We start from the raw sequence: 144,179 nt of genomic DNA, 5'->3' as shown, positions 1-144,179 counted from the left end.
AAGACATAGATTAACAAACTGGATACGCAACGAGGACCCTGCATTCTGCTGCCTACAGGAAACACACCTCAGAGACAAAGAAAGACACTACCTCAGAGTGACAGGCTGGAAAACAACTTTCCAAGCAAATGGTCAGAAGAAGCAAGCTGGAGTAGCCATTCTAATATCAAATAAAATCAATTTCCAACTAAAAGTCATCAAAAAAGATAAGGAAGGACACTTCATATTCACCAAAGGAAAAATCCACCAAGATGAACTCTCAATCCTAAATATCTATGCCCCAAATACAAGGGCACCTACATACGTAAAAGAAACCTTACTAAAGCTCAAAACACACATTGCACCTCACACAATAATAGTGGGAGATTTCAACACCCCACTCTCATCAATGGACAGATCATGGAAACAGAAATTAAACAGTTATGTCGACAGACTAAGAGAAGTCATGAGCCAAATGGACTTAACGGATATTTATAGAACATTCTATCCTAAAGCAAAAGGATATACCTTCTTCTCAGCTCCTCATGGTACTTTCTCCAAAATTGACCATATAATTGGTCAAAAAACGGGCCTCAACAGGTACAGAAAGATAGAAATAATCCCATGCGTGCTATCGGACCACCACGGCCTAAAACTGGTCTTCAATAACAATAAGGGAAGAATGCCCACATATACGTGGAAATTGAACAATGCTCTACTCAATGATAACCTGGTCAAGGAAGAAATAAAGAAAGAAATTAAAAACTTTTTAGAATTTAATGAAAATGAAGATACAACATACCCAAACTTATGGGACACAATGAAAGCTGTGCTAAGAGGAAAACTCATAGTGCTGAGTGCCTGCAGAAAGAAACAGGAAAGAGCATATGTCAGCAGCTTGACAGCACACCTAAAAGCTCTAGAGCAAAAAGAAGCAAATACACCCAGGAGGAGTAGAAGGCAGGAAATAATCAAACTCAGAGCTGAAATCAACCAAGTAGAAACAAAAAGGACCATAGAAAGAATCAACAGAACCAAAAGTTGGTTCTTTGAGAAAATCAACAAGATAGATAAACCCTTAGCCAGACTAACGAGAGGACACAGAGAGTGCGTCCAAATTAACAAAATCAGAAATGAAAAGGGAGACATAACTACAGATTCAGAGGAAATTCAAAAAATCATCAGATCTTACTATAAAAACCTATATTCAACAAAATTTGAAAATCTTCAGGAAATGGACAATTTCCTAGACAGATACCAGGTATCGAAGTTAAATCAGGAACAGATAAACCAGTTAAACAACCCCATGACTCCTAAGGATATAGAAGCAGTCATTAAAGGTCTCCCAACCAAAAAGAGCCCAGGTCCAGACTGGTTTAGTGCAGAATTCTATCAAACCTTCATAGAAGACCTCATACCAATATTATCCAAACTATTCCACAAAATTGAAACAGATGGAGCCCTACCGAATTCCTTCTATGAAGCCACAATTACTCTTATACCTAAACCACACAAAGACACAACAAAGAAAGAGAACTTCAGACCAATTTCCCTTATGAATATCGATGTAAAAATACTCAATAAAATTCTGGCAAACCGTATTCAAGAGCACATCAAAACAATCATCCACCATGATCAAGTAGGTTTCATCCCAGGCATGCAAGGATGGTTTAATATACGGAAAACCATCAACGTGATCCATTATATAAACAAACTGAAAGAACAGAACCACATGATCATTTCATTAGATGCTGAGAAAGCATTTGACAAAATTCAACACCCCTTCATGATAAAAGTCCTGGAAAGAATAGGAATTCAAGGCCCATACCTAAACATAGTAAAAGCCATATACAGCAAACCAGTTGCTAACATTAAACTAAATGGAGAGAAACTTGAAGCAATCCCACTAAAATCAGGGACTAGACAAGGCTGCCCACTCTCTCCCTACTTATTCAATATAGTTCTTGAAGTTCTAGTCAGAGCAATCAGACAACAAAAGATCAAGGGGATACAGATCGGAAAAGAAGAGGTCAAAATATCACTATTTGCAGATGACATGATAGTATATTTAAGTGATCCCAAAAGTTCCACCAGAGAACTTAAAGCTGATAAACAACTTCAGCAAAGTGGCTGGGTATGAAATTAACTCAAATAAATCAGTTGCCTTCCTCTATACAAAAGAGAAACAAGCCGAGAAAGAAATTAGGGAAACGACACCCTTCATAATAGACCCAAATAATATAAAGTACCTCGGTGTGACTTTAACCAAGCAAGTAAAAGATCTGTACAATAAGAACTTCAAGACACTGAGGAAAGAAATTGAAGAAGACCTCAGAAGATGGAAAGATCTCCCATGCTCATGGATTGGCAGGATTAATATAGTAAAAATGGCCATTTTACCAAAAGCAATCTACAGATTCAATGCAATCCCCATCAAAATACCAATCCAATTCTTCAAAGAGTTAGACAGAACAATTTGCAAATTCATCTGGAATAACAAAAAACCCAGGATAGCTAAAGCTATCCTCAACAATAAAAGGACTTCAGGGGGAATCACTATCCCTGAACTCAAGCAGTATTACAGAGCAATAGTGATAAAAACTGCATGGTATTGGTACAGAGACAGACAGATAGACCAATGGAATAGAATTGAAGACCCAGAAATGAACCCACACACCTATGGTCACTTGATTTTTGACAAAGGAGCCAAAACCATCCAATGGAAAAAAGATAGCATTTTCAGCAAATGGTGCTGGTTCAACTGGAGGGCAACATGTAGAAGAATGCAGATCGATCCATGCTTATCACCCTGTACAAAGCTTAAGTCCAAGTGGATCAAGGACCTCCACATCAAACCAGACACACTCAAACTAATAGAAGAAAAACTAGGGAAGCATCTGGAACACATGGGCACTGGAAAAAATTTCCTGAACAAAACACCAATGGCTTATGCTCTAAGATCAAGAATCGACAAATGGGATCTCATAAAACTGCAAAGCTTCTGTAAGGCAAAGGACACTGTGGTTAGGACAAAACGGCAACCAACAGATTGGGAAAAGATCTTTACCAATCCTACAACAGATAGAGGCCTTATATCCAAAATATACAAAGAACTCAAGAAGTTAGACCGCAGGGAAACAAATAACCCTATTAAAAAATGGGGTTCAGAGCTAAACAAAGAATTCACAGCTGAGGAATGCCGAATGGCTGAGAAACACCTAAAGAAATGTTCAACATCTTTAGTCATAAGGGAAATGCAAATCAAAACAACCCTGAGATTTCACCTCACACCAGTCAGAATGGCTAAGATCAAAAACTCAGGTGACAGCAGATGCTGGCGAGGATGTGGAGAAAGAGGAACACTCCTCCATTGTTGGTGGGATTGCAGACTGGTAAAACCATTCTGGAAATCAGTCTGGAGGTTCCTCAGAAAATTGGACATTGAACTGCCTGAGGATCCAGCTATACCTCTCTTGGGCATATACCCAAAAGATGCCTCAACATATAAAAGAGACACGTGCTCCACTATGTTCATCGCAGCCTTATGTATAATAGCCAGAAAATGGAAAGAACCCAGATGCCCTTCAACAGAGGAATGGATACAGAAAATGTGGTACATCTACACAATGGAATATTACTCAGCTATCAAAAACAACGAGTTTATGAAATTCGTAGGCAAATGGTTGGAACTGGAAAATATCATCCTGAGTGAGCTAACCCAATCACAGAAAGACATACATGGTATGCACTCATTGATAAGTGGCTATTAGCCCAAATGCTTGAATTACCCTAGATCCCTAGAACAAATGAAACTCAAGACGGATGATCAAAATATGAATGCTTCACTCCTTCTTTAAATGAGGAAAAAGAATACCCTTGGCAGGGAAGGGAGCGGCAAAGATTAAAACAGAGACTGAAGGAACACCCATTCAGAGCCTGCCCCACATGTGGCCCATACATATACACCCACCCAATTAGACAAGATGGATGAAGCAAAGAAGTGCAGACCGACAGGAGCCGGATGTAGATCTCTCCTGAGAGACACAGCCAGAATACAGCAAATACAGAGGCGAATGCCAGCAGCAAACCACTGAACTGAGAATAGGTCCCCTATTGAAGGAATCAGAGAAAGAACTGGAAGAGCTTGAAGGGGCTCGAGACCCCAAAGTACAACAATGCCAAGCAACCAGAGCTTCCAGGGACTAAGCCACTACCTAAAGACTATACATGGACTGACCCTGGACTCTGACCCCATAGGTAGCAATGAATATCCTAGTAAGAGCACCAGTGGAAGGGGAAGCCCTGGATCCTGCTAAGACTGAACCCCCAGTGAACTAGTCTATGGGGGGAGGGCGGCAATGGGGGGAGGGTTGGGAGGGGAACACCCATAAGGAAGGGGAGGGGGGAGGGGGATGTTTGCCCGGAAACCGGGAAAGGGAATAACACTCGAAATGTATATAAGAAATACTCAAGTTAATAAAAAAAAAAAAAAAACCAACAACAACAATGACTTCTTGAAATTCTTAAGCAAATGGATGGAACTAGGAAATATCATCCTGAGCGAGGTAACCCAGTCACAAAAGAACAAACATGGTATTCACTCACTGATAAGTGGATATTAGCCCAAAAGCTCAGAATTCCCAAAAAACAATTCACAGGCCATATGAAACTCAAGAAGAAGAAAGACCAAAATGTGGATGTTTCAGTCCTTCTTAGAATGGGGGAAAATACACATGGGGGAAATACAGGAAAGGAAGGAAAGGTCATCCTGAGACTGCTCTTCTTGGGGATCCATCCTTTATGCAGTCATCAAAGCCAGTCACTATTCCTGATGCCCAGAAGTGCTTGCTGATAGGAGCCCAACATGGATGTTTCCTGAGAGGCTCTGCCAGCACCTTACTGATACAGATGAGAATGCTTGCAGCTTACCATAGAACTGAGCACAGGACCCCAATGGAGGAGTTAGAAAAAGAACTGAAGGAGCTGAAGGGATTTGCACCCCCATAGGAAGAACGACAATATCGACTAATCAGATACTCCTTAGCTTCTGGGGACTAAACACCAACCAAAGAGTGCACAAGGAGGGACGAATGGCTCCAGCTGTATATGTAGCAAAGCATGAAATTGTCCAACATCAATAGGAAGAGAAGCCCTTGGTTCTGTGAAGGCTTGTTTCCCTAGTGTTGAGGAATGTCAGGGTGTTGAGGTGGGAATGAGAGCATAGGAGTGGGAACATCTTCGTAGAAGCAGGGGGAGGGTGGAAAGGGGATAACATTTGAAATATAAATACATAAAATGTCCAATAAAAATAAATAAATAAATTTAAAAAATAACACCATGGTACAGGCACAAAAAACAGACACAGACCAAGGGAGTGTAATAGAGGACCCAAACAGAAACATATGCAGCTATAGCCACTGAAAACACTCATTGGAGAAGACAGTCTCTTGTACAAATAATCCTAAGGAAACTAGATATTGACTAGAGGAATGAACCAAGATCCACATTTCTTGCCTTTCACAAAATTCAACCGCAAATAGATAAGAAACCTTAACAAAAGACCTAAAACTCTGAAAACACTAAAGGAAAATGTAGGGAAAACACTCTAAGATAAGGCGTAGGCAGGGTGTTCTAAATAGGACTCCATCGCTTCTCGGCCTTTTGGCTAAGATCAAGTGTAAATAGGACTCCAACTACTCAGGAAATGTGCCGCTTACTGACAAATTGGTATTGTATGTATTGACACAATACCCCCAGCTCTGATCTTAAAGGCAAGAAGAGCTTATCCTGTGATCATTCTGAGCAATCATGACTTGGGAACACAAACTTGTGTTACTTCAAATGCCATGGTCCAAGTTATTAAACAAAGAAAAACATAAATCGAGACAAGTTTAAAATACAGAGGGACACATCAGAGAGTCAGCCTCTATAGGCCTCAGATGCTATCAGATGACATGTTTAGCTTTGGATTGGTGAACACTAATAGTAGACTAAATAGATTACAAAATATGTTAATCTATTAGTCATAATGTGTTAGTTCAAACACAGATGTGGACAAGGAATAACTATTCAGAAGCCAAAAACTAGTAAAAGATCAAATAATTACCTCTGGACTTTTCCACATCACAACACTTCAATCAATCATTTGCTATTTGCAGACACAAACTTCTTCCCAGAAATTTTCCTTCACGTACTGCAGTTCCCTCCCGAGCCATTCTCCTCCAGAAAGATTTATCAGCTCCAGGAGGTAAACAGGAAGTCACATGTCTAAGATGATAGGGGCTTAAAAGACCTTATGTCCCCTCCATAGCAGAACAGGGCCAAATTACAATTCATCCTGAGTGATAAGAAGACGACCAAACAGCCATTTCTCGCCCATCTCCATCTCAGACCCAACACTGAACAGGTAACAGACAAAGCTGAACCTAACGTCCTGACAAACAGATAAACCCTTCAGAATACATTAACTCAACAAAACTCTATTCTCATACAACAAAGGGGCTAAGAAGGCTGTTAGATAGCATCTAAGGCCTATAGCAGAGATTCCTCTGCCCGTTGTAACTGCCCGCTTACTTGTGCCACTAATGTATCCTTAAAACACCTCGATTTGTAAATGCTTTTTGTTCTGTTACTACATGCTGGAACATTAAATGTAGGGAAAGCTATACCAATGCTCCCAGGCCATCATCCCATCACTCATATTTGACTCCAGAATAAACTATTTCTTACTCCTTTTGAGGCGAGAACTTTATTTTCCCCGTCAACACCAGCTTTGTCACTCTTGAGAACATACCCAAGGAACTATATCCTTCTACAGGGACACTTGCCCATCCATGCCTTCTGCTGTTTTGTTCACAGTAAGAAGGAAATGGAGTCAGCCTTTCTGTCCACCAGGAGATGACTGGATCATGAACACACTGGGATTTCATTCAGCCATACAGGAAATTACTACGCAACTTTCAGAAATGGACGGAATTGAAAACATTGGACTAAGTGAGGCAGAGCTAAGCCTAACAAATAAACAGCACAATCTCCCGCATGCAGATTTTAGCTTTAATTTTCCCATATCCATGAAGGAAGGTTCTAGAAAACTAGTACGAAGCCCATGAGAGGGAGGAATGTATTTTCAGCATAAAACACTCAGATTTAAAACTCAGTAAATGCCATCTATGCCTTATTCAAAATAGTGAATGTCATTGAGGGATAGCTTGGTAGTTAGAAGGCAGTACGGATCCTAGTTTGGTTCTCTGCATTCACATTTGGTGACTCCCAGCAACCTGTTATTGTAAAGATGCAGGCGTGGATGTATGCACACGCACACACACACACACACAGACACACACACACACACACAGACACACACACACATACATACACAGACACACACACACACACAGACACACACACACACATACATACACAGACACACACACACACACACGCACACGCACACATACATACATATAGACACACAAAACTAGAACCCAAAAGTTATAAATTACTAAATTGGCGGTCTGGCCATTTTCTGAGCTATTTTAAATCTTTCATTTTTGTTCTGTAACACTATTCTAATTTACTTCCAGATCTATTTCCTTTTCTGACTAATAATGCTGGACTTTTGTGATATTATGTTTCAATACATTTCTGCACATTCTGTTATTTCTACTTAGTTTCATTTTTGCTTGAAGCCTTTCATTAGTTCTCATTATTTACATATTCTAAACAAAATGATGCATAAATTAAAAAGGAAGAATGGAAGGCATTCACAGTTTCAAAACACCACCAATTAAGTTGAAGTATAAGGAAACATTTGTTTTCAATAATGGCAGATTTCTCCTGAGAGGTATCAGACTGAGAAGGGTGTTTCTAACTTATAATGAGTTTGTCATTGATGGTCCCCCCACCCCTTCGCTCAATTTCCCCATGCTGAGAAGAAACAAAAGAAATTAAAACTACTGATGCTGTATCAAAAAATTTTTTTAACTCACAATAGATGGTTTCAGGCATTTTGAATTAATTTTTAAAATTCAGTTTTTTTCAAGTGCATGAGTGTTTTGCCTGCGTATATGTATTTATACTATGTGTGTTTCTGGTGTTCCTGGAGATCAGAAGAGTTCCAGGACCTCTGGAATTAGAGTTAAAGATAGTTGTGAGCAACCCTGTGGGAGAGAGACCTCACCGCCTAGACAGGTGGGCACTCTTGAGACTGCAGAGTGGAAGAGACCACCAACACTGCCCACCCCTGCCCACATCCCTGGCCCAAGAGGAAACTGTATACGGCCTCTGGGTTCCCTTGGATAAGGGCACAGCAGCAGCGGGTCCCCTGCATCTGAGACACCGCCAGAACCTGAAGGGACCGACCAGATAAACATTTCTCTGCACCCAAATCCCGTGGGAGGGAGAGCTAAACCTTCAGAGAGGCAGACACGCCTGGAAAACCAGAAGAGACTGCACTCTGCACACATTACTGATTCCAGAGGAAAACACCAAATGATATCTGGAACCGTGGTGCACAGAAGCTCCCGGAAAGGGCGGGCTGATCTTCCTGGTTGCGGCCGCCTCGGGGAGCTCATAAGCAACACCCCACGAAAAACTTGAGCCTCAGGACCACAGGTAAGACCAAATTTTCTGCTGCAAGTGACCTGCCTGGTGAACTAAAGACACAGTCCCACAGGAACAGCTGAAGACCTGTAGAGAGGAAAAACTACACGCCCGAAAGCAGAACACTCTGTCCCCATAACTGGCTGAAAGAAAACAGGAAAACAGGTCTACAGCACTCCTGACACACAGGCTTATAGGACAGTCTAGCCACTGTCAGAAATAGCAGAACAAAGTAACATAGAGATAATCTGATGGCGAGAGGCAAGCGCAGGAACCCAAGCAACAGAAACCAAGACTACATGGCATCATCGGAGCCCAATTCTCCCACCAAAGCAAACATGGACTATCCAAACACACCAGAAAAGCAAGATCTAGATTTAAAATCACATTTGATCATGATGCTGGAGGACTTCAAGAAAGACGTGAAGAACTCCCTTAGAGAAACACAGGAAAATATTAATAAACAAGTAGAAGCCTACAGAGAGGAATCACAAAAATCCCTGAAAGAATTCCAGGAAAACATAAATAAACAAGTAGAAGCCCATAGAGAGGAGTCACAAAAATCCCTGAAAGAATTCCAGGAAAACACAATCAAACAGTTGAAGGAATTAAAAATGGAAATAGAGGCAATCAAGAAAGAACACATGGAAACAACCCTGGATATAGAAAACCAAAAGAAGAGACAAGGAGCTGTAGATACAAGCTTCACCAACAGAATACAAGAGATGAAAGAGAGAATCTCGGGAGCAGAAGATTCCATAGAAATCATTGACTCAACTGTCAAAGATAATGTAAAGCAGAAAAAGCTACTGGTCCAAAACATACAGGAAATCCAGGACTCAATGAGAAGATCAAACCTAAGGATAATAGGTATAGAAGAGAGTGAAGACTCCCAGCTCAAAGGACCAGTAAATATCTTCAACAAAATCATAGAAGAAAACTTCCCTAACCTAAAAAAAGAGATACCCATAGGCATACAAGAAGCCTACAGAACTCCAAATAGATTGGAACAGAAAAGAAACTCCTTCCGTCACATAATAGTCAAAATACCAAATGCACAAAATAAAGAAAGAATATTAAAAGCAATAAGGGATAAAGGTCAAGTAACATATAAAGGCAGACCTATCAGAATCACACCAGACTTTTCGCCAGAGACTATGAAAACCAGAAGATCCTGGACAGATGTCATACAGACCCTAAGAGAACACAAATGCCAGCCCAGGTTACTGTATCCTGCAAAACTCTCAATTAACATAGATGGAGAAACCAAAATATTCCATGACAAAACCAAATTTACAAAATATCTTTGTACAAATCCAGCACTACAAAGGATAATAAAGGGTGAAGCCCAACATAAGGAGGCAAGCTATACCCTAGAAGAATCAAGAAACTAATCGTCTTGGCAACAAAACAAAGAGAAGAAAAGCACACAAACATAACCTCACATCCAAATATGAATATAACAGGAAGCAATAATCACTATTCCTTAATATCTCTCAACATCAATGGCCTCAACTCCCCAATAAAAAGACATAGATTAACAAACTGGATACGCAACAAGGACCCTGCATTCTGCTGCCTACAGGAAACACACCTCAGAGACAAAGACAGACACTACCTCAGAGTGAAAGGCTGGAAAACAACTTTCCAAGCAAGTGGTTGGAAGAAGCAAGCTGGAGTAGCCATTCTAATATCAAATAAAATCAATTTTCAACTAAAAGTCATCAAAAAAGATAAGGAAGGACACTTCATATTCATCAAAGGAAAAATCCACCAAGATGAACTCTCAATCCTAAATATCTATGCCCCAAATACAAGGGCACCTACATACGTAAAAGAAACCTTACTAAAGCTCAAAACACACATTGCACCTCACACAATAATAGTGGGAGATTTCAACACCCCACTCTCATCAATGGACAGATCATGGAAACAGAAATTAAACAGTGATGTAGACAGACTAAGAGAAGTCATGAGCCAAATGGACTTAACGGATATTTATAGAACATTCTATCCTAAAGCAAAAGGATATACCTTCTTCTCAGCTCCTCATGGTACTTTCTCCAAAATTGACCATATAATTGGTCAAAAAACGGGCCTCAACAGGTACAGAAAGATAGAAATAATCCCATGTGTGCTATCAGACCACCACGGCCTAAAGCTGTTCTTCAATAACAATAAGGCAAAAATGCCCACATATACATGGAAATTGAACAATGCTCTACTCAATGATAACCTGGTCAAGGAAGAAATAAAGAAAGAAATTAAAGACTTTTTAGAATTTAATGAAAATGAAGGTACAACATACCCAAACTTATGGGACACAATGAAAGCTGTGCTAAGAGGAAAACTCATAGCTCTGAGTGCCTGCAGAAAGAAACAGGAAAGAGCATATGTCACCAGCTTGACAGCACACCTAAAAGCTCTAGAACAAAAAGAAGCAAATACACCCAGGAGGAGTAGAAGGCAGGAAATAATCAAACTCAGAGCTGAAATCAACCAAGTAGAAACAAAAAGGACCATAGAAAGAATCAACAGAACCAAAAGTTGGTTTTTGAGAAAATCAACAAGATAGATAAACCCTTAGCCAGACTAACGAGAGGACACAGAGAGTGTGTCCAAATTAACAAAATCAGAAATGAAAAGGGAGACATAACTACAGATTCAGAGGGAATTCAAAAAATCATCAGATCTTACTATAAAAGCCTATATTCAACAAAACTTGAAAATCTGCAGGAAATGGACAATTTCCTAGACAGATACCAGGTACTGAAGTTAAATCAGGAACAGATAAACCAGTTAAACAACCCCATAACTCCTAATGAAATAGAAGCAGTCATTAAAGGTCTCCCAACCAAAAAGAGCCCAGGTCCAGACGGGTTTAGTGCAGAATTCTATCAGACTTTCATAGAAGACCTCATACCAATATTATCCAAACTATTCCACAAAATTGAAACAGATGGAGCACTACCGAATTCCTTCTATGAAGCCACAATTACTCTTATACCTAAACCACACAAAGACCCAACAAAGAAAGAAAACTTCAGACCAATTTCCCTTATGAATATCGATGTAAAAATACTCAATAAAATTCTGGCAAACCGAATCCAAGAGCACATCAAGACAATCATCCACCATGATGAAGTAGGCTTCATTCCAGGCATGCAGGGATGGTTTAATATACGGAAAACCATCAATGTGATCCATTATATAAACAAACTGAAAGAACAAAACCACATGATCATTTCATTAGATGCTGAGAAAGCATTTGACAAAATTCAACACCCCTTCATGATAAAAGTCCTGGAAAGAATAGGAATTCAAGGCCCATACCTAAACATAGTAAAAGCCATATACAGCAAACCAGTTGCTAACATTGAACTAAATGGAGAGAAACTTGAAGCAATCCCACGAAAATCAGGGACTAGACAAGGCTGCCCACTCTCTCCCTACTTATTCAATATAGTTCTTGAAGTACTAGCCAGAGCAATCAGACAACAAAAGGAGGTCAAGGGGATACAGATCAGAAAAGAAGAAGTCAAAATATCACTATTTGCAGATGATATGATAGTATATTTAAGTGATCCCAAAAGTTCCACCAGAGAACTATTAAAGCTGATAAACAACTTCAGCAAAGTGGCTGGGTATAAAATTAACTCAAATAAATCAGTAGCCTTCCTCTACACAAAAGAGAAACAAGCCAAGAAAGAAATTAGGGAAACGACACCCTTCATAATAGACCCAAATAATACAAAGTACCTCGGTGTGACTTTAACCAAGCAAGTAAAAGATCTGTACAATAAGAACTTCCAGACTCTGAAGAAAGAAATTGAAGAAGACCTCAGAAGATTGAAAGATCTCCCATGCTCATGGATTGGCAGGATTAATATAGTAAAAATGACCATTTTACCAAAAGCGATCTACAGATTCAATGCAATCCCCATCAAAATACCAATCCATTTCTTCAAAGAGTTAGACAGAACAATTTGCAAATTCATCTGGAATAACAAAAAACCCAGGGTAGCTAAAACTATCCTCAACAAGAAAAGGACTTCAGGGAAAATCACTATCTCTGAACTCAAGCAGTATTACAGAGCAATAGTGATAAAAACTGCATGGTATTGGTACAGAGACAGACAGATAGACCAATGGAGCAGAATTGAAGACCCAGAAATGAACCCACACACCTATGGTCACTTGATTTTTGACAAAGGAGCCAAAACCATCCAATGGAAAAAAGATAGCATTTTCAGCAAATGGTGCTGGTTCAACTGGAGGGCAACATGTAGAAGAATGCAGATCGATCCATGCTTATCACCCTGTACAAAGCTTAAGTCCAAGTGGATCAAGGACCTCCACATCAAACCAGACACACTCAAACTAATAGAAGAAAAACTAGGGAAGCATCTGGAACACATGGGCACTGGAAAAAATTTCCTGAACAAAACACCAATGGCTTATGCTCTAAGATCAAGAATCGACAAATGGGATCTCATAAAACTGCAAAGCTTCTGTAAGGCAAAGGACACGGTGGTTAGGACAAAACGGCAACCAACAGATTGGGAAAAGATCTTTATCAATCCTACAACAGATAGAGGCCTTATATCCAAAATATACAAAGAACTCAAGAAGTTAGACCGCAGGGAAACAAATAACCCTATTAAAAAATGGGGTTCAGAGCTAAACAAAGAATTCACAGCTGAGGAATGCCGAATGGCTGAGAAACACCTAAAGAAATGTTCAACATCTTTAGTCATAAGGGAAATGCAAATCAAAACAACCCTGAGATTTCACCTCACACCAGTGAGAATGGCTAAGATCAAAAACTCAGGTGACAGCAGATGCTGGCGAGGATGTGGAGAAAGAGGAACACTCCTCCATTGTTGGTGGGATTGCAGACTGGTAAAACCATTCTGGAAATCAGTCTGGAGGTTCCTCAGAAAATTGGACATTGAACTGCCTGAGGATCCAGCTATACCTCTCTTGGGCATATACCCAAAAGATGCCTCAACATATAAAAGAGACACGTGCTCCACTATGTTCATCGCAGCCTTATTTATAATAGCCAGAAAATGGAAAGAACCGAGATGCCCTTCAACAGAGGAATGGATACAGAAAATGTGGTCCATCTACACAATGGAATATTACTCAGCTATCAAAAACAACGAGTCTATGAAATTCGTAGGCAAATGGTTGGAACTGGAAAATATCATCCTGAGTGAGCTAACCCAATCACAGAAAGACATACATGGTATGCACTCATTGATAAGTGGCTATTAGCCCAAATGCTTGAATTACCCTAGATCCCTAGAACAAACGAAACTCAAGACAGATGATCAAAATGTGAATGCTTCACTCCTTCTTTAAATGAGGAAAAAGAATACCCTTGGCAGGGAAGGGAGAGGCAAAGATTAAAACAGAGACTGAAGGAACACCCATTCAGAGCCTGCCCCACAGGTGGCCCATACATATACAGCCACCCAATTGGACAAGATGGATGAAGCAAAGAAGTGCAGACCGACAGGAGCCGGATGTAGATCGCTCCTGAGAGACACAGCCAGAATACAGCAAATACAGAGGCGAATGCCAGCAGCAAACCACTGAGCTGAGAATAGGTCCCCCGTTGAAGGAATCAGAGAAAGAACTGGAAGAGCTTGAAGGGGCTCGAGACCCCAAAAGTACAACAATGTCAAGCAACCAGAGCTTCCAGGGACTAAGCCACTACCTAAAGACTATATATGGACTGACCCTGGACTCTGACCCCATAGGTAGCAATGAATATCCTAGTAAGAGCACCAGTGGAAGGGGAAGCCCTGGGTCCTGCTAAGACTGAACCCCCAGTGAACTAGACTATGGGGGGAGGGCGGCAATGGGGGGAGGGTTGGGAGGGGAACACCCATAAGGAAGGGGAGGGGGGAGGGGGATTTTGCCCGGAAACCGGGAAAGGGAATAACACTTGAAATGTATATAAGAAATACTCAAGTTAATAAAAAAAAAAATAAAAAAAAATAAAAAAAATAAAAAAAAAGAAAACAAACAAAGAAAATAAATTCCCTGGGGATTGATGGCCAGCCAGCCTAGCCAAAAATTCAGATTTAGTGATAGATCTTACCTCTAAAGCAAAGGTGGTGAGTGACTGAGCAGATACCCAAGGCCTCCAAAGACACGCACATCTGGGCACACAGCTCACTGGTAGCCCCCATGCTTTCTTATGTCCTTCTGTGACATCTCTCGGTTTTTGAGGCATAGCTCATCTACCATCAGCCAACACTTTGAAGCCTGAGGGTTGAACCATTGTCCAGTGAGACGACAACGAGCTGTGTGACCTGGGACTTTTTTTTTCTTTTTCCTTTTTGGTAATACTAGGGTTGGAATTTGCAGGGTTGTATGTACGATGCAAATACTCTGACTTCCCCTGCCTCTAGAGCCTCGTTTAAATTAGATTTTTAATGCTGGGTTTAAGTTGAGCTTGCCCTGGAGCTGTGTTAGTCACTTTGATGTTCTGAAGAAAAAGACGCCTAAAAGAAGCAATGCATGGGAGGGTTTCCTTACCCTCTTGTTTGGGAGAGCCCAGTCCATCCTCACAGGAAAGCTGTGGGGAAGGTCACAGCAGCTTGTGGCTGCAGCAGTATAGCTGTTAGACGAGCTACACTTGGTAATCAGGAAAGAAATAGGTTGGGCTAGGACTGGGTCTGAGCTACAGTGAATAAGGCCCATTCTCCATCTCAGCTCCACCTTCTAAAGGTTTCCTCTTGAAGCAACACCGCCACTTGCTTTAAGGCGTTCTGTATTTAGTACATGGACTCTATACATATAGCCATATAACCTTTATTGGGCACTTATACTTTCCCTCCAATACCAGTTTTCTAGTTTAGGGGTTTGTTTGGTGGTGGTTTTGGGGAGGGGTGTTTGTTTGTTTTTCTTTTTTATCATAAGGAATGCTGGATTTTGTCAAAGACTTTTCTCTGAATGAAATAACCATATAATTTCTGTTCTAGAGTCTATTTCTGCACCACATTTACTGACTTGCACACCTCAAGCCACCTCTGGAATGCAGCCAACTTTGTCATGGAGATGTGTTCTAGAATTCCATTTGTAAGTATTTGATTGAGAATTTCTGTATCTATGTTCTTTAGGGTCCCTAATTTTCTTTTTTATTGTGTCCTTATCTGGTTTGAGAATCAGGGTAATGCTGACTTCCTAAAGGGTTGCCATCCCACAGTCAAAAACTCTGATCCAGAATTGTCCCTGTCTAAAAGAACTGAAGGGACAAAAATGGAGAAGAGACTGAGGGAAAAGTGGTCCAGTGATGGGTCCAACTTGCAATCCATCTCTGGGGGAGGCTCCAAGGCTTGACACTATTACTGCTATGATATGCTTACAGACGGGAGCCTAGCATGGCTGTCCTCTGAGAGACCCAAAAATCAGCTTACTGAGACAGATGAAGATATTTACACACACCCTTGGACTGAAGTCAGGAATTCCTGTGGTTGAATTAGGTAAAGGCTAGAAGAAGCTAAGGAGGAGGGCAACCCCATAGGAAGACCAGCAGTCTCAACTAACCCAGACCCCTGAAATCTCTCAGATACTGAACCAGGCAGCATACACAAGCTGGTCCCAAGGCCCCTGACACATATAGAGTAGAGGGCTGCTTGGTCTGGTCTCAGTGGGAGAAGATGCACCTAACCCTTGTGAGACTCAAGGCCACAGGGAGTGAGGAGGCCTGGTGAAGGGGTCAGAAAACATCCTCTTGAAGACAGAGAGAGGAGGAAGAAACATGGGAGGGTAGACCAGGACAGGGACAATGACTGAATGGTTAAAAAAAATTAATAAAAGTTTAAAAAAGAGAGAACTAGAAGCATTTCTTCATTTTCTGTTTTATGGAATAATTTGAGATTATAGGTGCTATCTCTTCTTCAAATGTCTGATAGATTCTGTAAATCTATCTGGGCTTAGAACTTCTATAGTTGAATTATTATTATCATTATCATTATTATTATTGGCTTAATGTCATTGCCCTTATAGATCTGTTAAAATTATTTTTCATGGTTCAACTTTGGTAGGTCATATTCATTTATTTCTGGTAGATTTTCCAGTTTAGTGGAATATAAGTTTTGAAGGTATACCCTTATGGTATTCTAAATTTCACCAGTATCAGTTGTATCATTCCCTTTTTGTTTATAATTTTGTCAATTCATATCTTTCCTATTTCCTATTCCTATTTCTTTATTTTGTTCAGCTAAAGCTATATTGACATTGATTATCGCTACATCTTTAGCCTCTATTATCTAGTAAGGGCATTATTGGTGTTATACATCAGGCTCAGCATGGCCATAGAAGAGACAATGTGACACAGTTCCCGTCCCTGGGGCTGAGCCAGCAGGACTGACAGTTGCTGTACATCTAAGGCTTATTTGAATAGCAATGTACATATTTTACTTTATGTTCCTCCCTTGGGGAATGTTCTCCATGGCAAGGTTAATGACTCCATAATCATCAGAAACAGCAGATTTCCAGGAAGCAAAAATGATTCTGATATTCCTCAGCAAAATGGTAACGCTGTGACCTTTAGGACAGCCCTTAAAGCTGTGGGGGAAAACTCTGAAAACATGACTTCGATAATACATAAATCAATGTAAGAACTGTTCTTTACACGGTTCCTCAACTGTGCAAAATGTAAGGATGCAATATGAGTTGTATGAGGGGCTTCACAGACCTGAAAGAACAGAGGCAGCTGCACTAATGAGCCAGCTTTGTCAGAAAGATGTTAAGGATGGAGCTAAAGAGATTTAGGAAGTAGCAATCTCAGGGCAAGATCCCACCAAGCTAATCTTATTGCTTGAGTTTGCAGATGAACAAGGAATAGTTTGGACTTTTAATCTAGAATGAATTACAATCCAGAAATAGAGGGCATACCTATAATCCAGATCTTGAGGCTGGAAGACACAGGCTTTTGATCTGGATCTTGAAGAATAGTGGCCATAAAAAAATATTAGACCTAGGCATAGTGGTACACACCTTTAATCCGACGAGACAAAGGCAAGCAGATATTTGAGTTCAAGGCTGGGACAGAGCAAGCCCTACGTGAAGAAAAGCTTAGGTCCAGGTGTACTGGTTGGTATATGCCTTTAATCCCAGCATTCAGTAGATAACCATGCAGATCTCTGAGTTCAAAGTCTATAGAGCATCTTCCAGGACAGCCAACCTTGGGCAGTGAAGGAGTTGGAAAACAGAAAGCTGATGATAATGTAATAGAACAATGGGTCCGTGTTCCAGCTCCAGCAAGCAACAGAATTCACCAGCTTTGGCCATGTGGCTGTCAGCTTGCATCCATCAGTGACTCTATCATTCTTCTGCTGCTCACAAACAACACCCCTTCCTCAGGACCCTTGACTAAACTGAGGCTGGTTCTCTGTCTCTGTCTCTATCTCTGTCTCTGTCTCTCTGTCTCTCTCTGTCTCTCTCTGTCTCTCTCTGTCTCTCTCTGTCTCTGTCTCTGTGTGTCTGTGTGTGTGTGTGTGTGTGTGTGTGTGTGTGTGTGTGTGTGTGTGTGTGTAGAAAGAACAAGGGAGAGGAATAAGAAAGGAAGTTTGTTTAGTAGTGTTTTTGAGAGGTATTTGGTGTCACTTATCCCTTCCTGTACTCTCTTCCACCCTGTCTCCCCGCCCCCAACTAACCCTTGTTGTTCTATTATTCCCTTATCCTTTATACTCTAGCTCTCCTCCCTGGAAAATTAATTCCCATACACCTTAGTGATTTCCTGGTTCTCTAATTATATTCCAAATGAAATAAATGCATGTCTGAAGCTTCAAAGCGAAGATCCACAAGAGCGATAGCTACCTTTCTGAGCCTGGGTAGCCCAGCATGACTGTTGGCAGATACATCTATCTATGCTTTTCACTTTCTCTGTCACTAAATTTTTTGCTATGTAAATGTACATCTTCATTATCAATTTATCAGTTGATAGATATCTAGGCTGTTTCCATTTCCTTGTTATTGTGATTAGAGCAGCAATAAATATTTCTGCAAAGAACCCTAATAGGGCAAGCATGAAGATCCAAAAAGTGGAACCCTATAAAACTGAATGGTTCCTACACAGCTGAAGATACCACTGTTTAAGTGACGATGTAGCCCATAAAACAGAGAAAGCATACCTTTACTAGACATGACAAAGGGTTAATATCTACAATATAAAAAACTCAAAAATTAAGCATCAAGAAACAACCCAACTTAAAAAGGGGAGTAGAATGAAATAGAAAGTTCTCAAGGGAAAAACTTGTGATAAAAATTGCTATATAAATACAGCTAAGGAAAAATGTTTTTTAATATCTTTGGCCCACCAGAGAAATGCAAATTAAATCTACTTTGAAATTTCATTTTTCCTATCATAATGACTAAGATAATAATAATATGTTATATAATTATAATTTATAATAATAATAACAAAGCCTGGAGTGGATGTAGGGAAAGACTGCTGGTGGAAGTGCAAATTGATGTGGCCACTATGGAAATCCTCAAAAACTAAAAATAGATCTACCACATGAACAGCTGTACCACTCTTGAGCATATAACCAAAGGAATCCATATCCTACAGCAGTGATACCGCTAATCAAACACCAGTTCTTCATTTTGTTGAATTTTTGTAATTTTTTCATTTCCATTCCATTGTCTGCTTTGCTTGTTTATTTTTTCTTATGTTCTATTGCACTTTGAGATTGCCTTGTTGTTATTTGTCTGAGACTCTAGGATGCATCATTATTTATTTGAGATTGTCTATTTTTCAATGAACATATATCTAGATATGAACTTCCTGTTTAGCCTGCTTTAATTGTATGTTATGATTTTGTACGTTTTCATTTGATTCTAGTAATTTTTAAATTTCTATCTTGATATCTTCAATGATATATTATGCAATAGTGTGTGGTTCATTCCCCAGAGGCTCATGTATTTCCTGTAGTCTCTTTTTTTAATCTTTCCATTATGGTAAAATAGAATAAAAGACATTATTTCAATTTTCCTATATTCACTGATACTTGTTTTGCATATTAATATAGGATGTATTTTATAAATACAGAATGCTCTGCTAAGTCCATTTGCTCTATGATGTAATTTAACACATATGGCTTTATTTATTTTCTGTATGAGATTATCTATTAATTGGTGGAAGTAGAATATTGAAGTCACCCAAAATTATTGTGGTGGGGTTATCTGTGACTTTATATCTAGTTATATTTGTTTTATGAAATTAGATGCACTGATGTTTGAGATGTGCATGTTTAGAATTACAATTCCCTTAATTGGTATGAAGTAGCCTTCTTTATGTCCTCTAATTTTGTTTTAAAGTCTCTTTTAGATGTAAAATGTCTGTGACCTTTGCATATGAAGTTGAGAATTAATCTTTCCATGTCTGTGAAGAATTGTGTTGGAATTTTGGTGGGGTCTGCATTGAATCCGTAAATTGCTTTTGGTATAATGGCCATTTTCATTATGCTAGTCCTACCAGTCCATGAGCATGGGAGATCTTTCCATCTTCTTAGATCTTCTTCAATGTCTTTCTTCAGGGATTTGAAGTTCTTGTCATATAGATCTTTCATTTGCTTGGTAAGAATTACACCAAGGTATTTTATACTATTTGTGGCTATTGTGAAAGATATTTCCCTAGTTTCTTTCTCAGCCTGTTTATCACTTGTATAAAGGAAGGCTAGTGATCTGTTTGAGTTAAATTTTTTTCCCACCACTTTGCTGAGTAAGATTTCTCTGGGGGAATTTTTGGGGTCGTTTATGTATACAATCATATCATCTGCAAATAGTGATACTTTGTCTTCTTCCTTTCTGATTTTTACCCCTTTGATCTCCTTTTGTTGTCTAATTGCTCTGGCTAGGACTTCAAGTCCTATGTTGAAGAGATAGGGAGAGAGAATGGGCAGCCTTTTCTTGTCCCTTATTTTAGTGGGATTGCTTCTAGTTTCTCTCCACTAAATTTGATGTTGGTTATTGATTTCCTATATATTGCTTTTAACAGGAACAGATATGGGGGAGGGACAGGAGAGAAGCCCAGAAGGCCAAGAAAATGAATGGAAATATGTAGCCTCTGGGGGTGGGAGATGGGGGAGACCCTCTAGAAAGTCCCAGAGACCTGGGAGGTAAAAGACTCTCAGGACTCAATGAGTGACTTAGCCAAAATGCCTAACATGACAGAAAGGGAACTTGAAAAGTCCACCTCCAATAGATAAACAGGGCCTCAAGTGGAGTGACAGGGTTACCAACCCACAGTCAAATTTTCTGACCTAGAATTCAGAACTACAGGGATAAAAATGGAGACGAGACTGAAGGAAAGGCAGTCCAGTGACTGTTCCAACTTGGGATACATCTCAAGGTAGGGTAGGTGCACCAAGGCTTGACACCATTACTGACGCTATGATGTGCTTACAGAGGGGAGCCTAGCATGGCTGTCCTCTCAGAGGCCTTAGCAGCAACTGACTGAGATAGATGCAGATACTTATATACAACCATTGGGCTGAAATTGGGAACCCTTGTGGAAGAATTGGGGAAAGGATTGAAGAAGCAAAAGGGAAGAGCAACCCCATAGGAAGACCAGCAGCCTCAACTAACCCAGACCTCTGGGAGCTCCCCAAACTGAACCACAAACCAGGCAGCATACATGAGCTAAACTAAGGCCTCTGGCACATATATAACAGAGAACTGCCTGGTTTGGCCTCAGTGGGGAAATATGCCCCTAATCCGTGAGAGACTTAAGGACCCAGGGAAAGGGGATGCCTGGTGGGGGACAGAGTGAAGAGCACCCTCTCTAAGACAAAGGGGAGGGGAAACGGGTGGAGAAACTGGGGGAGGGGCGAAGAGAAGGGAGCAACGGCTGTAATGTAAATAAATAAAATAATTTTTATGTATGTTTTCTTATTCTATTGGTTTAGAATGCACTTTTCCATCCTTTCAGCATAAGACAGTGTCTGTCTTTGATGGTAAATTGTTTAGCATGGAGGTAACTAGTAGATGGATCTCTTTAAATACGATCTGCTTCTAAGTATCTATTGATCTGAGAAATCATCGTTATTCACTTATTGTTAGACAGTAGTATTTAATTCTTGTAACTGTATGACTTCTAAGTTTTTGGCACTTTCTTAGTTTTCCTTTGGATGAGTTACCATTCTACTGATTTATTCTATCCTGCAGTTTGTTTGGTGTGTTTATCTCTCTCTTTAGTCTGAACAATTCCTTCTAGCATCTTCTCTGGGGCTACTGTAGCGATCACAAATCTCCTTATCTACTTTATCATGACGACTTTCCCCTTTTCCTTCCATTATGACTGTTTTGCTGTGTCTAATAGTCCGGGTTGGTAACTGTATTCTTTGAGAACTTAAAATACACTGTTCCAAGCACATTTGAATTTTTATTTATTGAATTAATTGATTAAGGTCGTATTATGCATCCCTGCCCAGTCTGGAACTCCATATGTAAATTAGGCTGGCCTGGACCTCAGAAGGATCCACTTTCCCCTCTGCCTTCTGAACTGGAATTAGAGGCAAGCACTAGCACATTTCTGGCTTCTAAAGTTTCTGCTGGAGAAAAAAACAATCATGGTTACTCTGGTGGGCCCACTTTTCAGTGTGGTGTTTCTCAGTTTTCAGTACAGCTTTTTGTTCTGCATACTTAATGTTTTAACTATGATGTGGCGAGTTTCTTCTTCTCTTCTGTCTTTTTCTTATTTTTTTTCTTAAGTCTGATTTGAAATTCTATATACCTTTATCTGGATTCCAATAACTTTCCTTGGATTTGAATTTTTCTAGTACTCTTTATTGCACGTAGTTTCTATGCTTTTAGTATAAAAATTATTCTCCTCATCCTCCTCTTCCTCTCCACCTTTCTCCTCCTCCTCCTCCCATTTGGCTGATATGTCATACATTGGGTCTTTTTACAGTGCGCCAAAAGTTCTCTGCCCGAACATTTTTGTTCATTTATCTTTGTCCTTAGCTGAATGCTACAATTGCTCTCCCTTGTCTTCTGTCCTAGCACAATGACTTCCTTGTGTGTTCTGTGATGGGGCTTCCCACAGAGCGTTTTATTTGACTTATTAAATTTTCCACCTTTAGCTTTTCAGTTTGGTTTTTCTTCAGAATCTCTGTCTTTTTATTGAATGCCATTTTTCTATCCTGTGCTGACTTCCTTATTTCATTGAACTGTAATGTGTTCTCTTGAAAGTTAGTGAAGAGTTTGTTCCATCCCCTTTGATTCTCCAACACAGTTATGATAGTTAATCACTCTTTTGAATGCTCCAAGCGTTTCTCTAAATCACTCTCACCGATGGCCGTTACTGTGGACGTGGTCATTTTTGAAGGAGATTGGCACTGATTTTTCGTGCTACTTGCATTTTGCACTGGGACTTGCATATCTGAACTTAGGCACGGGTTGGTGGATGTTTTGTTGCTTTGTTTTGTTTTGTTGTTGTTTGTTTTTACTTAACAAAAGAAGTACTTGCTCTATAACATAACAACGGAACAGGTTGTAGTAAGGTGGAGGTGTTATTTTATTCTGTCAGACTTGCGTTGGGGTAACAGGCTCTCCCTCCAATCCTCTCGAGAGTAGAATACCCTCTGCGACAGTAATGACTACTGAGGAGTAGACCTACTGTGAGAACAAGGAAGAGTCAACTAAAACACTGTTTTCTCTTAAGTCAAAATTACTTTAAAGGGCAAAAGGACAGAAATCGTAACCAACATATAAGTTACTGTGTGTTTGGGAACAAAATGCAAAGAATCAAGCAAAGTAAGAATAATGACTCACGCTGTGTTGATAGAAAGTAGAGAAACAGAATGTAAGTAGAAAGGAGAGCATCAGGAGGAGGAGGGAGTTTGGGTTAAAGGTAGATTGAAGGGATAAATAAATGCCATCGGATAACAGAAAGATCCCCATCATCTTTAGAGTCTGAGCCACAGAAAACATGTAAACGAGACCAGGCTGTGTTCTTTGAGTGAGAAAATGAAAAGGAGTAAGGAGAGGATAAATAAATAAATAAATAAATAAATAAATAAATAAATAAATAACCAAGAACACGCAGGGTTGAACTTGCCTGCTAGATTTACACCAGACACAAACAAATGGTGATGAAACAGGTGCTGAGGAGCGATGTGCAGGGATGAGGGATGTAAAAAACGCACTGGTCCGATACTAGGTTCTCGCTCGGATCTCCCAGCATTCCTTCCCCAGCTCTCAGAATTCTCTGTCACCCCTAAGAATGCCCCTGAGATGAGTGGTCCTTCCTTAGGATTACAGATGCTGGCCCGGTTCATGGGCTGCATACTCTTTGTGCTGAGCTGCGTCTGGTGTTCGTGTCTCTGCGTTCCTCCAGGGTTCTAGTGGCAAATCAAGTCCTATCATCTCTTAGAAAGCACACCTCAGGTAAAGGCAGATCGTTGGTTTCACTACGGAAAAGAATTTCAAACTGAGTAAGTAGAAGGTATAGTTGGAGTTTATTGAATGCATTCCTAACTGATTAGGAACAGAAGCTGAGAGTGAGAGCGGTGCTCAAGGAAGAAACGGAAGACACATCCAAAAGCGTGGGTGCAGGCATCGCAGAGGGATCTGTAACTTGGCTGTCTTTATCATCCCTAGGATGTGGGTAGTGTTTACAGCTCATCCTGTTGCTAAGCCATTCAAATGAGATCCTAGGGTGTGGCTGACAATAATAAATTAATAGGTAAAACTTTAGCTTCCAAGGATGCAGGCATCACCAGTTGTTGAGATATGTGTGCTCTCCTCCTGTTTGCCTCACAAAACTGGGTACCAGACTTGTGAGGGTCAGAGCCTGAGCCCCAGAAGTCCTAACCACCTAGGTGTGGCAACTGCCCTCCATAGACCTCTTGATGATAAAAAATAATAGCAAAAGGGAAAAAAAGGAGATGATTTGGTGTGGACAACACTGGAAAAGGGGACAAAGGAAATCTAGTCACCTTCATTGTCCATTATTAGGATCCTACGTTAGGTTTAAGTAGCAGGGAAGGGGAATTCCTGAGTGAACCATCCAAGTCAAGGTGTTGTCCCTTACTGTCTCACTCCGATCTTGGCAGGTTGGTATGGCATGCTATAAATCTCAGCTGTTGTAAACCTCTTCCCAGGAGACAAGCTCCCCATGTGGTGGCACCAGGCTTCAGTCGTTTCTTCCTCCTAGCATGAGACTCCTGGGAAATCTCTAGTTTTGAGAAGTCTATTGTTTCAACAGTCCCCCTCATCCATCCCCCCCCCCCCCAAAGGTGCAAAGATCTCCTTAGAATGTCTTCATTCCTGGCAGGATGCTTCTGGGTGAAATGTGAGCAGTTACGATATTCTCGTTGTTTTTAAAGACAAAGTTAATAGTTTTTCTGAGCTTCCAGAAAACACTTACTTGGGGTCCACCCACTCCAGGTCACACATGTTCGTGTCTTAAAGTTGACTTATTGCTATGTTAACATTTTCGTTAATGTTGGTATCCTTCATAGCAAATAATTTACAGGAATCCTTGCTTCTCAACCAGCCAGAAGCTTTGATGGGAATCCAGACTGAGGGGCTCCTTTTCTTGCCTGTGACTGGATAACTTTCTGTCTTTCTACCCTACCTCACTTATGCACAAGAGGAAAAACAAGCCCAAACTAAAGAAACTCAAGAACACGTCTGTCCGACAGTCTTGGGTTACTTTCCCTTTCCTTTGCATCCCTAGCACAAGCGGTGAGGGAACCCACAGGCCAGGAGGGCATCTGATTGTCCTCAGAGCCACTCTTGCTCTTTCCTCCCCGATTATGATTATGATATCTTATCACTCTAAGACAACCACCATTTCTACCTGTTATATTTAGAGTTTAACTGGAATACAATCCCACTGTAAACCCATGGATGCTTGTCAAAAGGCATGGGACAACAGAGTAGAATGTAAAATAAACTATGGTCTTTTGTCAATAGTAATATGGCAGTGTTGGAACAGCAATTACAACAAATTGCCCTGCTGTCAAACAGGTTAATAAGAAATTGGGGGTGATACTAAACTCCTTTCCACCAGTTTTCCTCTATCCCAAAAATTGCTCCTAAAATTGAAGCTTATTAATTTAAAAAAAATCAGGATAAAGAAGTCAAAATCAGAACCCAAGCCAAGTGGGACTAAAAAAAAAGCAATGGCCTGCAGGCTAAGCTCCTGGGATCCTGATGTCAGAAGTGAAACACCAGTGGTGTGGCTGCAGTTCAGAACCTATGACATCAGGCCTCTTAGGGAATGCTGGCAACTGTGTGGCCACTGCTACCCTGAAGTCCCAGCACTGTGATTACTTATGCGAGACCCTCACAAGACTGGACACCGTAACCCTCACTCATGAGGAGAGTTCACAAGCTACACAAGGCCACACAAGGGACCCGCTCAGAGGCAAGAGATAAAACCTCACAGGATGCTCCATCCCTTCCCAGGATACAGGTCAATGATGGCTAGAAAGGAGCTTTTCTTCGTGGTGTAGCTGCTTATGTCTCCCGTGTTCCTTTATTAAGTAAGTTAAAGGCATGGCTCACCAAGCTAGACTTGAGTAGAATCATTCTTTGGCCTGCTGTTGGTGAGCACATGTTCACCTCTCTCCAGATAAAAAGTTGGCATAATAGAGTTGAAGTCAAAACTGCTTGGTGACAGTGACAGTTTCTCCATCTTGGGCCACTCTGTACTTAGTGTAGAAAGTGCGATAAACTCTCAGCTTCTACAGAAGACTGGAATGACCTAGAGAACGTAAGTCTAAGATTTATGCTTTATTTTTATAATGCCGCATACATGATAAGCATGGAGCTGATGTTGTGACTGGGTTTTAGTATCCAAGTATCCTGGGTTTGTGGAGTTCTTTAGTTTTTGGTTTGAGTGACTGTCAGAAGCTGTGAATTGGGCAGTTGCTGTAATGGAAGGATGATGTACCTAAGATAAACCCAACCCAGCTCAGGCTCAGAGAAGTCCACCTCTTCTTGTTGTCCCCAAATCCTCTGACAGACCCCTGAACCCCCACCAACTCAGTGATCCACTCAGGTTTAGCCTCCTGCGTATCCTGAATCAGAAATCATTCCATAGAATCTAAAGACAACTGGTTCACAAAGTCCAAGTATGCTCCAGTCTCTTACCCAGAATGGTATGGCATTTGCACACCTCTTCTCACCCATGTTATACCGTCCAGATACGAGGACATCCAATACAAGGTAAGCCCTATGAAACAGTTATGCCATATTGTTTAGAGGATAATGACAAGAAGTGTACACAGTACACACAATTTATGTTTTCGTGGGTGGTCGGCTGGATCTCTAATTGTAGGATCTGCTGATTCAATGCCCCTGTATGCCTCAGAATCAGCCAAGGAAGCTCTGAGCTCAGAATATAGCCTATGGGAATGGTGCAGGTAATGAGTCTTTCTGGTAGAAATCATGCGCTACACTAAAGGCCTGGGGCCTAGGATAAACTCTAGCAAAGTAGAGATGAAGAAGAAACTGAGGGGGAGGAAACAACATGGATGACAGGCATGTGAGAGGTACCTTTGTAGGGTCCCAGTAGGGACATAAAAGGGGCAGGGGAGGAAAAGGCATTTGGGAGTGGGTGGCCGTGGCCCACAGAACTAACAAGATGAGAGAACGAGACAACCCATCCCACACTCAGACTGAAGCCAGGCAGATTAATCTGTTTATTATTCTTTTCCTTTTTCAAAACAAAACTAAAAATCTTTGAGAAGTGCATTCATCACAGTTAAAAGCTTCCTGAAGTTTGTCGGCAGAACATGACATCGTGGTGAGGCAGAAATGAGAGCCGTGGCGTGGATCGCCAGCCTGAGTCCTCTTTCCCATCTCCACTTCACTGCTCTGTCACTGTTCTCATGCTGCTAAACAACTCGGCCAGCAGTATAGCCCCCGCCCCAAGCCTGAACTCAGCCACACAGCGTCAAGACATTGCAGTCCCAGCCAGCTTCGCCGTGATGCCCAACAGAGCCAGCGCCTGACGGGCTCCCCTCAGGAGAGGTTCTCAAGTGTTCACAAAGTAGACAGTGGTGCAGGGACCAAGACGTAGGTCCTCAGAATGATGCTTCACAGGCCCTGGATCTTCCCACCCTGTAGTGCCAGCTCCTTCCTATGCTCTCCTGAGTCAGAGGCCAGAAAGAGTGATGTCATCACCGCTCATGTTTGACGTTGGCTTCGCTTGGCTCTAAGGTGACTCCATTGCCATTCCTGGGGACTTCCTTCTTGCTCCAGTCCTTTTCCATGTACAATTCAGCAAGCACAGGGCAATGTTCGGAAGCGACTCCACCCCAGGACCAGTTATCTGGAATCCAAGGGTTTGTGAGGCCTTCTCTCACAACAGCCCAGTGACCTGAATAGAGAGAAGAGACCAAGAATTAGAGTAAGGGTGGCCAGCACGGTTCACCTGACAACCGTCCTCCAGTAATCTGGCCTGCATAATCAAAACCTCAGGGCCAACTATGGCCTTTTTTTTTTCACATACTATAAATGATAGTTTACTTGTACAAGTATCGAGGGTACCCAGCTAAACAGTGAAAAAGATCTACTCCTTTTTCATAGTGTTACTAATATGACCAACAAAAGTAAATGTAAGTAATATTTTACCATTCTTTTTGGTGACTATTTTAACTTTTTACGCATGTATACAATGTCTTGTTCACATGCATCCAACTCTCTTTAGACCCTGACCCCCCCAAATCTATCTCCCTCCCAAGTTCACATCTTTCGTTTTATTACAACCTACTGAATCCAATTAGCATTTGTAATTAATTTTTATAGCAGTAGGGATTAAAGCCGGGGTCCTGAATATGTGAGGCCAGCATCACACTGTGCCTCTAATGACAAATGAGCGTTTGACAAAGTTAATGAAAGGCCTCACACAGCATAAATCACTAAGGAAGCATTAGCAGACAATTTCTTCCTACAGAAGAAAAGGAGAAGCTTATAATGGCTATTGAGAAAGCATTAATACCTTTGAAGTAAAGGGAGAAATGTAAGAAATAGGAACTATATCTGAAAACCACAATTATAAAACAATTACAAGGAACTGCTATGCTCCTCTGTGATGTATGACATCAGGGTTACTATAAGACATGAAGAGCCTGGATTCCGGACTTGGTCTGGGCAGCACAGCTGACAGCTATGGCAGGCTTGTCCCTTCACCTCATCTTCCACATCTTGAAGGTGGAAGACAAATGAAAGGATGGCTCAGCTCCACCATTTCTGACAGAAGTGCCTCCCACAAGGGCCCTGCAGAGAGCGTAGTAGCCCTGGGCTCCAATGCACGTTCAGCAAATCACATCTTGCCACAGGCAATAGTAGTCAAAGCCCAGTAGAGGCCCAGGTGAGCCCTGTAGGCATGCTGGCAAGACAGTCATCCACACTTAAAGTTCTAAATCCCAAGGAACGGACGGCCATGTCTGTGTGGCCAAGTCTTGCAGTGGGACCCAGGAATTGCTTCTTTTCCTCTTCAAGTTTCTTGCTGTATGTGGTACAGGACAGTTCTGCAGAGCTACGGGGGAGACTTAGAACACCATTCTAGGCTTTCATCAAGCACCCTGGGGATTTGGGGATGTTGTTTGGCATCCTGGGCATCTAAAGGCTCTAGGGTGCCATCTGCATCACCACATTCATAACCACAGAAGAGCCTTCCATTCTCCCAGAGTGCTAGCGGTCTCCTGGCTCTGAAGCTCACAGTCTGAGGCTACGTGGAGTATCCACCATGCTGTGTTCTTTGGGGAGCGCTGAGGATTTCTCTTGTCCCTCTGGGAGAATATGTGTTATGATTTGGTTCCTAAAGGTTCCCTAAAAGCTCATGTGTTGTAGACTTGGTCCCCAGCTGATGGTACCACTGGGAGGTGACAGAAGGTTGAGGGGGCAGGAAAAGTTAAGTCATTGGGTACATGCCCTTTCAGGGACACTGGGACTGCAGCCACTTCCTGGATCTTTCCCTCTCCTTCTTGGCTGCTTTAAGGGGTATGTGGGGGGAGGGAACAGATGAAACAATGTCCCAAATTCACAATTCCTGCCACAGGTGTCATCCACAAATGCCACATACTTCTACCACAGTGTACTATCTCAGATCTAAAAACAGTAACGCCAGGTGACCATGGACTGAAGACTTTGAAACTATAAGCCAAAAGAAAGCTTTTTTCCTTGTGGGTAGATTATCTTGGGCATTTTTGTCACAGTGACAGAAACACTAATAGTGACGCATCTCCTCGCCTGTGAAAGTGTACCGTGTACCTCATTCCACAGGACAGCATTTGAATATTTGACTGAATGTTCACTGAATGACTAAGTGTTCTTAATGTCCAGGTAAGTTAACAGTTCATCTCTGAACCATGATTCTGATGACCTACAGAGGTGGTTGTAGCTGGGTTTGCATGCAAACTGCTCATGTGGACTAGTGGTTATCTTTAAATTATTTGTCACATGTCCTCTTAGACATGTCTCTGACCCAACAGTGACACAGTGGAGGATGACAAGTAGCATTGGCTATCTCAGATGTTTACAGGTCCTCAGCCCACTACTGAACAGAGACAGCCGGGGGTGGGGGGTGGGGGGGAGGCTTCCCTTACCCGTGAACACTTTCTTTAAGCTTTTGCTGATCCAGATGTTGTCCACGGATTTGGAGCCTTGAGGATTCCTGGTGCTGATGTTGGTGAAGGTATGAGCCGGGATCAGGTGGTGAAATTTTTCTCTCCTTAGGATATCATAGTCACTGCTATCTGGCCCTTGGCCAAAATCCCCTAAAATAACAACATCTTTTTCTCCTGGGAGTAAAAGAAAGAGAAATCGAAAAGAGGAGGTCAGAAGCAAAAGACAACATTGGCACAGCCCCTTGAAAGGGACTGTGATTCTTTGGTTTGACCACTCAGGGTTTAGGGCCACAGGTCTGGTTTCTGTTTTCCTGTCCTTTCTTGTGTACCCACTGACTGTGGACATAGGTTAATTTGGAAATGACGGACAGCGTGAGGCAGAAACACCCCTCATTCAGTGTGTCTAGGCTCTAAACTTACAGTGGGGAAAGGAACAAAAGGCCTTGCTCATATGTCTAACAACAGTTCAGCAAACTTCTACAGAGTGTCAGGCCCTGCCTGTACAGCAGTCAAAGATGAACAACAAGACTGTCCCTGCCCTCTGGGACTTCACAGTCTAAGGGAGAGGAAAATGAAGAGACTGCCAGGATCACAGTGTAGGTCTAAAACCAGAAAGTGGTACTGAGGGCACAAGGAAGGTTGCCAGGGAGGCTCCTGGGAGACGGGTGCTGGCTTTAGTCTTAGAGGATGCACAAGAGCCATCAGATGAAAGGAAGACGTTAGGCAGCAGGGAGCAATGAAGCAATCTTGTTGGGGGGATGTACAGCAGAATCTGGAGAAGCCGGATGCTTCCAGAGTGAAGGTTTAGGAAGTCAGATGTGGCTGGCTCAAAGATAAAGGCATCTGCTGTCAATCCTAATGGCCTGAGTTCCATACCCAAAGCTCACACAGTGGAAGGAGAGAACGAGCTCTCTAAGTTGTACCCTGACCTCATGCAAGAGATGCAGGCAGCAGATACTCTCTAATTGGCAGGCACGTCCTCTGCCTGGGAATCAGGTCACAGTAATGAACCATGAGAAAGACTGGGTGTCTTCTCCTCACCCAGTGAGCAGCCCAGAGCATCCATGTAGACACCTTGCTATACTCTTGTGTAGGTCATTTCTTCGATTGTCCCCAAAATTAACAGATGTAAATAGTGCTGAAAGGAGACGTTCACACAAGTATCTGTGTCCCTGCTTTCTGTAAAGAGGCCCAGCTAAAAGTATGGTCACTGTTCATACTCTAGATAAGCAATGCTGGCCTCGTTACCAGAGGCTATTCCCATGTCAACCAGCAATATGAGCAATGCGCGCTAACACCATCCATGAACATCCTCAGTCAAATGGTTTGGTCCGTCTTATTTGGTTCACCTTCCTATATGTAGACAAGTAAGGTGTGCTCATGGCCTGGAGGATAGAGCACCCACACAAATTATTTAGAATTCTGCACAAGGATTTATTAGCCCATTCAAGCATTTGTTTCACCCCGCCATGTTGTCTTTTAGTTTTTCGGTCTGAGTGCTTTCTTCCTTTGTGACCTGCCAAAACACTCCAGGATCACCTATATCTTTTCTGGCCCAGCCCTAGACTTAGCCACTTCTCCAGGGAACCCCATCTCCCTCCAGCCATGCGTTGGGTGGAGCACAGACACCTCTTCCCTCAGGGTTCTAAGGATTCATTAACTGATTACAAAAGTTCTTTATATGTTTAAAGAATAGTGACCTCTGTACCACAGATGAGCTTTTCAAATCTTTGCGAAGGCGACAACAAAGTCACACAAATGTTCAGCATTTATAGTTATCATCTTTTTCTTTTTTCTTCTTTTTTCCTTTTGTTTTTGTTTTTGTGAACACTACTTCCTGTCCCCATCCTAGGAGAAAATAGTTGGGTGACTCTGGTCATTGCCACCTCTCAGTTTGGGAGCTGTAGGTGGGGCCTTGGTCCACCAAAGAAAGAGAACAATCCGTTTCCTGATAGTTGTTGACGTGAGTACAGAGCCCAGTGTTCCTGTAAGTGCCTGGCACAGGCTCTCCCAAGCAGTGCGGACCTCCTTTCTTCTCTCCTGAGCCACATTAGTGAGAGTCGACCAGAGGCACAGCAGCAGAAAGGACTTTCTTGTGTGTAAGGAAGGGCTACAAAGAGAGGGCAGGGGAAGGGTGGAAAGGTTGCCCCTTTGAAGTATTTTAGATATTTCTCTCACCGCCTGCAGGAAATGGATAGTTAGGAAGTATTTCCCAAGTAATATGAATTCCAAAAGAACAATGGCCCCCAGCCAGGCTCGACTAGATTCCCATGAACTGGGCTGACCCTTGTGAGGAATTTACTGCAGGGAAGCCAGGGTCCCTAGGTAATGAGGTTTCCATTGCCCTCTGTAAATGGCCCTTTAAAGAAGGCAGCTCTTGAACAAAATAGCATATCCAAGACTTTCAGCAAATGCCTTTCCCTTGGTATGAGTACACCGGCAGTAATGACAGCTAAAGGGGAAGAAATCTAAAGTGAAATGACAGAAGAGGCCAGCAGGGGGCACCTGTGTGCTACAAATAACAGGTCCCACAGCAGGGCCCACGAGAAGCCTCTCCCACTGCTCCACTTCCTAAAACTTAGATCCCATCCACAGTATGAATCAGGGTGAGCCCAGGCATTGGAAAACTGATGCCAGTTTCTCACAGGAAAACCAACTTGAGAGTATTGCTGAACAGACCCCAGGACTGATGACCTGGGACAATGACCAGTCACGGATCCCTTACTACACTGTATAGATGACTTCTTGGACAATGTGTCACTTAACTGTCACCGCTCCTAGGAGACAGGTGATGTCACATTCTCCTCTTTGCAGGTCGAAAGCTCAGACTCTGAAAACGAAATAATTTCCCCAAAGTCATGGAGGTGGCTCTTAAGCCAGAGTTCTTCACAAAGAGTGAGGGAGGAGGAGGCTCAGGATGCCAGCTGCCATTTATCCTAACACATGGAGAGATAAGGTCAGGGTCTACTGTACAAGCAGACAATCTGTGCCAGTAGGAGGAAGACCTCTGAATGAAGGCAAAAGCTATCACATACACTATCTGGGAAACTGAGGTAGACAATGCCCATATAAATAAGGAAGCCTTTCAGTGGGGGGTACAGACCTGACTACTGGGGGGAAAGAGCAACTCAGCAAGCAGGAGGGAGGCTGGGGTCGGGGTCAATCAGCCAGCTCTGTGTAACTTCAAAAAGGAAAACAAAGGCTCCTTTTGAATGGGCACATCCAGATTTCTCACAACCAGCTCTTCCGGCTCAATGTGTGTTAGAGGTGACATGGCCTCGGCTTTGCCCCTAAGAATGCACAGCCCAAACTCTCTCGATCACAGGCCTGTGTGGGCTCCCTAGTCATGGTTCCCTGAGTTCCTAGGCGTGAGGCAAGAAAGCTCTAGGCCAATTTCCTCCAGGAGATTCCCTAGATTTAGAAAAGGCCAGCAACACCCACTGAAGTGGCTCCCCACTGAGGCACACTCCTACCTCAGGGCCTTCCTAGAAGACACCAGGAGCAACACTGGGCTCACAGCAGGAGACCTTGTCCCTAAGCCCTGATAAGGTTGAAAGAAAGTTCAGCGAAAGGACAAGCATAGGATCCCTGATGCCAACCGGAGTTTCCTATTCCAGACAAAGGCAGAAAGGCCTGGAGTTTGCAAATCAGATGTTTCTGTCTCTGTGGGAAAAAGGCTTCATCTTCACTTGAGCAGAACATCGCACTCATCGATCTTTCTTTGCTGCAGGGCTGAAGTATTTCCTGAATCCCCTGGGTCACCAGTTAACAATTAACTGGGTATTAGTAACCAGCAGGGGAGTGGGGGGCATGAGTCACTGTCCCTACCTGGATGTGTCAAGGCCAAGTCATGCCGTGGGTCAGTCAGTAGGCCCTTGGCAATGTGAAACTTGCCTGAAGTTTTCTGATAAACTCCTGAACTCTACCTGGAAACCAGGGGCAAAATGGTATCTGCTTATGGCCATCGGGCACATCTGAAGAAGCATCTTTGTTTCCTGCATCTGAGATAGAGACTAATAGAGATCTAGAGAATAGAGACAGATATGAAAAGGTCTCAAGTCATCCTTCGAATAGGTGGGAGACTAGTGAGTGAAGAGTTCCGCACATAGCTACTTGTTGGATGGGGTATCTCAGTTTGAACCTGCTCACGTGTTTTTCAGCCTGAGGAGTCATCATTTAAGTAGAATACTGGTCAGGGCAGGTCCTGACTTGAAACATAAGCCTGTATACTCATATTCATAGTGTGCAAAGGTTGAAGCAACCCAAGAGCCTACCAACAGATGTGAACAATACAATGTAACACAAACAATAATTGTTCAGCCACAAAAAGGATTGAACATCTGACACATTATACAACAGCACTCATATGGAGAATGCTAGGCTAAGTCAGAAAAGCCAGACACAGAGTGAAAACAGCATGTTTTTCTCCTCATATGAAGCATGTTATCAAATTTATAAACAGAAAGGATGGGATGGTGGATGCTGGACACTAGAAGAGACAGAGGACCAGGATTCAGGGGGTACCAGGATTCCAGAAGGAAGATGGCAGTGTTCTGGAGAGAGATGGTGGTGGTTGATGTACAGTATTGTGGATATACTGAATGCCACTGAAGTGACACTTACCAATCAAAACAATGGTGAACTTTATGTCTATCTTGTTACAATAAAAAGGCTTTGAAAATGTAAAGTTATAACTGGACAGAAACGTTTGCATGGCCAATTATTTACTGAATGTCCCACTATGATGGGACAAGTTGGTGACCTGAAGTCTAGGAAGTTAAAAGGGCAGTCAAGACTCAAGAATACAGAAAGGATTTTGAGGTCCCCAGCTGCAGTTCTTCACCTTGTCGCCTCCTGTCCCTCCTGCACAAGAACATGTGCAGACCTGCAGGCAGTGCCATCAGAGGAGTCAAGCCAGGAAGTGTTGTCACAGCAGAGGACTATCGCCACTTATACTTCCTCCTCTAGTCCTCTTCATCCAAGAGGCTGACAGACCATGTCACTGGTACCTTGACACCCACTGGAGAGACCCTCAGATGCAAAGGAAGGGCATGCAGAAAGGTCGGATGGGATCTACAAGAGCCAGGAGTGTGAATGCCCCTGAATCCATGACTTCTACTGAGTGGCCAGGCTAAGAGATCAGAGAGATATCTGGGAAAAGGTACCATTACCATTACCATTACCGCCCTGAAGAAGTGTTTCCCACCCACAGAGATAGAGATCCCTACCTTTCAGGGTTTCCTGGAGGGTTAGTGCAAAATTCAATAATCGGTGGCCATCGCTGTGATTCTTGCTGGAATTCTCAACTCCTGGGAGGGCCAGGGCTGTCAGCTGGAGGTTAACCAGGGTCAAGTCATTACTTCCCACCTGGGTGGCAGGAAATAAAGAAACAGGGAAAACCTTAGATATTCATGCTTCTTTCTTTTACGATGGATTAATAAATGGCTTTCTACACACAGTTGGTGACGGTAAATGGAATCAAAGCCAGTTCTTATGCATAAGAGGCAACACAAGGTGTTTTATTTTCAATTTATCGAATCTAAAGTCTACAACTCTAAATTCCAGCCCCCTGCCTCTATTGACATATCTGGAAGTGGTAGGATTTCTGATAAACCTTTTGCATAACTGTATGCAAGAAGGAAGTGTCTTTAGTATCGAGATCTTACAGACTCAAGGCTGTTCTCCATAAGGCTAGCTTGAAGTTCCCCACCAACTCGTCTTTGTTCCTTTGGAATCAATTGTGTACTAACATCCACTTTAACCTGATTTCTCTGTAAGAACCAAAGCTCACCAACCATAAGGCATAAGATCTACCTGGAGCCTGAGCCCCAGGGTGGCTCTCATGGTCTTCTGGTAGTGTATACATGTGAGGGTGTTTTATCTTCTGGGCTATCATAACATTGATCAGTTGCTCTATGTTTAGCAAGTCTGCTTTTTCTATTGCCATGGCAACAAACATTAAATACTTCTGAGAAGGAATGAGTATATGGGCCCCAAGATGTGGAAAGTACCAGTCTTATCTTGTAGGTGTGGCCCCAGGTCACCATCAGGACCAACAACTCTACAGATGCTGCTATCACATCCAGAGAAGCCACCTTGAGGCTTGTACTGGGACATGCTGCCTGTCAGGATAGGCTGTCTGTGTCCTAAAGCATTGGCCATCCCTTAAATGTGACTTGAAAAACAAGAAGTCAGTGGAAACCAGGAAAGGGAATAACATTTGAAATGTAAATAAGAAATACCCAATTTAATAAAGATGGGGGGGGAAAGTTAATGGCTGGGCTGGGTGATTGCTTCCAATGATTTGAAGCCACCACTCCCAATGCCACAGCTAGCATTTTCTTTATTAGCCTATTAAATATAGTTTGCTTTTTTTTTTTTATGTTAGCTAAAGACAGTGTTTTACAAGCTGTTTTTGTACGGTGGTAGGCATGGTAGCTATTCTGTAATGCCAGCTCTCAGGGAGCTGAGCGGGGCAGGACTGGAAAGGTTCATTATGTAGGCCACATAGCAAGACTGTTTCTCAAAAAATAATAAAGGCACTAGCAAAAATACCAGCCTGCTTTTTAGCTATATAAGCTGGTTGTGGCTGCCTGTTCCAGTTAGCCGGAGCCGGAACAAACCATTTAAAAGTTAAATGTATTGTTAGGTTTAAAGATAATCCTGGCCAACTCATGGATCAGAATCACAGGTGCCAGAAATACAGACAGAACCTCATCAATATGGCAAGAAAAGGGATTGAAGGAGCCACTTGATGCCACAGAAGACACATCGGTGTGAGCATACACCAATCCTATCGCCTTCACTACTACAAATTTGGGAGATGGGATACAGGCTTATATAACCCATGATAGAGACATGGCTGTCCCCAAGCCCCACTTCATGCTGGGCTTAAATGATGCTGGCCTTAGTGGGTAAGTTTAAAGCTCCAGAGTTACTGGGGAAGACACAGAAAGAAAAGATGTCAATAGAGACCAATAGAGAACAGCTTGCTGGACTCTTGAAGGGGTCAAGCTGCCTGACTTGGAATTCACAGTTAAGTTGTGATGAGGTTCATTGCCTCTGTGGTGACTTTCTGGTTTCCTCTTATGTCCATCATTAAAGCACTTTGGTATTCAGGAACAATGTCAAGAGGTATGCAAGACATAGCAGAGAGAGGACACTCAGATCCACACCACCCAGCGCCCCCCCCCCAAGCCTCTTCATGGACAAGGAGATATAAAGAGAAGCCAATGATGGGGTCCCTCAGTCCAGAGCTCCTTCTGGATCCCACCTCCAATCCAATAAGCCCTCAGTGGGTCCATTCTTCTTGACATCTAAACAATGAGGTCTGAGGGGCAGTTGAAGAGAGAGGCTCCTTAGAGCAGCTCTGCCAGAGGTGGCCATTTTGACCCCATTAGTCAGTACCAGACAGGTGGGACCCAGTAAACACACTTGAAAACAGCCTAGGCCCTATCACAGATGGCCGAGGCCTAGGCAATGCCTGATTTTAAGAAAGGTTATCCTTCTGTATAACATGCATGGAAACAGCTGTATGAATTAGTTTCCCACTTTCTTTCTTTCCTGTCTGTCTGTCATTTCATATATCTATCAACTAAATATCACCTATCAACTGTCTAGCTAACTAGCTACCTGTTTTTGAGAGGAGAGGTTTTACTAGGTTGCCTAGGGTAGTCTTGAACTCCTGGACACAAGCAATCCTTTTGCCACAGTCCCTGTTGCTGAGACAAGGGTGCCTCATTCCTCCCAGGTTACTGTCTTTCTTCTTGCCATGGGTTAGATTTTTCTGGGTCAAAGATGCCCTCAAAAATCCCTTCACTACTGCCCTGTAGAAGGTTACCTATTCCAGAATAGGTACTAACCTACACTAAGAGAATACTATCAAGTGAGAAAGATGTGACTTCTCTGGGTCAGTGTCACAAAGACTTCCCTTTTGGAAGGAACTGGATTTCTGAGGTGACAGGAAACAGGTACCTTGAACCTGGCGAGGAACGGGCTGGGACCCACAGTCTTCGCATGACCGTTGCTGGGTGAGCTCTCCTGCCCGGGGATGTCTCTCAGCTCCACATTGGCTGCTGTGTCCCACAGGAATCCAGAGTAGCAGGGGCCCTGCAGGGCAAATGGAAACAGGGTCTTGGTGCCAGGTTCCTAATTCCAAGAGGCACATAGCATAAGGAAAAGCAGAAGGACCAGACATGGAGCAGTGGGCTCTGCTTCAGGCCCTCACAGTCACTCACCATGGGATGCTTCTATAACGAAGAACATACCTCCAAGCCACAGTGTACCGATGCCCAGTGCAGAGTTTTCCTCATGGCCAAGGGTGCCTAGCTCTTCCCTTTATGGGAAAAGGTAGGAAAAGCACATACCAGGCCCAGAATCACTTTTGAGTGACCACATGACAGGAGACAACAGCTCCCATCTGCACATGACAGATGAGGCCACTGCTGTTCATAGAGACTGAGTAACTCCCCTAAACCCCGTAGCATAGGTGCCAATGTGAGTTCAAAGACTCTGAGGGCTGGTAGGCCTGTGGGTAAGTTACTGCTTGCACAAATGGTGCCTAAGCCCTTGTCAGCTCTCAGTCAGTATTTGCCCGACGAATGGACGTCAATGCTTAGGGGTTCCAGTGATTTGAAATGGGGTTCTCTACAGATGGGCAGGACTACACACAGAAGTCTGAAGCCTGGGCCAGAGGCCTTGATGGGGGGGTGCAGACAAACTTGGATTGTGCTGGGCAACAGTTCAAGGCCCGCGTCTGTCTCAAGGAATCAGAGAAGATGCTTCCTCTGTTTGCTTTGGCCACTGCCTCTGGGGCCTTATAGAGAGAGAAATGCATCAGTCTGCCTACTCCAGCTGAGCCACAGCTGGTCATCAGGGCATTCTTAAGGGTTTGACACCAGGGACAGATCAACAGGTCATCAAACAGGCCAGTGGCACTTGACCCTGCTCCTCTATGTTGCAATGGGAGAGGAAGTAACCTTTAACCTTAGCCACCACTGAGCAGACACTGTCACACACACAACTTCAGCTCACCACCCAGTCAGATACTTGACAGGCATACTCATTTAAACAGGTGTGTGTAGGAGGGACATAGTGGAGATATAAACATGAGTTTTATGTTGTCTAAGAATCTCCTTGCCCACCTTGAGGGCTCTTGGGGAAGAATAGGAGGAAGACTTGAGGGCCCGGGACGAGATAGGAACTCCACAGGAAGCCAAGAGAGTCAACTAACATGGACCGTTGGGGTTCTCAGAGACTAAACTGCCAACCAAAGAACGTACACAGGCTGCTGGACCTAGGCTTCCCTGTGCATATGAAGCAGATGTGTAGCTTGGTCTTCATGTGGGTCCCAAACAACTGGAGCTGGGGAGGAGGGTATCCCAAAAGCTGTTGCCTCTATATGGGACATGTTCTTCTAGCTGGGCTGCCTTGTCAGGCCTCAGTGGGAGAGGAAGCACCTAGCCTTGAAGAGACTAGATACTCAGTGGGGACCACACCCACTCAGAGGAATGGGGATGGAGGAAGGATTGTGGGAAGGGGTGACTGGGAAGGGTACAGTGAGAGGGACATAAATGCATAAGGAGAGAGGGAGAGAGAGAGGGAGAGAGAGAGAGAGACCAACAATCAAAGAGTCTCCTTGCCCACCACTAAAGATAGTGCTAGTTTAAGCATGGTCATACTTGGGTCTCAGCCAAGACAAGCCCTTCAGTGTATCTAAGACTCAGTTCCTCATGGAGACAGAGAACACAGTCACTATAGTAGGCTCGAGAGAAGGCCATTATTTTGTTTACTGTGGCCCAAGGAGTCACACACTGCCTCGAGCATCACTCACATCAGCTGCCAGAAAACCGCCCGGCTCCACAATCCTCCAGGACATGGGAGGAGGGGTGTCCTAAGAGGACTCGGTTCCAATGCTGCTCCCTGCCCCTGATCAAGGCCCCCAGCTTCTCTGAGCCTTTCTCATCCCTACACTTCTTCCTTCTCACTGCGGCTCTGACCCTCCCCAAGGGACCCTTCAAAACATGACTCAGTTAGGCAGAATGGTCACAGCATAGAAAAGCACTTATGCCAGAGATAGCTCACTGGGCATAGGCAGGCTGCCACTTCCAACGACAGGGGCTGCTTTGGGGAAAATCATTTCTTCCTACATTTTTATGTCTCTCTGTTTCTCTCTCTCTCTCTCTCTCTCTCTCTCTCTCTCTCTCTCTCTCTCTCTCTCTCTCTCTCTCTGACAGTGTTTCTCTTTGTGGCCCTGGTTTCCTGGAACTTGCTTTGTAGACCAGGCTGGCCTCAAACTCAGAGATCCACTGCCTCTGCCTCCTGAGTGCTGGAATCAAGGGCATGTGCCACCATCGCCTGGCTGCTGTTTTATTTCTGAATTGTTCCTCCATTTGATACCTGAACATGACTGCAGGGCTCAGGGACCCAACAGCTGTTCAGTATATGGACTGCAAGTTCACTACCATGGAGATATGATGCCTGACTCACATTATGCTTAAAAATGATTTTTGGATCTGTGCAGCATTAAAGTTTAAGAACTCTCACATGCCATTAATCTGTGTGACTGTGACCCACTGGGCCCATAATAACAGGAGGCGAGGCCTAGACATGGCTGCAGCCTGACAACTGGCAGGGATCCCAGTTCAAAGTCACCATCCCCTGAGCCACATCTCACCCAGCCCTGGTGGTGCTCTATTCCAGGAAGCACCCAACACTCACTGTCTCCTTCTATACTGGGGCTATCCTGTGAGCTGAGGAGAGAGCTACTACTCACAGTGTGCAGAAGAAATAACTAAAGCAGAAAGCTCTCAGTGACAGTGCTCTGCTGGCCTTGGCGCCCCCTCCTAAAGGAAGGTGAGCTGACTTGTCCTTCTCAATGGCTGTACACTTAGTGAAAGGGATTGGGATACCCAGAAGGTCTTATAAAAAGTGGCCACAGATAGGGCTAGGTTGCTGGGTCTGTTTTTCTCACGTATACATGAATAACCTTTCGCAGATAGTTATTGAATGAATGAAGAAAGGCGAACGGACTCTTAAGAGGCATATGAAGTTTCATTCAGTGAGATCCATGAAAAGTGCTTTTCTTTCTTTCTTTCCTTTTCTTTTTTCTTTCTTTCTCTCTTTCTTTCTTTCTTTCTTTCTTTTTTTTTTTTTTTTGGTGGACTGAAAAGCAGAGCCCTGGCTACAAATCTGAAAACCAGATGCATCCCACGTGAACTCCTTTAGGCCCACTGTGAACTCGCTGTCCACTCCAAGTCTGTTTCCACCCTAAAGCAGCCAACCCAGATAAAGGAGTCACATGCAGTCTTCAGTAGCCACTGAAAAGAGCCTTAGAGTCAATACTCGTAAATGAATAGATAATTTTAATCCATTCTACATCTATTACTTGAATCCCAAATTACAAGTATCAACCATGTAAATACAACCCATAACATTGTAAGCAGACAAGGAATATCAGAACCTTAAAACATCTGCACCTGTGCTAAAATTATGTGAGAACAGTGCTTTTTAAATTCAAATAATTGCAAGAAATCTTCTTAAAAAACTAAGAACCCGGGCTAGAGAGATGGCAGCCTGCAAGGTACCACAAGCCCGGGGACTTATGTTTAGAACCAGATAAAGAGCTGAACTCTGTGGCCTATGCCTCGAACCCCAGCATTAGGGTAGAAGGCTGAGAGAGTGGATCCCTGAAGCTCATTGACTCGCTGAGTGTATCTGAATCCCTGAGCTGCCAGTTCACTGAGAGTCTGTCTCAACAAGATAAAAGGTGGAGAGCAATGGAGGAAGACACCTAATGGCCAACCTCTGTGCACACGTGCACACACACACACACACACACACGAGAGAGAGAGAGAGAGAGAGAGAGAGAGAGAGAATATGCAATGCGTGAACTACAGTGAGTGCAAATTCTCAGCCAGCGAATAGGGTTTTCTGAAAGCTTGGCAGGGGACAGAGCTGTCACCTCAGGATTACAAGGACAAAGGGCAGACATACAGACAAACGCAGAGATGCCTTGGTCCCAGACAGGATTCCTCCTCCCATAATGCTAAGCTCCCGTTTCTATGTGAGTAGGAATTCATCTCTGATCAAAATATAAAATGAGGCCTAGGGCATTAAAAATGACTATAAAAGTCAGGGCCGATAATGCAAACCTGGACCATGGACATTGACAAAGAAAAAATTAAATCGCCCTTAGTTTGGGGGATATTGTGTTTAAGAACAAAATTCATGCAGGCAGTTGTCAGAGAGGTGTACCTTCTGGAGCTGACTGGAAGGCTTCTCAGCAACAATGGACCTCCAGCATCCCCGGGGGCCCTTCCACTTGCGGATGTTGGGCAGGATTGGCTGGTTCAGCTCTGTACAGAACTGCAAAGACAGAACTCGGGTCAGTGTGTGTGTGTCCCTGTGCACAGCATCCTCAGAAACTAGACACAGATGATTCTGTGTTACCACAAAACACTTAAAAACCTGCTGACTTTCATCCCCATGTTCTGAATGCTTGATTTGGCTACTGCAAAATAAGGACATAACGATGTCCTTGTTTAACAGGGTTGTTAAACCCCACTTAACAAACAAAAAACAGGGTTTGCACATAACCATGCTACTAAACACCACAAATTAGAAAGCAAATATTTATCAACCTACAAGCCATTATCACCTGAGGACCCTCTTTGTTCAGAACAAAATGGTTTCTCTCCATCATTCTAATCTCCACGGTTCAGAAAGAGATGTCTGGTCCCTATACATACTGTGACACTGGGAGATTCAAGGTCCCAGGAGCCCCTGGATGAGGATCAGTGCTTGGCTTAGAGGGAGCAAAAATGACCCCAGTTTAATTCTGAGCCAGCAAACTTCTTCTCTGTCCCCAGTTGACTCCCACAGCCTGTGTTTATATACATAGTATGCTTGGCTATTTTTATTTATTTTTCTCCTCTTCTGTGTGGTCTGAGGAACAGCAGCAGCAGCATCTCCTGGAAATCACTAATTCTCTGAGCACATCATGGGTCTGCTTGATCAGAGCTTGTAGTAAGCTCTTCGGGTAATTAGGTTTGAGAGCAGCTGTGGCTGCCTCAGTTTTGCCTAAGCATGGATCCTGGACTCTACAGTGCCGCCGACAGCCCTTCAGGGGCTTCAGCCAGGCAAGTTCCTTTCATGCCCTCTGGGCAGCACAGAACCACACAAATGAAGTTGGTGGGGTATAACTGACAGGATTGAATCGCCTGAGAGATAATCTCCTGGGCATGTCTGCTGTAGCTTCAAGACTGGGTTAAAGGGCACTGGAAGACCCACCACCTAAAGGCGAGTGATATCATTCTCTAGTCTGGGGTCCTAGACTGAGTTAAAGGGGAAGCAGCCAACAGAGCATCGGCATCCACTCTGATTCCTGTGTGCAAAGAGCACAGAAGCCTGGGTAGAGGAGGAGAGGGAGGGACTCCTCTGGGAAGACAGAAGAGACGCTTTCGCCAGGTTGGATAACATGAAGGCATTAAAGGGGAACTCATCAGTGAAACTGAAAACTCAGGCAAGGCACGATATGGTGGCTTGTACCTGTTAATGCCAGCACTCAGAGGCAGAAGGACATTGAGTTTTAAGCCAACCTATTGTTAACCTGCAAACTGCAAGCCAAACACAATCCTTCCTTTTTAAAAGTTGCTTCTATCAGATAATGTCACAGCGATGCAAAAAGGAACCAATGCAGCAGGATACAAACCCCCCTAAAAACGCAGCTGTGATCTAAGGACAACAGAGATAAGTGAGGGGAAACACTTCCAAGCAATTGCTACAGTGGCAAGGCCATCAAAACCCAGGTCTTCAATGCCAACGAAGCCTCAATGTCTCCCAAGTAGGACTGAAGTCTCATCAGAACCTCCACAGTGCACCCTAGATGGTTAATCATCACAAGTCCCTGTCAGGTTACAGCTACCATGGAACCCGGGCATCTGAGGGTCACTGTCTACAGGCAGTGGTGCCACAGCCAGCAGCAGGGTCTTAACCCTCAGGAGGGTTTTTGGATAGCTGGGGACAGGTGGATCTCTGAACACACCCCAAATTCAACCAGCTCAAGTGACCAAGCCAATGGCACTGCTTTCTGTGCTTGCCCCCTCTAGAAGCCCTAAGGAGGCATCATCACTGATCCTGATGAGCCAACTTAAATTTAGAACATTTGGAAACTGGCCCATGTCATCCTCTCTCAGCCCACACAACACATTTCCCCTTGTCCAACCTCTTTTGTATTTCTTATGCTGCTAAAGACGAATAATTATTCAAAAAGCTGAGGAGATAGATTCGTTGCCGGCCGAAACTGTTCTATCCTCAATTTCCAGGATCACTGCTAAGTACAAGGTAGGATTTTCTTATGGTTCTAGAACTGGAGAAAAGAATTATGGGTTTGTAACTGGAGATGACTCTGCATTCGAAGTTCACAGCTAACCTGCACAGTAGGACACCTCTTATGCCCTCACTGATCAAAGTGAGATCCAGAGACAAGACACATAAACATCAGCAGGCTCCTAAGACGTGCTGTCTCAATGTCCACCATTTCCCAGGATGAGTTGTGATCTGAGGAAGCTGTGAGAAATCAACATGTCTGCCTTTCCATCGGCTGCACTACGGTAGATGCTGCCATCCAGAACAGCTCTGCTGTCTCCACACAGCCCACAGTTGTTCATGAGCGAAGTGCCTCACAGACAGGTGAGGCCCAGGCTCGGGTTTAAGGCCACGATCACACAGCTGGTGAATGCCATTGGGAAGACCTGAACACATGTCCTGTCTGCTGGATCCCTTGTCTGACAGGTGGGTCAGAGTGGAGCAAGGTCAGAGGAGCTGAGGCCAGGCCCTCTCCACAGAGTTATTGGATCCCAGCAATGCCAAAGGGAAACAAAAGGAAGACATCTTCAGGAAGCATGTCCAATGTGTAGAATGGAGTTCTTTTCAGCTACAAAGAGCGAAGTTCTGTAATTTTCAAGAAACTGGACACACTGGAGATAATCATAATAAGTGAATTCAGTCTCAGGAAGACTTGTGTCACATGTTTTCTCTCATGTGTGGCTCCTAACTTTTATACAGACTCGTACAATCCAGTGTACATATATGAATGCAGAATCAAAACTCTCTAGGGGAATAAGGGGGCTAACAGGAAGGGCAGGGTGGGGTATAGAGCAAGAGTAAGCTCAAAGTGCATTACATATTCATATAGATGCCTTTATGTAACCCAGGGTCATGTATAATGAATGTAGACTAATGTGACCGAGAAGCATCTTGTAAGCACTCTCTACCTGGACTCTGCCTTAAACTGTTTGAAGTCGGCTACTTCTTAAATAATCTGTATCACCCACCCAACCAAAAGAAAGACACAATAGTCCCGTGAGTACAACTGGGTCACTAAGGCAGAAAGACCGAAATGGCAGGGATGGCAGAAGAAAAGTATGTGTTGTTCAAAAAAAGGTGTCCCAGTAACAGTGACTTGGTCCACTCTCATACCAATATACCATCCTCCCTTGCATGCCTCAAACTCTTACAGCTAACTGATCATCAACCTAAATCAGAACTAAGCTGGCCCCTGCTCTTTTGTAAGTTAATTATTTAGTATTATGATGGGGGTGGTGTGTGTGCCCTGGCACATGTGTGGAGGTTGGAAGGCAACTTCACGGAGTTGAATCTTCTTTATCTTTACCCAGCTATGTTCAGTTCTATCTACAGGATTCCACCACAAGTGCCTTTACCCGCTGGGCCATCTCGCCTACCTCTCTTCTTCTTAATCCAGTTAATTAATAAGCCCTAATTGACTGAATCTCTGAGGTTAGGTCTAAGATTGAAAGCTGTAACAGATTTCCCCAGGCAGTTCTCATGTGTGAGAAGCTCAGACAAGCTGGGCAGCTGCCGTGGAGCTCAGCCATTCAACCTCCATTACGCACACGCACGCACGGTCTGGGAAGACAGCTTTCATTGCTCTAAACAAAAACCATGTTAGCATTTCAACCCGGCACCTTGAAAGCATCTGGCTTGTGGCTCTCTGCAGTTGATCCATGAGATCACCATATAACATCGAGGCACACAGCAGGCAAGCAATGGTGCTCGGTTGTGACTATGTCAATGGTTTTCCACCCTCTACATTCTAGAAGCATGAGCTACAAGGGTAGCCACAGACACAACTTGCTTCTCTGCATTCAGTCCAAGCAGGGCAAAACCATTTTTTTCTTTTTAAACTTGCCCCACAGCCAGTGGCCAGAAGGATGATCAGTACTACTGTGTGGATATACTACCCCCCAAAGCCTTTGTGTCTAAGCCTTGGTCCCCTTGAAGGTAGCACTATGGGGAGGTGGAGGAATCTTCAAACTATGGGGCCTACCAGGAGGATATCAGGTTCCTGGGGTTATGTTTCTGAAGAGGATATTGGGACCATGGTCCTTTCTTCTTGTTGTTGCTTCCTGGTGTTCAGGTAGTTCCCTCTACCACGTTCTTACCACCACCCAGTTCTGCCCTGCCGTGAGCCCAAAGGCAACACAGTCAACAATGAACCACAGAATGAAATGTGTAAAACCATGAGCCAAGGTAAACTTTTCTTCTTTAAAAGGTGGTTGTCTTAGGCATTTTGTCACCGTCACAGAAAACTGACTAATATAACCAATGAGGAAGAAATGATGGGAATTACTTGATTACCACCCCGCCCTATATCTTGGCAACAGGAGGCCAAAGCAAACATCTTAATGGCAATCTACAAGGTGCCTGGGGCACTGGCATTGGGAGATGCAGAGACAAAAAAATCTACTACGTCTGTGACCTCAGTGCTCGCTGCCTGCCAGGTCTGCCCTGGACCAGCTGATGACTTATCTCTGCAGTGGTCAAAGGGCCCTACGACTTGAAATGACTGCCTTTGCCCACAGACCTTTGCACTCTTTTTTTTATTTACTTTGACCACTCCCATTTTCTAAAAAGAATATTCCTTAATGCCACTGGCCATGGTCGAAGTAAAAATGAAAACAGTGTTCCAACTCTCTAGGAGACTTAAAGCTTCCTTTTGTAGTCAAGGTAAAGGAAGACCTGGCCCTGTGACCAGTTTATACATATTGCTAATAGTATTCACGGGGTTAATGGGAAGCAGCTTTGGAGTCCTGGTAGCCATTTTAAAGCAAACACCACATGGCCACTTCATCCTGTTTCCTGGAATGACAAGGAGCGCCGGCTCCATGACGATGGATTTCCAGATGAGTTGCTTCCCTGGGTGGGTGTTTGGTTTGCTTCCCTCATTTTGGACGTGACTTCCCTTTGACAATGAGTTTCCCATATGATGAGGCCAATTTCCTCTGTGTTCTCGGTATGGCCACTGAAAAAAATCCAATCTGCTTTGGCGAATGAAGTAGATGGAGTGTTTTCTCCTTATAAAGATACATTGCCACCAAAAAGAGAAGAAGCCCAATCTCAGGTCAAGCAGGGTCAAGGGTCTCATCTGAATAGGATACAATATGGCAAAAGACAATGACAGGGCTTGTAGAAATATCGGTGGGAAGTAAGGGCGTTTCCTTATCTAAATGTTTGAGCACAGGACATAACAGATATTGGAAATTCCTTACATGGTGGCCAAAAGGAAGGGATGGCCAGAGTCCATAAAAAGCATCAGCCTGCTGCATAATAAAACTAAGCAAATGCTAAAATTCATTAAGTATAAACTAATTAGTACCCATGTTTGACCTTCTAAATACAGCAAGCCTATTGTGAAGTTTCTCTAAAATACCAAGACTTGGAAAGACCACATTGTACAAGTGAGATAAAAACAGCCTTCCTTTCTCAGTTCTACTGGGAGCTATATCTTTGGTGATGGTTTGTAGTCTCACCATCCCTCGCACACATCTAGAAAAAGATGGTTCTCAGGCAGAACGCAACCAACACCATCAGAGAGCAAAGGCAAAGAACATTCCCATTCCCTTTCCCCAAAACCTTTATGGGAGGAAAAAGACCCCCTGGCCTACATTCTTTAAGGATGAGTACTGTGTCCCTACATAGCCAGCCAAAGTGCAGCTACCTCAGCTCAAATGCAAACACAGATGCCAGGATCCAAGGCTTGTCTGAAACCCACGCACAGTACTCCCATTTCATTACCTCAGGGATCTGTGCCCAGAGACCCTGGGTCCTGGGGAAAGAACAGAGGAGTCCACTTCAGCCTCTACTACTCAAAGGCCCAGTGAGCAAATGGCCTTTTCCATTAGCAGAAAATAGCCCTAAAAAGAAGACAAAGGCACTGTTGGAACACTAGGGTCAACTTGCCAGTAGCTTGGTTCCCCACAAAAAGGTCTATACCAGCTTTCTGCGGTGTCTCCTAAACTCCACAAGAAGCTACCCTCACCAAAGTAATTAGAATAGAGGCTTACTTTTAATAGGCTTTGATCCTTGTAGGCTGAGTCCAATAAAAAGAACAATCAAGCACCTAATCATCTACACACAGGTGTGCTTCTGGTTAAAAAAAAAAAAGATGGAAAGAGGCATAGAGAAGGAAGAGAAATGTGGGAGGCACTTCTCACAAACTGGCACCTTCTTTCTAACATGTCATAGGAGCAGTCCCTCTGGTTAGACAATGATATCCCCATTTGCCTCATGGGGTTGACAGGACTGGGTCAATCACACGGCCAGCAAGAGGGTAAAAAGCCAGGATTGGTCAACTCTCTTGCTCCAAGCATTCAGAACACATTAGCCAGCTACTCCCAGATGACAGTGTACGCCTGCCTTCATGCAGTGTCCATCCAGACTCCAACTTGTTAGTTCTCTGGAACTGAAGCCTGAAGACAAACGACCCTGCTGAAGCCAGTTGTGTCACTAGTAGCCTACCTCACAAGCATGCATGCTATAGGTCAGCCTTCCCTTTCATGGGGACCATGTCATTGCGTGTCACCTGGACCCTGCTCTAAGTAAGACCCTGCCTTCATCTGTCCAGAGAAACCCAGGCCGTCAGCTCCTTCTTTATTACATGTCACTGTGAGAACAGCTCCTCTTTCTACAGAGAAAGGAAAAGGAAGTTGTGTGTGGCTGGCTGTGCATCCTTGTCCGAGCATCTGTACTTCACAGAGGAAGGAAAGGAACAAACAGCCATACAATCATTTAATTATGACCTCTTTGCATATAACCTGTCTCCAATGGCTGGTAATCTCTCATGGTTCCCAAAAGACACGAGACAGTTACATGTACTGAGGAAGGACTTCCCTACCCCACCCCACCCCAAAAATTTTAAGGGCAAGTAGTTTCAAAAGCAAGAAATTTCATGGAGACTGAAATAAAATTAGGACTGTGAATAAGAGCTCTCCTTAGGGATGGTATGCTTCGAACAGCTAGCTCGTCTCTGTGTCACTGTCACCACTGTCCCTACCTTTCAGAAACAGTTCTAAAACTTCCTTTCTTCTCTCAAGGTCTTCAGGCACTAAGGATCCATCTCACATGGTAGCGGAGACTCTGATGGTGATCTTGTGGTCATTTGTTTTGTTTTGTTCTCATTAAATAGAAACTAATGGCTGATATAATAACTCAGGCAATTCGTAAGGCAAAGACAGAAAAAATAAGAGTGTAATATCACTGTGCAAAGACCACCAATGCTAATATTTCTAGGAAATTATTTCTAGACGGTTTCCTATGAATCTCATCCATAGACTTCATCTCTCTATTCACACATGCTCTATCTGTCTCTCTCCCTCTCTGTCTCTCTCTCTGTCTCTGTCTCTCTCTCTGTCTCTGTCTCTCTCTCTCTCTCTCTCTCTCTCTCACACACACACACACACACACACACATTCTACTTTTCCTACATCTATGGTCCCTTGTCCCTTTCTGAGACAATTCCCCAGCATGTAGCAGTCTAGCCTCAAACATACGATCTTGCTGTCTCTCCTCCCTAGTGGGATCATGGTAGACTGTTCCCCTGCCAGGATTATACATGCCACACTTGGAGAAACTCCTCGAACCTAAGTAACAGGCTCTCTAAATCACTGTTATCTACACTGCATCCCCTTGATAGTGAAAGATTTATTGCCTGGAGATAATTTCTGCCATTTGAGGCTTATTTTTCACTAGAAACATTATACAACGGTGGCAGGAGACCCTCACCCACCCTCACATGCGCCATGTGTTTTATCATGTTTCAAATATCTTAAGAACTTAAGGTTATTCTGTCTTTGTTTATGAAAACAAGCCAAGAGTTTTTGTTTTGTTTTAACATGTACCTGTGGTAGACTACAGCTCAGAGAGAGACCTGGGGAGTACATGACAAAAGCTATAGTCCACCTCCCAGAATCTGTGATTGGAAAGAAAGTGACATTTTTTTTAAAATGTCTGATGGGCACAAAAGAGAAGAATCCTCACAAATAAACTTCTTTTCTGTCACCTGCAGACAGACGATACTCACCTTTATCCCTCTCTCTAGCTTTCCTTATAATAAAATACCTCTGTGGAGAAATTCTCCTAATACCAACCTGCACTTGTTAGGACCCTCGGGCGAGTCTAAGCCCCAAAAACTGCTAAGTAGTATGGTTGGTTTTGAGTTTAGAACTCTGTGGAACTGTGTGTGCTCAGCGGCTCAGATACTTTAAATAAATCTACCAGATGCTAGCCGCACACCACCGCCATCACCGGGGTTCTCTCCCAGAATGTGCCCTTCTGGGCCGGGTCTGTTATTTAGCAGCAAACCTGTATTCTCTCTCCCTTCATTAATTCTCAGAGCTCTGCCTCACTGCAGGGATTAAAGCATCAGCGCACAATGGCTGAGCGAGACAGAAACATTGGATGCACAGCAGTTCTGGACCTCTGAGAATTAGGAAAGAGCACCATTGCCTGCCCAGGCTGTGTTGGCTAGGGATGAAGGCTGGGGACCAGAGGTGGAGACATACAGTTAATCAAGAAACAGCCTAAAGCAAAACCAGACTGGTGACTCATGCTATGAAGAACTGACTGGAGAAACCTGTGTGCATATTTGCCCCTGGTGGGGAAACTGCCTCAGTTGGAGGAGGCTTCTGCAGAGGTAATGTCTGAGATCCAAACTGAAGAGAAAGAGGAGCTGAGTAGACAAAGAAGTGGGGCGAGCATTTCAGAAGCAAAGAAAGCACACAGAAGAAGCGTAGCAGAGAAAGCAGGAAGAGTTGATAGACCAGAGAGCTACTTAGCTGCAGCAAAGACAGCAGGAGCGGTATGAGCTTGCAGAGTCCTAACCAGGCTGAAAGGAATCAGTTCCTTGCCCACAAGCACCCCTATCATCACTGAAGACTGTGAACAGGGGCCCTGCGATCTCAAAGGCTGCACAGCTGCAGTACAGAATGCAAGGTGATCTAGTGGGAACAGAGAGGCAGGGCCCACCGTGGGGTGGCTCCTTATACGCAGTAACTCAATACTTCTCTCCGCTCTGGGAATGACCCAGTAATTCTTCGAAAACTGAAAACTGGTTCTGAGAGAAAGAGAGAGGGGGGGGGGGAGAGAGAGAGAGAGAGAGAGAGAGAGAGAGTGAGTTAGCTTTAGGGCAAATAAAAGAAGCTCCTCTTTCCCAATTAAGGCACTAAACTCGTGAGTAATGACTGAAACTAATTATTCTAAGTGGAAGCAAGTCTGAAAATAGCAGTGCGTTTTGGAGGATTTTTATAGCTATTTTGGGAGAACGTGGGGAAGTTGCAGGCAGACTGAAGCACATCCCACATCACAGTAAAACACTGGGATGTTCATGTCACGGCCCTTTCACTGAACATGCTTACCCAGAGTCTACAGTTTAAGTAGCCCAAGAAGCACACTAACAGTGAAGGCGGAGGAAGCAGAGCTGCCTGCTACTTCTACTGTAATGCTGAGCTGCCAGTTCGGCAAGAGCTGTCGGGCTGTGTGTTACAACATGGACTTGTGATCAGATGCACTTGCCATGAACTTGCACCACAAGGTAGCATATGTCCTAACACAGGCCTTGCTGATTAGACAAGCACACCCCTTCCTGTTTTTAGACTCATCTTTACTCTTTGATGTCTGACGAACACCCTCAAAGAATGGATAACATGGAGGAAAAAGACCATCCTCCGACCCCCCCCCCACCAAAGCACCCTAAGCAAAGTGATTCGCAAGAGGGTATGATGGTAAATTGTGCTTCTTTTTTAATGTATGTGCATGTATATGTGTTCTCATGAATATCTCCCATGTGTGTGGAGACCCAAGGAAGCCAGAAAGGGATCAGCTCCCCGGGAGCTGCGTTTACAGGTGGTTGTGAATTAACCACTGAACCATCTCTCCAGCCCTGTGTGGTTATGGACTGAGAAATGCCTGGAAAATTTCATAAAGAGGGCCGAGGGGTATATCGGAACACATTTCTAAAAATCATCATCATCATCATCATCATCATCATCATCATCATCTAAGTGGGGGATGGGACAGACACTATTCCAGATGGGGCTGCAGGAATAAAAAGGGGAAAGGAGATCCAGGGACAACAGGATGGTCTCCATCTACTTCCCAGATCCCGCAAGGTGAAGAGTCTCCAGTCATCATGATGAGTGGAGCCAAGGACTATGGTTGAAACTTCAGGAACCACAAGTCAAAATAACTCATGCCTCAAAAGTGGTAGGTCCCTGTCCCTAGAGGCATTGCAGGTGTGGCTGCTGTGTCACATGTGGATCAGTAGGTGACAGAGAGGAGAGAGGCTATGTCTATGCTCAGTGTTCTTACCTATGAACATCTGAATGATTACAGTAGCCCAACATTCCCTGAAAAAAAAAAGGGGACCTGAGGCAACCACAAATCCTGCACCAGACAGGCCCAGATAAACTCCCAGGACATGTGGCATGGTCAAGGTGGAAACCAGAAGAACGAACCCTGGGCTGAGCAAGGAGCGAGCCCTAGACGACCACCAGACTAGAGCCATGGGGCCCAGACAGCTATCATGAGAAGATCACCAGTGCAGCACTGCTCAGGCCTTGGAGATCAGACCAAGCCTGAGATGACCCCTGCCTGGTACCATAATACAGCAGGGGCATAGCAGTCCTGAGACCACTCCTCACAACCCCAGATACTCAAAGACCCGAGGTGTCACTAAGATGAGCAAGTAGGTGGTGGAGAAGGGGAAGAGAAAGAGAAACAGAAAGACGTGGGCACAAGGAAGAGAGGCAGAGCTGAGAACTAGAGGGTAGTGAGGGTCAGCCTGATGTGAGTAGCTAGTGATGCTACCTACCTAGGGCCACATATGGGTCCATGGCCTTGCAGCAGCAGGGATCTATTGCCAGCAAAGGCCAAGCAGATGTCCCTCACCTGGGCTGCCACCCAGCACCATATTAGTGTCTGAGGAGAACTGGCCCCATTCCTTGCCTGGGCATCATGGGAGAGCTGGCCTTGGAGGCCTAGGAGCAGGAAAGCCGACCCCACCCTGGGCTCTGGCATCGAAGTTGCCAGTGAGCCTAACCCAAGGATACAGGCATGGAAGAGCTGGCCCTGCCACTCCCTCCTGTGTTGTGCTGTGGACGAGGGATACATTCATCCCTTACCAGTTTAGCAGACAGGAGACCTGGCTCTGCCCCTTACTAGCTGCAGCATGAGCAGGCTGCACACATTGTCAGGGCAGCACAGTAGAGCTGACCCTCTACTCTGGTGGGAGGGACTGGGGAGCTTGCCTGAGGCATGAGCATGAAATAGCTGAGCCCACCAATTTTCTGCTGTGTGGTGACATGAACAAGAGAGAGAACCCCACCCCCATTTCTTGCCACCTACAGTAGGCAGGAGAGTTGGCCCCAGTGGGGTCATAAAAACAAGAGAGCTGTCCCTGCCTCTCAGCTGCTACAGCACTTGGGAGAGTTGGCCCTGTACTGATGTAGGGTTTGTAGGTGAACCAGCCCCAAGGATGTGAGCACAGGAGAACTAGCCCTGCCTCTTGTCTTTTGCAGTGGTGTGGACAACAGGGATATGCCTTCCTCATCCCTCGATGTCTATGCTAGTCAGGAGTGCTGGCCCCAGGGTCATGAGAGTGGGAGAACTGGCCATGTCCCTCACCAGCTCCAGCAGAGAGCAGTTCCAGAGAGCAGGCCCCAAACCTTGCCTGGGCAGCACATAAGAGCTGGCCCTGGTTTTTGGTGGGGGTTGATGGTGAGGCAGCTCCAAGCCTGTGAATGCAGAAGATCCAGCAGACTGACCAGCTCAGAACTCTCTCGCGCCAAGATCCAGGGCTTTGAATTTGCCCACCCCAACATCTACCCCATCAGTGAACTGCTGGAGTATATGAAGGGGCCGGTCCTACAGACCCAACCACTACAGAATCTCCATGACACAGGACAACAACATGAGATCAGAGAGGTTCCAGTATTGATAAAGTAGCAGAAGCCAGAGGTCTTGTACCAGACCAATGAGTCACTGTAATGAACATTTGCAAGCAAAGAAGTGTGGTCAAAAGGGTATACTGTGGGACACAATGAGATTTTTTTTTCCCCACTGCTGGATTGAAGGTTGCAAGAGTGTTGGGTGGGTACGAGGGGAGCGGGAGATGACTGGAATTGGAGTTCATGATGTATGGTTCACAAGAAACCAATAAAAAGGCTAAAAAGAATTGCAGGTCAGGAATTTCTATTGGAGTGATACATGTTACTAGTATGGAGCGCTTTTACCCCAGAGAGTTCAAGGTTCAGATATAGCAGGGAAAGGACAAGGAGAAGATGAGAAGCAGACAAAGACTGCAAATGTGAGGAAGGCTCAGTGCCCAAGTGCTTCAATCCAAAGACTAGTCCTTTGGAGCAGAGCAAAGCTGCCGTTCACACTAGCTCCCAGGCCTCCTCTCTGTGAACGCCCACACACAGTTTTTGAGCTCCAGAGACACATTTTCTTGGTCTGTACATGCTGACAATTAGCTTCCTCTGTAACTCTCTCTAGACTGCAGAGCCCCAACACTACCTACACGTGCTTCTGCGAGGGACCCAGAGTTATTTAGGAATTGTCACACTAAACAGAATTAGCACTTACGATGCCTCAGGGAAATGGCTCTGGTTGCCATTTTTCTTCTGAAATGCCAGTCTTCAGCTATTCTAAACCGTATTAATATGACCTGCTTTCTTCAGCAATAATCATAACACGAAGACTTCAAAACTGTGGGGGGACGCAATATAGTTCATGACATTTTACTACGTAGATTTTCATTATGCCAAATCCCGCTCTCAAACGCCTTTACTTTTCCCAATTTTCTGCCAAGGAGACTCCATAGCTTTAAGTGTTCTCTCCTGTGTGGGCAGCAAAGGAGAGAAAGACCTACAATTTTTCATTCCCAGAGGCTTGGTGGCAGCAAGAAGTGAAGAATGTCTGAGATTCATTAATTCTTCATTTTTCTAGGCTAATGGGGAAACACAAAGCCAAATCCCCACCTATCTTTCAGTCAAGTTTCTTGCTCATTAAATTTTCTGGCCAGCTGCAACGCCAAAGTACGTGATGTTAGTCTCACAGACTTTTTTAGATCCTTTCAGAATATAGGAAAAGGGTGGGCTGAATGCAAACAGATAGAAAGGGTTAGGAAATGGGCACTGAAACCAAGCTGAATAATGGTCAAGGTTTGTATTGTGACCACCACGCCAATGCCGTGGGGCAATGAAGCCACTTCCTATCAGTGTGCCAGACCCCCAGGAGATCTGCCCAAGATATCATGTCTCTCAGCTCCTTCCTGAAACAAATACCCATACCCATGGGTCCAGCATCTTTATTTACAAATTCACTCAACTATAGATTAAAAGTATTCAGAACAAAAGTATGTTTGTGTGTATTGAACATGTACAGACGTGTTTTAGTATCATTCCCTAAACAATTGAGACAATTACTATTTACATAGTGTTTGTATTGTATTAAGTAGTGTAAACTTAATGTGATCAAATAGAAGAGGGTGCGTTTAGTGTATATGTAAATATTTGAGGAATTGGTAAGGAGGGGTCCTGGAACAACCCCCTGCAGATACCAAAGCTCTTCTGTATAAATCATAGGATAGAAGGGTGACTCTGAAAACAATAATTTTATATTTAATTTCTCTCCCAGTGTTCTAGAAATTTCATCTAACCACAGGAAAAATATCACTTGATTGGCTTAGCCTTTACTCATGTGGAAGGCACGTGCTTCCCACTTTCTCATCTCGGCCATTTCTTTTTCATAAAAGAAAAGCTCACTAACTGCTGTTACCGAAACCTCAATGCCCATGCCTCATCCTGAAAGGGAACGCTTGTTCCACGCCTTATTCATGAATATATTCATATAAACTAAGTGCATAAACGGGCGGGAGCAGGCAGAGAAAGCACACCAACAGTCAGTGGATAAGTGCTGTGTCTCCACAGGGACTTCCAGCCAAGAGGAGAGGAAGAGGGAGGGCAGGAGACTAGCTATGATGTAATCCTGCAGTCTTACAGGCTAGAAGCCTTGGGAGATTTCCTGCCTTCCCCAGCAACTTGTGCAAATATGGGCATTTAGGCACAACCCCAAACTTCTTCAGTTTCGACATTGGTATGCTGGGGATCTGCTTTAGCCATTGCGTGTGGTGGGGAAATCAAGTCTAGGACCCTCGGGCAGGTCTTGCATCCTGGTATCAGTGTGCACTTGTGAATCACTACCCAAATGTGTCAAAATCTCTGAAGCCAGGTTGGACACTTTCCAAAGAAGTCTAGAATCTGAAGGTCCAAATTCATCACTTTAATGTCTTTGAAAGCTAGTAAAAATATTTTATCAGCTGCAGGAATTACTTACCCTAAATGCAGAATTGCCAGTTCATCAGAACACTCCTCTGAATTATTTCTGGCAAAGCAAACTTTAACAACCAGCTCAGTCTGGACATTTTACCTGCTGAGAACATCTGGCACTGATGTGTTTAGCAACTCAGGGAAATCAGTTTCACCTGTCTGCCCTTTTGTTTCTTTTCAATGACCACCTATCCCAAACTAGGCTGAGTACAAAGTCGGTATTCAGAAACCAATGAATGAAGGAAGCATTCATGAAAAGCCTAAGAACTTTCTAGAAAGAGTGAATTGAAAGTTCTCTCCAGGTTTAGTCCATTGTTTGCATTTCCTGATAAGACTAGTGTGGAGGCTAGACTAAAAAAGGTCAGGAAACTGTAGAACATGTGCCATATGGCTCTCCCAGCAGCTATAGGTGTTGGCTATTGTGAGGGCCAGCACCAACCTGTTAAAAAGTGAAGACAAGCAGAAGCCTTCCAATACTGACAAATCCCTCAGCACCTCTCTTCCGAGCCAACAAATTAACACAACAGTTCTCACACGTTTTCACTACGACTTCTGGCAGCAGATACCATTTTATGTGGCAATCAAATATACTCTATTTCTATTGGTCATTCATTCAGCTGTCCATATGCCCACTCACCCATATGCCCAAGTATACATTCAAGACATGTGCTGAAACAAATGCTAGGTGAGGCATACTATACTGATTTTGAGATCTAGTATTTGAGAGTCAAATTCAATGTCCACTCACTACAAAATACTTGGTGTTTCTAGAGTATATTGATACCTTGTCATTTTCCCCTTTGCTCAATCCACATGAAACTTTCACTGTACTTTATGCAGTTAATGCCTTAAAGCTCATTTCAAACAAAAGAAACTGTCACTAAGGCAGGACCAGATTTAGGACACTAAGGAAATACACATGAGTCTATCATAAGAAATCTAATAGATCAAATACTTCATTTGGTTAACATAGCAGTATTAGAAATGTATCCAGCTGTGTAAAGTCACTTGGTCCCAGTGAGATAGACTACTGAACCTGCACAGAGACAATGGAGACCAAGGCAGTAAAATAACATAATCAAGCCAGGAGCAATGGCAAACACCTATAAACCCAACACGTGGATGATGAGAACAGGAAGATCAGAATGTCAAGGTCATCCTTGGCTACACATGCATTTCAAGGCTAGCCTGGGCTACATGAGACCCTGTTCTGGAAGAAGAAAGGAAGGAAGAAAGGAAGGGATAGAGGGAAGGAGAGAAATGGCAGATAGATGGTGCTGAAAGAAAATGAAATGACTGCCATTTGATCTTACAATTGGGCAAACTGTTCTTTCGCTGAGTCATCTAATGAGCAATACTTTAAAGTTATAATCAGAGAGGCAAGCTATCTCTAAAGGGTAATAGTGGTACTCATGTCTTGGCAGTGACCAATCACTCTTAACTGGACTGAAAGCTCAACGGGAGAAAAAAACGAGGCCTGGGACTGAAAACCTAGACAACTACTAGGGGCAAGTGAAGTCATGGAGTTTAGAGGAGAACCTATGGCCACTTTATTAGACCAGAGTGATCCCTGAACTGCATTCTAAAACATACCTTGATATCACACGTAGGTATAGCTCCCACTCCTCAGTAAAGGTTCTCTTTGCAACAGATGGACACCACTATAGAAAAGCACCATTGGTCACAATGCAGAGATAACTGATTATGGGGTGCCCAACCCCAATGGATACATCTATCACACAACCTCCTCACCTCAGGCTCAGGAGAATGGAAGGAGGCAAAGAACCAAAAGCCTGCTGTGAGATAATGTCGCCTTAAAATGACAGGGAAGTTATACTCGTCCTCAACCTAAACTACTAGATCAATAGACATGCTATCATGGTATGATATCATGGCAGAAATCTCATGGAGTCCCACCCCCAGACAAGGAATTACTGGCAACTAATGACTACTAAGAGAGGAAGAAAACTAGTCTTCCCCAGGTGTGAGCCCTCTGTTATCCAATACCAAATTTCAGCCCTAAAATCATAGACATACAACCAACACCAAGCAAAAAGACGATGTTCTATTTGTATATATTTATACATTGTGTGTGTGTGTGTGTGTGTGTGTGTGTGTGTGTGTGTGTGTAAGAATAATAATCAAAGAAAAAGAAGTCATGAATTTAAGAGAAAAGGAGATGGAACAGGTTGGATGGGGAAAAGAAAAAAATGATATGATTATATTTTAATACTTTCAAAATATGATATTTAGGCCAAAAGCAAATAATCTCACACTAACCAGAGAACTGAATTTTTAAAAAAGTACCACCTGCAAATGCAATTGTAGTTGCTGTTGTGGGAGCCTATTTCTGCCCTTCCATTATCTCATTTAAGTGATTGGGGTGTGGCCCAGTTGAACGGAGCACTCAGCATCTACAAGGTCATGGTTTCAATCCCAGAGTTATGGTGTGTGGGGGTGAGAGGTTGTATAAAAGAACATACATTTAATTGTACTATAAGGCCTACACCACATAAAAAAATTAAATAAAGGAGAAGGGAGCTAGGAATGAATAACGATGTTCTGGAATAAGAAAATCACACTAAGTGGTCACTCAAATCCACAGGCACGAATAATCAGCTGTGATTGTAAGGTAGGCTTCTCGAGGCTAATCTACAGGTAAATGCTTGCTCTATCTCCTGCCTCCTTTAAAAGCCTAAAGGTGTATATAAAAAGAATTCCAGCAATGCAGAGTCAGTCTACAAAATATGGATTAATATGCCTATCACTCGCGTAAAAGGGGGAGGAGAGGATGAGCTCTAGAGCACAAATATGCCTACAGCTTGCTGGGATTGGAAGCATCAGTGTGAAACAATAAAAATTTGAAAGCAGTTGGTGTGACCTTATAAATTAAGATATTATGATAAGTCATGAAACAGCTACTAGAAAATAACATATGGATATACGTAAAGAAAGGATTTTAAAAACTACAGTGCTATGTATTTACGTAAAGCTGGGTGTGCGGCTTATGCCTATGACCCTTTGATTTGGGAGGCTAAAGCAAGAGGATTGCTGGGCTAGTCTGGGCTGCATAGTGAGACCCTGTCTCGAAAAACAATCAGTAAATAAGAAAAAGAATTAAACAAATGCTAGGAAAAATGTATGCTTAATACCTAAGAGCGGAGCAATGAGGATCAACAACAAAGAGTAAAGACAAAAAAACGAAGGTGAAATGGTAGCCTCCCGTTCAACCACAGCCTTCACAATGCTAAGCATAAAACGCTATATAAAAAACAGGCATCAACTGTCGCAGGGTCTGAGAGTGGCAATGAAAGCCAAAGGGGAAAGGGGTGGATATGATGCAAGGAGGAACTGCGCTAAGGTCAGAAAGATGGGCTGTAGCTGGGTATGTGGGTGTACACCTTTAGCCCAGCACTCATGAGACAGGGGCAGGCGGGCCTCTGAGTTAGGGACCAGCCTAGTCTACAGAGAGAGTTCCTAGACAGCCAGGATTGAGAAACCCTGTCCAAAAAAAGAAAAAAAAAAAAAAAAAAAAAAAAGGAAGGAAAAGAAAATTGAACTTTAAAAAATTACTAAAAATAGACATGATGAAAAGACAATACATAATAAAAGGGTCAAGGGATTAGAATGATATGATCATTATGAACTCAATAACAGGGCCCCCAAATAATTGAACCAAGAACTGACAGAATTAAAGGAATAGGTAATTCACTGATAATAGTTAAGTTTGACTAGGCAGGTGATTGACAAGACTGTAACATCAGGCAGAAGCGTGAGTCAACAAAGCCTACAGTCACTCCAGACATCTAGTAACACACATCTGACGTACACACAGGAGATCTCCGGACAGACCATACACTGGGCCAGTAACCGTGGGTCAACACACTTACAAAGATAAAAATCAAAGGAAACACGTACCCTGACCACAAGAAGGTGGAAATGAAAAATCAGTGAGAAAAAAAAGTTTAGGGGCTGGAGAGATGGGTCAGCGGTTAAGAGCACTGACTGTTCTTCCAGAGGTCGAGAGTTCAATTCCCAGCAACCACATGGTGGCTCACAACCATCTGTAATGAGATCCAATGCCCTCTTCTGGTGTGTCTGCAGACAGTGACAGTGTATTCATATAAATAATAAATCTTTAAATAAAAATAAGTTTGGAAAATTTATAGGTGTGTGGAAATTAAACAATTCACTTGGACATACCAAAAGGTTAAACAGGAAATCATGAGGGAACAGAAAGACCTTGGCATGGATAAACTGGAAAGGCAATGTGCTAAAGCAGAAAGAATCAGCTATGACAACATTAAAGATCAGTTTACAATAAGGGGCCTTCCACACCAGCAGAGAAGTGCTCAAATGGAGAATCTAAGCCTCCAAGGAAGAATGCGATAAAGCGAAAGCAGGGAGAAGAAAGTGACACCAGGAAGAAAGTGACACCAGAAGACAGAAAACGACAGAGAAAATGGGGAGTCTCAAGCTCAGGCCAAACTTTCTTATTCCTCTCTACACATTGGGCTTCTGCTGGGGACTTGGCTGCCCACACACTAGCCACCCACAGGGTAGAGAGCTAGGTCAAGTGACAGGGAAATGGCCCTCACTCTGAGCTCCTTCCTGCCGCTCTTGTGGCTCCTACAGTGTCTGCCTATTTTAGTTGTCCTTTGGGACCTGGCAATACCTGAGTGCATCTTACTCAGTTCACATTGTTAGCTGAGGGAAGGTCATTCTGATATAAGGTACACGACCGTGATCATAAGTGGAGACTGCAGAGAGCGGAGGCAGGACGGCTAAGGCAGCACAGAAAAAGTTGTAGCCAGCTCATGACCTAGGAATGCCACAAAGTCATGAGTCATCCTGACAGGCCAGTAAAACTTTTTCAGGCTGGTGGTTAAGAAAAAGCCTCTGAGTGAGACACAGAGGACTGACTGCTCTAGCCCAAAGTAAAAGTAAAGCTAGTTCTCCTGTGCTCGTTTAGACTTTGAACCATGTCCATGGGCCAAAGCTCCTCTGATCCTGAGACATAACCGAATTAGCCTGTTTTTTGCTTGTTTTGTTTGTTTTGTTTTATTTTGTTTTGTTTTATTTTGTTTTGTTTTATTTTGTAGACCCAGCTGAGGCCTCTGCATATACATCAATAATCCATATGTGTACAATCTCTGTTCATTGACTCTGTAAGTCTAGAACTAACTAGAAGACTAAGGAATAACAATGGAACATTTTAAGTACGCAGGAAACCCAATTAAACCATCAGAGAAGTAGCCCCAAAATACAATCAGACAGGCAGAAGATGGCCACCATGAAACTCCCCAAAGGGGTTCAGCAGACAGCCCACATTTGATCCAAGGGTGACTTATTTCCTTTTCTTGCCAATCCATACATCTGCAACTTCAAACATTTTTCAAAGGTAGATCCAGTGACACGCGGCCCCCATACCCACCCCAATATCAAGTCACTGCAGGACTAGGCGCATCCTCTCCCACTGGGGCCAGACAAGGTGGCCCAGTTAAGGGATCCATAGGCAGGCGACAGATTTAGGGACAGCTCCTGTTCCACTTGTTGGAGGATCAGCATGAATACAAAGTTCAGTGGAAAGCAGAGAGCATCTTAACAAAATGGTGCCGATCAAAGACCTCAACGTGCTCTTTCTCTTAGTCTCTTTTCTTGCTCTCTTGCTCTTGCCCTCTTCCCTTTATCACTTCTCTCCCCATCCCCCTACCCCCTTCCCTCCACATGCTCATCTCCAACCTTTACTCTTCTCCTCTTCTACTCTTCTTCTCTCAATAAACCTTTCCACGTGGAAAAAAAACAAAACAAAACAAATCAAAAAACTTCAACGTAAGGCCAGATACACTAAATCTAATAGAACAGAAAGTGGGGAGTTAGCCTTGAATACATGGTATTTTGTAACCACTCCCTCTCTCACCTGCTGATTGATTTAATAAAAAGCTGACAGCAAAGGAAGAGAGAACAGGCGGGACTTCCAGCAGAGACAGGAACTCTGTGAAAGAGTAAGTGTGGAAGATTTGCCAGCAAGATGCAGAAGAAGCAGGCTAGGAGTGAAGAAGAGGTAAACCAACGAGCCGTGTGGGCAGAACATAGGTCAATATATACGGGTTAATATATATTTAAGTTATGAGCTACTTGGGAACAAACCTAAGCCTTAGGGCCCAATACTAAAATTAATAAATATAAGTCTCTTTATTCAGAACTGTGGCAGACATAGAAAGACCATACAGTTATACCCCAAAGATTAAAAGATATTTTAAACCTAAATCAATTTATTTTCAATACCAAAACATATGGGAACAAAAATTATCCAAAAATTATTTATATTCAAAAACTTGAGCATAATAATTTAACAATAATCTTTTATAATAGAAAGTAAAAATTTATTTTACAGAGTGAGAGAGTGAGAGAGAAAGAGAGAGAGAGAGAGAGAGAGAGAGTGTGTGTGTGTGTGTGTGTGTGTGTGTGTGTGTGTCCCCACTTGCACACTTACGGAATCAGAAAACAACTTCCAGGAATCAGTTCTCTCTTTCCACTAGGGAGTTCCAGGGCCTGAACTCAGGTCATGAGTCTTGGCAGGAAGCATCCTTACTCTCTGGCCCCCATCACAAAGCCTCTACAGCTGAAAGTGCTTCGAATTAGGTAAGCAACTGTCTACGGTAATTTATTAGATTGTCGTTATTATCATTATTATGAGGCAAGGGCCACGCACACTCCAAAGCTCCAAGGAGTGCTGAAGGGGGATGAAGCTGGGCTATGGGATCGAGGCTTCTTTCCGGGTAAGTACCAACCAAGAGAAACAGGGCGGAGGCAGAGAAGAAAGCAGGTCAAGTCTCAGCGCACTTCGGGTTTTAGGAGACCTAAACATGTCTGATGCAGCTAAGAATGGGAGCGCAGATACTCTGGAAAACAGATAGCCCCTTCCCGTCCCCACTGTGCGAGTGTCCATAAGTCACAGAAAAGAACTGGGGTGGTGCTTTGGCACCAGTAGGATACAGTTTTCAAACTCTGACCAGAACTAACCACAAAATCTTTCTCCTTGACCTTAGGCTATGTGCTCCACTGCCTTGGGCAAATTCATCCCACGATTAAAGCCACGTCCACAAGACAAATTCATGTGGACAAGAAGAAATGGCTGGGCATACCTAGAGGAAAGAACTGAATCCTACCTTCACCAGTAGTAAGACCTCAAGGCGCCCTGCAGGCTCCCAAAATAAGAGAAGGCAACCACGCGTAAAGGTTCAGACATGAATTTTTCTGAGGTAAGTGTATGTAGTTCCCCCTCTTAAAAAGATACTCCTTATCTACAAGGGGAGTCAGCAAACAGCAAATAAAAAGAGCCAACTGATAGATAACTCGAGGTCTGCCAGATAGATTATCTCTATTACAACCCCTGGACTCTGTCCTTGTGGCTTGACCGCAGTCACAGGCACCAAGTTAAATGGGTGGGTAGCTCTGTATTCCAATGATACTGCACAAAAACGAGGCATAGGCCAGATTTAAGCCACCAACTGGCAACAGGCTGCTGTGATCTGCTAGGACCCACTGTGTACAGGATGCCAGGCTGTTGAGAAGGGCTGTTCCCTCTCTGTTCCACCCCACCCTGCAGACACCACGGAGCTCCTTCCTTATTGCTCCTTCCTCCTGCCCCTCCCACTATAGCTGCCAAAGAGGCACTAAAATGTTCAATCCAGAAATATTACCTCAATGGTAAAGGAAAAGAAGAACCTCCCTAATTACGTGTTTCCCATGGATACATTAAGAACACTAGGTTAGGGCCCCTTTTCCTGACAACCTGCTTTTTCTGATTCGTATTTGAGGTTTTGTTTTTTTTCCCTCATTTCACTATTGTAATTAAGTAACTGTGTAACAGCTAATGGTGGTCCCCTTATCTACTACAGGGTGAACTCCTTGAGGTAGGGAAAAGAAAACGTCCTGTTCACAGATATGGACATCTACTAACACAGGTCTAACAGGAGATGGGGATCAACGAATATCAGCTTAAGGAACGAATACATTATTTACACATGGTTGTTATCAAAGCAAGTGGAAGCTTAGTCTCCTTTTTGGTAGAAAGTTTAGCACATTCCTACCAGGCTAAATGCTTCCCCATTGATGGTAGTCATATACCCATCCCCAAAGCAGATCTATCACAATCCTTGTAAAAGCTAACCATTCTTTATGACACTGGCCTGCCTTCCAGTTGTTCACCCTTGCAAAGCGTGTAGCCATGTGTTGTTATTTTCTATCTTCATGGACTGTTTCGTTAGGAGACATGCGCAGGAACAGGTCCTAGCTAAGGGGTAGGAGCATCTCTGAGGCAAATGGAGCACATCATGTGTTTGAGGGTCAGCCTCCTGTCCCCTGACCTCCACAGAAATCGCCAGCATGCTGCTTCTGGCAACTTCAACTTCACGCAGGATGTTTTCAAAGCACTGCTAATACCACCGACTTCAAATAACCTCTCACTCTGCCTGTTCTTACTTTCGATAACTAATAAAGCTAAAGAAGTTTTTAAACGCTTCAGGCGGGGAAATGGCAAGACAGTGTGAGTCCCTGAGTATATACATAGTATCTTGTGGGGATGTCAAAACAGCAGGAGAAATCCCATCTTTGCTCCCACTCTTTTGCTGCTACTGAGGATTAAAGCCAGACCTTGCGCATGCTATAGGCAAGCAGCCTACAGCAGAGTTACAACCCCAGCACCACCTCCTTTAAAGAGACTATGCAGCCTGCTCCACAATTCCCCAAGCTGTTCCAATGCGCAGCAGTGAGGTCTGTGGGTAAACGCCAGGGTGCAGTCTGGAAAGTGGAGCCTCCTGATGACTCCAAGCTGCAGCAAACCCCTGTCAGAGTCAGGATCCACTCAGGAGACCGTAACCTCTGACGGGAGCCCCGTTTCTGCTCACTGGTCCTTTAAAAGTGGCCAGCTTCCTGCTGTCAAAGGATGACAACGAGATTAATTATGACCACGCACAGCTCTGCTCAACACACGGATGAAACGACCATTGTAGATGTATGACTACCAACCACTCAACGTGACCGTCACACTCAGCTCCAACTAATGAGGAGTTAGGTAATTGAGAGGGGACGATAACACAGCAGATCCGCAGGATCGCATGCTGCTATCTTTAAAGTACACATTTTCCAGAGAGTATTATATAAAGCATCTCAGCCCAAACGCAGGTGTGTCTACTCCATGTGCTTCATTTTTCTAATGTTCTTTACCGTTCTGTGACCATCTGGACCTAGAAGCCAGGACACTAAGTGCAAAGCTCTCCTTTGCCTGACCAACAAACCAGCTATGGCCCAGGGGAGAGGGATCACTCAATAACCTTGGTCTCAGCGTACTTTCTTAGAAATGTATAGGCTTAGTTCACATAGTTTGAACTGCCCCCCCCCCCACCTCAGTTGAAACATTGTACTTCTGTACAGACCATTTGAGGACAAAGCTTTATAACTTCACCATCTTTGGTAGAAAGTATAACTCAAGAGCAGGGCAGCCACTGCACTCGTGCAAGCTAAATGAACCACAAATCCGGATCACGACAGAAGCCACTATCTATGTGCATTTCGGTGACTTTGAAACTCGGCCCCCAATTACTGTCAGGGGCCGAGCTAGCATCCTTGGCTTAGTCACCCACATCTACATAAAAACTGTTTGCCTCCTATTCCTTCTGAAGATCTCTGGGGAACTATTCACCACTAATCCCAATGCTGCTTAACACAAGTTCCTAGCTGGAAGAAGAGGGACTACTGTATTAAGTTTAATTTTCCTAACCCCAGGCTTCCTGGTGAAACGAATATATTACTTGTCACGCATAGAAAACACCAAAGCGGGGCTTAGAGGTTGCTTGTTCCACCTACCAGAAAACCAGACAAAGGGTTGCATTTCAAAGTCAGTATTTTAAGAAAAACATTTCATAGCAGCAGCAGCATGGAGGAGCACTGGGCATCTTACTGTCCAGGTTTGGCAGATGGCGGGAGGGGAGGGTTATGGCTTTTCCTTTACCATCTTCCAATGGCAGTGGTAAAGCTCAACCTAAGGTTCTTGAGAAAAGAAGAGACAGCATGGATGATAAGAATAATGAATGTGACAATGACAGGGACAGCAGCTCACTGACAGCATAGGGTAGACACTGGCACAATGGCATTAACCAATATATGATCTCTTTTGCTATATATGTCATTCCCTTTAGTCCTCACAAAATTCCAAAGATGTCGCCACAATTGTAACCCTGAGGAAGGGGGGGGACACTAAGATTGTGGGTAACCTGCCCAGTAGGCCTCTCAGTGGTAATAACCAAACTGGACTCAACCTGGCTATGCCCTTGAAGCTCAGCACTAGAAAATGAGTGTGATGTCATATCAGATCAGTTGATCTGGGATTGATGAACGAGTAACAGCTTGGGGTGCAGAACAGCCAACAGTTGTGAGGTGGGTGGCCTCGGAGGCTGAGCTCACAGGTGGGCGTTGATCACAGTATGGTGGCCACCCTCTGTGCTGTCAGGGTGAAGGTGATCTCTAGCCAGAATGGCTGGCCAGACTACTGTCTGCAGCTTTGCAGGAAGCTGTTCAAAAGGATCATTGGGGAGGAAAAAAAAGATCTTTCTAAATCAAGCTGTACCAATATTTTTATTTCCTTTCATGTAATGCCACATCTAAACTCGTTAGATGAGTTTGTTTTTAAATCCTAGGAAACAAGTCTTAGTGGCTTAAGTTAAGAAAACAAAAGGTACTATTCTCAAAGCAAAGAGCACAGACAAGTAGTTGATAAGTGTGGTTCTTACTGTGCTTGGGAGCTAAGCACTGTGTGGCATGCACACAAACACTGTTTCAGAAAAAAATGGCACAGGCTGTGATACTTATGCATATTAGATACCCTGATCATGGTTCTAATAATATTCTTTTAATAAGAAGTCCGTAGAGACAAATCTAACTTTGAGTTAGCAGAGAAGACTTAGGTTATTAATAGCTTAGATATATGCAGTTCAGAAAAAATATCAGAAAAGTTTGTCTGGGCTTTTTTTTAACCTTACAGGTCTTTTCATTTGTATTGAAAAGAGATTTTTCTCTCATATATTTCATCCTGACCAAAGTTTCTCCTCTCCTCCACTCCTCCCAATTCTTCCCTACACCTCTTCTCCCCCCCAGATGCACTCCCAAGCTTCCAAGAGGTGACAGCCGAACACAAAAAACAAAATACAATAAGAGAGGGCGAAAGAAAGCCTTCACGCCAAGGCAGGACAAGGGCAATCCAATAGGAAGAAAAGAATCCCAAGAGCAGGCAAAAGAGTCAGAGACATACCACTCACTCCCACTAGAAGTCTCACAAAAATACCAACAACAGCCATAAGGTATGCGGATGTTAGCTGTTAAGGAAATGCTAATCAAGCTACAATCCACAGACTCAGAGACATTAGGTAAGAGGCAGACTCTAGGGGGAGGGGAATAGAATAGAATTTGCAAGTGGACTGGGGGCAGGTCATGATGGTAGTGGGAGGGATCAGGTTAGGGAGGGGTGGAAGGAGAGAGTGTGGGGAGAGAGAGATGGAATTGCGGAGCATTTGGGGGTATGGTATGGAAAGCTAGTGCAGTGGAAACTTCATGGACTCTAATGAGGAATCCTAGTAATGGAGGTTGTGGTCATCTTTTGTAGCCAGGGGTGGGACTGAGTTGTATTCCGTTGAGTTGTTGGCTGAGGTGGTCCCGGGGAGATCCCTAAACAACCAAGGCTGATGCTAGGACAGAGGGTCACACTCAAAAGACTGAGAGTGGGGGCCATATTGCTGAGGTCTACATCCACGCAGCTCACTGAACATAGAGAGATTCAGCTGATGCCTTCATGGAGTCTTCACCATCCTTGTCTCTTTGGCACAATAAAGTACTCACAGACTATGGAAAGAAAAACCTGGACACTAATCCAGCCACAAAACCCACCACCTACAATCTGTCCTGCCTGCAAGATGTGTTGGGGCAATGGTGGCACAGAATTCATGGGAGTGGCCAACCAATGCCTCGTTTAACTTGAGGTCCATGCCACAAGAGGGATTCTAAGCCCTATACTGCCTGCATGGCCAGGAACTAGAGAGACTGGATAGCCCAGAGACCTAGGATAGGTGCCTTGTCTTGTCACTGTAAGAGTCTTCTGGCAACATATGGGAGCAGACAGAGACTCACAACAAGACATTATGCCAACAAAGAGTCTAAACTGGAGGTCCCTATCAGGTTTCCTCCCCTCAGAGATCTGGGAACCATGCCAAAGAGTATGAGAAAACATTGTAGGAGTCAGAGGGATCAAGGACACCAGAAGAACATGGCCCACTGAATCAACTAAGTAGGTCTCATATGTGCTCAAAGAGACTTAAGTAGCAAGCATAGGGTCTGCATGGGTCTGCACCAGACCCTCTGCATAAATGTTATGGGTAATAATTTTTTAAAATAAACTTAGATTGTTAATTTTATGGCTTGTCACTTACTTTTAAAACAACTGACAAATTGCTGTGTCTAATCTGGAAACTGGGCCCTTTGTGGTATTTGTTTAAAAAAAAAAAAAAAACAAGAAAGAAAAGAAAAAAAGAAACACTCAGAGCCAGAGCTACAATTGTTCCTTAGTCTCTCCCCAATCCACAGCCCTAACTTGAGGCTTTGGCATAGGCCTATAATCCCAGCACTGAGGAAGCAGAGTCAGAAGAACACTGTGCATCTGAGTACAGCCTGGTCTATACAGTACTTCCAGGCCAGCTAATGCTACACAGTAAAACTTTGACTCCAGAAAACCAAACCAAACCCAGACAGGGGTTGCAGGGAGGGTTTAAAAACTCAAAATAGAAACCCTGGACGTCTATCCATTGATGTCACCACTGTTCACAATTCCTCTATCAGAATGCCAATTTTGACGTTGAATAGGATAGGTATGTCACAAGAACCCCAAGCCTAGTAAGGAACACTGGGAAAAAAATAGAGAAAATAGAATGCGGGGTAAAAGACAAAACATCCCCCAGTTACAGTGTGGCCAGATATCAGCTCTGATGAGCACAGCTATTGGAGGCATCATGGAGAACAAGATCAGAAGACTTCCAGGATGGTCTTCTGCCAGTCTCCAGAGTCACAGGGAGCCACAGAGTGACTGGAAGATGCCCCAGCTCTGTGTTCTGTACATAGCAGGAAAACCTCAGCTCAAATACTAAGAGTATGCTAACAATGGCTGACCAAAAGGGAAGGGGCATTGGGAATCTCCTTTTCTAAGACCTCCAAACACTGCCAACCTTTCATGTTGTGTTTTATGCAGCTTAAACCATCACTGTTCAGACCTACTGCCAATCCCTGTGTGAGAGAAAAGGCCTTTCAGAATCACTACCACCTTCCAAGACAGAAGGATGCACAGGCCTCTACTATCGAGACTGAAGGCACAGGTCCAACATGGCCAAGCTTCAGGAATTCGGCAACCATAAATTCCAAAGGCAGGTTTCCATATCACATCAGCAGGGAGATAGTGATAGGTCTGAGGCTTGTGAGCTGCACTTCTGAGACCTCTCTGTTAGCTCTATTACTAGCAGGAAAAGTAAGATCTAAATGAGGTTTCAAGAGGCTGGGTAAGAGTGCTTGCTTTGCAAGCATGAGGACCTGAGTTCAAATTCCAGCATCCACATAAAAAAAGCCACGTGTGGTACTCTAAATGAAAATGGCCCCCACAGACTCAGAGGGAGGGGCATTATTGGGGGTGTAGTCTTGTTGGAAGAGTATGTAATGGGGAATCTTTGAGGTTTCAGAAGTTCAAACCAGGCCCAGTATCACTTTCTCCCATGGATCCATATGTAGAAGTCTCAGTTACCTTCCCATGTCTATGTCTATCTGCATGCCACCATGCTTCCCCTCATGACAATAATGAACTAAACCTGTGAGCTGTAAGTCAGGCCCAATTAAATACTTTTCTTTCTAAGACTCGCCATGGTCATAGCATCTGTTCACAGCAATAAAACTTTAACCAAGATACCAGGCGTGGTTACACATATCTGTGACCACAGCGCTATAGCAAAGACGGGCAAATCCCAGGAGCTTGCTGGTTAACTGGCCAGACTAGCAGAAATAGCAAGATTCTGGTTCCTTGAGAGCATCTGTCTCAAGGCAATAGGGCAGACAGCAGTAGAGAAAGTCCCCTCCCCAATTCTGCTCTGGGTCCTAAACAAGTCTGTGTGCTTGCATACTCATATGCATGCCACAACCAAAGAGAAATCTACAAATAGAATGATGTCGTCTGCTTTTTAGTTGTCCCACACATATATCTCCCAAAGGAGTTTCACTGGACATAGAAGCAGAATCTGTGCAATCTAATAGGCTTCTGACTTTATAGGCTAGTCGATAATCACTGTGGGGATAGTAAACAGTCCTTTCCTGAATAGTTCTTGGACTTTACTGTACACTAGTCACCTGGGCTCTCTGTAGGCTGTGGCTCTGATTCAGTGGGTCTGAGCTAAAAGGGCAAAGTTCTACATTCCTAATGAGCTTCCAGAGTTAGCTACTGGCCCAGTGACAATGTTGACTAGCAGAGCTGGGTTTACCAGACACTTTTCTCAGTGGCTCTCTAGCCTGACCAAGTGGAAGGAAAATATGATCCATGAGGCTCCTTGGGGAACATATCTTATTTTAACAAATCACTGAACCAATCTTACTACAAAAACAAAACAACAATGAAAAAGTTCTAATCTAGGCAATATACCACGATTCACTCAACATATAGTAACTGAATACTAGGAGCATAGCCACTGGGCTGTTTCTGAGTATTTCAAAACATGTCTACTACTTGCCTAGCATGCAGAAACCTCAGCACTTGCAGAATGAATAAGCGAATGAGGACACAACTGCACAGAGGAGAGAAAAGAAACCACAAGGTCTTGGCTCCCCACTGGTCCCTGCATATATTTCGATGGTCCTATCTGTTAAGATAGGATGATACAAACCCACCACCAGGCTTACAGAAAGGGAAGACGGACAATGGGAGGAAGAGGAGGACTGCTGGAGGTGAATGGGGATGAGGGAACAGTATATACAGAAGCCAACTTCTGGAGATCACTGAGACCCAGATGTCCTACTGAGCACCTTCCCCTAGATAGCCCACTTAAGTCTCTTCTAAAGCTTTGTGAATTGAGGATTAAGATTTTCATTCTTTAGCTGGAAACCTGAGGCACAGAAGGTAAGTAACCCAAGATTCAAGGAGGAAGGAGAAGGCAGGCTTTGGAGCAAAGCCATAGAAGCCTGGTTCTCAGGGTGGTGCAATGACTCACTGGCTGGCAGCCAGCCACGGCAAGCCCAATACCACCTTCTGATCCATTTTGCAAGCTTTGGTCCCCTGAATTGACCTGGCTATGTGGCCTCTCTAAATTGGACAGTAACCACTTCAAGGATATAACTGGTATTTTTGGTGTCTATATTTTTATTATTCTGATGCATTGGATGTGGAGGCTCCATGTGTGGTAAGATTTTGTTCTAAAATTTTCAAAATCAGGAAGTAAACACATAGGTGCAGTGAATACTATTACAATGGGAAACGGGGTGAGTCTTTTAAAGTTTCAAAGACATACAAAGAAATCTCATATAACTGCCTACACAGAAAGGTCAATGGTTTGCATTTTGCCTCATCTGCACAAACCTTCCCCTCCCTCCCTCCCTCTCTCCTTCCACGTTCCTCTCCTCTCTCCCTTTTCTCTCCCTCCCCTTCTTTCTCTCCATTGTCTTTGAATTCTTTTCAGAATGAATGATTCTGTATTCCTTCCTGTGATTCCTAAGGACCAGGCCATTCTCTGACATGATCACAAAGAAGTCACCAGCTTCTGGAAAAGTTATAGTTACTTTAGTACCATTATCTAATCTACCATCCACCCTCAAGGCTGTCATTTGTCCCACTGATAGCTTTTATAGTCATCATAGCATATTTTAATAGCTGGCTGTGTATGAAGAATTGACATGAATAATTAAGATTTGATATGAACACAGTGCTTTCACATCTAGAGAGCCATTTGGCTACATTAACTCATTTGCCTCACATCTTTCCATTCTAAGGTCCAGTGGAACCAGTGTCCTTGTCTCACCCCTCATGGAAAAGAGGTTGGGTGGAATCTCAAAGCTCAGGCCACTCCCTACCCTTCACAGCACTGCTTGATCCTGACTTTAAAGGCTTCCTTCATTATCATAGCAAGAAACTCAGCACTGGTTCAAACATTTTACATTCCTTAAAAAATTACTATTGGATGTTTATCTCTCTAACAACCTATGTTTATGTCAACCTATAGATTATAATAAACGTCTGCAGCTACATTTGTAGGAATAGTCCTGAACTAGCCCAGGGGAGTGTACTGCAGAAGTACAATAGCCCTCACAATGACATTTAGGGCCTGGCCTCCTCTGTACCTGTCTAGCCTGAATCGTTAAAGCCATTCCTCTTCAACCCAGAATTAGAATCTACAAATAGAAGAGTGTCAGTTCCAGTTGAGTTGAACCTGCCAAAATGCACCAGTCTGTTTCCCACAGCACAGGTATGGAGGTGATTTCCCAGTCTTCAGCAACAGCCCAATATACCATAATAGCTAAACCACTAAAAGAAAGCTGTCACAATCACACCTGTTAAACAGCAAAGCCACCATTCTAGAAATGGACGTATGAGAGGTTCCCACTGAATTCATTTGCCTAGGGCTGGTGACCAAGTATAGCTGATCCTCAGTTCCTTCATCTATACACTCAGACAATTGAGTGTGAAACCAAGAGGAGGAGAGAGTAAGCATGAAGCCTGACAGATGGGAAACATCTTTGGTCCTGTGGCTAAGAAGCACAAGAAACCTTCTACAGAGTATGGCCTGGCTTGTGATAAGCAAGCCTCTGCTTTCCCAGAGATTGAAAAAAACAGAGCAAGCTTGAGTCTACAAGTGTAAACAGAGAGTGAAGACTGGGAGCTTCAATTGAAAATCTGCATGGCTCACCACCCGTGGAGAATATGAAGAAGCAGACTGCTTCTGCAGTAAGTGCTGCCCCTGGTCAGGGAGCAGAATTCTTCCTGTGTGGCAGGAAAAACAAAATATTTACCTTTTCCAGGGCTTCTTTGTCAAGCAGTTCTTGCACAGCTAGAAGTTTGATGCTGTAAAAAATAAAATAAATCATACTTAAAACAAGTCATTTCATGTCAGCAAGCATCATCACATGAGTCAAAAAAGAAGAATGCAAAAATCTCAGCCCATCATTCCATGTCACCTCTTACCTGAAGGTGACTTTGTTTGATGTAAACTGACTGTCCCAAATATATTTAAAATGTTTCTAAACTCTAAAAGTAGCTTTACCACAAGATTAAGCACTTCTATTTTCAGTAGAAGTTGAAAGTCAGGACTTGAAAAGGAATTTGCACGTCAGTGTTCACGCTATTCCTCATAACCTAAAGGTGGAAACAACCCAAATATGCATCAGCAGATAAAAAACAAACACAAAGTGGTGTGTGTGTGTGTGTGTGTGTGTGTGTGTGTGTGTGTGTGTATGTGCCTGTGTCTCTATGTCTGTGTATCTGCATGTGTGTGTGAGTGTGCATGTGTGTCTGTGTGTCTGTGCATGTCTATGTGTGTATGCATATATGTGTGCATGTGTACATGTGTGTCTGTATCTATGCATATCTGTGTGTTTGTGTGTATGTGTGTGCATGTGTACGTGTCTGTGTGTCTGGGTCTGTGTGTGTGCATGTGCATGTATGTCTGTGTGTCAGTATCTGTGTGTGCATGTGTACATGTGTGTCAGTATCTGTGTATGCATGTGTACATGTGTGTCGTCTGTGTCTGTGTGCATGTATGTGCAGGTTTGTATGTGTGTGCATGTATGCATGTGTGTGTACATGTATGGGTTATTCATCCTTAAAAGGAAGGATATTTTAATAAATACAACAGAGATCACTGATGCACCTTGACATGTTCAGTGAAATAAGTCATAACAAAAAGATAGACTGGGTGATTTCACTTACATGAGGTAGCAAGAATAGCCAAGTTGATAAAGTCAGAAAGAGGAGTGTTTCTTTCCTGGGGCTGGGGATGAGGGGAATCAGGAGCTACTGTTCAACTGGAATGGCATATCCTTGTAGGATGAAGAAAAAGTTCTGGAGTTGGGTGGTGGTGGTGAGATGGCAGTGCAAATGTGATGATATCAGCAAATGTGTGCTTAATATTGGTTAAAATGGTAATTTTTGTCATACACAGTTTGTTAGCGCAAAGTATCCTTACAGTGACTACTGATCACTATTTCATGCCAAGAACTTGACTCAGTTCTGAGGACTAAGGAAGTCAACAATTGCTCATGCTCAGGATCAATCTTCACTCATGATCTTTCTGTGATAATGAGTGAAGTATAAACTTCATAAATTGCTCATCAGGCAGGCACTGATGATGCCTTACTATGTGCATGAGGCTAAAAATGTGTGAGGAGTTCCAGGCTGCGTGGAAGCCATGATGAAGGCACAATAGAAAGTGAAATGTTCAGTGGATAAACAGAGATACTAAGGGAACCCTGGTTCCACAGACACCACAGAAGACTTCCTAAAGAGACCAAAATAGCCTTGCCAGGGAAGGATGCCCAAAGATGCCAAGAGGAGTGGGCAATGTTACAGTTTCTAGTTTGGGGCCTGGAGCCTTGACTGAACCCAATGACTGAGGTGACAGAATTTAGTAGTGGGATAATGCTTTCTTAATTAGGCTTGCTGATTCTGAAGTATTACAGAATATGAACAGATCCAGTCAAGGAGGCAGGCAAGGCTCTACCACTGAACCAAATCCCCAACCCCTATAACACTCCCTCCTCAATGCTGATGCCTTCATCTATGGTCACTTGTCATTGTAGTCTGCATGCCACAAGCTGTGCAGAGCGGAGGTGAAAACCCTTCTTGTCACACATAGCTGCCTACAGGGATCAAACCACTAAAGGCTCGCTGTACCTTATAAACATCTTCACACTCTTCATACAACTAAGCAAGTATACCTTATCAAATGCAATGGCTTATGTTGCTAGCGGGTCTAGGAGAAGCAACTAGTACCTTTGAGGCCTGTAATAAATTCACTGCTATGCCCATCCATAATTCGAGTGCTAATAGGCTGCCTCAGGGCATTCTCTCCACGAGCCATGGACTTCTCTTCCATCCACCACACAGATTTGCCTCAGCTGTTTCTCAGAGACTCTTTGGGACTATCCCCAAGGAGCTTCTCTGGTCAACCATAGTGGAGGGTTTTTGTTTCCCTTACTACTCTTTTTAAAATATTATTTGCTGTAGTGCTTCCCTTTACCTTCACACAACTACTGAAATGCTTTAAACCTGAAGGGCTCAGATGTCATTGCTCATAGTTACTCTTGCAACATCTACAATAGACATGCATAAAACATTCAAGGAATATTTGCTAACTTCATGGGCCAAGAAGCCCGAGGTCCAAGTTACTCTGAAAATTCATACATTCCAGTTGTGCCTCAGTTTCTCCACATGATAAAAGCAATGCCTTAAAGGAAGTAACTGGACAAATTCACCCTGGGCAAAATCTGCTACACAAGGTTGTGTAAGTGACTGTTGCTAATGAAACAGACCCTAAGGCAGCCCAAAGCCATTGGTTCCTCGTTAGTACATTCTGATTGCCAGTGCAGAAAGCTAAGATTCTAGCCATGTGGGCAGCAACTTAAGTGCTAAGTTAGGAGAACCAGTCACAGCTCAAGTTACAAAAGCTTAAATTGCCTCTGAAATAACTACTGGAAAACATTCGCTCCGGAGGGGTGTTTTAAACAGCCTCCTGTTCCTGCCTGTCTGTGATCACAAGGTCTAGGGTCCAATATCAGATACTAAGTTAGATGTGGAAGCTGTGAAGCCTCTGAACTCTTTTTCTCTCCATCTACAAAGATACCACATTCAACCTACCGAAGAGTACCAAGGGAAAGCTCTAGAGGAAAAATGAAATTAAAATAACCTCCAACAACACTAGGCTACTACTCCCCACTCTCTAGAACAGGGGTGACATCATCATGGTTCCTCTCCAACCATCCCTGCCCTTGCCACCTCTTTTCATGTAGTTTCCTTCCATTGAACCTAAACAAAACTTTAGAATCCTTCAGAACTGCCTCGAAAGCCATAGCCAATCTACTACAGATTATAGCAACCTCAAACCCACTCAACATCTGCTCTCAAACAAATAGCAGCCTTAGTGTCATAGGAAAAGGGTAGAAAAAGACATTTAAAACCTGGACCCAAGGTGGAAGGGCCTCTGGGATCCAGGGAGGGGTGGTGATGAGCCCCTTAATCCAGACAGTCTGTGCCCCAAAATGGGAGCAGGACAAGTTAGGTGGCTGTTCTAGGGCTTGATGTGTAGGACCCTTCAGCAAGCCATGACTCTTCCTCCTAAGTCTGCAGGCTCTAAGTGTGTCCTCAGATGTCCCATTATATGCTATCCACTGCTATTTCTAAAGTTGGGTGCTCCTCAAGTCCTGGATATTTTTACTAGTACTGATGATATCCAATCTTCTAATGCGCCTGGTATACCCTGGGAAGCAATTTCATACATATTTAGGAGCAGCAAACTTATTTACCAAATCTTCACTTGACACCATCTAACTCCCTACTCTGGAAGACCATCTGATACATGGTTTTCAATGTCGCCCCATCTTCTGTCCCTTCTTTCTTCTGCTACTCCACAAACAGACACTGGATATCTCCAGCTGTAGAAAGTACGTCATGCTTGGGGTGGGAGGCCCATGTGAACACCATAATGTCCCTGCCCTCAGGAGCAGGAAGGAACAAAGGTGCCGCTTCGGCACATGTGCTCAGGGGACGGGAATGTGTGATATTTAGACTCTCTCTGCATTCCAGTGTGGGTCTGGGTCTCGGAGCATGTCCTGTGGGAGGCCTGGTACCTAATCAGGATTCTCTGGGAGCAGCAGAAGCCAGCAAATGAACACTGCCATGAACGGCCCTTCTTTTTCTGGTACTCCACTTAGAGAAGAGAGGGAAAGCACATCCATCAGCTGCCAGCACTGATTTGATTCAGAAAGAATCTCAGTGGCAAGGTTTGAGGTCAAGCAATACTTGGAAGCACCTAGAATCCACACAATTAAATTCTGCCACACAAGCCTCGAGGAGGCAATGTGCTGGAGGGCACTGTGTCTTTTACAAGAGTGACAGATGGCAGAGTGAGGTCTCTGAGAGGACTGGAAGAGGCTGTGAGGAGAGTGCACTCTCCACGGTGAAGAAAAGCACCACCATGACAGAGGAAAGCCAGAGGCCAGCTGCAATCTGGGGGGCTCAGAGCCGTGGATTCAGCAGACGTCAGTAACCCCCGAAGACATGGACAAGAGCACTCTATAAGGCCTGCAGCAGTCTTTCATTTTAATCTAGCTTTTTTTTTGAGAATTTCATACATGAGTAGTGTATTTACATCATTTCTACCCTTCCCTCCTCACCCTCCAACTCCTTCCAAACCCCCCAGTTCTCCTTCAGACTCATGACCTTTTCTTTAATTATTATTGTTTTATATACATGGGCATATAAATGCATGTGTTTAGGGCTGGCCACTTGGGATTGGATAATCTATCAGAGGGGAAAACTGATTCTCTCTCTCTCTCTCTCTCTCTCTCTCTCTCTCTCTCTCTCTCTCTCTCTCAGCAGCCATTAATTTCATGTAGCCCTCCATCCAAGGGTGGTATATTGTGAGACTTCCCCCACCCACATTGCATGACGACTGGTGTTAGCATTGCATTGTTTTTGGTAAGTACTGCAGAGATTTCATGGGCACAGCATTCTGCATATCCAGCATTATCTTGCAGCAGACATTCTGGTTCCCTACATCTTACATTTTTTTCTGCTCCCTCTTCTTATGTTCCCTAAGCCTGAAGTGTAAAGTTTGTATAAGGGTTATAGCACATTTAAAGGTACAACTCCCAACTCTAGAGACAGGCAAACTGTCATGGCGATTATAAGAGAATTATAAAAGGAGATTAGTAAAGGAAAACTATTAAGAACCACAGTGCATGGGATAGAATGGTATATGATAAATCCATAAGTGTCACGTGATGACACATGTATCATCAAATGAACAAAACACTCAATCCTGTTTTACATGAAACTAGGAGACACTACTAGGAGACACTGAGAAGCAAGGGTAGCCTTTGCCTTAATGTGCCTGCATCTGATAAACAAACCAGATAATGATATCTACCAGTTGGTGAGCACCCTTCAGGATCACATGTGCTATATGGCCCACTAGAAGGATACCAGACAAGGGTAGGAGTCTCCTTCTGATGCTGTTTTATTTGAAACAGGGTCTCATTATATAATCTAGGCTGGCTTGGATTCATGATCTCCTGCCACAGCCTCCTGAGTTTGCGCCATCTCAGAGGGTTTTTTGTTTTTTTTTTTTTTGAATGAACTATGAGAAATGGTTGGGTATGAGACACCAGAGAAACCTCACCTCAATGTTAAGACTGGGAGGTGGAGGGAACATGTCCTTAGGGAGGACAGTGAGATGGAGACTAGTGATTTACGTCCGACACTTGGGTCTTGGGGCCTTGGAATGCAGTATGAGAGAGACAATAACTGTACCTCAGCAAGCTCTGAACTCTGGAATTGGACAATGGGGTAGAGAGAGACGGTGTCAAAGAAGGTAACTTTGACAGAAGGCTAAACACAGGGGACAGCCAACAGCAGATACCCTAAGCCATAACTGATTTTATATTAATTTCTTTTATGTGTATAGGTATATGCTAGATAGAGTGTGTCTGTGTGCACCACATGTGCATACGGGAGCCCAAGGAGGTCTGAAGAGGTGTCAAATAACTTGGAACTGAAGTTACAGGCAGTTTGTGAGGCTCAGTGTTGGTGCCGGGAATCAAAGCTAGGTCCTCTGGAAGGGCAGTAAGCCTCCTTAACTACTGGGCCATCCCTCCAGGCTCCTGAGCCATAGCCATTTAAGAGACAGAAAGAAATCCAGTATGGTATTTTGTAGGACTTGCTTAGGCAACCAGTCTTGAGATTCTGTGGGTGCAGCCTCCTTGCCACATCCAGAAAACATAATGTCACAGCTCTAACACTTTCTGCCCCCTCTTTCTAGATTGTTTTGTATGTGCTTATTATGTTCGAAGGTTACTTGGGTTGTTTCCACATCCCTAACCATAGTTGCGCCCCATGTGACAACATATTAGTCAAGGACGGCCCACATCTGCAGTGGTGGTTTCATAAGCTTTTATTCTCAGGGCTCTGGGAGCATTCGTGGCCCATATGAGAGTGTTCTACGATGCAAGTACAAAAAATAATGAAATCACCTCATGACTCACTTCTCCAAATGCGTTCCTGTTGCTAAGTGACGCATGCCTATAGTTGGGTTTGTGGGTTTCGTTTTTCTATAGTTCTACAGTAACACAGTACAGGATAGGCCCTGCACATTTTTCACTCTTTAAAATATATTGCTCAACGAACAATGGCTGCAAACAGCAGGCTCGTTGGTAGGATATGCAGCTTGCTGTCTATATGGTTGTCCTGGAGACAGGCCTTTCCAAAGACTACAAATATCACTCACCTTTTCTGTCCCAATTTAAGATAGATATAGATATAGATATAGATATAGGTATAGGTATAGGTATAGGTATAGGTATAGGTATAGGTATAGGTATAGATATAGATATAGATATAGATATAGATATAGATATAGGTATAGGTATAGGTATAGGTAAAGGTATAGGTATAGGTATAGGTATAGATATAGATATAGATATAGATATAGATATAGATATAGATATAGATATAGATATAGATATAGATATAGATATAGATATATATCCTTAGGGAAGAACCAGGGCAAGATGGCTAGGACTCACACTGGTGGCTAAGTCTTTACCTCCAAGTTGCAGAACGAGGCACTGTGGAAATTTATCCATTTAAGTTTGAGGTCACGTTCTCTGACTGCTAGAAGCTGCATATCTCAAAGGAGTGGGGCTTCATCTAGTTTAATGTGGATCCAATACAAAGACATAGCAGGCGAGAACAGCTCATTCCAAAGGACGGATGTCAAATGCATCCACAATTGTGGTTCCATGGGACAAGTAACAAGCCCAGCACACGTGAGGGCTTCCACTGTGCTGCCTCTCCTTAATCATGCCCACTAACAAATTCTACTTCCTAGCCAATAAGAAGATGAAACAGTTGGGCTTGCTGGTATACATGTAATCATAGCATGGTGGGGATAAAGCAGAAGGATTGTGAGCTGGGGCCAGCCAGGGGCTATATAGCAAGATACTGCGTCAGAGCAGTATTCTGATCTCCTCTACACAGAGGTTTTGCTTTTCCTTCCAAAATATCTGAGCAGTTCAAATCTTTGGGAATCTAAAGGTGTTTACCACTAAGTTTCCTCATACTGGTGCAAGGAGTCAGCTCCAACAACTGAAGTCCCTTTGAGCCTTGCTGCCTCCTGCCTGCAGGGTTTTAGGAACTTTGGGAGCTCCGTCCGGGGAAGGTGGGAAAAATGTCGAGCACATATTTCTGTGGCCCTGTGCAGGGACTACATGGGTAAAATCTGAATGTTGCTCTGCTCAGGCGGGTTTAAGCACTCAAGTTACTCTGAGCCTTTCTTTAGTCATTAACCCTTTCCTGAAGATCAGAAAGCAGAAAAAAACTGTCAGGAAAGAATAGCATTGCAGACAGGCAGCATAAAAAGTATCATCTACTCTACCCTTTTAGACTTCCACTGTAAGATTTGTCTTTTTTTTTTCTTTTGGTTTTTTTTTTCCAAACACAGTTTCTCGTGTAGCTCTGACTGTCCTAGAACTCACTCTGTAGACCAGGCTGGCTCAACTCAAAGATCTGCCTGCCTCTGCCTCCAAGGGCTGGGTTAAAGGCATGCACTGCCATGCCCCATTTCTGACTGTTTTTAAAGCTCAGTTGTTCAGCTCTTAATCAAGGACTCTATAGATGACATTGTGTTGCAATGTTATGCAATGGGATGCCCATGGCCAGGGCACCCATCCAGAATAAACTTCTACAGCAGAAGAATGATGTCTAATGCTCGGAACTGCTTGTTAGGGAAACACTAGCAGCGCTCTCTAGGGATACCAATTTTCAGTGCTTATAACAGTCATTCCCATTGGGTAAGTTTCAAGCTAGAGCTAAGAGATGAGATCAGCTAGCTCTTAGGAAGCCTCCACACCCTAGCTGCAAAACTCTCTAGTGAGACGGACTAGAGAGTAAATGTATGTGGCCCTTTAGGTTTCTTTGTAAAAAACAAACAAACAAAAAACAAAAAACAAAAAACAGCATCCCTTAATGTGATAGAGGTGTGAGTTCTTTGCTGATGCCACGAGAGGAGATGCCTTTGCACGGGTGTACCTTATTCTACTGTGCTGTGAGGATTCTGTATTTAATACAAATGGAAGGATAGAGAAACCCTGCACTGAGCACATCTATTGACAACGATGTAATCACTTTGCATCTCTGTCTCGTTTTCACAGTGTTTCACATTTCTGCATTATTACAATAACCATAACCAGTCATCTATTGTGTTACTACTGTGACTGTCGGATGCCATACAAGTACCATATAATACAGTGAGCTTAACTAGTAAATGTGCGTGCTTACCCTGCTTGAAAGCTGTTCACCATCTCTCTCCCTCTCCTCAGGCATTCCTAGCCTCTGAGACACAACAGTACTGAAATCAGGCCAGTCAATCGCCTTATAGACACCTGTGAGTGTCCACATAGAAAGAGTGTGAAGCCTCTCACTTGAAACCAGTGGTTCTCAACCTTCCTAACACTGAGAGCCTTTAATACAGTTCCTCGTGCTATAATGACTGCTAACCACAAAATGATTTTCACTGCGACTGCAATTTTGCTACTGCGAATGTACATGAATCACAATATTAATACCTGTTTCCCGATGGTCCTAGGTAACCCCTATTGAAAGGGTCATTTGACCCACAAAGGGGTCATAATCCACAGATTGAGAATCACCATTTTCAATCAAAAACTAGATATGGGCAAGTTTAGTGAAAAAGTTAACACCAACCAAGGCAGGGTGAATGGTGCGCCTCCTGCCCGAAATACTTATCCAAGTTGTGAGTGCAAAGGAAAAGTTCTTTAAATTTTTTTTTTACTTTTAATTAATTAATTAAATCATGCTGGTGATCATAGGAAGGATTCCTGGGTAAAATGAAAAGTGCTAATTCAATGAACACAAAAAGGGTAAGCAAGCACAACAGCCATACTGTCCATAGGGAAATGGAGTGGTTTGGAGAGATCGAACCGCACAGAGCAGGTACAAAGTCTTCTCCAAAGCAAGGCCCTGTGCTCTAACCCTGTGCCCCCCAAGAGAGCTGAGGGAACTGGAGAAGACAAGTCTGGGACTTAAGGAAATGGCCATGTCTAGAACACAAAGCAGTCGAAGCAGCGGGTGTTGATGTGTGACCCACAAGAAGCACACAGGGCCCCTGAGACCACTGGTGTGCGCTGCTACACGTCCCCAGGACTTCAGAGCCAGAGACATCAAAGTCTAGCTTTAGAGCATTCCGGACAGGCCATCTCTCATTAGGACTAGACATAGCTGGTGACTTTGAGTGGAAGCCAATGTTCATTTAATGTCCCCAAATTCCTAGAGCCCCCCAAGAATGAGACTGAAATTGCCTGCACCCAGTAAATAAAGTAGTGGAGGCCACATGGCAGCATATCTGTTTGCAACATGGCTTCCTAAATATCTGCAGCGGATCGTTAGCACTTACTTCCCAGAAAAGTTTCCTTTCAAATATTACAGGACACTCACAAAACACCTGATCACCCATGAGTTCTGGCAGACATAGCTAGCAAGATTAATGCTGCTTTTCTGCCTGCCAATGTAGCTGTCCGTTATGAAAGCACCACGTCAACTGTAGAGGCTTCTGACTTAAGAGATGCATTTAGAAGACTTTATCTGCCATAGATTCCTCTAATGGATGTGGCAACGGGAACCGGGAACAGGCTGGAAAGATTGACCATTCTAGATGCCATTAAGAATATTTGAAACTTATGAGAGGTGAAGATGTCAGTGTTCAGGAGAGTTTGAAAGAACATGATTCCAAGCCTCATGAATGATTAAGGGTTCGAGATGTGAGGGAAGGAAGTGACTGGAGAGGTGAGGGAACCAGTAGACAGCAGGAATTCTAAGTGGAACTTGAGGTTTGCCTGAACTGCCATGATGTCACGTTAAACAAGAGGTGAGGACTTGTTCTTAGGAATGAGCAAAGAAAGTCTCAAAGAAAGAAATTGAGCCTGCAGCCTATGACGAAAGATGCTGAAGTGAGACAAAGGTCTCTCGGGGTTAATGTGAAATCAGTTGGTAAATACAAGAGAGGGTTGTCTCTAACTTTCAGAGGTTCGCCTATGGGCAATGCTATCAGACACTGTCACAGCCTAGAAAGAAATCTATGAAAGAGAAGCCAGGCAACAAGCTTCATTGTTATAAGAAATAAGCACAGCTGCTGACAGTAGCCACCAGCAGCTTGATCAATATGCAGCATCATTTAGGGAAGACTCCCCCCAACCCCAGGGAGGGACTACAGCTCACTGCAGGCTCAAAGGAACATATGCTATTTCAGCAATAACATATTTTAACTGCAAATATGCACAGTAGTAGACTCTATTTTAATGCGAGCATAAGTTTTACTTGTACTTAAGAGACCAAAAATAACTCTGCTGTTCCAATGTAGCACGCCACCTCACCGTAAAGAGACCATCCTTGTGTACGCATGTCAGTGAGACCTCAGATAGCCTCACTCATTTTACCACAGACAGTACAGGGTAAAGGCATCTTTCAATGTATGAGCTGAGACACTGGTCCTCACAGGAACACAGCTTGACTGGCACTTTTATCCTGGACCTCCCAGACTCGAAAGTAGAAGAGCTTAAGGCTTGCTGTGTATAAGTCATCTGCTCTATAGTACTGTATCATAGTACCCTGAGCAGACCATGGCAGACCAGATCTATAATGACCTAGGGTCATAAAATACTTAGTGTTTCTATGATAAATGAATAGAGTATGTGATCAATTATAGCACTATAATATGTTTCATGATAATGAACTTATAAAAACCGAAGCAGAGCCAGTAGCCAGAATGACTGGATGCAAGGAAGCAGGTGGCCAGATTGGTGAAGGCCTGTCCTCTACAAAGCATTTGGTCAGACTGCAGTTTCTCCTCTGTAAATTAGGATAGCAACTCTAATTTAATGGGCTTGCTGTGAAAATTCAATGAAATGTCATATGCTTGCATTATATAGTAGTACTCAATAAATTGTACCTGATGATATTGTTGAAGTAGACACAATTCTTACCTTCATGATCACTGGAAAGTACATAGAGAGCTGTCGTTGATCAAAATAAAGCTAACGTTTTACTACTAAAAAAACCCAACTGTTACAAATAACTAGCTGATACAGAAAAAGGACCTGTGGACGTGGAGTTGCTGAGCTGGTGTTTCTGCAGTTCCTTCCGTCAGCAGTGAATCACTTAAAAGGAAACACTCTCGTTCCTGCTCTATCCTAGGCACTCCCTCACAGAGCGATGACGATTGTAAGATCTCTAAAGTCGACTAGACAGCACGCTTTTGTTCTTTATCCCTAAAATTTTAAAGTATGGAAATAATAGGCAAAACATACATGGATGTTCTATTCTTTATATTCTTAATGCTTAAGGCTTGAAATATATAGATATATACACATAAACATGCTGGTGGATTGGACCTAAGTCTAAATATGAAACTTACTTCAGTTTCAAAAAGGTCTTATACACATAGCCGAAAGGTAGGTTGGTAGGTAGGTAGACAGACAGACAGACAGACAGACAGACAGACAGACAGTTGTAGCCTATGTTCTTAGTATAAGATATCTCATGAGATCAGGGTCAGAATGTTTGTAATTTTAAATAAACATGTTTGTTGACAACTATCAAGCCTACATGTGGGATTTGTTATAAATTAAAATCCCTTTAACAAAAAAGAGAAGATCCTAGAAGTTACAAGATGTTGGAAAGGAATTAAATATCAGGTCATTTGAAAGTGAGAAGTGAAATGCTTTCCCTAAAATAGAGGAAGAAAACTGCTACTTTAAGAATGCTGTGGTGCACACCTTTAATCCCAGCACTGAGGGCAGAGGCAATTGGATCTCTGAGTTTGAGGCCAGCCTGGTCTACAGAGTGAGTTCAAGGAGAACCAGGGCTACTATGTGTTTGAAAAGCCAAAAGAATACTCTGTAGCAAGTTTCAAATTGGGGTGAAAGGAAGAAGAAAAAGAAAGCTTTCCCCCACCCCACCCCCCAACACACTGAGCTACATACATGCTTCCTACACACTTCTGTTCGCACCATCATTAGATCTACCTGAAAGACAGGAACAGTACTGTGGGCCAGGATGCTTCATGAGCAATGCCTCCCTCCGTGCTCAGAGCCTAGGACACTAGTACCTCCCTTTCATCCTAACCTTCCCAGGGTCACCACCACCAGGGAAGAAGAAATGAAGCTGTGGAGCACCCAGGAAGTCCTTGTTGGTCATTTTTAATGCAGTCCACTATGACTCAAGATGGACAGACCTGCATTCAGCATCCTTCGGTCCAGTCCAAATGAACCAGGGTCCTCCAAAGATAGACTTCTCCCTGGGCCTTCCTCAGCTCTGGCCTTGACTTCTACAGAGCCAAGTCTTACCCAAGCTTCATAAAGTGTCCATTCCTCCCCAGCCCTCCTCCTGTCACTGCCCATTCTCTAGTACTTGGGCCTCAATTCCTTCATCTGAACCAGTGCATAACGGTGGCACAAGGGGCAGTCCCAGGGAGCTGCCTTCACCTCTGTGAACTATGCTGGACGGTCCAGTGAGTCCAGCACCCATGGGCCTAACAACCATTAGACACCGGGCCTCAGATTCCTTATTAACTGTACCTATTTCCCTGGATAAAGAAAAATGCTATTAAGGGCTTTTAAAAATTCCCAAATACCGCTGTTAGAAGCTATTGGTATTCTGTCCAAAAAGTTTTGCATGGGATCTATCCATCAAGGTAAGTAGGACCAAAGTCTACTCACTGGACAGGAATGTTTAGACGGATTTGTTTATTGCCTCAAAATCGTGAGTAGAGGAGAACCTGATGCTGGCCTCACACCCTCCCTGAGGCTTTGGCAATAGCAGACTCACCTACAGGAATGCCATGAAAGAAGGCATTGGAGTGGACATATGCTGGGATCTGAAGAGAAGCCTAGAGGTTGTCCAGGAGGAGGGGTACTCCCCAAGAGATGTCACAGGCACTAACCTGCTAGCCCTTGACATCCAGGAGCAGCCTCAGCCCCAGAAGGAGAGAGACCCCTGCTCCCGGGATCTAGTATTGAACAGTAAAGAACTTGGACCAAAATCCCAGTTATCAAGGAGCCCAAACACTGCATGAATAGGCTTTCGAAATGTAAGTGAGCATGTAGTCAGGGACCAATGAGCTGAGCAGGTACTCGGGGACCAAGGAGCACCAGCTGTGTACCCAGAGCCTTGGCTGTGAAACCACACACCCTGGTTTATGAGTCATTTTTAAATATGGGAATCTGCCTGGTCTCTATTTCTGCGAGCCTCTCTCTACATTACAAAAAAGAAAAACACACCACTTACTGTTCTTGAAATTAGCATCTGCTGCTGAGTCTCCGTGCTGAGAGCGGCAGCAGCTGAGAGGTCTGGTCCCTTAAAAGCAACTGCAAATGCCCTGCTAAGCCAGTTTGTATCGGAGAGGTGTAAGTGGGGGATGACCTGGAGTGCAGTTAGGGGCTAGATGACCCGCTGTGGGCAGAGTCACAGTTAGGACTGGAGCCAGGGGCCTGGGTCTGGTTTTTGTTAGGCAATGGCCTCTCACTCCTCTTCAAAGATTTGAGTCCCAGACACCAGAGCTATGAATTCCAGCTGCTGGGCATGAAACCTTATCCTGGAGAGCCTGCAATTCAGTTCTCTTTGGTCCTTCAGTCAGCAATTTAAAATACCAAATTCGGGGTGGAGGTGGAGGTGGGGGATGGGGTGGGGGGGGATGCATGAGTCCCATCTCGGCTCAGAAACTTATATGCAAATCACAGCCAGGCCTGGAAAATTGCCTGGGATCTCAGCAGAACCTGCAGACCCTGTAAAATGGAAGTCACATGACAGGGACCTCTAATTTTATCAGTCCAGTTCCCCTAGCTTAGGGAATTCAAAAGCAGGTTTCAAATAGACAACTTCAAAAGCACCTTCAGGCAGGGGGTGGGGGTGGGGCACTACCCCAGTTCAGAGGCCCCTGCATAAAGGTTAGCCAGGGCTAATTAGCCCTTGGCAACTGCTGCCCTGTGCTTTCAGAGCAGGGCAGGACAGTGGTTCTGTGAGAATGGAGACCACCATCTTAATTAGGCCCCAGGTGTGGCGTCAGAATTTGCTCAAGGGTAGAAAGTGGGTACTGCCAGACTGAGTGATACTCAGAAGGACTTACCACTTGAGAACCTCATGAGGGTGCAACATCAGGCACACAGTAGTAGGCTTTCATGAGCGTACATGAGCATACAACACCAGCAACTGGGGCTGGGGGACCTTCTAGCCCCATCTGGGGATACCCAGTGGCTCTGGGGATAAATAGGGGGCAGGAGGAGACAGCTCAACTTCATTTTGTGTTTGTGCTTGAAGCCATGGGATACCGGCAAGCATGACTCAGTAAAGGGTAAAAATGACTCCATTAAATATTCTTTAAAATTATTTTAAAGGTCATGTCATATTGCATATGTATGTGCTCTACAATTTATTATTCTCTATTGTTGGACACCTATTTTTTTACTTTTCCATGATTTATGATAAATATATATGCACATATTGTAGACACTTTAGATATTTCCTTAATCTGGATTTAGAGAGTGGCATTTTCTATCTTAAAAAAAAAAAGTGTATGTAGAAGTTAAGCCTCTTTAAACTCTGCCAAAAAAAAAAAAAAAAAAAAAAAAAAGCAGTTTCTAGCCTTTCTCCCACCAGCAATTCAGGGAAGCATCTTTCTTAAGGCAAGTCCTGCTTCTGTAGCTGATGAGCAAAAAAATGTTCCCTCCTCTTTCTCTGCGTTTCTCCAATCGTCAACAAGTTCTCCTATGCAGTGTGACTGCATGTGATCCCGCCATGCAATTTTTCCATCTCTGCCTGCCCTTGGGTGGATATTTCTATTACGGTAGAAATGGCAGGGTTGGAGGAAAGGTTTGGTCACTAAGAGCACTGGCTGCTCTTCCGGAATTCGCAGACTCCCAGCACCCATTGGTGACCCACACCATCTATAACTCCAGTTCCAGGGCATTCAACACCCTCCCGGGGCCTCCCTGGCCACAAGGCATGTGTGTGGTTCACAGACATACAACCAGGCAAAGCATGTGTACACATAATTGATTTTAAAGATAGGAAAGGCTTTCCCTCTTCATTTATATATTCACCTTTTAAAATAATTAAACTTCTTTTTTTGATACACGAGCCAAGATTTCAACACTGACTTCAAACTTTGTTTCTAAAGCTTGTGATGATACTAAAGTTGATTTTTAAAGGTCGCCTGATCCACTGCTCTATCTTTTCTCCTATTTTCTCTGGTGTTCCATGCTTTAAAAGCCAGCTCTTCTCTTGAACCTCTGGCTAATTTGAGAGATGCAGTTATAACCTTTAATGTACACAGTGAGGGGAGGATGTAATTCTCTTGCATTGGTCACTTACTCACTTATCCCTCCATTACTCCACTGATCTGCCATACTGTGGCATCACAAGCAAAATTCTCTGAAAGGCTCCTGTTCTGAGATGCAGTATTCTGCTCCTGTAATCTGCCTCTGCTTGTAGCCTAGTTTTTGTTTTAATTATCGTCCACTTACTGGATGTTCCCCTTTCTTGCTTTCATACTTTCACTCAACAAACGTACCGTGCACTAGTCCAGGCATGAGGTACACCACTAAATCAGGGGAAACACTTCTCTCTGTTCCCCTTTCTGTGGGTGGTGTGGGAGACCAAGCACTGAACAAGCAACATTTATTAAATGCTTCCCCTGTGTGCCGGACTCTGCTAAGCACCTTCTGTGTCATCGTCTGCCGTCCCGGCGCTCTCCCACACCTCCCTGCTTGCTCTCAGCCCCCTCTGTTCCATCCATCCGTATTATCATGGGACCTACAAACTGGTTCAACAGCCTTCATCCTCCTCCAAGCTCTGCTGGAACCCTTAACAGGGCTTTTCCACCTCTGGATTGAGAGAGCCCTCACCTCCAGGAGCCTTCCTGGCAAAGCAGCTAATCTTAGGTCAGATGTCATGAAATGAGCTGTGAACAGCTCTGAGCTCTCGAGCCTCCTAGAACCCAGTGCATGAGAAGCTGGAAGATCCAGTTCCTTTTGTTCAAGTATCAGTGACCTTCTTGGCTGATCCAGTGTAGCTCTGACACTGTCTACGAGGGAATTTGCACACACAAGTGAAGTGAGGCCCCCATAAGACTCCAAAGACACTCCTCTGAGCGAAGGGTGGTCCCACAGCAGGTATCACAGATACGATAGGGTAACCAAACACTTGCAGAATAGCCTCAGGAAAAGCAGAATAACTACACGCAGAACGGATGTGTCTTCAGGTGGGAGACACCTGTCCTGCACGCTGAGTAAGTAAACACCATGTGTTCCTTCTACCAGGGAGTCTTCTGACTGGAAGTATGGGACAGCTGGTGAGGCCTCAAGAGCCCCAGAAAGCAATGTAAGCAGCTGCCTGGGTGAAGAGCCACCAAGAAGCCCTAACTGCTTTGCGGCTCTTTTCTTTGTGCCTGCATTTAAGGCAGCAAGCTATCCTGTAACTGACAGAAAAAAAGGGGCAAAAAGCTGGGTACACAGGGAACCATGAACATGTCGGATGCTTAACAGGGCTCTACTGAAGCCAGATGTGGTCACACAGAGGAAAAAGGAAGGAAGGGAGACAGAAGGAAGGAAATGTGGATACACTGTCACAAACATGGATACATTGTCACAAACAGTATGGGAGTATCAGGGTGGGGGGGGGGTGAGAATGGGAGGGAACTGAAGTATTTACCTATATTACCCAGATGGACTTCTCGTAGGATACCAAAACACTCCTCCAGGCTAGAAGGGCTGAAGCAGGGTAAGAGGACAAAGGGACCGTTTGTTATGAGTGCAGGATCCAGCCCCACCTGAACATACAGACACTAGTGAATGGAAGTGACCACTTCCTCCAGTAGACACAAGGCCACAGCTGCCTTAACAAAAGAAGCTAAGACTGATGGGAGAAAGGACACCCACCCTAGAGCCTGGTGCTAAGTGGGCTTTGGCTGCTCATTTGAGGTCATGAGAATGTTAGAACTGTTGCCTTCTGGGAAAAGAGCCTTCGAGATGCACAGAAGCTCAAGTAGCACATGAGTGGGTCTTTGGGACATAGCTCCAAGAAAATAGATCCAGTCCTGCCCCTATCCTAGCTTCCAGATGCACACAGACACAAGGTCTATCGAACAAAAGCCCCCTCTGTGGCCATGACTAAGCACTAGAAAATGACACTTGGGTTTTGTTTTGTTTTGTTTTGTTTTGTTTTGTTTTGTTGAGTCTTATTTTCCCTATCAGCAAAATGGGGCTCAAAGTTCCTGGCTGTCATGAGATGGACGGATGGTTGGCAAGGATCCTCAACTCAGCACTCTCCTGCAGCCACAGACATCTACATGCCCTGCAGGAGATGGCAAGGGGCCAGAAAGCACATTAATTACTAGGCCAGGTGCTGCCCTCAAACCACATGGAGTGCCCAGCAGACTTGTTCCAAACATGCACTCCACATGATTCCCTCAGTCTAAGGTATTCAGGAGAGACTTCAAAGTTCTTCCCATTAAACCCAGTCACAGGAAGGGATCAGAAACCCACACCAAGTTCACAGCAGGAAGGGTGACTATGCAACACCCCACAAATCCATGACAGACATAACATCAATAGAAGCTCACACGCGGCAACCTTGGTTCAGAAAATCCTTCTCTGAGCAACCGAAACACAAACCAGAGCTGCCACTGAGAGCAAACCACATGGCAAGCCTTGGTCTAAAGACAGCCCTCATTACTGTTGGAAAATTAGTTGCCTTCACAGCTAAATCAATTAGGTTCCTAAGAGACAATCGGTATAATATAGCGAGTAAATAGCCCTGAAGTCAAACAGACCCAGGGTCAAAGCTGACTAAATTTGAATGTGTTTGAGCAAGTGCTTACCATATGCCTTCCACATGCCCAACACAGTCGTACATGACCCACAAGGCACATACCGCCCTGAAAGACAGGACTTATTACCAACCTTTATCTACAGCTGAGAGCACTGAGGCACGGTATGCTTGCTCTAGCCATCCAAAGACATATGACGGAGAGTTGAGCCCAGCCTAGTCTCCTCTTGCTAACCTGAATCCCCGAGATCTAGATATCAGAGTCACCTAGGGCAGGGATGGAGCATTCACTAAAACAACCCAGAGTTGCATTCCTTTGACAAGTAGTGCCTGAAAACATGAATCGCTAACAAGTTCCCATCCAGATGATGACCACCCTGGAACCAGCTTTATGGAAAATTGCCATTCACAAGGACAAATGTATAGATGCTTGTAAAGAATCCCCAGGGAGAACGCATAAAAAGAATTTAACCCAGTTTCTGATAGGATCTAGGGGTCCCACAAGTATTATTTTAACTGATTCTGACTCAGGTGTTCTGGGGCCTTTCTGTAACTAACATTGTGTCACCTATCCGGGTCATCCCCTGCCACTACTGCATGGTCACATCCCCTCCCTCATTGCCCCAAGTCAGTCACTGTTGCCTCAGAGTCCCAGGACAGAAACTCCCATGTCCTAACACAGGCATTAACTATGTTCCCCATCCTGTTCTAAAACACCAGCACACAGCAAAACACAGGCCTTCCCACAAGCAAACATGACAGTAAAGGGGCCAGACACTGACAGGTACACATACTTGACTCTGCAATTCTAAATACGAACATCTAACTTGCATAAAATTATGCCTGCTGTCATTACGGGGCTGCTATTGAAGGGAGGTGGGAAGGAGAATACGGGTCTCAAGTGACGTTCGGCGCAACGTCTTCTCAGATGAGAAATTGTGTAAACCTGGAAGCTGCCTGTTTCTGGCCACAGCAAAGCTGCCCTGTAAGACCCCCGCCCAACCACGCAGGAGCAAACATCCCTGTTTCCAAAGGCCGAGAGGCTCCTCTGAACTCTAGTAACCTGGTTCTGCTGGCCCAGACCCAGGCAGACAGCTCATTCGGGTCACTGGGATTCACACTTCAAAAGCAGGAACAAGCTGACGAGATAAAAATAAAACTGCTGAGGCAGAGGAGGTGCTCCATTCCTGGAGGGCACCCGGCTGCAGCCTGCTGCTTTCTCTACTCCACCACGGGAGTGAGCCGAGACCAGAGCAGACAGGAGGCAAGAGCCCAGCTCCCTATCTCGGTTCTGAAAACTGTAGTGAGTGAGAGTCCAGAACAGAATTGAGCCCATTCATGTGGGTTTCAAAGCATCCCAAAAGACGGCAAGTCCTCATCCTCCCTGTGACTCCAGGGCAAGAATGAAAGGCAGTAACGTTTAACAGTGCACACATCTTCCCTGGATGTGTTTGGCGACTATGCAGAACCACAAGAACAATAACCTAATTTCAGACAGCAAACAAACACTTTGGGATCTACACGGAAAAAAGTGACCTTAGAATTAAGGCCATCCAATTAGCAGTTCCCAGCAGTGGATGCCTCATGCGCCTGCCCCTTGCTGAAGACCATCCCCTTTGCCTATGAAGAGCTGTGAGAGGCTGGCCAGCCTGGACTGCTGGGTCTTGCTTATGAACACCTAGTAGGGTTTCAAGCAGGGAGCCCCACCTGTCTAGGCTGTCAAGACAGGCTAAGCTGAGTTCTCACCGAATGGGCAGGGTTCAGGACTCACTACCCACCCCTTCCCAATTACTGCCTCAGACCTCCTAAGCCTTATATTCAAATCTCCTCAGGAGAGCCTCAGGTCCTGGGCAGACTAAGGCCCTTCCCTCCTGCTATCTATTCAGGTAAAATATACAAAAAAGGTTTCAAGGCGCATTACAAGAGAATAAAAAATGCTTCTGCAATAATTTTATATCATAGAATTTTATATATATATAAATAATTTTATATTGACTGTGTGCACAAATGTTAGTATTTTGGATACAGTGGAAAAATTAAAAGTTACTAACGTGAATGCTACCTGTTCCTCCTGAACCTTTAAAACTGTGCTTGCAGACTGGTTTAAACAGCATCCACCGCTCTTATTCTAAATGGCTAGCAGTGAGAATGGAGGCAGCCTGCCTAGCAGGACTCTTGGAGCAAAGAGGGTTCCGAGTTTCTTAGGTTCTTAGGGTCAGATGCTGTTTCTCTGCCAGTGTCTCTGGTCACTGTTCCCACTCAACCTTTGGAAAGCCGAGCTGGTATAGTCCAACTGGTGTGAGACAAGGCCCTCCATGTCACTCAGGACCTGACTATACACAGAGCCAGCACGTGAATGGAAGACAGAGCAGCCTCAATTCAGCTCCGACTCAGCCATGCTGGCAGCTGGAACCTGTTAAACTCAGCAGATTCCTGCCCTTATTTAGTCCCCTGGCCCCATTACTCCAGAGTCCAGGGGTGAATTTCTAAGGAGTTTCATCTGTGCTACTCTTGACTCCCTTTGCCTTTTGCAGGAAAAATCCCTTTGCTAGACCATTCGCCTGTAATGGGAAAGGCCCTAGGTTCATCTCCAGTAAAATACACACACATACAGGGGGGGGGGGGGGGGCAGAGAGACAGAGACAGAGAGACAGAGACAGAGAGACTGACAGACACAGAGACACAGAGACAGAGGAGACATACACACAGACACACAGAGACACCCAGGGAGACACATACAGAAAGAGAGACAAACAAACAGATACGCACATAACATCATGCCACTACATCTGAGCAAAGGAATCACTAGCCATGCTCACGACCTGCAATTGTTTCTTAGATCACACTTTACAGGACCCGGCTTTCACTCTTCCCAACGCAGTGCTAGGACTGCAACAGCAAGGAAAACAGATACCTCTGTTCAGGGAAGGCTGGATTTCCCCTCTACACCTCCACACCTTCCCCTCCCCTCCAGATCTACTCCTTTCCTGTCTCACCCTAAAAAGAACAGGTTTCTAACCTATAACAACCAAACATGACAAAATGAGATTGAAGGTGAAGCAAAAACTATCTTATCAAAGTTGGACACAGCAGCCCAAGAGGAGGAAAAGAGTCCTGAGAAAAGTCAAAAGGCAGAGGCCCACTTGTCCTCAGAGTCAGAGTGTTGCTTAGTTGTTAAAAGAAAAATGACATCATGAAGTTTGCAGGCAAATGGATGGAACTAGAAAAAAAAAAAAATCATCCTGGGTGGGGTAATCCAGACCCAAAATGTACTACCTTATAAGTGGATATTAGCTGTTAAATAAATGATAAGCAAGCTATAATGTGTGGACCCAGAAAGGCTGGGTAAAGAGAATGAGTTGGGGGAGGGGAGGGGGAAGGAGGCGGGGGTGCGGTGCAAGGAAGGGGAAATAAAATAGATTTTACCAGTAGACTGGAGGTGGGATGGGGACAGGAGCAGAAGGGACAGGGACGGGGGCTAGGGGTGTGTGTGTGGGTGAGGGATGGGCTGGACGGAGAGATATGGGAAAGACAGAGATAACTTACAGGCCACTGCCACATAAATATAGAACATTTTCCTCTTCACAAAACAATCAAATTGCAATGGTCCAAACATGACTCAGCTTTAAAAGGAAGACAGTCCTAGGAGATAAGACTATTTTCTTTTGAGTGTCTTTAATTATTTTATTTCCATGAAGAATCCCTAGCCATGATCTCCTTGTGAACACCAACGTCCTAGGAAGGACTGAGTGACAGCCCATACCATTGCGGCCTCCAGAACCTGGGTCTCTCTTGGCTTTTGTTCTGGCGGAAAAGTGACGAATGGTGTCACTGGTCTTCATTCCCATCTCCCGGTCTACTTTACTCTCCCTTGGGTCAAGGAGCCCAGGCACATCTACCTCCCCTCCCCACTGAAAGTCAACATGGTTTGGGGAACGGAATGACCTAACATTTAGGCCAGGGTGATGACAAGAAATAGACCAGGGCCACTGCTTTCTGCTTATCAAACCTGTCACTACTGAAAGATAATCTCTGTCAACAACAGCCCACGATTTACTCATCTATACTCCACGTATCAAACATAGATCCAGGCCCTAACAAGTCTACATCTGCAACACTGTCCCTAAAATCCACCTGTAGGTACTCTCTCTCTCTCTCCTGTGTTTCCCAATCTGTTCTAGATGCACCTACAAAGATGTCAGGGGCCCACTCAGTTCTGCATCTCATGAACCTAGAGCCTCAGAGGAGGAGGCAAGGTGCCCTCATCCACACAACCAAAATGGGCTTTCTGCAAAGGAATTTAGATGTTTCTGTTTCTACCCTCTCTGAAATTTGCTTCATCTGCTTGCAAATCCCATCTTGGTTTACTGAGTCAGTTTTCTTCCTTTCTGCCAAACCAATGGAAACAGAACTTGTGCCCAGCACACCACACTTAGCTGTGAGAGGCCACATGAGAAGTGGTTATTGCCCACAAGGAACTTTCAGTCTCACAAAGAGATACTAAGTCAAGAGACTGGATTATCCAACAATATGAAGTGGTAAAGGCCAGGTGAGTGATCTGGTACAACTGGTCCTGGAGAACAATCCAGAAACTAAAGAGAAGCTCATCCTAGATTCCTGAGTCACACAGTCCATACTCAGCAGACACCAGACACTCACACTCTCATCTCACAGACCGGAGGACCACATCCAGTCCAAACCAGAGCAAAGTAGAGGGATCAGTGAGAGCATCTCTGTCTGTAAACATGGGTCAACACTTCTCTATTGCATTGTTTTTGAGCCAGTATCAACATGGCTGGGGTGTATTTAAGTGGAAAGCACTTGCCAACATGCTGAAGGCCTGAGCGTAGATTTGACCATAATTCATGTACAGAGAGAGAGAGAGAGAGAGAGAGAGAGAGAGAGAGAGAGAAAGGGGGAAGAAGAAAGAGAGGTGAGAGCCTTAAAGGAGCCTTAAATGACAATTACAACAGTACTTACCTCATAAAACCATGTGATATTAAATCAAGTTTATAAGTAAAACTTAGTTCTAAACAAAAGTTACCCATCAAGCAGGCACAGTAGCAAATGCCTACCATTGCAGAACCCAGAAGGCTGAGGCAAGATGATGCCCCTGAACTTGAGTTCAGCCTAGGATACACAGTGGGTTGAAGGTCAGACTAGATTGTCTCTAAAAGCAAGTTCCTTATCACCCCTAGGCGCACCACCACCATCATCACCGTAGTTGCTGTTTATAGATAAACTGTAATGCCTTTACCCAATGTGAACATTTTCAATGCCATTGAAAGGGAGATCTAATGACTTGGGAAAGGACTAAAATACTGAATGAAGAGTCAGTCTGTAAGAGTATGCAGATAGCATTCAACCATGAGCACAGAACAGACTAAGCGAACATTTGTTGGGGTCTAAAAAAAGGTTGTTCTGTTTGGCGGTATTAAGAGTGATTTTTCTATATTAGCTTTGATTTTCTGAATACTAAATTTTCTTAACCAGATAATACACTTTTTGTGATGCCTTTTTCTAATTAAGAAGCTCGCACACAAATAATTTGGAGCCCACTTGGCCAGTGTCCGTCAGACCCAAAGATGAGGACCGGGAACCTGATGTTAGTTTGTTTGTTGCCATGTTCCTGTCCCAACAAGCTAATGACTACTCCCCAAGGAAGCTATGTAAACTATTGATGGTCTTTCATTAACAGTGGATCATGTCTTAGCATTTTAAAGACAATTTCTGAGGGGGAGAGTCATGATAAGGACAAATCAAGCTTGCAGGAGTGAAGAAGCTTCCAGTGGCTTTCCACTTTCCTCTGCTCACCTGTCCGAGAGGGAGAAGAGAGGGACCACAGACCAGAAATGCTATTGAATAGAACATGACATATAAACTACTCTGCTTTCCTCGGCAGCTTTTTCTCATAGGCAGCCCCCTCTCTGACCACAATGGTCTCAGTTGCACCTGTAGGAACCACACTTCAAAACACAGACCCTCAGCCAACCCTGAGAAGCTGCACCATGATGAACATCTAACCAACCATAAAGGGGGTTTGGCCCATCACTCCAAAAGTCTTCCCTCTTTGGGTCTAGGAACTCAAAACCAAGATGCCAACCCAAGTACCCAGCAACCTCAAGATCCACATCACAGATGTGCCCTCCATTTCTAGGTTGTAGTTCATTCCAGATGTCGTCAAGTTGACAACCAGAAATAGCCACCACACATATACACTGTGTGACCTTGGGTCTGTTTGACATTTTTAAACCCAGGCTCACAGTTAACTAAGAATAGTTCCAACTCTGTAGGTCACAAAAAGAAAATGGCTCCGTCCTCAGATACATCAAGTCATCCAAGAACTATTGGCTTAGTTTAAGAACAGCTTGTTCAGCACCTGCATCAAGCTGAGTTTGTAGGTCTTGCCACTGACCATGCAATCTGTGCGGTTCATTTTCCACAGATACCCTTACAAGTCCTGGACAGCAAGCTTGCCACCCTCAGAACCAGGTGACAGTCCCGATAGAAGGTGGTCTGACAACAAACATTTTCTTGGCACAGGCAGGAAATGAGACAGGAAATAGTGGAAAACATAAATGTAGGCCAGAAAATAAAGAGTAACCCAATCCCTGACAAGATCCTGGCGAGACAATCACTATGCAAGGCCCTGACAGAAGTCCCATGCTGTTCCAGGGAGAGAATTCCACACAAAGGCCTGGATGGAATGACCTATGTCCTTGAGATCTTCTTACCCAGCTCTCATATAGACTCTGGTCCAGCCCTCCACTGTTCTGTGGAGGCACACAACAGAAGACAAATTGTTCTCTCAGCTTTGGAATCAACAGTATCAATTTGTCAAGCAAAGGATGCCTCACACCTGAATCACAGATCACCTGAGAACCCTGGAAGACTGCCAACTCTAAGCACTTGAGTCTGCAGCTCTTGTAAACTCTTGGGTAATGCTAATTTTATTGGTCCATGGTTAGAATGACAGGAGAGCATACTTCTTCCTTCCTTAGCTTAGACTCTGAAAGGCTTCAATGTCCCTTCTTATGGAAACCAGGAATATAACTGTTCATGCAGCTGAGAAGATGGGACCCACTTCAGTAGAAGACCAAATCAGTGAGAAACAATAAAACATGGGAGGCTTCCCTGCTCCTACAATATTCTCCCTCTGTCCTCAGAGTAACCCCATACTGCTGGGTGGTCCTGAGGCAAACCTAGATTCCCCCCTCTGCTCCTGACCCTTGCACCATACCCTGGTCTTATTTGATGTGTCTCTCTTCTCTAGCCACACTGTCCCCACTTTCATCACTCTAAATGTAACCCACTGTCTCCTGACTTCAAGTCTCTGTCCATGCTCTCTGCCCAGACCTCTGTTCTCTGGGCCTCCTTACCTAACTTCTGGCTAGCATTTCCAGTCATGCCAGGCACCATCTGTCCTGTTGGGATTCTTCCTGACACCCCACCCACCCGATACCAATTTTATATCCCAGATATAACCATCTATGGTATCCTATGCCCATTCACAGGACCCACTGTGTGACCTTCTTATTTTCCTTATTGGAACAGGCATTCCTTCTATAACTTGGACCTGAGCCCTAGAGAATCCAGATGAGACCTTGAAGAGATCAGGGACCAGTTCAAACTTCACATGCCCTCCCATCTCATCTCCATGCAATAGCCTATGGGAAGAAGGAATACTCTGTTAGTCTTCCCTTCTCTGTGAGAGACAACTGGGCATTATTATTCTTCACAAGGAACAAGCAGGCCAACCAGTCCACTTGGGCTGGAGACAGGAAGGATAGCAGGTCTACCTGGGCTGGGGACAGGAAGAACAGCAGGTCTACCCAGGCTGGGGACAGGGAGAATAGCAGAATGTTTCAACTTTTACAATTTGTTCTGAATCTCATCCATGAAAACACAATTTGCGCTGTGGTCTTATAAGTGTCGTTTCTCTTCCTGTTCACACTGTAAATGCACATTAAAATATAAGAGGAGTTGGGTTATGGAATAAACTATGCCATTTGTAATTCATGGTTAGTGTTGAGATACAGACCGCCAATGGATATACAGATCACAGTACTGAAGTTTGAAGCCAAGGTTTTGAGCATTTGAGGCTATAATCATTTAGATACACCTCTACTCCTTCTAGGGGGATGTTTATTTATATACAATACAGAGATTTTAGATACAATATGACAGCTTGATCCAATGTTTGATGATATGTTTGTTGAACATCAGTCAAAGTAGTTAGAACCTTCCTCTCAAACGTTTTAGCATTTCCTTCTGTCTAGAAGTTTCAAAGTGCTCTATACTAACTCTTCATAACATACACAACAAATTTCTGTAAAGTATACTCATCCTAATGTGCTTCCTATAGGCTTCCCTCTAGGCTGGTGATTCTCAGCCTTCCTAACACTGAGACCCTGTAATTCAGTTCCTCGTGCTATGGTGACCCCCAACCATGAAATTATTCTCCTTGCCACCTATAACTGTAATTTTGCTGCTGTTTTTTGATGGTCTTAAGCAACCCCTTTGAAAGGGTCATCTGACCCTCAAAGGGGTCACCACCCCCAAGTTGATAGCCACTGCTGAATATGCTAAGTCCCCCTCTCTTTGTAGCCATGACTGGCAATCATAATAGCTTCTACTTCTATGAGATCAAATTGTTTAGCTTCCACCTGAGTAAGGGGAAGGAAAAGCTGCACTGGTCAAGTTACTGAACACTCATGGTCACCATTCTTCCCAGTATTCACATAAAACTGTGAATTCATTCTCAATGAATGAAGAGATTCTCATTCTTAATGTGAAGAATTCATTCTCAAAAAGAAAAGGAAGAACTAAGTACACACAGAGATGGACAGCAAGGTCAGCTATCCCAAGAAGCAAGCTGTCCACTTCCTGTGTATTCCTCCTAGGGCAGTCTGAGCTCTGCCACTGTCCAGCATTGCCTCTGGGGGAGATTTTCCCTCCATTCCCATGATCAGGGAGTTGGCTGCATCTGTTCTTTTGCCTTCTACTCTTTTAAAAATAATTTGTGGTTTGTGTGTTTTTACACAATACAGATTAGCTGGCTGAGGATGCGTCACCACTTGCACGCCATCACTCGGGAGTTTAAAAATAAAGCTCACATCAGCAATGCAAAGCTCACATGCTCCCTTTTCAGAGCAGGGTGAGAGGCTTTGGCACCCAGTTCATTCTTTTACCATCAATTCGGGCCTGCATACTCCAGAGCAGGGTGCAGAAAGGTGATGTTTGTCCTGTGAGATTCTGGCATCCTGGGGAGATCCATAATGTTGCTGACCCTTGACCTCTCCTGGCCTATGCCTTCAAATTCAAAGGCATGGGATAAGAGTCATTAAATAATCTTGGTCTCATAGACTTCTAAATCAGAAGATCACAGTCTCTGGTCTCTATGGTGAGCACCTTCAAAACAGCACCTACCCCAAATATCCCATTAGATACTTGGGGTTGCAATAGACAGGCACAAGCCTATATTTGGTGGCCATCCAAAGTGTTTGAAGACTTGTACCATTGAGGGAGACTGGACTGGACAATGAGAATATATCCTTTGGTCGCCACAGTCTCTCTCTTCTTCAGTAGAGGGTGAAAGTCTTAAAACAGAAAGCAAATATTATTTACCTCTAGCCAGTCCTCGCTCTGGCCTTGGCCATAATGGGGTAAAACAAAGAGGCCAGACAGCAGCATGTTCAAGCTGCAGGTGCAGGGAAGTAGCACTGATGAGCCTGACATTTGCCCCTCTCTTGTGTGTGTCTCTCTCTCTAGCCCAATACTACTCTGTCCTCCCCCCAAGCTCCCTGCAGTATGAGGTACGTAGTATCCACGCTTACCTGGAAGCTGTGCTTAGCTAAAATACTGACTTCAGGTTATAACAAAAAGCCACTCCTGATGTTCAGAATGGCTGGGATTAACCGAGGGCCTTATGCGCCCTTTCCTAGGAACTCTCTTGCACTCCAACCACATACTCAGATTTAGGATCACTGATGGAAACACCCAGAATGATGAGACCTGGTACAAACCAATACCTCTCAGAATGCTTCCTTGACAGGAGCCACAGTCACTCTGTCACCTGGTACCAACATGACTTCTGAGGGCTGTTTAGTTTTCTACCACTTGGCCCTAATGGGAGAACTCCAGAGTAAACACAAATGTAGAAGTCTTTTCGAGTTCACTGACCTCCTAAGCATTTTTTCCTGGGGAAGAGGTCGATGACCGGCAATGACTTGAGGGAAGACAGTAAAAGATGAGAAATGGGGAAGTTGGGGCATTCCGGCTGTGGTATCTAAAAAGCTTGCTCAAACGAACCCTAGGACACAACCTCCAGAAAGATACACGGCTTCCTGAGGATCCGAAGACAGCCAAGTTGTAGGCTTCAGCCAGCCCCACTACTGTCACACTGAAAAAAATTACTTTCTTTGCTACAGAGCCTAAAGGAGACATGATGAGCAGACACAGGACCCCGTCACGCACGGCTGCAGAACAAAGACCTGAAGTCAACAATTGGAGCTGCTCTAGAACTACTCAAAGGAATACTGGCAGGAATCTCCTTAAAGAGGCCACTCCAACTCATGGTGCATAGGGTGCATAGGGCATCCCTCCAAAGAAGCAAGACAAGGGACCACAGAGATGGCTTGGTGGTGATGGACCACAGCAACAGGAGTTAGAGCAAGCAATCTGGAGATTCACAAGCTTAGCACATGGATACTTGGTCCTCGTATGTTCAATAAAATAAAATTCCAATGCTAGCCTCTCTACCATTTAATCTATTCCCAAGAGAAAGAGGTGGGCATAGATAGGCACTAACACACATATGTAAGGATATTCCCAGCAGTACAGCTTGTAATAACAAAAGCCCAAAAATGGACTAAATGTTCAACAACAGAATGGATAAGCACATCATGGGACACGCACCCGACGGAATACAGTCCTGCAGTAAAACTGAGTAGAGCACAGCCAGGAGCACAAGGCAAGGAGGAACCTCGGAAACAGAGGACTGACTGAAATAAAAGCAAGCCCCAGGGAGTGCATGGGCAGTTACTCCAGTTTTAAGCAGCACACTGCATCTACAGTCTAGGGATAAGAACTCCTGTGTATGACTACAGGAAAGTAAGGGACCAATGGGGGACACACTTCTTGCAAATAGATCCCAGGCATTAGAAGAGCACAGAAGGATCATCAAAGCAATGAGGGTCTCTTGCTCAAGCTGCACAGGTAGCACATGGGCTACTCACTGAGCACTGATTTTGTCCTTCACACATCTTTTGAATGTTTGTCTCTTTTCCAGTTTTGAGACACAGTCTTATATTACCCAGGCTGGTTTTGAACTCTTGGGCTCAAATGTTCCTCCAACGTCATAGCTGGGAATACGGAGGTGTGCCCTTGTGGTTGGCTTCTGAGTTTGTCTGAAGGCCTACAGCTGGCAAAGGAACTTCCGTCAATGTCAATTGGGTTTTTGTTTTTGTTTTTGTTTTCTGTATTTTGTTTTGTTTTGTTTTCATCAAAAAAAAATTAATGATCTCTTCAGCCCCTAAATCTTTTTAAAGGTAAAAGTGGGGACTAGGGAAATAGCTGAGTTGTTTGTTTTTTAAGTTTTGTTGGTTTGTATTTTTTATTGGATAGTTTATGTATTTATTTACGTTTCAAATGTTATCCCCTTTTCTGGTTTCCCCTCCAAAACACTCATATCCCATCCCCTTCCCCTCTATGAGGATTCTCCCCCTCCGACCCACCCACTCCCACCTCACTGCCCTGGCATTCCCATACACTAGGGAATCGAGCCTTCCCAGGACCAAGGGCCTCTCTACTCACTGATGCCTGACAAGGCCATCCTCTGCTACTGCATCCTCTGCTACATTCCCTGCATGTGTGCTCTTTGGTTGGTGATTTAGAAGCTAGGGGGTTGGGGGGGGGGGTTATAAATGGAAACAGGATCTCAAATTTGAATCCAGAGCCCAGCAGTAAGGCTAGTCCAGCTCTCCAGCGTCCTACAGGAGTCCACTATCTCCACCTTCTAAGAGCTGGAACAACAGGCTCCCATATTAAGGGCCATTTTTAATGAAGATATTTCTCAAAACCAAAAAGTCAGTAATCTGCTACTGGTTCTGAAAGATGCTACCAATCTTCAAGGGAAGGAACAGGAGACATATTGTTCCAAATCCTTGACCTGCCCTCCATGACCCTAGATCTTATATTCCCAGGCTGCGTGTACCTCTGGACTCTGTCACTTGCTTAAGATGTGTTCTGGTTAAGCACTGTCTTTGGCTGCTATCGGGATACCACCTCCTATTTCACAGACATGTCTGAAACTCAGTGCTCCAGAGTAAGTGTTCACAAATTATGGCCGATGGGTTATGTCCAGAACGTGGCCTACCTGTTTACATTCTTATAAGAATGGTTTTGTCGTTTTTCCTCTGTGTGCGTGTGGGGTGTGTGTGTGTGTGTGTGTGTGTGTGTGTGTGTGTGTGTGTGTGTGTACAAATGTTCATGCAAATGTGTGTGCACAGGTATGTGGAGGCCTAAGGTTGACAGCAGGGGTTCCCTCTGCCTTACTTATTAAGGCACACTCTCTCAGTTGAATCCAGAGCTCACTTATAAGGCCCATGTAGCCAGGTGGCTTGCTCAATGTCCCCCTCTCCAGCATCCAAACACTGGCATTATGACACAGCTGGTATTTCTGTGAGCTCTGGCAGTGCCCCTCCTGTCCTCACATTTGCAAAGCTTTAGCCACTGAGCTACCTCCCAAGACTGATTTTTGGCATTTTTAAGTTAAATGTGTCCTTTGTATATCATACATTTGATTTACTCCCTTCCCCCACCCTGTACTCTCTCCCTCTCACCTTTGTTTTGGTATTTTAACAGTTTAAAAATATCAAAAGGGGAGTACACATTTCATAACATAAAAAATTATACGAAAGTCAAACATTAGTGATAACAACATTCCGCTGGCAAACAGTCTACTCATGTATGTCCTGTCTGAGGAACTGCAAGAAACTTACAACTTACATAAAAGAGGGCAAAAAAGCCTAAAGTGTTTATGCTACACCTGACCCCTGACAGAAAAGACTGGCTGACCCCTACACTAGGAAAAGAAAGAGTTTTTCAAAATAACAAGACGAAGTATAAAAGAACAAAATAATACAGTTTGCTTCTTTGATTAAACTGTTTAGAAGACTATATACAATCTATAAAATATACTTTATAAAGAACTGAAGTCAAGGATATAACTCAGTGGGAGAGCACTTGCCTGTATACACACAACCCTGCATTCAACCCCAGTGCCACAAAAATCAAACTAAACAAAACGTTAGGGCTGGGAGTCATCTGGAAGCAGCAAGAAGATGGGCGGAGAGGAAGCCCGCCAGTGACAGCTAGCATTTCATTACCGCTGCTGGAACACACATCTGTACTGAACAGCTAGAGTAGAAAGGTTCACGAATATGGAAATTTCTCAGTCTGAAGAAAGCAAACAAAACCACATTAGTTGCTCAAAACAAAGCTGCTCATCAGGTGCATAACAGGCTCACGGACTGTGTTTTGACAACATCCCCAGTGCCAAAGCGGTAACAGGTTCTGGGCTTCCTGCGAGCAGCTGAGGGTGCAGTTCTGAGCTATTATTGGAGCAGAGCTGTTCTGGGGGTGTCAGGCAGGCTCGATGCAAAGGCCAGCGGCCACCCAGAACTCACTCTCTGGCCCACTGAGTACTCTGTGACCTCTGAGGAGCACAGGGTTGCAATAGCCAACTCCAGAACTTCTGCCAAGTGAACCAGGTTTCTCTGAGTCCCTGTGGAGAGAACATCACAATGTATGGACCATCTGCATGTCACAAGATACTCAGGGATGACCCACTGTTCAGCGAATTGTGAATAAACAAAACAAAGGAACCTGTGAGTGAGCTTAGGCACAGACTGCCATCCCCTGGCCTCTTCTCTAAAGCCTGCCTCACCATAACCACCTGGAGGCCCTGCTCACCCCCAACTAGCTCCTCCTGCTGATATGTGGCCCCTGCTTTTTATGGAAGAAGAAGAAAGAGTTCACAGGATACAGGACATACACAGCAGGGTCAGAAAAGGAAGAAAAGGTAAAAACATAAGCAAGGAATTTAACCCCACAGTGTCACTTTAATGCCGGAGTCTGTGTGCTGGTGGGCACTATCAGTGGCAAAGAAGTAGCTCACGGCTGCTTCCACCATGCAGAGGCCCTGACAGAGACTGACAGGGATCGAGTTCCATGCTGACTCATCTACTTTCCCAGTCTCATGAGAGAAGGCAAACCATGGCTGTCTGTACCACAAGGACAGAATGAAAGGTTTATAGCAGCTATGGGACTCTGTAGGGCAAATCCATTGGTGGGCCATTTGGTTTTAACTTAAAAAGATAAAAGAATTAGTCTATTTATTTATAAATTAAAACACTGAAAATGTTTATCCTAGGTATTGTTTTTATTCATGTATAACTATGTATAACCTTTAGAAAGGTCCCAGTCATAGAGTTCAATAACCACCATGCTATGAAGAGAGACACACTGAGGGTTTGGCTCTCACCCCATCCTCCCACTAGGTTGTCATTTTACTGACTGGTGTCTAGCCAGGATCTCTCAATGTACTATAAACATGAATGAATATATACTCTTACTGCCCTCTTTCTTACATGAAAACGAGAGGAGCTGTATACCACTCTGTGGTCTATCCTCTGAACAACATAGAATAGGAGCCTCTCCACATGCCCTCTCTGTCCTCTTCTGTCACAGCGATGTGTAACTCTCCACACTTGTTTGTAAGATAAGTTCCCAGCAGCAATATCACAGATTTTTAATTTCCCCTCATGCCACAGGTTTATAAATCACCTTCATTTTTGTGCAATGCTCTGGTTCCTGGTGAGAAACAAGAGATAGGAAGTGGGAGCAACCGACGGGAGCCCTTGTTTTTTGCCGTTGCTGTTAGCAATATTAGAACAGATGGACCAAGACTCGGCCGCTGGTCTGCAGTTTCCCCTACTCCTGATGAAAAGTGCAAGAAAGGACAAACGAACACACGAGGTACAAAAATAAATGCACTTAACAACTCCATAAAGAAGGAAGCCCCATTTAATCTGAGCACGCCCTAACTCTGCTGCCACATATGTCTTTAGACAATCAGATCCTCATTGGCTTACATCTTCCTCTATATGAGGGAGCAGTTACCTGTGAGAATGGTGACATCCTGGATATAGCCAAGTGAGGCTTTGCAGATTAACAGCTGGCTCCTGGGTACTCTCTCTTAGCCCCATGCAAAGAAAGCATTTCCACCATGGGGCTGGGAGATGCCAAGACCACAGGCAGAAAGAATTTTCCCTGTGACAAACACCATCTACTTCATGCAAAGACCAAGAGCCCTTTCCCAGGCACAATCACACTCTGGGAACCAAAGAGGAGTTTTCCCTTGAACAAAGAGCCACAGAGAGAAGGGCTCTGGACCTTTGCTTTCCTCTCCCTTTGGATTGGCATGCATACATTAAACATGGTACCTACTTTCAAAAAGGTATTTTCATATGAATAGATAATTTGGAACAACATGTGGAGGGCTGGACTTTAAGCTTCTAAATCATACCTGGAGCCAAGCTGTCTCCTTGTGGGCAACTGAAACGGTGGTTTAATCCCCTCAAATGGTTTACTTTTTTCAACAGTGTCCTGGTTGCTGGACACTGAGCCAGGTATTACTGGCAGATGCCGCAATTCATAGGCAGAATCTGGGTCATTATGGTAATGACAATACCTAAAGACTTGGGGACAGGGATAAAAAGATGGGAAGGTCCCAGCTTTGGGACTCTGGACTATAAGGAAAACTGGGGTTGGCAGGAGAAAGGTAAGTAAGTCTGACTGACAAAAACATAAATGACTCGGAGATAGGGGACAGTGAAGGGTTCAGTGTGATGGAGGTCCTCCCTTGTCAGCACAGGGTACCAGGAACACACACACACACACACACACACACACACACACACACACAGGCACGCACAAATGGCATATGAGGGCCTTCCTAAAGCAATGCTCTCAGGAAGATTGGGGTTTTAATTTTGGAAGTCCCATTCTGACAGTAGCATGTAAATAGTAGGTAAGGCTCTCCAATGAGCCTGCACTAGGCAGCCAGGCCTTATGACAGGGACAGAGAGGAAGGTGACAATGGCCATGGGTAATGACCATGAACCAGGAATGTGCCAAATGCTTTACAATTAATTCCATGAGTTGACACAACCTCATCTTGTGTTCCTAAAGATGAGCCCTAGGGACTGAAATGACTTCTTTTACACTCAGCACCTACTAAAAAGACTAGTCAAACAAGAAGACATGAGAGCTGCTAACTTGTATCAGACACCATTAAAGCAGACAGCAATAACTTTACATAGCAGAGAACCCACCCTCTGCAGTGCACGGGTGATGCGTGACCTCTACCACAGTCATCCCCTAAAGCTTCCTCATTCCCATCTGCAGTGGATCCCTGCTCTCAACCCTAGCCCAATTCCTGACACACTTTCTTTCTATAAAAACATGCAATACCCGTTTAAGTCAAAGCAGATTAAACCATGCTGGAACTTTTTCTCCTCCCATCAAAGGCATTCAAAGTACCTAAGAGCTACACTGGGCTAGGCAGCACTATTTTTAACACGTACAATATTGTACCATATGCCATTTCCCTCACTGACAATGATACATTTGGTTACTTTGGGTATTAGGAATTTAATTTTGAATCATATTTACAATAAGAGCAAAACACATATCAAACTAACATGATCCGATGTCAAATACAATATCTTAAATTTTAAGCCTTCCTCTACACACAAAACAATGAAAACATCATTCCAAATACATTTCTGTTTTTATAATCCCCACAGAGGCTTGCAAACACTAAGTCTTTAGCATTTAAAACACTATAAACACTCTGCTGCTAACTACAAAAGAGAGGGCTCAGCATCTGAACTGAGGTGATTTTACTCAGACATACAGTAGGACTCAAGTTAATTTTTCCTACTTTAAAAGGCAGCACAGAGATAAGAAACGCTGACATTCTTCCAAACTTCCTGCCCTTTCCCAGAGGGAGAAGATTAGCTTCAGGCTTTTCCTCAAATACCTGCTATCTTCCAAGTGGTTTTACACCCCCTCCCACAAAATCTGGAAGGCCTTGCATCACTTTTCCTAGGAGGCTTTTCCCCCTCAGGCCTTTGCATAGTTTCCCTGCCTCTCACATTCTTACTCAAGCCCAGCCCCATCACCAGCAAGGTAGACCAGTAGTTCTTAGTGCCTCCTCTACTCAATAAGTGCCAATAAGGGGCAGGGACAGTTGAGGGTACTCTGGGCCTTTCCTCATCATCCTGTCTTCTATTCTGCCTATTCTCCAGCTTGGTCTTTGTCACAAACCTATGTCTCAAAATCACAGGAACCCACTGCCATTGCCTCCCAGATCTCCCTGTAAGACACTGCCCACATGTTCCCTTCAATGTCACAGTGATACAGCAGTCACCTCTTTTCAGTATGTCTCCTCTGACACCTCCTCCCCTGTTCAGTTGAGACCCCATAAGCTCTGCCCTGGGTCTCTCCTTGCCTGTTGACTGCCTTAACTTCCCCTCTAGCCAGGGAAAATCATTCCAGCAATGGTAGAGTCCCTTTGCCACTCCTTATGACTTTAAAGTGCTTCTAAAGCACAGGCATGGGCCTGTTCTGCCCTAGGAAACATTCATTTGGAGATTTCTAGAGAGCCTTTGGTTTTCACAGGTAGAGAAGGCAGGCCCTTGTAGTATCTAGTGAATAGAGAGCAAGGATTCACTAAATAGCATATAAAACATGAGCCAGTCCCACCACAAACAATGAGCTTCCTAAAAATACCAATAGTCTGTGAATCTCCCATCACCTCAATATGAAAAGTATAATTTTTAAACAATCAAAGCTGATAGAACTCAGGCCAAGAGAGCCTGCCATAAATGCACTGCCTGCTGGGGCCAATGTAGCCCCTACCGATTGGTTCATTATTAGTAGTATTTGTTTAAGGAAAAAAGCAAACCTTAAAAATGGAACTGTATTTTGAAGAAGACAGTAACCTCTGGTGCAGGTGGCCCCACCTGTTCAGGGTCTGCACCCGAGAAAGCCAACAAGTGTTTATGCTTGGGAAAGTGATCATCCTACAAAGACCAATGCGGAGGACATTAATAGCACTCAGAAGGCCCAGAAAACAAACTGATGAACCAGCAGCAAACAGTCCCATGATCATCTATGGGTTGTTGGCAGCAAACAGAGCCTAGAAACATGAGCAGGGAGACAGACTGACATTGAGCCAGATGATAAAAAATGTCCACACAGGATTTTGTCCATGCTTCTTTGCACAGTGTACCTCCCAGACTCCACAAGCCCTAGCCCACAGCAGCTCATCTTTTACCAGAGTGGTGTGTTGTACTCGTCTATAAGACTCTGGTTCTCAACCTTCCTAATGCTGCAACTCGTTAAAACGATTCCTCATGTTGTGACACCCCCCAAACCATAAAATTATTTTTGTTGCTACTTCACAACTGTAACTTTGCTACTGTTATGACTTGTAATATAAATATCGGATATGCATGATATCTGATATATGACCCTGTAAAAGGACCATTTGATCCCCAGAGGGGCCTGCCTCAACCCACAGGGTGAAACCTGCTGCCACAGAAGATTTCATTTAAGGAAAGTTGTCCTTGACTAAAAAGCATTTTAAAAGCACTGTCCAGGATCTGGAATACAGCTCTGTGGTAGAGTGCTTGCCTGGCACAAGCAAGACCCTGGGGTTCTGTCCCTAATACCTGTAAACAAACAGATGCATTGCCCAGGGCCTGAGGGTCAGGGCACATCCACCAAGAGTGGTAGCTTCAGGAAACAGGAAACAGCATTGGCTGGTCGGAAGAGGCAGTGGCACCATTGCAGCCTCTTTGAGCAGTTCTACAGTTAGCAGCCCTGGCATGATCACTCCCTGCCACCAGCCACAATGTCTGTGCAATCTGCCCAAGATCGAGATCCTGAGTCAACGGTCCCCACAGCCAGAAGGAACTCTTCTTATCCCCTATGCTTTTGAATAGGTACCACTGTCCCTCAATGTGAGACCAGCAGGGACACGCTATGCCAGGCAAAAGTGGCTCCACTGATAGCTTCATCAGAGGGTAGTGAGCACTGCTGACCATCAAGTCTCATTGGGAAGGTGATTTCTCATGTTCTGAAGGAATACAAAGACCAGCACAATGGTAAACAGCACCAAGGCCTCAAGAACGTGAGCCCAAGCATCTTTCCTATGATTTTGAAGGTTTCATACAAATAATGAAGTGCTCCACATATACAAACAAGGAAAACTGGTGCTGTACAGTCTGGCCTTGAACCATGAAAAATAAAAATAAAGTCAAGGTTCGTGGCTCCAGCTCCAGCAGCCACCAGGCCACTGGACAGCAAGAAAGAGCCCCTGTTTCCATCTGTCGTGTTGATAGTAAATCACCAATAGTGCCATTGCCATAACGAGCTGCAGGAGAGAGAACTTGCAAACAATTAGTCAGAAGGCAGTATCCTGCCAATTGTGCACAGGTTCTCCCAAGTACTCTTACTCCCTGACAACGTGAAGGAAGCCGAGATGTAATTAGCACTAAAGATAAAGATCTATTTTTAAAGATGGATATATTTATAGCTGTCACATAGCCAGACACTCTGTGGGTGGAGAAATATACAAACTTCTGTCTGTGGTCAGATATATACAAACCTAGGGACACATGAGATGTAAAACAGGCTTATAAAAGTAAGACTCCATTAATTGATCCTATCTGAAAGATAATTTCGACGTTGCTGATCTCAAGCTCGACCTGTGATGAAGTCTGACTCACTGCTCGATTTATTTTGCGCAAATAAAATCGGGTTAAAATTCAAGTATTTGTAATTTAGGCTCAGTATTTGGGGTCTGTCTGCTTTTATGCCAGCAGCAGTGTATGTTTTGGGTTTTCTGCTAGGTCCATTAGTATCTGTGTATATACTTATACAAAAATATACTCGGAGAATCTAAGGTTTAGAGTATAGACAATAATTTATTTCCTAAAGATAAAAGCATGAGAGGCTGGAAAGACAGCTCAGCCGAAAAAATTCCTGGCAGGCAAACACGAGTTCAAACCCACAGCACCCTTGTAAAAGGCTGAGCCTGCTGGTACACACCTATAGCCACGATATTGGGAAGAGAAGCAGAGACAGGCGAACCCCTGAAGATCGCTGGGCAACTAGCCTAGCGGAGCCAGTGAGTTTCAGTTTATGTCTGAACAGATCTTGTCTGAATAGACACAGGTAGAGAGCAACCACAGAAAGATTCCAGTATCCATGTCTGGCTTCCACAAGCACATGTGTGCACACACCTACACCAGCAAGTACATACACTGCCCACAAATACACAGAATTAAAATCAGAACTTTTTAAACATGTAAAGCATGGGGAATGGTAAAATTAACTATAGAAAATGAGAGTAGCAAAGGAGAAAAATTGTAACTAGTCACAACTGAGGCCTCCAACTGTGTGAGAGGACTTCCGAGTTCTGATCAACTGGCCTTTGTTTCCAATGAGGAGGCCTTTAGAAAACTGGTCTTGAATTACAAATAAAATGGTCTGGTTTGAACATGTTCCCCCAAGGTCATACACCACTCTTAGTGAAAGGTATTGGGTCAAATTACAGGTGGTTAGAACAGAAAGCTTTGTCCCCACAGTGGACTACCCCTTGCTGGGGGAGCACATTGGTTATCAGAAGAGCTCGTTTTGTTTTGTTTTGAAATTATGTATATGTGTGATTGTGTTAGTTGTTGAAACCGCTAGGGCTCCAGTTACAGGTGATTATGAGCCATCTGATGTGAGTAGGAGGAACTGAACTCGGGTCCCCGAGATTTTCTCAGAGGGAAGATGGATTTGGTACAACGTTGAGCACTTCTTCCTACCACAGAGACAGTATTCCAAACTGTGTCCAGGTGCAGTGACCCCATGACTAAGCACCAAGAAAGAAAGGAAGGAAAACATCATCTTTTTTTCCCCCCAGCTTAGCACAGATCTGAAAATACATACTCCTAACCCTTGAGCCATCTCTTCAAAAGCAAGCTTGGCCCTCTCCAGTATCTTGCCTTTCAGTGTTCCACCATCCACCACAGGGACAATGCAGCCCCCTCGGTCCTCACTAGCTGCTGGCACTCTGTTCTTGGGCACCTCCCGGCCTCTAGAGCCAGGAACAAAACAGATCTGTACTCAGATAAATCGCCTAGTTTAAGGTGTCCTGTTACCACTATAGGAGACAGGCTAATACAGAAAGGATGTACATTAGAGAGATCACCGAGGTAACAAGATAACTAAACACAACGACAGACCACCAGGGACGACGGGAGTGGGGCTGCATACACGTGGTAGATGGAGAGAGTGAGGGAACTGCTCCTGAGGACAAGGCCTTCGGAAGCAGTCGCTAGCTGGAAATCTTCAGAGCTCAGCAGGTTCTTTTGTGAATTAACAATTTCATAATTCCCACCGGTACGTCTAAGTACATTTAAGTACCGCTTTACCTTGCAAGCGGATAGGAGGTGCATGACAAGAGAAATGTCATGTTAAACACAAAAGCAAAGGGAAGTGAAACCTTGCAGGGTCCCTTGAAGTGAAGGGTATGACTCAGTGTGTCACGGCTAGGACTCAGAGGGATCAGGAAGTAAACATGCTGCATGTAATTTCATCTGTGTGTGATGGCTTGGCCAGCATCCTCCAGCAGGTGTTCCTTCAAGGCACTTCTCCTGCCTGAGGGGCCTGTGGACTGCAGGCACTGAAGTGAGATCCCCAGTGTTTACCTCTCACTGCAAACCTTGGCTCCAGATGAGTGCTCAAACTTCCATCCAAAACACATAACTTAAATGTGAAGTTGGAGGACACTCAGTACCTCTGAAGGACTCTCCTACAAGGCCTGCTCAGACACACTGCTTCTGCCAGAATCATGCAACACGCCAAGAGGAAGGTGCCAAGGTCTTCCCAGATGGAGTTTCCTTCGGGTAGGATGTCGAGAACGTTCTCCTATTACAGAGAAATTTCCCAGTTTGTGTCCTGGTACAATGACTCTCTGACTAAATGGCAAGAAAGAGGGGAAGAGAAGCAGTCAGCATCATCTCTGTGTTCCTCCGCTTAGCAATGACTTTGAAGATAACCTAAGCCCAGGCTTCCATCTAGATATTTCTCCAAAGAGAAGTAAACAGCCAGTAACACATGGGAAGACGCTAAGCATCCCTGGGTAGTGGAGAAATGAAATTCAAACCCTGATAACACGGTTCCACGCCTAATAGGATGGCTATGGTCAAAAATCAAAAGACAATAATAAGTGTTGACAGGCATTTGGAAAACATGAGCCCTCGTGTACTGCTGACAGAAATGGAAAGTGATTCAGCTGCTCTAGAAAACAGCCTGGCGGTTCTTCAAAATGTTAAACATAGAATTAACTATGAACCAACAACCTGACTGTCTGGATATAGTGTAGAGCAATGACAACACCTTCCATATAAAAATGTCTTCATCTATGTTCAAATCAATATTATTCATCAAAGCCTAAAGGTTAAAAAAAAAACTAGTTTCCATCAATATAGTGAAAGATTACTCAGCTCTCAAGGGGAAAAAAAATGGAATTCTAACACATTGCAACAAAGACGAACCTTGAAACATGGGGAGGGCAAGGAGTCCAGTTCAAACAGCCAAGTGTCCAGAAGAAAGGACGGGCACCGGAAGTGACAGCTAATACTTATGGAGTTCCCTTATAAACTGCTTGCTCCATGTTTATGCTCCATGTTCTGGAATTACATGGGTGACAGCAACACAACCCTCACCTGTGACTATAGTAAAATACCGTGAATATAATAAAAACTACTGTCAGTTTACCGCCGTGAGCTGCATGATGTGGAAATTTTATTTTAATTCCAAAAACAAACCCAGCCGCCACACAACCCAGCACTGCTGGCCTCCCTGGGACAGACTGGGTGACTTCCCCACGTATCAATTGATTGACAACCACCTTGAGCTCCCTCTTCCCACAACTCATGCTGTCTCTCCAGCCTCTCTAGATATAGAAGTGTCCCATCCTGGGCCTGATGTGGTCTCTCCACATTTTCAGATTCTCTCCTACATAAAGGAGACAGGGCCTGATCCCTTCTCACCAGCTGGGTGACTTCCTGCAAACTTGCTTGAATTCTTCAAGCACCATCCTCATGCGTCTGGTAGACATACTGTAGCCACTTGCTGGTATGAGAATGAAGTCAGAGACTGAATATAAAATGCTTACAGTGGCTCTTGAACCAAATTAAATAATAAATGTGACCAACATATTCTTGCCATGAATTTCTTAGTGCTGCTGTGCCAAAAACTACGATTCAGAACCCAGCTCCTACCCTTGTAAAAACCCTCAGTCTAGAAGGGTGGATGGCATCTACATGCAATTGCAGTGGGGGACCTGCTAAGGTCTGGGAGATCTGGATGGGAGCCCATAACTGGACACTTAATAACAAAAGTCAGAGAAAGCTTGGCTTGTGTTGGCTCTCTGACAGGCACTCTGGACTCACCTTCTCACTGCAGGTCTAAGGAACACACAGTTCCAAACAGCAGACAGACACTAAATCCCTACCTGAAGTTAGTGTCTAGGTTCTTGCAACCTCAAGCATCAATATTATCTGGGGCTAAGGGCAAGCACCAAGTTGGCAGACTGAAGGATGCTGTCTGGGAGTGGAGCTGGACCACAGGGCTTCAGGGCAATGCAGTTTGTTCCAGCAGGATGCCTAGACTGGCACTTCTGAAGGGCAGTGCAGGGGAAACTAACCCTGGCTCCCAAAAAGCTAGGTCAGACCTACTATGGCTAAAAAGAATGCTGTCACCCCAATGTCACCCCAGGAACTGGATGTCAGCTTTAATCTGTGCACTGAACACTTTGAAAGTATTCAGAGACATATCTTCCTCACAAATGGCCCAAAGACACATCAGTCAATTCTCCCTAAATTATCTTCTTATACACTGAATGATGGTGGCCTCTCAAACTTCACCAGCCCACAGTAAGTCAGAATCTACAAAATGAACTATCTCCTCGTCCAAAATGACTAGCGTCCTCACAAGCAGAGAAAATTTGGATTCGGATAGGTAGAAGGGCCATGCAAAAACAACGGGAGATGAAGGCCTAGTTAGCTATTCAGCAGAGACCGAGCCTCAGGGAAACACAAAACAAAGAATACTGCTAAACCACACATAGTGGTCTCTTGCCCCGGCAGTGAGACAATGAATTCCAGTTGTTTGGGCTACCGGGTCCACAGAACTTTATCAAGGCAACCTTCTTGACTAATACCCACCCTATCTACAGAAATGAGTATCCCTCCTCCTCTGAATTCCAAGTACGTGGCAGAAAATAGGGGTCACTGTCCTTACTAGTGAGTAAAACTTCAGAATAGAAGGGACTTCTGCAATTTAGAAGAAATGCATACATTTAAGTATACAACACCCACCAAAAGAATTGACCAATCAAAATATCACCCAGACATCCTTTGGCCCTCCTCCTTTCTTTCCTTCTCTTTGTGCTTTGATTTTTACTATTAGAGAAAGGCTGGCCTTAAGATACTACAGGGTCTCAGCTTGGAGCTCAGAATTCCTTGACACAAGCCTGCCTCAGACTCCATACTGCACCACCCTCCTGGCCTAACTGTGATTTTGACGAACACAAATACTGTATCTGAGCTGGGTCTGCTAGTGCATGCCTTCAATTCTAGCATTCAGAAGATAGAAGCAGGGCGATCTCTGAATTTGAGGCCAGGTCTAAATAGAGAGTTCTAGAACAGCCAGGGCTACACATTGAGCACCCTGTTTCAAGACTAAATAAATAAATAAATAAATAAATAAACAAATAAATAAATACTATATCCAAGATCAGGGCTAACAGATAGTTTTGAAATCTTGCCTACCATTCATCCTCCAGGTTTCTTCTGTCATGGCTCATGTCAATAAATTCTTCATTTTCATAGATAAGCAGCACTTTGATCCATCATCTTAAATGTTCTTCAAATTAAGTTTACCCTGGACTTAGATAAAACAACTTTTGCTTCTATGTCAAAATTAGCAGTTATCTGACAACGGCTTATATTTTTATTATTAAATGTAGAATCATCAAGACTACCATAATTCAAGATCATCGCCATTTTGCGTGCTGTCTGACTCTGTTCAGTGTAGTTCATATCCGCTGAAGTGCTCCCCTCAGCCACTGGGCGATCTCACACATATTCTACATAAAAAATAGTAAAAAAATAAATAAACCTTAAAATTCAACTCAGAACAATTTAAAGAAACTGTGCAAACCTTAAAACTTAGGAAAATGCTTTGCAAGGCGTCAAAGGCAGCCTTCTTTCTCAAAAACTTATCCCAACTCAGGGTAATTCACAGGCTACATCAGCAGGAAATCCTACAACAGTGGCTCTCAACCTTCTTGATACTGTGACCCTTTACTAGATTCCCCCAACCATAAAATTAACTTCATTGCTACTTCACAACTGTGATTTCGCTACTGTGACGTAAGTAATACATGTCCCGAGTCAAAGAAAAATAAAAGCAAAAATGAAAGTCCATTGCCACTTACCTTTCTGGGAGCCGAAATGAGGAATTTAGGGAGAACTGATACACTGGAGCAATGGCCCTGTGGTTTATAAGTAGCCACATCTTTTGAGTCAGCCTTTGATGAGCGGCTGACACTTTCGGCTACTGCTAGGAGTCAGCAAACGCCATGCCCTGTAACACTCTATAGACTATAACTTCGGCACGGGTACCAAGGTTTAGTTTGTTTTGTTCTTTATTTGACTGGGATTTTGTTTTATTTTGTTTTGCTTGAGATAGGGCTGTAGCTCAGGCTAACCTCAAACTCACGATTCTCTTGGCTCTGCCTTCCAAACACTGGCACAACGGGCATGTGCCCCTATACCTGGCTGGTGCGTTTTGAGATTCATTGAACACATACTAGTGATTTTACACACAAAAGTGAGTTGTTTTTCTTTTTTCAGCCACTTCAATTCAAGAAACCCAGCAGACTGCCCCGCTCCTCGGTTAATGCACACTTGGCAGGCCCATAGGACACTGAACACTCCTGAGTGGAGCAGCCATGCCTATGGGCATCCTGTGCTTGCCAGGGGCCAACTTTACCCCTAGACCGTTAATGCTGGTTGCACACTGCTACTATCCCTAAAACGTGACACCGATTCACGAATAAGAAGTGTGAACGGAAAGAGAAGCTGTTTCTCAGAAAATAGAGACGAGCGTTTGGAAAGATGCTGTAGAAACAAATTATGTCAGAAACTGCTATCCAAAAAAAGGTGTGGGCAGGATAAATACAAAAGACTCAAAAGTCATAAAAGAAAATACGCGGTATCTGACACCTGGGTGGCTTTGCGAATGTCCTTGTGAAGAAGCAAAGGCCAGAGCAAACGCATGCACGCACATGCACTGCACGAATGGCATTGCTGTGTCTCCACACGCTGAAAGAACTCCGAGCAGACAGAGCAGCAGAGCAGCAGGTACTCCAGAGGCAAACCAATGAAACTTAGACACTAACTGCTGCGACTGCAATTCAGACCCCATGACTTAAAAGCCATGTGACCGTGGCAGAGGTCTAGGCTTCCCCGGGCCATCCCTTTGCCATTCATTAGACAGAGACAAAGATGACAGCCACAGGTGATACAGGCTGGGCTCACGCCCCAGCCCCAGCCAGTCCAGTGTTACTTATGAGTTTTTGTTCTCAGCATACATACTGCTACCAAAGAGACAGACATAAGAGCTCCAGGCCCTGTGGGGAGACAGGCACGGAAGAGTTTGCTGCTTAGAGCGAGATTTTACAGCTTAAGATTGGAGACCACAGTGTTAACCGAACAAATGGTGGGGGGGCGGGGGCGGGGGACACCAGGACTGGCAGCTGTGAAGGCTCCTTCTGAGAAATGAAAAGAGGAAACGGAGTCCACAGTTTCAGACCCGCAAAGCCAATCACGGGAGGGGACTTTCAGACCACAGACCACTGTCTTACTTTTTCTTCAACGTAAAATAACAATTGTGTCATTTGCAGGAAAAAAATACGGATAGAACTGGAGACCATTGGGTCAAAAGACATAAGCCAACTCACGAAGACCAACATGTCATGTTTCCTCTCAAATGTGGACTCCAGATTGCTGTTAGAGATGTGGCCCTGGAGAAAGGGACTGTCTGGGGAGAGACACGGAGACAGCAGTGGGAAGACAAAAGAATAATGGCGGGCAGTGACTGTTAACTTGCACGCTACCCACGCAGGACACCACCCATGATGAAGCTGGTTATTTTATTTAAAAAAAAACAAACAAACAATTTCTTTAAAGGGGGTTTTTAAAATGCAAATCAGACTGAATTTGCTCAAGAAGCTCTAGGAGAGGTTTTCTTTGAACCAGTTATTAAATCAATATTTAAAAAAAAAACACAATCTACCTTAACCCCCCACCCCTTAGATTCCATGCTTTTAGCCTGAATTGAGAAAGTACTAATGTACTCCAGAGTTCAATCAGCAAAGAAGCTCAAAGATCCCTACAAGAGCAGAATGTAGAAGACACAGGCAGGCAGGACAGCATTCCCCTGGTAAAGCGCTCCATTTCAGGACCTTACAGCAGCCCTCTCAATCAAAGGCCAGGCCTAACAGCTTAATCAGGTAATGGTTTGCCCAAAATAGAATCTTCAAGAAACAAGGGCTGTTCGGGAATAAGCACAAATCAACATCAGTTAGAGTACTATGGCCAGAAAAAAGAAACACACCGTGTTTCTCTATATGGGACTTCGGAAGGACTCCAGACTTCTTTTATTGACATGTTCACTCCCAGATACCCTCCAAAGACTCCTAGCCACCAAGATCTGCGTGTGTAGCAGCTCTCAATTACAACACTACAATTCTGTGACCCAGAATAAGGTCTGTGTGCAGTCACATGGAGTAAGGCCAGGAGGCTTTCACCCCAAATTTCTGTAGCATCTCCTTAATGCTCTGATGGGAAGGATTACCAAGATGGGATCCCACCTTGCTTCCTCTATAGCAGACCAGGTATCAGTGATGAGCAAATGGTATTTTAGTAAAATACATCATTTTATTTGCTACTATAGCAAATATTATTAAGGAATTATGGGCTAAGACATTTGTTTTTTGTGTTTGTTTGTTTGTTTGTCTCTCTATGTAGGTCTGGCTCTCCTGGTACTTGCTAATGTAAACCAGGCTGGTCTTGAGCTCAAAGTGGTTCACCTACCTATAGATCCTCTGCTGGGATTAAAGGTGTGCCACTGTGCAAGGTCAAAGATAAAGGCAGTTGTTCTCATGTTAATTATTTGTAATTTCTAGAGAAGAAACCTGTGTTTCTAAGTATGATACATTTGAAGCCGGAGTAGACGGTCCAGTTTGGCCCTCCATTTTTATCATGGAGGAGCTACTAACTCATAGCCCCAACTATTGCCACATTGCTCTCTGTCAAATGACATCCTCCCTCCCAGTGAACTTGTTCCCAAGGTTGTTCCTCACTCTCCCCTTAGGCTGAGGTTTCCACATACCCTGTGGAACCAAGCAGACTGGTACCAAGTCACTGTGTTCTCTGCCTCTCAGCAATACTCACTTCCTCCCTCACACTGCACTTCGCCTTGGTAGCTAACTACCTGTCAGATTCCTATCTCCACTCAAGACTGTCCGTTTCCTCAACACAGGGCAGGTCGCTAAACCACTGACCTCATCGGGGAAGAAGCAGAGCAGGTGCTCAGTCAACAAGGAAACAAACTGGCAGCTCTCTGCTCCCAGACCCGGTGAGAGAGAGACCCAACCGCCTGGTCAGGTGGGCACTCCTGAGGCTGCAGAGCGGAAGAGACCACCAACACTGCTCACCCCTGCCCACATCCCTGGCCCAAGAGGAAACTGTATAAGGCCTCTGGGCTCCTGTGGGGGAGGGCCCAGGAGCGGCAGGACTTCTGCGCCTGAGACACCACCGGATCCTGAAAGAAACAGACCGGATAAACAGTTCTCTGCACCCAAATCCCGTGGGAGGGAGAGCTAAACCTTCAGAGAGGCAGACAAGCCTGGGAAACCAGAAGAGACTGCTCCCTGCACACACATCTCGGACGCCAGAGGAAAACACCAAAGACCATCTGGAACCCTGGTGCACTGAAGCTCCCGGAAGGGGCGGCACAGGTCTTCCTGGTTGCTGCCACTGCAGAGAGCCCCTGGACAGCACCCCACGAGCGAACCTGAGCCTCGGGACCACAGGTAAGACCAAATTTTCTGCTGCAAGAAAGCTGCCTGGTGAACTCAAGACACAGGCCCACAGGAACAGCTGAAGACCTGTAGAGAGGAAAAACTACACGCCCGAAAGCAGAACACACTGTCCCCATAACTGACTGAAAGAGAGGAAAGCAGGTCTACAGCACTCCTGACACACAGGCTTATAGGTCAGTCTACCCACTGTCAGAAATAGCAGAACAAAGTAACACTAGAGATAATCTGATGGCGAGAGGCAAGCGCAGGAACCCAAGCAACAGAAACCAAGACTGCATGCCATCATCGGAGCCCAATTCTCCCACCAAAACAAACATGGAATATCCAAACACACCAGAAAAGCAAGATCTAGTTTCAAAATCATATCTGATCATGATGCTGGAGGACTTCAAGAAAGACATGAACACACTTAGGGAAACACAGGAAATCATTAATAAACAAGTAGAAGCCTACAGAGAGGAATGGCAAAAATCCCTGAAAGAATTCCAGGAAAACACAATCAAACAGATGAAGGAATTAAAAATGGAAATAGAAGCAATCAAGAAAGAACACATGGAAACAACCCTGGATATAGAAAACCAAAAGAAGAGACAAGGAGCTGTAGATATAAGCTTCACCAACAGAATACAAGAGATGGAAGAGAGAATCTCAGGAGCAGAAGATTCCATAGAAATCATTGACTCAACTGTCAAAGATAATGTAAAGCGGAAAAAGCTACTGGTCCAAAACATACAGGAAATCCAGGACTCAATGAGAAGATCAAACCTAAGGATAATAGGTATAGAAGAGAGTGAAGACTCCCAGCTCAAAGGACCAGTAAATATTTTCAACAAAATCATAGAAGAAAACTTCCCTAACCTAAAAAAAGAGATACCCATAGGCATACAAGAAGCCTACAGAACTCCAAATAGATTGGACCAGAAAAGAAACACCTCCCGTCACATAATTGTCAAAACACCAAACGCACAAAATAAAGAAAGAATATTAAAAGCAGTAAGGGAAAAAGGTCAAGTAACATATAAAGGGAGACCTATCAGAATCACACCAGACTTCTCGCCAGAAACTATGAAGGCCAGAAGATCCTGGACTGATGTCATACAGACCCTAAGAGAACACAAATGCCAGCCCAGGTTACTGTATCCAGCAAAACTCTCAATTAACATTGATGGAGAAACCAAGATATTCCATGACAAAACCAAATTTACACAATATCTTTCTACAAATCCAGCACTACAAAGGATAATAAATGGTAAAGCCCAACATAAGGAGGCAAGCTATACCCTAGAAGAAGCAAGAAACTAATCGTCTTGGCAACAAAACAAAGAGAATGAAAGCACACAAACATAACCTCACATCCAAATATGAATATAAAGGGAAACAATAATCACTATTCCTTAATATCTCTCAATATCAATGGCCTCAACTCCCCAATAAAAAGACATAGATTAACAAACTGGATACGCAACGAGGACCCTGCATTCTGCTGCCTACAGGAAACACACCTCAGAGACAAAGACAGACACTACCTCAGAGTGAAAGGCTGGAAAACAACTTTCCAAGCAAATGGTCAGAAGAAGCAAGCTGGAGTAGCCATTCTAATATCAAATAAAATCAATTTCCAACTAAAAGTCATCAAAAAAGATAAGGAAGGACACTTCATATTCATCAAAGGAAAAATCCACCAAGATGAACTCTCAATCCTAAATATCTATGCCCCAAATACAAGGGCACCTACATACGTAAAAGAAACCTTACTAAAGCTCAAAACACACATTGCACCTCACACAATAATAGTGGGAGATTTCAACACCCCACTCTCATCAATGGACAGATCATGGAAACAGAAATTAAACAGTGATGTAGACAGACTAAGAGAAGTCATGAGCCAAATGGACTTAACGGATATTTATAGAACATTCTATCCTAAAGCAAAAGGATATACCTTCTTCTCAGCTCCTCATGGTACTTTCTCCAAAATTGACCATATAATTGGTCAAAAAACGGGCCTCAACAGGTACAGAAAGATAGAAATAATCCCATGCGTGCTATCGGACCACCACGGCCTAAAACTGGTCTTCAATAACAATAAGGGAAGAATGCCCACATATACGTGGAAATTGAACAATGCTCTACTCAATGATAACCTGGTCAAGGAAGAAATAAAGAAAGAAATTAAAAACTTTTTAGAATTTAATGAAAATGAAGATACAACATACTCAAACTTATGGGACACAATGAAAGCTGTGCTAAGAGGAAAACTCATAGCGCTGAGTGCCTGCAGAAAGAAACAGGAAAGAGCATATGTCAGCAGCTTGACAGCACACCTAAAAGCTCTAGAACAAAAAGAAGCAAATACACCCAGGAGGAGTAGAAGGCAGGAAATAATCAAACTCAGAGCTGAAATCAACCAAGTAGAAACAAAAAGGACCATAGAAAGAATCAACAGGACCAAAAGTTGGTTCTTTGAGAAAATCAACAAGATAGATAAACCCTTAGCCAGACTAACGAGAGGACACAGAGAGTGCGTCCAAATTAACAAAATCAGAAATGAAAAGGGAGACATAACTACAGATTCAGAGGAAATTCAAAAAATCATCAGATCTTACTATAAAAACCTATATTCAACAAAGTTTGAAAATCTTCAGGAAATGGACAATTTCCTAGACAGATACCAGGTATCAAAGTTAAATCAGGAACAGATAATCCAGTTAAACAACCCCATAACTCCTAAGGAAATAGAAGCAGTCATTAAAGGTCTCCCAACCAAAAAGAGCCCAGGTCCAGATGGGTTTAGTGCAGAATTCTATCAAACCTTCATAGAAGACCTCATACCAATATTATCCAAACTATTCCACAAAATTGAAACAGATGGAGCCCTACCAAATTCCTTCTACGAAGCTACAATTACTCTTATACCTAAACCACACAAAGACACAACAAAGAAAGAGAACTTCAGACCAATTTCCCTTATGAATATCGACGCAAAAATACTCAATAAAATTCTGGCAAACCGAATTCAAGAGCACATCAAAACAATCATCCACCATGATCAAGTAGGCTTCATCCCAGGCATGCAGGGATGGTTTAATATACGGAAAACCATCAACGTGATCCATTATATAAACAAACTGAAAGAACAGAACCACATGATCATTTCATTAGATGCTGAGAAAGCATTTGACAAAATTCAACACCCCTTCATGATAAAAGTCCTGGAAAGAATAGGAATTCAAGGCCCATACTTAAACATAGTAAAAGCCATATACAGCAAACCAGTTGCTAACATTAAACTAAATGGAGAGAAACTTGAAGCAATCCCACTAAAATCAGGGACTAGACAAGGCTGCCCACTCTCTCCCTACTTATTCAATATAGTTCTTGAAGTTCTAGCCAGAGCAATCAGACAACAAAAGGAGATCAAAGGGATACAGATCGGAAAAGAAGAGGTCAAAATATCACTATTTGCAGATGATATGATAGTATATTTAAGTGATCCCAAAAGTTCCACCAGAGAACTACTAAAGCTGATAAACAACTTCAGCAAAGTGGCTGGGTATAAAATTAACTCAAATAAATCAGTTGCCTTCCTCTATACAAAAGAGAAACAAGCCGAGAAAGAAATTAGGGAAACGACACCCTTCATAATAGACCCAAATAATATAAAGTACCTCGGTGTGACTTTAACCAAGCAAGTAAAAGATCTGTACAATAAGAACTTCAAGACACTGAAGAAAGAAATTGAAGAAGACCTCAGAAGATGGAAAGATCTCCCATGCTCATGGATTGGCAGGATTAATATAGTAAAAATGGCCATTTTACCAAAAGCGATCTACAGATTCAATGCAATCCCCATCAAAATACCAATCCAATTCTTCAAAGAGTTAGACAGAACAATTTGCAAATTCATCTGGAATAACAAAAAACCCAGGATAGCTAAAGCTATCCTCAACAATAAAAGGACTTCAGGGGGAATCACTATCCCTGAACTCAAGCAGTATTACAGAGCAATAGTGATAAAAACTGCATGGTATTGGTACAGAGACAGACAGATAGACCAATGGAATAGAATTGAAGACCCAGAAATGAACCCACACACCTATGGTCACTTGATTTTTGACAAAGGAGCCAAAACCATCCATTGGAAAAAAGATAGCATTTTCAGCAAATGGTGCTGGTTCAACTGGAGGGCAACATGTAGAAGAATGCAGATCGATCCATGCTTATCACCCTGTACAAAGCTTAAGTCCAAGTGGATCAAGGACCTCCACATCAAACCAGACACACTCAAACTAATAGAAGAAAAACTAGGGAAGCATCTGGAACACATGGGCACTGGAAAAAATTTCCTGAACAAAACACCAATGGCTTACGCTCTAAGATCAAGAATTGACAAATGGGATCTCATAAAACTGCAAAGCTTCTGTAAGGCAAAGGACACTGTGGTTAGGACAAAACGGCAACCAACAGATTGGGAAAAGATCTTTACCAATTCTACAACAGATAGAGGCCTTATATCCAAAATATACAAAGAACTCAAGAAGTTAGACCGCAGGGAAACAAATAACCCTATTAAAAAATGGGGTTCAGAGCTAAACAAAGAATTCACAGCTGAGGAATGCCGAATGGCTGAGAAACACCTAAAGAAATGTTCAACATCTTTAGTCATAAGGGAAATGCAAATCAAAACAACCCTGAGATTTCACCTCACACCAGTGCGATTGGCTAAGATCAAAAACTCAGGTGACAGCAGATGCTGGCGAGGATGTGGAGAAAGAGGAACACTCCTCCATTGTTGGTGGGATTGCAGACTGGTAAAACCATTCTGGAAATCAGTCTGGAGGTTCCTCAGAAAATTGGACATTGAACTGCCTGAGGATCCAGCTATACCTCTCTTGGGCATATACCCAAAAGATGCCTCAACATATAAAAGAGACACGTGCTCCACTATGTTCATCGCAGCCTTATTTATAATAGCCAGAAAATGGAAAGAACCGAGATGCCCTTCAACAGAGGAATGGATACAGAAAATGTGGTACATCTACACAATGGAATATTACTCAGCTATCAAAAACAACGAGTTTATGAAATTCGTAGGCAAATGGTTGGAACTGGAAAATATCATCCTGAGTGAACTAACCCAATCACAGAAAGACATACATGGTATGCACTCATTGATAAGTGGCTATTAGCCCAAACGCATGAATTACCCTAGATCGCTAGAACAAACGAAACTCAAGACGGATGATCAAATTGTGAATGCTTCACTCCTTCTTTAAATGAGGAAAAAGAATACCCTTGGCAGGGAAGGGAGAGGCAAAGATTAAAACAGAGACTGAAGGAACACCCATTCAGAGCCTGTCCCACATTTGGCCCATACATATACAGCCACCCAATTGGACTAGATGGATGAAGCAAAGAAGTGCAGACCGACAGGAGCCGGATGTAGATCGCTCCTGAGAGACACAGCCAGAATACAGCAAATACAGAGGCGAATGCCAGCAGCAAACCACTGAACTGAGAATAGGTCCCCTACTGAAGGAATCAGAGAAAGAACTGGAAGAGCTTGAAGGGGCTCGAGACCCCAAAAGTACAACAATGCCAAGCAACCAGAGCTTCCAGGGACTAAGCCACTACCTAAAGACTATACATGGACTGACCCTGGACTCTGACCCCATAGGTAGCAATGAATATACTAGTAAGAGCACCAGTGGAAGGGGAAGCCCTGGGTCCTGCTAAGACTGAACCCCCAGTGAACTAGTCTATGGGGGGAGGGCGGCAATGGTGGGAGGGTTGGGAGGGGAACACCCATAAGGAAGGGGAGGGGGGAGGGGGATGTTTGCCCGGAAACCGGGAAAGGGAATAACACTCGAAATGTATATAAGAAATACTCAAGTTAATAAAAAAAAAAAAAAAAAAAAAAAAAAACAAGGAAACAAACTAAGGTAAATTATCTTCCTATGAAAAGTTACCTACGATCCCTAAGCATGACTGTTCTACGTGTCATTGGTGCTAATAGAGTACAGGGCCCTGTCAGACGCCACTCTGGGGCAGAGAACAGGCTATATAGCTATGGGTACCCACAACCCTACTCCTCGTCCAGAATACAGCATGCACAGGGAGGAGCGATGAGGTCAGAGAGTTGTGTGCATGTTCACACAGAGCAGAAGCATGCCAGTTGTCCTCAAAATTTCTGAAATGCCTCTGTGCCTGTCTTCTAGGAATTTTGAAGTTTCAAACAAGTCACCATCATCCCTGACACAGACAACTACCTTCATTCTTATCTCTAAGTAGGTCCTTCATTTCCACCCACTTCATCTCCAGTCACTCACTACACCTCAAGCAAGAATAGCCTCTTTACAACTCCTAAAACACAATCCATTCAGGCCACAGCAGTCACAACAACTCAGCAGGAATTCATCTCACCAGCGTCTACCTCTATCCCCAGATTTCCCATGCCTGGCTCGTTGCCATCCACCAGCGCCCGGAGGAGACCTTCTATGACCTCCGTTTATCTAAACAAGCATCTCTTTGCCTCATCTCTCCTTACTCTTGCACCCACCTGTAATTAGGTACCTGTGTGAGGACATGCTTATCTCCCTATCCAGAAGGGAAGTTCCATCAAAGCAGCAGCATTGCCTAAAACAGCCTGCTACCCAGAGGGAGAAGAAGAAATGCCTGATTGAATGTTTAATCACCCGGAAAAAAATCAACAGTATCAAACCTCCACAGGACCTTGACATTAGACCCCAAAGAAACTCACCTTCTTTGAAAAACAAACATAGCCCCTTTCCTTTCTGAGGGATGCCCGCACTAAGACCTCTCTTTACTCACCCCCTCCTTCTCTTACAAAGCCACAACAGTCTTCGTGCCGACCACCTTTCTATCTGGAAATGACCCAGAATTCCTTGGCTCTGCAAACCGGAACTCCACCTTGGAGTGGAGCCCAAGGTCTCAAACTCACAGTTAGGGCCAAACAGAGAGGCCTTGACGTCCTCTGAGTTTGCTCCACACTCTGGCTACCACCCCAGCCTTTGGAGGAACAAAAACAGGAAAGGCATGGGGGCCTTCTGAGGCTAAGACAGTTTCAGGGATTTGGGTGAAACCACCCTTCTTACAAGGCCCTGACGCTTAACCCAAGACAGTGAGCCAGTGAGGTTCAGAAACAGGACATGGAAGGACATACTGAACTTGGTAAAATCCATACCAAGTCCTGGCTTTGAAATCAGACAAATGAAGAGATTCAAATCCTGGTTCTAGCATCTTTACTTCTGAAGGCCAATGGGGTGTTATCTCAAGCCTCTGAGCCTCTGTTTCCACAGCTATCAAAAGAGATGTTACCACGTCTACTTTAAGAGGATTGCGGAGTGATTTTTTTTCCTCCCCTGGATATTATATTTGGTTCATCTACCTACTCTTTAATTCCCCAACATGAGCCGATTATTCATATGGACAAAATACAAATGAGTTTCTGTGAGTTAGGGGAAAAAAAAAAAAACTGGGTTAACCAAACCGTTTCCGTGCTGAGCCACACAAACTGACTGACATTTAGTTAATTCTGTCGTGGAGGTGATCCAAGCTGATCCCTGAGCTGTGTTTATACTTGTGCACAGGAAGTGTACATTCAATACATATTTTTCAATGGATGAATGGAATGACAAGATGAACTCTATCTATGTTGATCCCACTAATCAAGTCTGTCAGACTAAAATCTGTTGGTGGAGTCTTTTTTTTTTTTCTTTTCAGAACTATACACGTTGCCAGGCATTAATAATCGACACGTGATTTGCCAATGAAGACTCAGAAAGAAATACAATTAAAACCTCTAAAAAGCTAACTACTTTGACACCGGAGTTTCCTTCAGATACAGAATATGAGGAAAACAGGCAGCCGGGATGTGGGATCTCTTTATTTCTTTTGGAGATTCTCGATCAGCTCTCCCTGCATTTATCGTCAGAAACCAAAGGGACGCTAGAAGAGAGAATGCTTACTCAGCAATAAACAAACACCGGAGGGTCATCGCTCATACTGTCCAGAATTTTGCCCAGGATATTCAGCAGAAGCATGCCTCTTTCGTTCCTGCCCCATAAATACTGAAGAAGGAAGAACATTGCCCCAGACCAAGGTTTGGCAAATGAATCTGATGAAACCGTCAGTGTCCCTGAAGGTTCCTGGTGACTATAATTATCTAGCTCCAAGAGGTCCTACCTTAGAGTTCACATGCAAAATGTCTCCACCTATCAAGTCAGCAGCATATGAGAGCAATAAAGACTTTAATTCCCATACAGGGGTACCTTTCCTCTAAGAAAACGCACATACTGGATGAGCAAAACTCACAGAAAGGAAGCTACGAGACAGCCACTCCCTCCTACAAAACTGCCCAGGGTTTGCTTTATAATGCCTTAATAATGGATTTAATGCCTGTGACTGACATGGGAGTTGGCAAATACCTTTGGTTTGGTATAGCGTGGTTTGGTACAGCAGTGCACAGGTGCTATGCCTAAACAAACAGCATGCTTGCCAGGAGCATAGTATAAATAAAGTCAGCTGGTCTCAGTCCTTGTCCCGGGAGTCACAAATGAGCTGTTTCAGAGGAGAGAGGTTTAACTCCTTTCGCTTCTTTCCTCATCTAAAGATGGAGAATCTCTAACAAAAGCAAACATTCCCGACTTTAGAGTGACTGGGGAAGAACGAAAGGATGTGGAAGCTGTCAGAAAACGCAAAGGCACGCCCTGAGCTCCAGCTCTCTTCCCCTGGACATCTACAGTAGGAAAATAAGAACCACTCGGGAAGCTGCAAGCAGCCACACTTGCTCACACTAGATCTGCTTCCTGCTGTTAACAAAGAGAACCCCCGAGATGTTGGGAAACTTCTGTGAATCACTATGAGCGCACACACACACAGCTCTCGGAGCATGGACACTGCCACCTGTCCTCAAGGACTCAGTGACAGCTTCTGGTGCCCCAGGACGACCACAAACGTTCCCACCCCAGCTTTGCACGGATCAAGCCTTAAGCCTATTACTTGGGTTTTACCAGACACTAACCATGTGCTAGGATTCCTCAGAAGAGTGACTGAATTGTGATCAGACCAAAGGAGTCACCGACTCATGGGACATATATGTGGCCTAGTGTGACAACCTAATGGAGGTAGAGGGCACCTTCCCACTGCTTACTGCCAGCGCCCTCTCTACACTTCACTGGGTTTGGGTGAACTTGCCTGAAGTTCACCCATCAGGGACACAACTCCAATAGTCTTCCAAGAACAAAACAGGACAAACTCCACACTGAACAAGAATTGTTACTGCTCCTCTCTAGACAGCCCCTTGTGGCTCCATCGTTGATTCAGAGCCAGGCCAGCTGCCTGAGAAGCTTCTGAGTAGCTGGGAACAACCGGCTCCATATCCAGTCTCAACCCTCCCACCTTCCCCTCTCTTCATTCGTATATCTTAGAAAGTATTAAGGCCCTTAATTCCTGGCCAGACTGAATGGTATAGGAACAAATAAATTCAGGGATGGCCAGAACAGTCAAAGGAGGGGGCAAAGTAACGGAAAAACTCAACACAAAGTCACACCAGGAATGCCAATACCAGCACCACGCCTCTCAGCTCTAGAGCACACCAGAAACACGTAGACTGAACCCTGGCTGGCACCCAGAGCTTCTTAGGCAGTGTCTGGTGGTACTGGTCCAGAGCCACACTGATGAAGTGAATGGAGAAGGACTGCCCCTGCTGTCCACCCTACTGAGAGACTTGAGATCCAGATTCGCCCATCTCTTTACTACACTGGGTCTTAAGAAAACCCCTGCTGGAAATCAGGCAATCATGCTGCTGGCCGCTGTCCCCCAGCAGCTGTGAAGGAGCATCATTATCAAGCCGGTCCTGATGTGAGTCTCCCAGGGCTGTGAACAGGGTTAGTTTGCAGAATGACTGAGTTGGGGTGACAGACAGACAGTAAGTACAATGTAGCAGGGAGTAGAGCACCCAGTGATCTTCTGGTTCCTGATCCATCCTGCAACCCTCTCTCTCTCCCCTCGGAGATAAGAATGTGCCATGGGACGGTGCCAAGAAAATGTTGTGACCTGCTTTCCTCCTCACTAATCTGTCCATGACCTGCCTCAGTTCACTGATTCCGCACTGAGAGCTCACTTTTCACTTCCAGACACCAAGAAACCACCTCGCCAAGCAGATCGGCCTCCTCAAAGGAGGGCAAGCAAAAAAGTACCAGCACTGACTGCGCCCCAGATCCCTGCAGATCAGGGTCTGAGAATTTCTGACACAGTGAGAAAGCTAATGACACTGTACACTGTTACAAATAGCAGGAGTTCTTGCCACCATGTATTATTCTACCGTGTGGGGAGTTAGTTCCTACAGACGGTAATTCTGTGACGATTAGAAGCATCCTCTCCCACTGGCCGGACCTGCCAGGCTTTTCTCCTTTAGTTCAGAAGGAACCATCCGCCCAGTATCCACACCCAAACTGGCCTTTTCTAGCTCTGGGACAGGAGGAGGAGCATGCTAAAAGCCAAGTTCAGGTTCAGCAAGGAAAAGCAGTGTTCCGTGCTTTGTTCACAGCTCCCTGGCAAATACAGTGCGTAAGTTTGCAAAATTTTTTTTTTTTGTCCACACAAATAGGCGTATTTGATGGGAAAACATGACTTTCCCTCCCACTAACGTAACCTTAAAAAAAAATCTCAGGATTTTATCAGGACAGTGGTAGTGCATGCCTTTAACCCCAGCACTCAGGAGGCAGGGGCAGGTGGATCCCTTGAATCCCTGAGTTCAAAGCCAGCCTGGTTCTAGGACAGTCAAAGCTACAGAGAAAGCATGACTCTGAAGAAAGACAAAAAAAAAAAAAAAAACAAACAAACAAAAAAAAAAACCAACAACAACAAAAAAAAAAAAAAACCCTCGTTTTTCTTATATGCAAGACTATATGCCTCAGTCCCTGAGGCAGTTAAAAGTCTGTGAAGTTCCATAAGCCAAAGTCCTTCTCCAAAGCAGAACCCACCGTACATAGCCTCTGCATAGCAGGGGACTATCACTCAGCATTCAGCTCTAGAACCTCAGGAACATGGGTTAAGCACTCTTTCCTCTCCCTTGCCACAAAGGATCCACTCATTTGTATCCTCACTCACAGCACCCTTCGCGGTTGCAGCCCTCACCTGTTTTCCAGAAGCGTCATGCACACCACCTCTCGGACCCCTGGGTTATTGGCCTTCTCCACAGAGCAGCCCTGTAAGTTCCACGTGGCCAACCTAAACACAGGTCGCCCATCCCTCATACCTCCAAAGGCCTCCACCGAGGGCCTCATAGAGATAATCTGCGTGGGCCCCCCTGGTGGCAGGTCCAAGTCCTCACTCTGCAGGCTCAGAGACGTGGGACTGGGATGAGGCTTGGCAGTGAAGGTAAGACCCCCATTGGTGTGGGTAGATGGGGGCCTGGACCTCTCTGCGAACACCTGGTGTCGTATTCTGTCCAGGAAGGCTGCATTGATTCCATCCATCCTCACCAAGTCCTCAACACTTCGGAAAGGGCCATGTTCGCGGCGGTAGTCCACGATGCTGACGGCCATCTTCTCACTGAGGCCCCGGACACTCATGAGCTGAGCAAGGGTGGCTGTGTTGATATTGACTCGTGGAGTGAGGGGCACAGTGGTGGCCAGGTGATGGGGCTGCTGCTCAGCCAGCAGATCCCGCCTCAGGGAACTGGGAGAGTGCTGTGCTGAGTTACCCTTGCTGCTCACACAGATCTCAAACTTGACCTGTTCTAGTTTAGTGGCCCCTACACCACTGACAAGTGCTAGATCTTCCACCTTCTTGAAGCCGCCGATATATTCTCGGTACTCCACGATGCTTCGGGCCACTGCACGTGTCACCCCAGGCAGGGTCATCAGTTCCTCCTCAGTGGCAGTGTTGATATTTAGTCGCTCCTGATTCACCAGGATGTTGCTGAAGTTGCAGGCAGCGCTGAACTTGCGGCTATGTGACAGGTCTGATGGGTCTCTGGGGATAGAGCGATGGCAGCCCAGGGTGCTCCCCATGGCCAACCACCACAAAACAATTCTGGATAGAGAAGGAACCCGGGAGCCTTTACAGGCACAAAAGAACAGGAGGTTGCAGGACTTATGGGTCGAGGAAGTTGCTGCAGACGAACATCAAATCTTCCATGACTAGTGTTCAAAATTACCTTTTGCTTGGCCCCCTAGAAATTGACATGGAAATTGATTGAAATTAATCAATCAACCCTTTGCACTCTCGCAGTGTTGGAAGTTCATAACGCGTAGGGGGGTCAGGTCAACTTCTAAAAACATAGACCCAGAAAGGCTGACCTTTGTGGGGTTTCCTCGGGTTATTTATCACACTGGATCCAAAAGGGGAACAGAGATATCCCCGCTGGGGCCACCTCCTCACTTCGGACGCCCCCCCCATACACACACACACACACACACACACACACACACACACACACACACACACACACAACGGGGCTCCTGCAGACAGGCAAGAAGAAGCCCCTACTGCGCTCAAAGCACTGTAACTTGGTAACTCGGCTGAGCCTGTGGCCGCAGACACTGAACAAGGATTTAGGGACCCACCCCCCGGATCTCCGATCCCCGCGTCCCACCTCTCCGCCGCTCTGCTGGGTCCGCTCTCGGTCCCCGGTGGCTCTACGCGCGCGTCCCGGCTCTTTCTCCCAGGGAAACTCTTCAGTGCAGCTTTCCCGGGGCAGGCAGGATTGCTCCTAAACGACAGTAGCAGCGGCGAAATTCGGCCCCCGATGCTGCACCAGGACTAGCGGCGTCGCAGCTGCGTCGATCCAGGCAAAACCCGGCGCCTAACTCGGGTGCGAGAGACGGCGGAGCGCGTCCCGAGCCGCGCGCCGCGCGCCACCACCGCCTTTCGCCGTGGGTGTCACAGCTGAAGTAGGGTCGCGGCGCCCGCCCGTGCCTCCGCCCGCACAGCCACGCCTCCTCCGCGCAAACTCCTCCTCCCGCCTCCCCGCCGCACGTAGGGGCGGGACAGGAGTGCCTTGGGGCGGGACCATTGGTGGGCCTCGTGGGGCGGGGTCGAGGGCGGGACTTGGGGACTGGGCGGGCAGTAGGAATGGCTCACTGTGAGCCGGGCTGTTTTTCTGAACCTGAGCTCCTACCAAGCTCCTTTTGTTAGGTGAAGCTGTTTAGGGCTACCTAAGGCAAGCGGGGGTCTTCTCTGTGAAGTAGGCTTGTCCTGCATATCCAGAGCTCCTGAAATTCTCAGACCGGGGATAAAATGGATCTAGCTCAATTCTCTCGCTACTTTTTAGGTCTTTCCTCCTACTCAGAGAGACCTTCGTGCTCCACTAATGTCTGGGAACCATGTGTCACTGGAAGAGGACTTGCCTCCTGGGTGTTCACAAAGGTTGTACATCTGCTGCCCTTTGCAAATTTAGCTCTCTGAGAAAATAAGGGCATGTTTCTGTTAAGTATTAAATCTAATCGCAAAAAAAAAAAAAAAAAAAAAAAAAAAAAAAAAAAAAAACGGAAGGAAACAATACTGGGAAGTGCAGGCAGCTTTCCAAAACAGTTTTTGGATCACATTGTGAAATGATGATAATTTAGTTAAAGATTAAAGAGCCTGATGCATTACAATGGATACCTGAAGCAGGAGTATTTGGCTAAACAAACCCTGCAGGGTAGCAGTGACAGGGTGAGCCTTTAGATACTTTGACCCAGAGCTGTCAGTGACCTCTGAAAGAACAGATCTGAACAAGGCTTCTGATTTGAATACCAACAGAAAGCATTCACAGGTGAAGTGGGTGACAACCCAGGCTTGGTGAAATGCTAGGGATCTAAGGAACCTCACTAGTACAAGTGAAAGACACCCCAGTCTGATGAACTTAAAGAAAAAAAGGGGTCCTGATTCACCGGGAATCGTTATGGAATCCACCTTACCTGGAGCAGGCATGCATCCTCACTAAGTATGACACAGGCTGGCCCGACTCCCTCCATGTCTTCAGCTAACTTTCGATCTGTCAGCTTTATTTCCACTCAAGCCATTCTCACTTGAGAAGACTGCCAAAGTGGGGAGAGGGGGAAAAAAGAATGTAGAGAGGAAAAATACGATGGCAACAGGAACAGGTAGATGGACAGAGTGCACCATGTACACGTTGACTAAGGTGGAAGGCACACATCATTCCAGTGACTGATGATCAAGCTGCTGGGGATACAGACAAATGAAACTTCCACCGATCACTTGTAGGATCAGAAGTTGATACGACCACTTTGCAGACTACCTTGACAGTTCCCTTGAAAGTTAAAAATACACTTGCTGCACCACTCAGACATTGCACTTACAGGTAATGACCGGAAGAGCAAGAGAAGCACAGAGCCAAACCCCTCCACATGTGTGTGCCTAGACTTACTGTAGTCAAAGATGGGCAACCTCAGGAACTTCAGTCCGGGTTTGGGGTGAATTTGTCCCCCAGTGGTTCCTGTATTAGAGTTTGGCCCTCAGGAAGGTGATCGTGTTGGGAAATGGAGCTTCATGGGAGGCCACAGAGGTGCCTCCTGTTGAAGAGAGTAAGAGATGTTTGGAAGATCCTGAGTCAGTCACTGCAAAGAGTTGGTACCAAAAACAAAACAAGAAAAACAAACCCTGGCTCTTCCTCATGCCCTGGCTCCCAGTCTCCTGATGGCATCCCTCCTCCTGCCACTGTGATACCATGTGCCATGAGGTCTTGCCAAAGTGGACAGCACGTGAACATTATTCCCTGATGACTCCAGGACCATGTGCCAAATGAGCCTCTTCTCCACAAGCTCTAGGCATTTGAGTATAGCAATGGAAAACAAGTGGTACAAAAAAGGGAAAAGAAAAACGTGTGCAATGTTGTTGAGTGATGACGGGAAACTACTGAACAAAAGCAACAGCAGAAAGGAAAAATGGAAAGCAGTCGGTTGCATGAAAGAAGGCCGGCAGAAAGAAAACACGCTGAGGGATTCGTAGACAAGCTAAAACATAGAAGCTGTCCACGTGCAGTGTGCCAGTGCTTGTGTGGGAATGAATGCAGGGAGGGAGGGAGGAACAGAATAAAAAGAGCACAGAGTATCTTCATGGCGGGTGGTTGGGATGTGCTGGCTGAATATGTCAAAAGCAAGGAAATGGTATGTTTTAAACGTACAGTTTAGTGCAGCTAAATTATACTTCAATAGGCTAGGCAAATCATCAGAAGATATTCCAAAAGAAACGCTTTTTTAGCTTAAAAGAAAAGAAGAAATCGAGGTAGAGCGGGCTAAGCCAGAATTGACTGAAGGCTGATCATTGACAGGGGTGAAAGGGGATGAGAAGCTAAGTCAACAGCTACAAGAAGAGACGTATGCACTGCTCAGAAAGTTCTAAACACATAGAAAGCCAGACTGGGAGATAGCCTAGCAGCATCCGGGACGATCCAGAATCACCACAGGCATGGAGACATTGGTAAAAGGGCTTACTATGCAAGGAACAAAGGTTTTAATGAACTTTCTCGATTCTCCAGGGATGTTAGAATTCTAGGTGACCACTGAGTTACACAAAGATGTCAGAGGTTGTATGGTTCCAACCAAATGCCACATGTAGTGGACTTTGCCCCTTAAAACACAGCTTTCATTTAAGGCCTAATCAGAGAGGTCTAGGTCAGTGGCCTTTCACTTTTACTCAGCAGTTCCAAAGATAAAAACAGTGACCAGGAGAAAAGTGGTGGAAGTTAAGGAGCCAAACATTTGTCAATCTCCAGGTTCAATAGCGTGGTGCAGGCACTCTTAGACCGTAATGAGCCAAATTCTGATCCCTTCGATTCCCCAGAGTCCTTGGGTATCAGAGATATAGGTGAGAAATTAGGGAGACTTCTACAGGTTAAATAGGAGAGAAAATGGACTTGGCTATCAAACAATTAGTCTAAGCGACATCCCTGGGAAGTGACAGTTAGCCCGAGACTTGAAAGATAATTAGGAAATGATGCCTCAACCCACAAACTCTCAGTCCCTTCAAAGCAAAAGTAAACCCCACTTCCCAGATCAATAATGTTCAAGCTGGCTACTGACAGGCACCTGATACCAGCCTTCTGCAATGGTCAAGAGAGACGGTGTTCTGAAGAGCATTATATCAAAGGAATCACTCTTATTCGTGTGACTTGGACAGCACATCTGTTCCTTGTACTACAATGCTCCCTGTGTTTGAACTAATGAAAGTCCAGACATCCTCGGAGCTCTGGAATATTCTATATCAGGTCTGCTCTACTGCAAGTCATGCTATGGGGTGGCAGAGTGACCACTGATACACAGCAGGACCATGTCAACAGAAGTTCCTGTGTCCTTCACACCTGGTCCTGGAATTCAGGGTGAACTTCAAGTAGCAGCAAAGGCCCCACATCTCTGACCTCTCTGTCACAGCCCAACCTGAGGAGACTGTGCCTGTTCTCCCAGTGAGCCAGCCTCCCAGAGTCCTCACTACACCCCTCTCCCCATATGGTGGAACCCAGCAGCTGCACTGGAGGTGCCTAGCTCATCTCAAGGAGAGGCCACATGGAGGAGAAAAAGCAGCCCAGCCCACTCACTTCCAGGCCTGGCTGTGCAAGTGAGGTTTATGGAGCCTTCGCCCAGTCCAGCCGCAGCAGATGTGCCCATAGGAAGAGCCCAGTAGAGAACCAAGGGCAGAGAGGCCACCCGGCAGTGCCCAGCACCCATAATAAGTTATGAGAGGGGACAGAGGTCAAAAGGCAGTGCACATCACAGTAGCCCCTCACAGCATGCTTACCACAGTCTGTGGCCCTGGTCTTGTTTCCCAACAAGAAGAGACAATGGCATAGCTCCCAATGCAGCCCTGCTCTGTCTCTCTTTCTGCCTCTGTCTTTGTCTCTGTCTCTCTCTCCCTCTCCCTCTCCCTCCCTATCCCCCTTCCCCTCCCTTTCCCCTCCTCCTCTTCCCCCTCTCTGTCACACACACACACACACACACACACACACACACACACACACACCTATCCCCGTTCTCTCCAGGTATTAGTTTCCTTTAGGGATACATCTCATTGCTTTTCAGTTTGCTCACAAGATGATTGTCAAGAGCTGAGGGTCTTCCCCATGAAGAGTGACCCATGAAGGTTCAGTGACAGCTGTACCTGTAAGAATAATGTGCCAGCTCTGAGATGAGAACCATGGATTTGTTCACCCTGTGAGTTCTGAATTTCCTACAGGACACAGACATAGAACACAATACAGAGAGGATTCGATGGAAGGAGGGAAACAGAATGCAGTGTATGAAGGTCCCAGGCCAGACAGCCTCTCCCTGCCCCTGGGCAGCTCTTCGCAGCTGAACATGTAGTTTGAGAAAATACTTGTCATGGAGGAGCTAGGTGTCCTCTCAACCAAAGGTGGCTGAGCTAAGCTCTGGCCAGCTGTGCAGTTCCCACCTCCCCAGGTGAGCCAGGTATGTACAGGAGCATGGGCTCCCTGCTTTCTCCATGACAGCTGTGAGCACCCGTCTCCCACCTGTTGTCTGTACTGTCTTGGGCTCACTTTTGCTCAGTTCTTTCTGCTTTTGGTATATATGAAGTGACTGCTTGACCTTTCCCCTGGTGTTTTGGTTCCCCATGGCCTCACTGTTCAATACTCAAGACTTCCCATCCCTGATCTACATCCATTTTCATACCTCCTTCATAGCTAACTAATTCTTCTCAGGGGATGATGAACACCTCTTAGTGGTCCCCTGTGGTCCTGGCTGTGGCCAGAGGGAGAGGCTGGAGTCACCACGAGTGTCATAGTCTCTGATCCTTCACCTGAGCCCAGCTACCCAGAATGCAGGGAAGATCCGTCTTTAGGGAATGGAGTCATCTGTGTTTCTACCACTGATGTTATTCTGTGGTTGTGAAGAGGTCATAATGCCTGGTCCATGGTGGGTCATCTTTGTCTCTAGGTTCAGTGAAGGACAGGCAGATATTTTATATGTCCTACTGGCCTTCTGCCTTAAGTGTTGGCTCAGGCTCTGGTTTTCCATGTTCCTGTGTTGTTGTTGTTGCTGCTGCTGCTGCTGCGGCTGCTGCTGCTGTTGTTGTTGTTGTTGTTGTTCTTGTTCTTGTTCTTGTTCTTGTTCTTGTTCTTCTTCTTCTTCTTCTTCTTCTTCTTCTTCTTCCTCCTCCTCCTCTTCCTCCTCCTCCTCCTCTTCCTCCTCCTCCTCCTCCTCTTCCTCCTCCTCTTCCTCCTCTTCCTCCTCTTCTACTTCCCCTTCCTCTCCCCCTTCCTCTTCCTCTTGTTCTTGTTTTAACACCTGTCAAGAAGGAATTGACATGGGAAGGACAGGCACACTGAAACGCACCTGCTTGGGGTTACCAGAGATGCAAGGTCTGGAGGAAGCACAGATAATGGTGGAATTTGTGTCAGGTGGGTCCTTCAAAGGGAGGGCAGCCCCATTCAACTCAGATCTCTTGGAGTCTAAGAGCAGATGAGTAGGCAGCACCCCTTTCTATTTCTAATACAAGGCCTGAGTCTTCTCCATCTATAAACTTTGGACACCATTAGTTCAGTATTCCCAGTTTCTTTACTGTGACTATGTAAGTGACTATATGTGATGCTTTACTTCCTTCTCCAGGGCATGTCATCCATAGATCCCTCTTGACTTGCTCTGAAAGGCACTCCTGATGGCTAAGGCTGACTGAACACTCCCCACACAAAGAATACAGAAACCAGTGTAATTGCTACATCACACTTTAAGGACATCTCCAGCTTCATGAGCATTTACAAACTACTTTCCAAAGTGTCTGTTTGATATTTCCACCGGCAGTAAGTGAGCATTCCTGTTGTTTTAGGGAGACAACGAGAACTTGGGTTCGGCTGTTCTAGTGAGTATCTAGTAGCATCTTACCGTGGTTTTAATTTATAGCTTGCCAGGAAATGGGATGTGGACCATTTTGTATGACACGGTCATTTGTATCTCATTTTTGGTTGACCTTGCTTTTTTAAATTCTGACACCCATGGAAGCCAGAGGTCAACCTCAGTGTCCACTCTACGTTTTGCTAACATTGTCTCTTACTGGGACCTGAGGGTCCCAGATTCAGTTAGGCTGTCTGGTCTGCCTGCCCCTGCTTCCTCAGCTCTGAAATTACAAGTACATGACAGTGTGCTTTTCTAGGGGGTCCCAGGGATGAAACTAAGACCCCCCCAGGCTGGTACAGCAAGCACTTTACTAGCTGATCAACCTTCCCAGGCCCTTAAAAATTTTTTAAATCAAGTTTTACACTTTCCTTCTCTGTTATAAGGTATTTTGTTTATTTCACATAATTGTTCTTTATCAGACATGTCTTTTGCAAATAGTTTCTTTCCAATCTGTGCCTTGTCTTCCTATTCTCTTGTTAGTACTTTTTGTAGAGTTTTCGTTTTTGTTTTTTAATCTTAAACAACTCCAATTTATCACGTGTTTCTTTCAGAGATTGTGCCTAAAAGGTCATTACCAATCCCCGAATCCTTTAGATTTCTCCTTCTGTATTATATTATAGAGATTCTATTGAGTTTCATGTTTGATATTCATATCTATGATGTGTTTGGCAATTTTGTGGTGAGGCAGGAGGATTATGACTTAAAATACATAACAAGACCTAGTGTAAAAATAAGAATCTGTTGACCATATTCGTGCGAATCTATGCCTGAGTTCTCAGAGAAATTATTAGTACATTTGTTGTCGCTGGGAATTAGACCCTTCATTCACTTCATGCAAGAAAGTGGTAGGCAAGTAAGTGTACCGTATTCTGAAGACACTGCCTTGATTACTCTGGCATTTTACCAAGTTCCAAATTCAGGTAATCTCAGCAAAAAGTTGTGATGCCCCTTCAGTGTTAAGATGGTTACTGTGTATTTTGTCTCTATGTAAACACCTTAGGATCTGTTTTTGTTGTGGATGTGTTTTGGTTCGGGGCGGTAGTTTTTTGGTTTTTATTTTATTTGTTTATAGCATCTAAGAATAAATATGCTAAGAACTTGACTGGGATTGTATTGAGTCTGTAAAGTCGAATTTGAAAGAACTCGACAGTGTTAAGTCTTCCTATCAGTGATCACGGGATCCTTTCCACAATTTATTTTTTGTGCATTTGTTTCCTTAGTGTGGGAGGGAGGGTGCATGCCACAGCGCACATGTGGAAATCAGAGGACAATTTGTGGGAGTCAGTTCTTCCACCATATGGGGCCCAAATCACAGGTATCAGGCCTGAAGAAAAGTGCCTTAACCTGCTGAACAAGCTTATGGCCCAGAACCTTTGCACCGTATCAGCACTGTATACACTGTCCGGCATGGATATTACAAATGCCTTATTCGATGTATTCCTACAAATTAAAGTTTCTGTTTCAGTTTCCCTATATGCATTGCTGACACGAGGGAACATAACTGAGTTTTATACATTAACCTTTTATCTGGAAATCCTGCTATAACTGTTTATATGCAACAGTACATATTGTGTGTCAGCTATCTTAGACTTACTGCATACGTAATCATGGTTTTAGGAACAAAATCTGTCTTCTTTCTTCCCAGTCTATACACTCACTATTTCCTTTCCTTGTTATTTTGCATTGGCTGGATATCCAGCACCACACGGTGAAGATTGTCTTGCCTTGTTTCTTATCAGGAAACTTCTGTTTTCTCAATAGTAAGTGTGATATTACCTGTAGGCTCTTTGTAGATGTCTTTGACAATTCGAAGAAGCTGCCCTGTGTTCCCACTTTGATAAATTTATATCGTGAATAGATATTAAATTTTTATTAGATATTTTTACTCTACACATTGATGTAATCATGTGGTGTGTTGTTGTTCTTGTTGTTGTTGTTCATTAATTTGTTTTTCTTTGGGGTTTTGTGGTGGGTTTTTTTTTTTAATTCCTCCTTTGGTTTGATAACGTCACAAAAGACATTCATTGGCTTTATCTTGAAACAACCTTACATACCTGGGATAAATCCCACTGGGTCATCACAAATAATTCTTTCTATCCATTGCTACATTTGGCTTTTAATATTCTGTTGAGGATTTTTACATCTATACTCGTGGGTGGGATTGATTTATTGTTTGCTCTTTTGTGATGTCTTCATCTGGCTTTGACATTAAGGTGTTAAGGCCTAGGTAACAGTTACCTGTCTTGCCTGCCATTTTGTGCTCTTTCTAATATTATAAGGAAACTTTTCATATGTTGTTGCTACTGTTACTAGGAAACTTTCTCATGCCTAAGAGTTGATTACATCTTCTGTCGTGTTCTCTGCTTTGCTGTTCTTGGAAACCAATCACAATAGGAATCAGTTAGATCTGCTTTGTATAGTTAGGCACAATAAACTTGAACCGAAATCAGCTTCCAGGCAGCACTTCCTGCAATGTATAAGCTTCTATGGTTTTTACTCTTATAAGCCGCTCCTAGGATGGACTCCAACATAAGAGAAACATCTGCATCGATATGAGAAGCTATTTGGAATAAGACTTCTACTTTGAGTAGTGGTTGAGAAAAATTTAAGTTCCCAAGAACTGGGAACTGACATTCTGCTTGGCAGAAAGAGACAGGTACAACATGTACATGGGTAACTGACGTCCTGGTTGACAAAACATGAATGTTAGGCAAGGCAAGTCCCCTGCCTCAGCTGAATATCCCAACCAATGGGAGCAAGATAAGTGTACAACAAAGACATGTTTCTAAGGAAATGCCAACTCATAAACTCTCATTGGTGGAATGACTTGGCACAAACATTTGTGGAGTTAAGGCTTAAAAGCCCTATAGAATCTTAACTCAGTGTCACAGCCAGCTTCACAGTTGGACCTACGTACGGCCCTGATCAATCAGTCTTGGGGTGTGGCATTCAATATATCTGACTGAGATAGGCTTGAATGAGTTGTGCCATGATTCCCAGACCCTAACAAAGGAAATAAAGGTTTCAAGCAAAATTAATCAAAACATTTCTATACTGGATCATTACATTTAAAATATTGTGAGATTAATCCCTATTTAGAGTCTGTCTATTTGCAATGTGTCATGCAATCCTACAGACTCTCAAATGCTAATAGAGAAGCCTGTTTCTTCCCATCGAATACATGGGAAACAGATTCCAAGCATTCTGTTTTTTAAATAGCAGGACAGCATCATTCTTTAATAATAAAGAAAATAAATGCTAACAATAATTATAAATAATGCTTGTTATAGATGTAAATAAAAACAAAAGCTATTGCATAAACACTGGAGTCAAAGATACATATGTATATAGATAAAATTTACTCTATAAGTTTTTTTTAAAGTCACTTCACAAAAACGATAGCAGAGATTTTTTTCATTGTTGTTTAATTTTTATCTCTAATCACACAAGATTCCAGTAGAACAAAACGACTGCTCTCTGACTCCAGGGAAAGTGGCCTATGGCTTTTCGATTTCTTCTAAACTGGCTTAAGAACCCCAAATACTTGCTGTTATCCCTTGAAACATTTAAACTGGACTAACACTTCTAGTACTGAAATGCCACCAATCTCTAGAGAAAAGGATCTCACTAGATTCTAAACCAATTAAACTGCTTTTCCTGTGTGTTGTTTGGGCATTTTATATTTTGCTGTGTAACCCTGGTTGGCCTGTTTCTTGCTATATATGTAGTCCAAGCTGGCTTTAAACTCTCAAAAGTGCCTGTCACAGTACTTAGAGTGCTGAGATCATTTGCTACCATGATAGTTAGTGTTTTTATTGCAGTGATAAAATAACATGACCAAGGCAATTTATAGAAGGAAGGCTTATTTGGGGCCTATGGCTCCAAAGGGATTTAGAATCTGTCACCATCACAAGAATGGCAGCACGATGGCACGGACAACTGAATCTGGAA

General features: G+C 44.2%; 1 protein-coding gene and 1 non-coding gene across 5 annotated transcripts; one reads left to right on the top strand and one right to left on the bottom strand.

Annotated features, from left to right (window-relative positions):
- Nucleotides 1–27,237: 27,237 nt before the first annotated feature.
- Eepd1 (endonuclease/exonuclease/phosphatase family domain containing 1) lies at nucleotides 27,238–133,552 on the bottom strand. 4 transcript variants are annotated; one of them, XM_063265374.1, is made up of 7 exons: nucleotides 117,014–117,325; nucleotides 73,955–74,006; nucleotides 42,447–42,557; nucleotides 38,166–38,300; nucleotides 35,420–35,558; nucleotides 30,171–30,365; nucleotides 27,238–27,940 (listed from the first exon to the last, which is right to left on the bottom strand). In XM_063265374.1, the coding sequence occupies exons 1-7, from the start codon at nucleotides 117,046–117,048 to the stop codon at nucleotides 27,741–27,743; spliced, it is 867 nt and encodes a 288-aa protein (XP_063121444.1). In that variant the 5' UTR covers nucleotides 117,049–117,325; the 3' UTR covers nucleotides 27,238–27,740. The 4 variants fall into 4 exon arrangements, 3 of the variants coding, with proteins under 3 accessions (XP_063121444.1, XP_006242789.1, NP_001014110.1); NM_001014088.3 differs by lacking the exon at nucleotides 117,014–117,325 and adding an exon at nucleotides 132,514–133,441 and having other exon boundaries at nucleotides 27,243–27,940; XM_006242727.5 differs by lacking the exons at nucleotides 42,447–42,557; nucleotides 117,014–117,325 and adding an exon at nucleotides 132,514–133,552.
- On the top strand, nucleotides 52,759–52,892 carry LOC120094485 (small nucleolar RNA SNORA17). Its single transcript, XR_005488791.1, has one exon. It is a non-coding gene; the product is annotated as a small nucleolar RNA SNORA17 (small nucleolar RNA).
- Nucleotides 133,553–144,179: the final 10,627 nt, after the last annotated feature.

Source organism: Rattus norvegicus, chromosome 8 (assembly GCF_036323735.1).
Source record: "Rattus norvegicus strain BN/NHsdMcwi chromosome 8, GRCr8, whole genome shotgun sequence".
In the NCBI taxonomy this organism is placed as follows: domain Eukaryota; kingdom Metazoa; phylum Chordata; class Mammalia; order Rodentia; family Muridae; genus Rattus; species Rattus norvegicus.
The sequence above is the reverse complement of the archived record's forward strand: the minus strand, read 5'-3'. Positions and strand labels throughout refer to the sequence as shown.

What these genes read in the sequence shown, in the direction of transcription:
- Eepd1 (NM_001014088.3), bottom strand. Translation starts at nt 133,391, where the DNA reads ATGGGGAGCACCCTGGGCTGCCATCGCTCTATCCCCAGAGACCCATCA. An exon ending in CGTTCCTCGCCAGGTTCAAG is followed by an intron (nt 35,559 to 38,165) that starts GTACCTGTTTCC and finishes CCTGCCACCCAG; the next exon opens with GTGGGAAGTAATGACTTGAC. An exon ending in CTTAAAGAAAGTGTTCACGG is followed by an intron (nt 27,941 to 30,170) that starts GTAAGGGAAGCC and finishes CTCTCTATTCAG; the next exon opens with GTCACTGGGCTGTTGTGAGA.